Source organism: Malania oleifera, chromosome 6, assembly GCF_029873635.1.
Source record: "Malania oleifera isolate guangnan ecotype guangnan chromosome 6, ASM2987363v1, whole genome shotgun sequence".
Classification (NCBI taxonomy): Eukaryota; Viridiplantae; Streptophyta; class Magnoliopsida; order Santalales; family Ximeniaceae; genus Malania; species Malania oleifera.
This window is the reverse complement of record NC_080422.1, coordinates 42311312-42455490: the sequence shown is the minus strand read 5'-3', so window position 1 is coordinate 42455490 and position 144179 is coordinate 42311312. Positions and strand designations below refer to the sequence as shown.

The 144179-nt window shown below is 35.5% G+C and overlaps 2 protein-coding genes across 3 annotated transcripts; one reads left to right on the top strand and one right to left on the bottom strand.

The window, feature by feature from the left end:
* Positions 1-30107: 30107 nt before the first annotated feature.
* LOC131157285 (kelch repeat-containing protein At3g27220) lies at positions 30108-86307 on the top strand. 2 transcript variants are annotated; one of them, XM_058111310.1, is made up of 7 exons: positions 30108-30909; positions 35300-35488; positions 38123-38352; positions 42904-43074; positions 54447-54552; positions 69268-69474; positions 85917-86307. In XM_058111310.1, exons 1-7 carry the CDS (start codon positions 30697-30699, stop codon positions 86079-86081), a joined length of 1281 nt encoding a protein of 426 aa, XP_057967293.1. In that variant the 5' UTR covers positions 30108-30696; the 3' UTR covers positions 86082-86307. The 2 variants fall into 2 exon arrangements, with proteins under 2 accessions (XP_057967293.1, XP_057967295.1); XM_058111312.1 differs by lacking the exon at positions 69268-69474 and having other exon boundaries at positions 30114-30909.
* Positions 86308-106802: 20495 nt separating this feature from the next.
* On the bottom strand, positions 106803-123713 carry LOC131158387 (F-box/kelch-repeat protein At1g51550). Its single transcript, XM_058113229.1, has 2 exons — positions 122940-123713; positions 106803-108059 (listed from the first exon to the last, which is right to left on the bottom strand). Exons 1-2 carry the CDS (start codon positions 123364-123366, stop codon positions 107092-107094), a joined length of 1395 nt encoding a protein of 464 aa, XP_057969212.1. The 5' UTR covers positions 123367-123713; the 3' UTR covers positions 106803-107091.
* Positions 123714-144179: the final 20466 nt, after the last annotated feature.

Below are 144179 nucleotides of genomic sequence, written 5' to 3'. Positions count from 1 at the left end.
AAGGTATGGAAAATAGTGACTAAAGGAAATCATGTTCCCATGAAAGTAATTGATATGATTAATGTACCTAAAACTAAAGATGAGTACACAGAGGAAGACTAGAAATCAGTACAAACCAATGCTACTACCATGAACTTGCTTTTTTGTGCATTAGATGTAAATGAATTTAATAGGGTAATGGCTTGTAACTCAGCTGAAGAAATTTGGGAAAAATTAGAAGTTACATATGAAGGCACTAAGGAAGTCAAGGATAATAGGATAGACATGCTCACCAGTGAATATGAAGCATTTAAAATGATGGCAGATGAATCTATACAATCCATGTACACTAGATTCACGCACATCATAAATTATTTAAATACTCTTGGAAAAACTTACCCTACTTATGAGTTAATCAGGAAAATACTCAGGGAATTACCTCTAGTGTGGGAAGCGAAAGTTATGACAATAGCAGAAGGGAGAAATCTCATGGAGATGTTGGTGGACGAACTCATTGGATCGCTTATCACTTATGAGCTTGCTATAAATGAGAGAAGAACAAAATAAGGCAAAGAAAGCCATAGTGCTTAAGGCAACATCTCACAGCTTTAGTGAGGAAAGTGACTCAGAATCAGATGACGACATGACCTTGATAACTGTAAGAACCTGAACCATGATATATGGATTTATTATGTAAAATAAGGGTAAAAAGGGTAATTGTACAGACTTCTTCGACGAGGCCAGGGTTTGTCGACGAAGGTTGAAGGCTTCTTGTCGATGAAATTCAGAGGCTCGTCGACAAGGAAAAGCCAAGAGGTTTCGAAAGTAGAAGTATCAGGTTCGTCAACGAAATCGATATCTCATCGATGAAATCCCTGAAGACCTCATCAATGAGGACGCCATCTTGTCGACGAAATCACCCAAGTCAAAGGCCTTTAAAAGATCTTTTGGGGTTGCTTAGTTGTTAAGTTTTGGAAATCCTCTCCCTCTCTCTCTAGACTTCGAAGCTCTCACTCTCTCTCTCTAGTTTTCTTTGCTGTTCATTGCCTAATTCGTAAATCCACCATTACCGCGAGGATCAGGAAAGGATTCTCTATGTTTCTGGCGGATCGAAATCTCGTTTCAGAGATTTTTGGGTTTTGGGCTAAAATTGCGGTAAGGCTCGATTTTCATTTCTGATTCAGTATATGTGTAGTAGTAAGAGTTGTAAGCATGTATTGTACTGTGGTATGTAGGTTTTGGAGTCTCGGTTCGTAATTTTGGAGACCGTAGAGTTCGTAGTTGGAATTCAAGTTATGGTAAGGGGATTCTATTTATATCAGTTTATTTTCAAAATCGGGATCGGTAAGCTTGTAGGCTATGATTGTATATATGATTTGACTACTTGTTTGGGGAAATCTATTGGATAAAAATACAAAATTTTTGGGTTACAATTTTTGGGAAAATTGGGGATTTTGGGAATCATCTCTACCTTGTTTGGAAAACTATTGATTATGTTAAAACTGTATTATTGAGATGACCGTAATCCATATTTGCATAAATTGTATACTTGAATTTATAAATGATACAATTTGCCGTAAACCAAATAAGTGTGGTATGTATGGTTGTATGAAATTGTTCCAGGTATGTTGTAAAAAGGCTATGTGGCGGCTTATTACCGTACGCTGATATATATAGGAGTATAAGCTTCAAAATGATTCCAGGTTTTGTGAAATCGACTAGGGGCGGCTAATTACCGTACGCCAAAACAACTATGTGGCGGCTAATTACCGTATGCTGTGCCATGTATCGATTAACTACCGTGGGCGAGAGTGGTCGGCTCTATATCCGGGGTGTGAAATATCACCAGTATGTTCCGGCTGGTCACCGAAGGGTGTGTTCTATACCGTATGGAACAATGTACTCACTGTGGGCCTCGGTCGTCGCATCGTAGTTGCGTATGTAGCAATGTAATCGCTGTGAGACTTGGGTGACCTTGTGTAGTTGCGTATGGAGCAATGTAATCACTGTGGGCCTAGGTCGTCGCGGCGTAGTTGCGTATATAACAATGTAATTGATGTGAGACTAGGTGACCTTGTGTAGTTGCGTACTAGTTTGACGACACTGACCGTATGTTTTGGGTATCATATGTACTGGAATGGTTTTGGGAAAATACTGGAACTGTTTGTAATTGTATGAAACTGTATGGAAATGTTTCAAACTATATTGTATCTTATAGTGTTATGTAGTATGTAAAATAACACTAGTATGCCATACACTGATATAACCTGTTTTCTTCCTTACTGAGAGGTGTCTCACCCCAATGTACGTACAATGTTTTTAAGGTCCTTTAGGTAGCCGTAAGTAGCATCCTAGCATCTGGAAGCGAGGGTGTTGTTAGCTACTTCTAGTACCGTTAGGTACGATTTTTGGTGTCCAGGTTGTCGGACAAGTTTTTGTAGACACCTGAGGTATGCTAGGTATTATGGGAATGTATATATTAGTTTGCATTGACTCTGGTATGATATGGTATATGTATAAAAGACCATATTCCGCTACCTATTTTGATGAGTATGGATATTTATGTGTATGTATATGAGGCATCCGTTCACCCCACGGGGTCGGACCCTCTTTTTGTGTTGTATCATGTATGTTTTAATTGATACAGAGACAGGTTAGGTTACTAAATTCACACTTGGGACCCACCTACAGGTTCGGGGCGGGACACTAACAAAGAAGTTCGGGAAGGTCTTGAAAAAGAATAAGAAGTTCAACAGAAAATTCTGGAACTCAAAATCATAAAGAGGAGAGTCAAGCATGAAGAAAAAGAAGGAAGATTCTCCAACATGCTACAACTTCCAAGAGGTTGAACACATCAAGCCTGAGTGTCCCAAACTAGTGAAAGCCTCAAAGAAAAAGAAGGCACTGAAAGTCGGTTGGGATACATACAACACTAGTTGTTCAAAATCTGAATCCAGCAATGATGATATTGTCAATCTGTGTCTAATGGCACATGATAACCTTTATGTACAATCATCATTTTCATCAACTTCGTATTATTCTAGTGATTCTGAAAATGAAAGTGACATGATTTCATATGATGAACTGAAACAAGAATACTTGTACTCTATTAAAATGCTTGAGTAGAAAATAAAGAAAATTTCTAATTTGAAAAGTAAAGTCAAAGAACTTTCAAACTTAGTTGAACGTCAAAATGAATCTCATGCATCTCTTATGAAAGATAAAGAATTGAAAATTGAGGAGTTAGAAAAGGATTTGAAAGATAAATCTGAGATTATTTGCAAATTCACTGAAGGACAAAACAATTTTGAAAAGCTCGTAGGAAGTCAAAGAAATTCCCTAAAAAAGGAAGGTGTTGGTTTTAATGGGGAAGAAAATGTAAAACAAAGACATCTTTTCAAGGGATATTTTGTAAAAGAGCCAAAATCATATGTTCTAACTAAAGATTATCATAGACACATTACATGTTTTAAATGTAAAAGGTTGGGTCACATAAAGTTTGACTGTCCTTTTAAAAATAAAGATGTTAAAATTAAGAAAGTATGGAAGGTAAAATGAGAATCTAGCACTAACCCCCCTATACCCAAGAAAATTTGGGTACCAACGCTAGTTTTTTGATTGTGTCGTGTCTTACCGATATGCTTAAGATCATCATCCTAAAAGACAGATGATATATAGATAGTGGATGCTCATGTCACATGACTGGGGATAAAGCGAAATTCACATCCATCACACCCAAGGATGAAGGATTTGTCACCTTTGGAGATAATGTTAAGGGAAGGATCATAGGTGTAGGTAAAGTTGGTAATGATTCGTCACTTATTATTGATGATGTTTTACTAGTAGATGGTTTAAAGCACAACTTATTGAGTATAAGTCAACTGTGTGATAAAGGTTACAAAGTGTCTTTAGAACATGAAAAGTGCACTATTGAACATAAAACTGATAATAAGACATTGTTCACTACCGAACGTCATGATAATGTATATACCACAAGCTTTGATAACTTAACCTCATAGAGTGTGACATACTTCTCTACTATGAATGAAGTTAGTTGGATTTGGCATAGGAGACTAGGACACGCAAACATGGATTTAATCTCAAAACTTGTTAAGAAAGAATTAGTTAAGGGATTGCCTAAGACTAAATTCGTGAAAGTTAAAATTTGTGATGTATGCCAACTAGGAAAACAAGCAAGATCAAGCTTTAAGAAGAAGAAAGAAATCTCCACTACTAGGCCGCTCCAAATGCTACACTTAGACTTATTTGGACCAAACCCAATTCAGAGTTTAGGAGGAAAAATGTATGCATTTGTCATAGTTGATGATTTTTCAAGATATGCATGGGTATTATTCTTAAGTCACAAAGATGAAACATGTGAACAATTTATAAACCTGTGCAAGAAAATCCAAAATGAAAAGGGATATACAGTCATGAAAATTCAAAGTGATAAGGGTAGAGAATTTAAAAATCAAAGCATGGAAGATTACTATAATTCATTAGGAATTGCCCATAACTTTTCAGCCCCTACAACACCACAAAAGAATGGTGTAGTTGAGAGAAAGAATAGGTTTATACAAGAAATGACTAGAACTATGCTTAACGAACATAAATTACCAAAGTATTTCTGGATTGAGGCAGTGAATATCGCCTGCTATGTGCTAAATAGAGTTCTGATTAGACCATCACTTAATAAGAGTCCGTACGAGTTATGGAATGACTATAGACCAAATATATCATATTTTCATGTCTTTGGCTATAAATGTTTTGTTCTTAGAGACAATGAGCATCTAGGAAAGTTTGATGTGAAATCTGATGAAGGTATCTTCTTAGGGTATGCCTTAGATAGTAAAGCCTATAAAGTATATAACAAACAAATATTAACGGTTATAGAATCAATTCATGTAGTGTTCGATGAGTCAAATCCCTTCTCCAAAAGAACTGATGAAAATGAAATTGAGATAAACAAGGAACTTGAGAAACTATCCATTGAGAATAATTCAGAAAAGAGAAATGAAACTAAGGAAACATCCATTGAAACTAATCAAATTGAAAATGAGGTTAAAAATCACCTAGAGAATGGAAGTACATAAAGAATCATCCCATTGATCAAGTAATAAGTGAACCATTACATGGAGTAGCCACACGATCCTTACTTAGGAATATGATTAGTCATTTTGAATTTCTATCTCAAGAAGAACCTAAGAATATGAGTGAAGCTATAGAGGATGAATCATGGGTGTTGTCCATGCAAGAAGAGTTAAATCAGTTTGAGAGAAACAAAGTATGGACATTAGTTCCTAAACCTGAGGATAAGTCAATCATTGGAACAAAATGGATATTTAAGAACAAGAAAGATGAACATGGGATAGTGGTTAGAAATAAAGTTAGACTAGTAGCTCAGGAATAAAACCCAGAAGAAGGTATAGATTTTGAAGAAACCTTTGAACCTGTAGCTAGAATGGAAGCCATTCGAATGCTTTTAGCATATGCAGCTTTTAAGGATTTCAAGGTATATCAAATGGACGTCAAAAACACATTTTTAAATGGTTACATAAATGAAGAATTGTATGTAGAACAACTCCTAAGTTTTGAAAACCATAAGGATCCAGATCACGTGTATAGACTGACAAAAGCCTTATACGGTTTAAAGCAAGCTCCTAGAGCTTGGTATGAAAGGTTAAGCGATTTTCTACTAGAAAATGGATTTATAAGAGGAAAGATAGATACAACTCTGTTCATAAAGACTAAGAAAGATGACATTGTCCTAATTCAAGTATATGTAGATGACATCATATTTGGCACTACGAATAAAGAATTGTGTAATGAGTTTTCTAATACCATGCAAAATGAATTTGAGATGAATATGATGGGTGAACTAAATTTCTTCCTAGGAATTCAGATCAAACAAGCAAAACATGGAATATTCATAAGTCAATCGAAGTACATTAGGGATCTACTCGAAAAGTTTAATATGGAAGATGGAAAAATACTAGGTACACCTATGGGCATTTCATTGAAATTAGATAAAGATCAACAAGGTATACCAGTAGATGTCAAATTTTATCGTGGAATGATAGGTAGCTTACTTTATCTGATTGCCAGCAGACCTGACATAATGTTTAGCGTATGTTTGTGAGCAAGATTTCAGTTTGCACCAAAAGAGTCACATTTGCTAGCTGTTAAACAAATACTTAGATACCTAATAGGAACCGTGGAAATTGGATTATGGTATCCTAAGTACACATCTTTCGTGATTGTCAGTTATTCAGAAGCCGATTTTGCGGGTAGCAAAGTGGATAGGAAGAGCACAAGTGGTACTTGTCATTTCTTAGGACATTCATTAGTCTTTTGGTTTTCCAAGAAACATAATTCAGTTGCTTTGTCCACAGCTGAGGCTGAATACATAGCAGCAGGTAGTTGTTGTGCTCAAATGCTATTCATGAAATAACAATTGAAGGATTTTGGATTAAGCTATAAAACAATCCCTATAAGATGCGATGAGTGTAATAAATATCTCAAAGAATCGCATATTACATTCACGAACTAATCATATAGAGATACGACACCATTTTCTTCGTGATCATGTGCAAAAAGGGGATGTGACACTTGAGTTTGTATGCATGGATGAACAAAGGGCAGATATATTCACGAAACCACTTGGGGAGTATAGGTTTATCCAAATTAGGTGAGAATTAGGCTTAATGCATAGTTAAGAGGTTGCCTAGAATTATAGTAGACGATATAATTCAGGGGGAGCAATGTTACTTAAAATTCACAATTTGTTAAAAGTGCCATGGTTAGCTAATTGATTCAACAGTCGGTATCGCAGTTTTAAGATGTAAAGATTTGGTATCACATTAATTAACATTTAGTATTCTCACATAATCTTTGAAACTTGGCACACTGTGTATGTTCACAATGCAATTTACATTCCACAACACATATTTATGCATTAACAAAGGGGGTGGTTGATGTAAAAAGGGGAGAAGTATTTTTTTTTTTTTTTTTTTGTCAAATCTGATAGTTGAACTAGCTTAAAACTTTATAGTTTCAAAGGGGAGAAGAACATAAGGTTAAGTCCACTTATGCACTATTATTATATACCTTTTTGTTGATGTCAAAAGGGGGAGAAGAATGGGCAAAAATTGTTGTTATTGATGATATGCAAAGGGGGAGAAGGAAATAAAAAAATTTGTTGAAAAGTCAGGAGCAAAACTAATTGTGTAAAGGGGAGAAAATTCAGGCTATAGGATAAGATTTAGGGTAAACAGTGTGTGTATGTACATGAGCATATTTCAATTATTGAATATTTAAGGCATTATTAGAGAGGGGGGGGGGGCCTTGTTAGGTGTAACCCATTATCTTTTTTTTTTTTCGTTTATGTATTTGTCATCATCAAAAAGGGGGAGATTGCTGACTCTATGAGTCCAATATGATTTTTGATAATGACAAATCACTTGGTATTTGATTTGTGCATTGAGATTGTGAATAGGAACTATATATATAGCATGCAGGGAAGGATAACAACTCATGGAGGTCATGAAAATGAAAGCATAAATATCTTGGCACAGCCCATGGAACTCAAAGAGCACAAGAATGAAGATGCAAGCAACAAGTTCAAGAGCATCATGGGAATGGGTACTTAGATCTCATGTATTTACATTTTCATATGATTTAATTTGAGGCTCAAATCATTCCTTAGAATGACCTTAGGACTCATGCATTTCATCAAGATCATTAGGGGACATTCATGGACTTAGAAATAATGTCAAAAACCCAGAAAATATTTTTATAAAAGAGCCAAGAAAGAAAGCAAAACATATTTTTCAAACTAAAAGAAAAAATTCAGGAATTGGGAACTTCAGAAGACCGAAGTCAACGTTCAGTCGTCTGAAGTGGCAACTTCAGAAGACCGAAGTTAATCTCAGTCGTCTGAAGAAATTTCTTTAGAAGTCCGAGGATTAAGTTCGGTCGTTTAAAGAATTTCGAGTGAAACTCAAAACCTGGCAGAAGCACCTCAGATGACTGAACTCACACTTCAGTCGTCTGAACCCAATACTTCAGTTGTTTGAGCCCCAACCTTAGTCGTTTGACCCTGTGTTCAGGTTATTTTTCAAAGCTTAAAAATAACTTCAGTCGTCTGGGCCTTTGACCTCAGTCGTCTGAACTTGCAAGTAAATTTAAAATTTTAATTTTTATCAAGAGAACTCACTAAATATTTTTCAATCCAACGGAGGCAAGATCACTACATATACTAAATATCTAAACCCTAGTATGAGGACTAAGACATATGAGAAGAGAAGAGAACATATTGTTGAAAAGAGAATTAAGAAACTTGAACGTCTTGATATACGATTGCCTGCACTCCAACTTACAATCATCAAGTTTAGGCAAATCAACTGAGTAAATCAAAGGGAATCTATCTACACATATTGATTTCAACTTGGTTTTGAGGTTTGGTTAGTTCATTTAGTGATTTCAGGAGTTTTTCATATCATCATCTGTTATTGAATATCATTAGAGAAGATTGACATCGAATCTTCATATACATATAGAGAGTGTTGTTGACTAGCTCATTGCTTGAGAAAGTTTTACTTTGGCCATTGATTAAAGAGTTATTTTTTACGCGTGTTCTTAGCTAAAGACTTTATATCTTGGATACTCCAAAACTATTTGATTAGATATCCTTAGCAGTGCATAACTATATATATTATTGAAGGATAGTTTATGAAAATCTTATATTAAGGTTTGATATTTGGTAATCTCATTATATATAAATATATATATCTATATATATATATATATATATATGTATGTATACATTAAGTTTAATATTACAAAGATCATATTGAGATTGAAATCTTGAGAGAAATATTGTTTTGACAAAGAGTGTTTTTCAAATCTTTGCAATCTTCAAAGTTGTGTGTGTACTCAATGATATGACCTAAGTTCTCCAAAGCATTGATTTATATAAATAATTTTGGGAGATTTGATAAAAGGGATAGTTAGTGAATCATACTCTAGCATATAACGATTACATCGTTACATTCATTATGAGTTTCAAGGTTCATCATATATTAATGTATTAGGGATTTGAATTGTTCTAACTAGCTTTGTTGGAAGCAATTTTGAGTGTTTTACAGATTTCATTGTATTCATGGTTCAGGTTGTGAACCGGTTTTGAGGAGAGAGTTGTATCTCTTGTAAGCAGCGGATTATGAGGAAGTTGTACCTCTTGTAAGAAGTGGATTGTAAGGGAAGCTCCTTCCCAATTTAAGGAGCCAGGATTTTAATGGAATCCTTGAGTGGATTGCTCAAGGCGATGACGTAGGTTGGGTTTGCTGAACCTCGTAAAAACTGTTTTTAGGCAAGGACGTAGGTCGGGTTTGCTAAACGTCGTAAAAACTGTGTTTACATTCTCTCTTCCCTTATCTCTTTACTTTCCGCACTACATTTCATTATTTACATGGCATGTATGTTTGTTGAATAATTTCACACGAACTTGATAAGTAATTGGTTGAATTTAGACATAGGGATTAATTGGTAAATAAGTTTGAAAGAATTTTTTAAAATACCCAATTCACCCCCCTCTTAAGATTACACCTAAATCAACAAGTATAATCGAGTTTGGAGCCTTAGATTTATGCGTTTTGTGGTGAGGATTGAGGGAGACAAAGAGTGGGAGCTTCGGATTAGGGGTGGGATAGTGTTCAGAAGACTGAAGTTAGGGTTTTAAAGTGTTAAATGTATAGTTCCCTCGACCTCAGAAGACTGAAGATTAAGTTCAGTCTTCTAAAGATTTTTCATAATCAAGAAACTGAACAAGTAGTAGCACCTTAGTCATTTGAGGTGATGGCTCAATCGTCTACGCCTTCAGTGCTACAGTGCTCAGTCATTTGAGCTTCCAAGTTTAGTTGTCTGAAGTCTATAAATTCTTGAAAATCTTTTCTATTCTCATCCCAAAACCTTTCTAAATTACTTCCCTACTATGTAGCAATCCATGCTCTTTTTAATAGTTATAAATCTTTCTTCGGAGAGAGGTTTTGTAAAGATGTCCGTCCATTGATCATTTGTGTTAATAAATTCAAGTGATATATCTTCTTTTTGAACATGATCTCTTAAAAAGTGATATCTTATATTAATGTATTTAGTTCTTGAGTGTGATATAGGATTTTTAGATATATTTATCTCATTTGTGTTATCACGCTTGATTGGAATAGTTGTGTATTGAAGATTAAAGTCTTTTAATTATTGTTTCATATACAACGTTTGTGCAGAACAACTCTTGGCTGCTACATATTTAGTTTCAGCAGTTGATAAGGTTACGAAGTTTTGTTTCTTAGAAAACCAAGATATCAATTATTGTCCTAGAAAGTGACAAGTGCCACTAGTACTTTTTCTATCTATTTTATACCCTGCATAGTTGGCATCAAAATAGCTAATCATTTTGAATCCGGTGTCCTTTAGGTACCAAAGTCCTAGATCAATTGTTCCTAACAAGTATCTTAGGACTCTTTTAATAGCTATTTGGTGTGATTCTTTGGGTACTAATTGAAATTGTGCACACATGCACACACTAAGCCGTTAGATATAGCAAGCTTCCTATCATTCCTCTGTAGTATTTCATATCTACCAATTTTCCTTTTTCATCTTTATGAAGGCTAATGGAAGTGCTCATGGGGGTTCCTATGGGTTTAATATTTTCCATATCAAACTTTTTAAGCATATATTTTATGTATTTGGATTGGCTTATGAAAATCTCATTCTTAGCTTATTTAATTTGTAATCCTAAGAAATAGTTTAATTCCCCTATCATAGTCATCTTCATCATTTGTAGCACCAAATATGATATCACCAACATAGATTTGAATTATAAGCATGTCTTTATTTTTTATTTTAATAAATAAGGTAGTGTCTACCTTTCATCTTGAGAAGCTATTATCTAGTAAGAATTTGCTTAATCTTTCATACCAAGCTCTAGGAGCTTGTTTTAATCCATATAATGTCTTAGTCAATCTAAAAACATGATTGTTTTATGTCTTCAAATCCAGGGGGTTGTTCTACATACACTTCTTCATTTATGAAACTATTCAAGAAGGCACTTTTTACATTCATTTGATATAATTTGAATTCTTTATGAGATGCGTAAGCTAAAAGCATTCTAATTGCTTCTATTCTAGCTACGGGGGGCAAAGTTTCATCATAGTCTATCCCTTCTTCTTGGTTATATCTTTTACCTACAAGTCTAACTTTATTTCTAACTACTATTCCATTTTCATCATTTTTGTTTCTAAATACCCATTTAGTTCCTATAATTGAATGATTTTCAAGTTTAGGAACTAGTGTCCATACTTTGCTTCTTTCAAATTGATTCAATTCCTCTTGCATGACAATAATCCAAGAGTCATCACTTAAGGCTTCATCTACAGTCTTTGGTTTTTCTTAAGATAAGAAAGCATAGTGAATACATAAATTCTTTGAGGATGATCTAGTGGTTACTCCTCTAGAAGGTTCTCCTATGATTTGATCTTGAGGGTGATTTCTTATATACTTCCATTCCCTTGGTAATTCATGATTTTCTACAGGATTATCTTTTGGAGTTTCTTCATTGTTTTTTTTTTCCTTTTCTTCTTTGATTTCTAGATCATCTTCTTTTTGTGAAGTGTCATTTTTTCTTCATTCTTGATTTCTTTTGCAAAGGGATTTGATTCATCAAAAGTTACATGAATTGATTCAACAATTGTTAGTGTTCTCTTGTTGTAGATTCTAAAAGCCTTACTATTTGTAGCATATCTTAGGAAGATACCTTCATATGATTTAGCATCAAATTTCCCTAAGTCGTCTTTGTTATTAAGTACAAAACACTTACATCCAAAAAAAATGAAAGTAAGCTATGTTAGGTCTTCTTCCTTTCCATAATTCATAAGGTGTTTTGTTTAGACTTGATCTAATGGAGACTCTATTTATTAAATAACAAGTTGTATTAACAACTTCAGCCCAAAAATACTTAGGTAGATTATTTTCATTTATCATTGTGTAGCCATTTCTTGAAGGGTTTTATTCTTTCTTTCAACAATTCTATTTTTTTTGTGGAGTGTTAAGTGCTGAGAAATTATGATTAATTCCATGACCATTACAAAATTTTTCAACATCTTTATTTTTGAACTCTCTTCCTTGATCACTTCTTAAATTTGAGACATTGCATCCTTTCTCATTTTTAAGTTTCTTGCATAGATTTATTAATATATCACAAGCTTCATCCTTGTTGGCTAAGAACAATACCCAAGTAAACCTAGAATAGTCATCAACTATTACAAAAGCATATTGTTTTCCTCCTAAACTTTGAGTTCTAGTAGGACCAAACAAATCCAAATGTATGAGTTCTAAAGGTCTATTAGTTGATATGGGTTTCTTCTTTTTAAAGCTTTTCTTGATTTGTTTTCCAAGTTGGCAAGCATCACAAATTTTATCCTTAATGAACTTTGTATTAGTTAAACCTTTTACTTAATTCTTCTTAGATAGTTTAGATAGAAGGTCCATGCTTGCTTGTCCTAGTCTCCTATGCCAAAGCCAACTAGCTTCACTTATGGCAGCCAAGCATGTTACTTCTTGAGAAATTAGACTATCAAGGTTTATACAATACACATTGTTCACTCTATAGGCTGTGAAAAGGATTTCATGTTTCTTAGGTTTTTGAACTAGGCATTTCTCCTTCTTAAAAATTATGTCAAATCCTTTGTCACTAAGTTGACTTATACTTAAGAAAATGTGTTTTAGACCATCTACTAACAATACATCATCAATGGTGAGTGAGGATTCTTTACCTATCTTATCAATTCCGAATAATTTTTCCTTTTGCATTGTCTCCGAAGGTCACATATCCTCCATCTCTTTGACTTAGGGTGGGGAACTTTGTTCTATCTCCCATCATATGTCTTGAACACCCGTTGTCCAAGTACAATTTCTCTTTTGATAGAGTAGACCTAAAGCACACCAACAAGGAAGGATTTATGGTGTTACTTTTGGAATCCAAACCGTCTTAATCCCTTTTAGATCATGTCTAGTTTTAGTGTTTATTTTCCACTCATTTTTAACTTTGACATATTTCTTTTTTAGTGGACAATTAAACATTATATGACCCTTATTCCTACACAAGTAACAAGTGGTATGTTAATGTATATTTGTAGAGGATGTACTTGCATAGTGTTTTGCTTATTTTACAAAGTATCCCATGAATAAATTCTTCTTTCTTTTATTTGGAATTCCATCGTAACCAATTCCTTCTCTATTGTTATCCATCCTTTGTTGTCCTACCATTTTCTCAAAGTTTTCTTTTCCTCTAGTAAAGTTATAAATAATATTTTCTTTATCTTGAATAGAATTTTTAAGTTCATTTATTTCTAAGTATTTCTTGTCGTCATCATTCACTTGTGACTTCACTGATTCTCGAGATATGTTATTTATTTTTTTCATAAGGTTGTCAATATGAGAGTCTTTTTCTTTTTCAGCAGATTTTGAGGATTCTAGTTGGTTTTTAAGACTTTCATTTTGTTCTTTTAAAGTTATGTTCCTCTTTGACACTTCAATAAATCTGTTATGGAGAGCAAAAAATTCAGCTCATAGTTCTTTATAAGATGGCATACACTCACATGAATCATTACATGATTCATCACTAGATTCTTCTGAGGAGTAGTAGTAAGAATTTACCTCAGCATTGTGTGCCATGAAACACATGTTTGCCATCTCTTGTTTGTTTGATTTGTTCTCTAACTCACTTGAGCTTGTGTCATCCCATGTGGCCTTCATTGTTGTTTTCTTCTTCTTCTTTTCTTTCTTGAGCTGTGGACAGTCCATCTTGATGTGTTTGACCTTTTTACAATGATAACAAGTAGGTAGATCATTCTTATTTTTGTTTTTTTTCTTACTTGTTTCACCTTTTTCAGTTTTTGTACCTCTGAATTTTCTAGTGAACTTTTTATTTCTTTTGAAGAATTTTCCAAGTCTCTTAGTGATGAATGCTAGTTCTTCATCATCTAATTCACTCGTTTCATCATCTTCTTCACTAGAACATTCTTTAGATGCTTTAAGAGCAATCGATTTCTTACTTTTATGTTCAATATTCCTTTCTTTCATAGTTTCATAAGTGAGAAGTGATCTTATAAGTTCCTCTAGTGAGGTGGTCTTAAGGTTTCTACCTTCTATTATGGCTGTGGTTTTTGGTTCCCAAATGTGGGGAAGTCCTCTAAAGATTTTCGTATCATCTCATAAGTGGAATAAGTTTTTCCCAAAACATTTAATGAGTTTATGATATGTGTAAACCTAGTGTGCTTGCTTGTGATGGTTTCATCAGAATCCATCCTAAAGGCTTCGTATTTACTAGTCAACATATCAATCATATTGTCTCTAACATCTATGGTACCTTCATAGGTTACTTCAAGTTTATCCCAAATTTCTTTTTGCTGTTTTACAAGCCATAACTCTATTAAATTCATTAATATCAAGTGCACAATATAGGGCATTTATAGCACTAGAGTTAACTCGTAGCATTTTGTGATCTATTTTGGTCATCTCTTGTTCTTCCTTAGGAACCTCTTTACCATCTACTAGTTTGGTAGGGATTAAGTCACCATGTGTGACAACCTTCCAAGCTTTCCAATCCATAGTTTGAAGATAAATTCTCATTCGTTGTTTCCAAAATGTGTAATTGAGTCCACAAAAGATGAGTGGTCTAGTTAAGTGTTGGCCTTACAAGACTTAAAATCTTGTTATCTTATTTTGATGCTAACAAACAATGAAATTTAATGTATTTGTGTTAGTAATGATATTTTAGGGCTCATATATGAGAAAACAAGGTCAAAGTGCTCACAAGGATCAAATGAAACTTATGTGAGTCAAAACATGGATTTAAAGATGATATATTAAACTTTGAAGAATATGAGATCATGCATGATTTGTTGAAAACCAAGTAAGCTTAAAGTCAAAAGAGCCAAAGAAAAGTAAAGTGAGAGAGCTCAAAAAATATTAAAGCTTGAAGACCAAGAAAGGGCCAAAGCAAGCAGAAAGACTTGAGCGTTTAGAATGTTAATGTCTTAGAAGTCTCATGTAAGTGCTTTAATTTTTAAAATATCGTTTGAAATATTTTGAAGCTCTTAGGTTAACTTCTTGGACCTAGATACCTTTTAACATACTTGAAAAATATTTTTATAAGGTTAAAAATTACTTTAAAAAGGTTAGAATTATTTTTGGAATGAAAAACACCAAAAAGAGTTTTTCCAAATGCTGTTAGTTTTTATACATCCGCATTGAAGTGAGTTTTTCCCTATCAAAAACTCATTATTTTAAAATTTTTTCAACATGAAAGTTGTAGTATTTTCTCTTAGCTTTCTTTTGAAACTAAGAAAACCTAATTTTGAGTTATATAGAAAAATTTATAGCCAAAACACTAAAGTGGGGTCACAACTGTCAGCCATCTGAATACTATTCAAGAGAGGAACTTCAACTGTTTGAACAGCACACAAAACGACCTAAGACGTCTAAAGAATAAACTCAAACGCCTGAGGATTTTCTGAGACAACACTGAAATAGGTAGTAGCTATTCAGACGTTTGAACCCGACACTTCAGACATCTGAACTCAACACTTCAAATGTCTGAATCCTCTCTTCAGACATCTGAACACTGTTCAACGGGCAAATTTTATTTAAATCTAGTATTTTAAAAATAACTGTTTGGGCTCCAAAATTTCTAATAACTTGGGAAACTCTCTAACGAAACTTTTACAACATGGAAACAAGTTTGAAAGCCTATAAAAACATGGTTTTGCAAATCAAAACTGACCAAGAATTGAAAAATCTGTTTTGAGAAGCTGAAAGTACTCTTGTTCTTCCAAAGTTCTCTTACTCACTCATTGCAAATCTCTTTTGCTAAGATATTCTGAAGTGCTAATACTTCCTCCTATGAATTCCTACTACTAATTCTCATCTAAGAAGGATATTGGTGAATTCTACACTTGAGCTTCATTCTATTTCATATTGATATTTTACATTGAAGTATAGAGTGTTGAACTTGTACTAACTTGCTCTTTTTAGAGAGTGTTTCTTGTACACATCTATTTTTTTTTTTCTTATAGATTTACGATTCCAAGGATTGTTTGGATCGTTGGCTAAGTAAGGGGACATTGCTTAAAGAGGCAGGCTCTAGCCTAAAGGAGTGACCGAATGAGGGGACATCATTTGGAGAGGCGGGCTCTAGCCTAGTGAAGGAGTGTTTGAGCGTGGGGTATCGCTTGTAAAGGTTTTCTTCCACCCGTCAATGGAACAGGTTTAGTGAATCCTTTGGTGCTTTGCCAAAGGCGAGGACGTAGGCTGGGTATAAGCCAAACTTCGTAAAAATCCCCATCTCACTCTCTTTTTCTCTATTCTTTATTTTCAATTCATATACAACTGCGTAGATGTTTTAAATATCTAAATTATACATACTACGCATATTTGGAAATCAAGTAAACTTAGAGTCCAATTTTGATTTGGGTTGCGGAAACCGAAAGGGAGTACGTTGGTTACACCATATCTTGCGGAAACCATACGGGAGTATGTTACTTGGTTAACATCCCAAAGATAAATTTACCAAAAGTTTATTTGAATTCTAAATATTTGAAAATAGTGATTGGATTCATTTATGCAGGGCTTTACATCAGCAAGCATAAATTCTCATTTACTACAGGATTTGGTTCAAATTTGGCTAATAGCAACAAACAACCATTTTGAGTTTTTATATTATATAAGTGTTGTGTATTGGCTTGTTTGTTTGTTTTCTAATTATAGTTGATTGGTTTGGTTGAATGATTGGATGTTTGTATGGTTAAGGATTGAATAAAGAAACTAAGTTCTTGAGTGCTTAACAAATTAAACAAATTAGTCACAAATTGGTTAAAAGAAATAAAATAAGTTTAAGAATTCTAAAAAGGAATTAAAAGAAATTTTTTAAAAGCCAATTCACCCCCCCCTTGGGAAGCTATTCCTAATTTCATTGAGGATTGACCCTCTCCAAAGGGAGCTACTCCTATATTTGCCATGTAAATCTTTATATAACTACTATTTAAGATTTGTTATAACCTTATTCTGATACCAATTGAAAGTTAAGGTGTAGTCCCAAGAGGGGGGTGAATTGGGTTACTAAAAATTTTCTTTTAATTATTTTCAAGAATCTTTAATCACTTGTTACTTTATCAAATACATAGCAAGAACTTAATTAATCAATCAATCTACAAATCAATACTTAACACACCACAAGTAAACAAAACTTAAACAATTAACCAACCAATCAACAACTAAAGTAATCAATCAGAAAATACCCAATTAAGATATGGTATTCAGCTATTTGACAAGTTTTAGCTTTTGTAGCCCTATGAATATATGAGTTTGTTTCAAGCCCTGTATTGAATGAAATTTGTTTGCACTCTCTTAACAAAGATTTCCGCAAACGATTAAATAACGTACCCCCTTTTGGGTTTCCACAAAAATTTAATAAAAACGTACTCTCTTATATTAAAGAGTCTTCTTATTCTCGGTTTCGTTTTTCAGCAACCTGCACTTTGCATAAACTCCACAAATATATATATATATGATGAAAGTAAATAGAAGGGAAAGAGAGACACCAAGATTTTTACAAGGTTCGGCATATCCTCGGCCTACGTCCTTGCCTTAGGCCAATACCACCTAAGGATTCCACTTGAACACTCCTCTTTAGGCGGAGCAAACCGTTACAATTCCCTCCTTAAGGGTAGAGCCCCCTTTTTAAGCGATACCCCATGTTTGGTCCAACAATCGAACAAACTGGAATCATCAATTCACTACAAGGAAACAAGAAATAATCCTTGTGTACAATAACACTCTCACAAGAGCATATTAGTACAATTTAAAAAGCACTATGTACTTCAAGTGATTAAAGATTCTCGATTAATTAATTAAGTTCTTGCTATGTATTTGATAAAGTAACAAGTGATTAAAGATTATTGAAAAGAATTAAAAGAAAATTTTTAATAACTTGGAATCAATAATTAGAACTCAGAGTAGAATGATTAAGCACTTCAATATTCTTAGTAAATTAGTTTTGCAATGAGTGAGCAAGAGAGTTTTTGGGAGAGTAGGAAAACTTTCAACTTATGAACAGATTTCGAATTTCTTGGTAAGTTTAATTTTTCTAAAAGTATGTATTTATAGGCTCTCAAAAGTACTTTCATGTTGCCCAAGATTACTTGGAGTATTTCCCAAGTTTTCATAAATATTGAGGCATAAGAAACCTTAATATAAATTTTAAAATATTTAAGAAATTTAGTCGTTAGCAGTGTTCAGTAGACTGAAGTGTCGGGTTTAGTCTTCTAAAGTACTTCAAAACACTGAAAAATTTGAACTGGAAATACAGTTAGTCGAGTGGGCTGACCAGTTCAATCTTCTAAAGGTGTACTGCCTCTTTAGAATTTCAATAGGAAATTTTTCAGCAGACTGAACTTATTCTTCAGTCTTCTAAAGAAATTCTTCAGTCTTTTGAAGTAAAACTTCAGTCGTTTGGGTAGACCAAATTTTGGTTTTTTTATATTAGTTTTCAAAAACCTTTTTTTCTCTTTTGTTTTAATTACTTATAAAACATTTTCCAGGATTTGAAATGAAGTTCTCTAAGTCCATTTATACCGCTAAAGTAGAGTTTCAAAATATTTCATGAGATATTTTGATATGAAATACTTACATCATTAATCTTAAAGCCTAAAACTTAAATCTTCAAGTCTTCTATGGTATTTTGCTTTATGTCCCTTTTGACTTGAGCATGAGTCAGCATTAAGTTTCCATATACACTTTACTCATGTTGGTGTTGCTTGAGCTTTCTTTGGATCACTCTACATATGAATGTAGCTTTTGAGTCCTTAGTGTTGTTGAGCTTTCCATTGCTCTTCTTTTGAACTTTGTTTTTCCTGAAATCTCATCACTCTAACAAACACATGTTAAATTATTATTCATTTGTTATCATCAAAATAAGATTTGAAAGCCATATTAGGCCAACACAGGTAATATGTTTATGTTTGGATAAGCGATAGTCTTGTTTGATTTTAAATGATTTGATGATTCACATGTTAAGATTGATTGAACTGTGTGCATGTGCTTATTTAGTTTTTAAGTTGTCGAAAATGATGGAATAACGAATTTTGAGGACGAAATTTTGTAAGGGGGGGAGAATGTAGTAACCTGAACCCAGAAAATAAAATAAAAATGAATAAAGAAAAAAAGGAGAATAAAGAAAGGGAAAAGAAAGAAGGAAAAGGAAAGGATTTTTTTTTTATTTTAAAAAAAAGGAGTCAGCAGGTATTCGTTGATGAACCAATTGGCTTCGTCAACGAACATCCTTCTTTGGCCCGTCGACGAAGACATATGTCTCATCGACTAAGATTTACAGAGAGAGATTCCAGACATTATTGAGATTCGTCGACGAATTCATGGCCTCGTTGACAAACGTTCTTCTTGGGCTCGTTGACAAATTCACGTGTCTCATCGATGAAGCCCTACCTATAAATAGTGTTGCGTTCATTTTACGTGACATTTTCTCTCTCCTTATGCCTCTCTCTCTACCCTACGGTTTCCTCACTCTCTCTCTTTGATTCCGGCTCCGTTAAAGCCTATATTGATGATCAGGAACCACCATGAGATTCCTGGGAAGATTCTCTACAACTTAATCGGAGCAGATTCTCAGTTTGGAGTTCTTGGGCACCACTCCAAAATCAGGGTAAGTAGGATATTTTTAATGTTAAATTAAGTATTGGGAGTGGGTGGGCCTAGGAGATGTTAAATGATAAATATCCTAGGGTTAAACTAATTAAGTTAGGATTTTTGAAATACATGGTTTCGTTTCCTATTTGATTTGGGCAGAATATTCGAGGAGCAGGTAAGGGAAATTTATTATAGCAGGTTTTACTAAGTTTGAACCGGATAAATTCGATTATACAAATTTATATATTTAGGTATGATTTTTCGAACATTTAGGCATTTGGGAAAATAATGATTTTTGATATATATTATATATGGGAAAAACTGTGTGGCATGAACATAACTTTCATAAATTTAACTGGTTGTGAATAAATAGCTATTGTGAATATTGATTGATGATAAATACCGACTGCTTGTGAATACTGGCTATTTGTGGGTTTTGTGCAATGCTTAAATTTGATGTGTGTAAATGGGTCATTTGTCTGATTATTCGTGTGTATCATAATATAACGTTGGCAGGCCTGAGGAGTTCGTTATATTACCTAAATATAATCATGATATAACGTTGGCAGGCATGAGGAGTTCATTATATTGTTATTATATATTGAGGTAGAGCATTGGTAGGCCTAAGGAGGTTGTTCTACTAATATACTACGGGTAAGTCATGGGGATTTAATACTTGTGAATAATGGTGTCTGTGTGAGCCACATTTTTCTTGTGTGGATGATGGCGCCTGTGTGGGCCATGTTATGTATCTTGTGTGGATGAGAGTCCTGTGTGGATGGTGTTTCCTGTGTGGATGATGGCGCCTGTGTGGGCCATGTTATGTATCCTGTGTGGATAAGAGTTCTGTGTGGATGGTGTTTCCTGTGTGGATGTGAGTCCTGTGTGGACGGTATTCCTGGTGTGGATGTGCGTGGTTATGAATTTTCATGGATCACAGTGAAATGGTTTATAATAGATGTATGAGAACTTAATTACATAAGTATTTATGACAAAGTAAATTCTCTACCGAGGGCTTGCTGAGGAAGGCGAGTGCCCTGGTAACTTTTAGTTTGGTACCAGAGTAGAGGGAAACTACTTATATGGGTGGGTAATCTTCCCTATTCTCAGAGACTTTGCTTGGATATATAACTTGAGGGCTTACTGAGTAAGGTGAGTGCCCTGATATTAGTATTAGAGTAGAGGGAAGCTACTTGTATGGGATAGTAATCTTCCTTATTCTCAGAGATTATCATTAAAAATAATTATGTATGTGTGAGTGTAATCTGTATGTGCTTTCTCTACTGATGATGAATAGCAAATGAATATATTTTGTATCTATTAAACTCTCTGTCACACATTGTTATAGTTTATTCTTCTATACTGAGATGTGTCTCATCCTAACAAAAGATTATATTTTCAGGTCCATCAGGTGATCGAGCTTAGAACTCTAGACAGGATAGTAATTTTGGGTAAATTTTGGGGCGACTGTAGAAACATTTTATGTATGGCTTATGTTTTAAAATACTAGGTTGTAATATAAACAGATGGATGCTGCAATTTTATTTGGATTTATAGATAGACTCTGGTATATAAATTGAGAATGTTTATGTATTTCCACTGCATAATTATAGTTATTGTATCAGAAACAGGTAAATGAAACATGTAACCTTTGAACCCCGCCTAGCGGGTCTAGGGCGTCATAGATATGATTTTAGCTCACTTCAGGAAAATTATGCATCTCTTGGGATAAGTTCTAGTAATGCTAACAAAGAAGAAGAAGAAGAAGAAGAAGATGATGATGAAGATGATAATGGAGCTGATGCTTAGATGATTTACTTAGCTTAAACAAACTTTGGGTTGTAATATGTGCATCAGATACAATTTTTTTAACTCTTTTGATTTATTCTCAATTTTTTTTTTTATTTCTTGCTTATTTTATTCTACACGATGAATAGTAATTATATGTTTTGTTCTTATACTGGCCCCATACATTCGACGTTGTATGTATTTCTTGATAACCTTGTTGACCTTATAGGTCATTCCCGATTTTGATAATGACAAATACTCTTTGTATTTGATGACTTTTAAGTTTGTGTGCAGGATCATACTAACTGGATCACATTGATAGCATGCAGCAACTCGAAGAATTATGAAGACCTGACATATATATCAATTGTTCTAATATTATTGGGTCTGTAATAATTTAAATTCAAGGGTCTGTAATAATTAATGTCTTACCTGCATGGTAGGATAGATAAGCTCAAGACATTAGAAAGACCTTAAGGATTCGGTCGACCGACGCCAGATTTTCTGGCCTAAGTAAAAAGATATTAGAAAAGATCCTAGGTCCTTGCAATAGAACTTAGAAAAGTCCCCATTATCACATATGCTATCAGGGGAAACTTTTAATTTAAATCTGAACCGAAATGCACATTTTTAGTGTGTTCGGTCGACCGAACTTCTACATGCAGAACCAATTGGTCGACCGACCTTAAAATGAGTTGCAACACTCTAGTTGAACAAACTGACACGTGGGGGATTCCAATGCCCTGGTCGATTGAACCTCTAGTTCAAAAATTGCTTGGTCGATTGAACACCAAAGTTCGGTCAACTGAACCCGAAACGGTTGACCGAACTTGTAGTTCAAATTCTCCTTAGTCGATCAAACTGAGCACCACGGTTAATCGAACCATCAAGATGGTCGACCGACCCTCTCGGGTTGTTCAGATTTTACCGAGGTTAAAATGCTATTATTTTTCATTAACCTCATTTAAAGATTTCCAAAAATGACAAATAGGTCCCAAATGGTCAAAAATTCAGGGGTGTCTGTATATACCCCTTCATTTGCATGGATTAGTGAGAGATTAGCAAAATAATTAGAAAATACCCTTTGAATTTCAAAAAGCTTATTTCTCATATTCAAGTTTCATATTCTCATTCTTACTCATCCATATTGCAAATACCACTTAGTAAGAGTGCTCTAGTGTTCATCTCATTAAGCTTATACTCTCATCTACTTGCGTTGATTGAGATTATTTTATTTTGAGAGTAAGCATTAAAGTTTTTCTAGGAGACTTCATTTATAAGTCTTTCGTCAGAAAACTTCTTTGAGCTTGTGAGTTTTGCATTTTCCTTGCAATACTCAAGAGTTCGTATTGCGTTTTTGTTTGTGAAATAATATTTTACAAACCGATTTAAAATATCTTTTGTGATTCATTTTGAGAAAAATATTTGTTGAAGATATTTAAAGTGTGCTTGAGATCTTTGTTGCTGCATTGTGATTGATACTATTATCTTAATACAAAGATCCTCACATACACACTCTCACATACTGATTGTGTTAGCTTTCGTGTATTCCCAAGAGGGGTGGTGAATTGGAATTTTAAAATTTCTTCCTAGGTTCAAGTAATCCAACAACAAGTATTACAAAAACCTAGGGTTTGGCTATGTAGTTCCAATATGCGCAGATAAATATAACGTGCGTAAATTAAATTATACGCAACATTGACAATATAACATACACGTGCGGAAATATAAATTGCGAAAATATAAAAAAAGCACACACGATCTGTTATCGGGGTTCGACCAACTATGCCTACGTCCCCGCCTCTAGCTCGCAAACCCGAGGATTCCACTAAAGCTCACTTAACAAGTGGAGCGGCACCGATTACAACCAAGTCAATTCAAGGGGCTGACCTCAACCAACATGCCTTACGAGGTTGGCGCACCTAAATTTCCTAACCGGGTTTAAGCCAGTCCGGGACTATTTACCAAGGCTAGTCTCCCTCTTCAGGTCCGTTCCTGGAATACAACAAATGTGAAATACAAATTTTTGCGTAAAAACAAATGCTTCTTACACAAGCAGATATGTACTACAATATGCGCAAGTAATAATCAATCCACACCAAACATGAAAGAACTGTTAGCTCAATGGTGTATATGTGCAATCTACACTCAATGTAATGATTATACTCAGTCAAGTACAAGAGTGTTCAAGTAAGCTAATCTTTTAAAACAAAGTATATGAAATCTCAATATCAGATTAGTGTTTCAAAGATGCTAACAATATTATTCAAATGAACTAAAAAATATTTTCTCAAATTGTATCAAGCACAAAAGTTGTTTGAAAACAAGCTTTGTAAAATATTTCCCACACAAAATTAATTACTTAAGGAATCTTGCAATGACAATGCAAAGATCCTCAAGCTAAAGAGTTTTCCCAGCACAAGATTTATCAAGTTCAATCTATAGGAAGAACCCTAACCAAACTCTCAACAAAAATCAAACAATACAAATATCAATGAGAGTGTAAGGCTATTTAGGATAAAACTCTAATAATTTAAACACTCTCTCTAGGCTTGGATGATCAAAGAAAATGAAGTAGAGAAGTATTTGGGATAGTATCTGACAAAATAGGCTTTTTAAATTTGAGAGGATATTTTGTTAATGATCTTACTAATCTCTCATAATTTTTGCAAATGAGCCCCTATATATAGAAGTTGGGCAAATTATGACCGTTTATGACATGTAGGGTATTATTAGGATTGTTTAAAAATATTTAAGCATAATTAACCTTATTTAAAAACTTTGACCGCGATAAAAATAATATGGCAACCCGAGAGCATCGGTCGACCGAAGGTGAGGTTCGGTTATCCGAGTGTCCAAGTTTGATCGACTAGGTGAGATTTGAACTAGAAGTTTGGTCGACCGGTCAACAGGGTTCCAAGGCAATTTTTTCTTTTTCGCGTGGTTTGGTCGACTGTGAGGTTTTGAACTAAGTAGTTCGGTCGACTAGATAGTTGGCCAGACACACATGGGAACTCGGTCGACTAGGTGGTTGGCTTAAGATTTAGGCACGGTCGACTGTATTGTCAAATATTTGACCTGGAGGGAGTTCGGTCGACCGGGTGATTTGAACTGGACATGGTTCGGTCGACCGAGCAGTGGTCAAATAGTTGACCTAGTCACCGTTTCGGTCAACCGACAGATATGGACTTGTGAAGTACGGTCGACCGAACATGCATTTTAAGTGCATTTCGGTTCTATTTCCCTATGTGATCACCCTTTCCATATAAACATATATATTTGTGCATGTATGAGTGTCCTAGGGTCATTCTAGGACTTTTTCGTTTTGAGCTTACTTATCATATCATTCATGTGATGCATATGATTATTACAACCCATAACCTATTTACTATTATAGACCCATAATGTAATGAATTTAAATACAACATAAATAAGGTCTTCAGAGCCTCTAACTTCTACTTCTTGTGCCATCATTTTGATTTGCCAATTGTATGCCTGCACATATCCTCAAACATCCATCAAATACAACACGTATATGTCATTATCAAAATCGGGTGTGACCTATAAGGTCAACAGATTGCTACTTGCATTAATCTTTGAGAGTAGACATTAAGACTGCATTGAGCTTATCATATCTTATCACTCGGTAGTGTGTTGATTATATTGGTACATATCTACTTATGTAAGAAGCATTTGTTTGTATGTAAGGTTTTATATTTGTTGCATTCTAGGCGTGGGCCTAAAGAGGGAGACTAACCATGTTGAATAGTCTCGAATTGGCTTAGACTTGGTTAGGAAAGCTAGGTGCACCATCCTAGTAAGGTGCGGTTGTAGGTTGAGATCAGCCCTGTTAATTGACCTAGTTGTAATCGGTGCCACTTAACCCGTTAAGTGAGAATTAGTGGAATCCTCTTACTTGTGAGTTTGAGGTGGGGACGTAGGCACAGTTGGCCGAACCCCGATAACATATCGTGTGTACACTTTACATTTTCTTAATTTATATTCCTACATGTGTATGTTATAGTGTGAATGCTGCATATGATTTAATTTACACATCTTACATTTATCTGCACATTTGGGGTATTGGTATGTGCTTAGACAGACCTTAGGTTGGGAATTACTGATTGTGGAACTGAAATCAACCTAGGAAATTTTAATCACCCCATTCACCCCCCCCCCCTCTTGAAAGTACACCAAAGTCAACAAACCTTCTCCTTTTGATTGATGTAAAAAAGGGGAGGTATTTTGGGCAAAACTGATCATGATTAAGCCTGATTATGATATTTGACATTGTTGATATTATATTGATGAGCATGAAAATTGAAATTTGATGAAATATGAATTGAAAAACTAGCATGACATTGATGATCTTGAAATATGAGCTTGAATTGAATTCGATGAACTGAAACTGAGTTTGATGAAATCTGATGATAGTTAAAATGCAATCATGATATGACATGAATAATTTATTACTTTACAAATTTTGTTAAGACTATGCTTATTATAAGGGGGAGCCTTATTAAGGCTTACTTATTTTTGCTACTTATTTGTTATCATAAAAAAGGGGGAGATTGTTGGCCTAACAAGACTTAAAATCTTATTTTGATGGTAACAAATTAAGGGTACTTAACATATTTGGTTAAGTGGAGTTTCAGGGCTAAAATGTTTTGATAAATGATTAAGATCTCAAGTGTTTGAAGAGTTTATTAAAAGCTTGGACTTAAAGATAAAATATCTGATGAAACAAAAGTCTATTGAAGAAAGAAGTCAAGATAGACACAAAGAATGGAAGCAAAATGCATGAAAACTTGGTGTTTAGAAAGTGTTAGCTTATAAGAAGTCTCATGTAAATTCTTGACAATTTCAATACAAATGTTTGAAGCTATTAGGACATATATTTTGACTTAGAGACCTATTTTTCAAAACCATGGAAAATAATTTTTAAAATTCTCATTTAACTTTTCCAAGATCAAAGGTTAAAGTGTTGAAATCAAAGTTTTTGAAAATTCATAAAAGTTGTAAGCTCGGGTGACTGATGTAGTTTGATAAGGCGACTGACCTTTTTATGCTGACAAAGTTAAGCAAACAGAATCGAGACAAGCAACTGACCACTTAGGCTCAGACAACTGACTCAGCATTGTGTTTCAAAAATTCGCTGAACTGTAAAGGCTCAAGCAACTGACCCTCAGGTCACAGTCGACTGACCTTCATATTTTAAAATTTAAATAGCGAGGGAAAGTTTCCAAAATTGATTTCTTGGACTCCAAACTTAGAGAAAACTTGGAAAACACTGCAAGCAACTTGGGGAACACGAATGAATGCTTTATTACTATATAAATACATGTTATTTTCACAAATCAAATAGAACAATCACAACAATCAAACATACATATCCTGAGAATTCGAAATTACCTGCTAAAATATTTTCTAAAGTCCTTGCCGTGCTTGTGCTGATTCAACTCACGGTTTCTGATCATTTCTATTGAGATTTTCAAATCAAATCAGAACCATGGTGATATTTATCTGAGCTTCATTCATTTATATTGTTTATTGTTAAAGTATCTTGTATTTCAATTGTACAAATCTGCTCTAACTGAGAGTTTCTCTTGTACGAACCAAAGTTGTTCTTGTTTCTTGTTTTCTTGACGATCCAAGGTTGTTGGATTGTTGCCAAGCAAGAAGGGGTATTTTTATTAGAGAGGGATCTCCAACTCACAAGGAGAGGGGTTATAACTTTGCCTGGTAAAAAAGTTAGAAAGAAAAATCCTCACAGCAGTTGCTTGGGGCAAGGACGTAGGCTGATGGCCGAACCTTGTAAAAATATGGTCTACAACTCTTCTTCCTTGCTCTCTTTAATGTACTGCAAGTATATAACCTGCGTGTATGATTATTAAATACTTGTTGCATATTGGAAGCTATTGAATTACTAAGTGTGGTTCATATTTGAAATCAGCACATTATCTTATTGATTGTTGGTTGGTTTAAATTAATAAGTAATATTGAATACTGATTTTGAATATCACAAGCTAAGGTTGATTTTTGTTAATTAATTAAAGGAAAGTTTAAGGCTTTACAAAATCAAATCTTTGAATTGTAACTATCCATTGTTTAAGAAAAATTTGATTTTGAATAATTGACACTCTAAGAATTTAGCCAAGCTGGTCTTTAACATCATAAAAGATTGAACTTGGATTAATTGTTGACTAAACTTCAAAGGATTGTTGATCAATATTATTTTGTTTGTCTGATTGCTAAATATCAATTTGCTGGGTTAATACTTAACAATGAAATTTGTAAAACAAAGTTATAAAGATATTTTAAAAACGAATTCACCCCCCCTCTTGGGAGTATACCTAAATCCTCAATATGTATTAAAAAATGGAAGAAAAATGATAAAATAAACCAGTGTAAGAGAATTAGGTGGTGGAACCTAAAAAGAAAAAATATAATAAAATTTAAAGATAAAATGATCAAAGATGAGGATTATATTATAGAGGATGAGATAAATACAAATACTTTTTGGAGTAGATTAGCTAACTCTATTAAAAAGATAGTAAAAAAGATTTTAGGTGAATCAATGGGAAGATTTTCGAATAGCAAAGAAAGTTGGTGGTGGGATAAAAATGTCCAAAAAGCCGTAAAGATAAAAAGAATTTGGTATAATATGTGGCCAAAATATAGAAACAGAGATAACTTTGAAAAGTATAAGGAGGCGAGAAACGATGCAAAAAAGGCCATTAGCAAAGCTAAATATAGATAATTTAATAGTTTGTATGATAGATTAGATACAAAAGAAGGAGAAAAAGATATATTTAAACTTACTAAATCTAAAGAAAGGAAGAGTATGAACTTATGAAATGTAAAATGTATAAAAAGTGAGAATGATATTGTTTTGGGTAAGGACAAGAACATTAAAGAAAGATGATGAAATTACCTTAGTAAGTTGTTCAATGAAAACCAAATAAAAGACTTAAACTTAGATTTGACAACTGAGGAAATGACTAAAAATATAAGATTTATTTGTAAAATTAGAGTTAACGAAGTTAAGTTTGCACTAAAAAATATGAGAAATGGGAAAGCTATATGATCAGTTAACATCCTAATTGAAGTTTGGAAATGCTTAGATGATAACAAAATTATATAGTTAACTAATTTATTTAATACACTTATAATAACTAAAACAATGCCTGATGAATGGAGGAAAAATACTTTAATACCTGTATACAAAAATAAAGGAGATATTCAATATTGTAATAACTGTCGTGGAATTAAATTTATGAGTCATATGATGAAACTATAAGAAAGGGTAATTGAACAAAGATTAAGGTTAGAAACAAAGGTCTTAGAAAATCAATTTGTTTTTATGCATCTACCACAGAAGTTATATATCTTTTAAGAAGTTTAATGGAAAAGTTTAGGGAAAAGAAGAGCGACTTGTATATGATATTTATTGATTTAAAGAAAGCATATGATAGGATACCTAGGGAAGTTTTATGGTAGGATTTAGAAAAAAAGGGTGTATGTGGTAGGTATACTCATGTCATTAAGGATATGTACAATGGAGTAATGACTAGTGTAAGGACTATAGATGGAGAAACTAGAGAATTTTCAATCATCATAGGTGTACATTAAGGATTTGCTTTGAACCCTCATCTTTTTGCTTTAGTGATGAACCTACTGACTAAGAGTATTCAAAAGGAGGTTTTATGGTGTATGTTGTTTGTAGATGATATTGTATTAATTAATGACACTAGGGATGAAGTAGAGAATGAGTTATAATTATAGAGAGAAGCTTTGGAATCTAAAGACTTTAGGATGAGTAGAAATAAGACAAAATATATAAAATATAATTTTGGTAATGATAAGAAGAATATTAGAGATAAAGTTAAACTTGATGATGAAAAAATAAAAAAACACTTATAGATTTCGATACCTTGGATCTATTATGCAAGTCGAAGGAGAAATTGAAGATGATGTAATGCATAAAGTTAAACCGGGTTGGTTAAAATTGAGAAGTGCTTCAAGTGTGCTTTGTTATCGTATAATACCCTTAAAATTAAAAGCAAAGTTTTATAGGACATCTATAACACTAGTTATGTTATATGGATCGTAATGTTGGGTAACAAATAAATAGAATATCTAAAAAGTAAAAGTTGTCGAGATGAGAATGTTTAAATAGATGAGTAACACTGAAAGATAAATTAATGAATGACCATATTCGTGATAAGTTGGATGTAACTCCTATAGAAGATGAGGGAGAGACGACTTAAATGGTCTAAACACTTATAATGTAGGTCACATAGTGCTTCAGTGAAAAATAATGAGTTAGTTACTATGAGGGCAATAGAAGGGATAGTGATAGACCTAAAATAACTTGAAAAGAGATAATGAGTAATGATTTTCTGAATTTATCAAAAGAAATGATCTATGATCACATAAATTGGTGAAAAAAGATTCATATAACTGACTCCATCTAGTGAGACTTAAGACTTACATTTTCATTTTTGTTACTTTCAAATTTGGGAAAAAAAAGAAAAAGAAAAGAAAAGGGCATACTTCCTTTAAAATTACTTTGTTTCCAAGTCAATGTATTTTTTGAGTGCTATAATTCACAAACAAGACGTTGGCATGTTCTTCCAAATGTCTGTCTGTAAAGTGGAATTTGCAGAACTTTTGCCAGCCGACTTGCCTTTCTATTGGTTTCCTTCCTTCCTTCCCTCCCTCTCCCTGTTCTTGCATCTGTCTGTTTTCCTATTTCAATTCCGCATAATCCATCACCTGTGTCTCTGCCCGATCCCCTGATTTCACCTGTATTCTTTTCCAAGCAAGGACGAAGTCCCCATTTTGTTTATTGTGCAAGAACGCCGGAAACTTGACGGAACGAGACGACGCCGGAGGCTGGGGAGCAAGTATTCCAGTGAATCTGGAGTGAGTCCCTTCGGATCACACCTCATATCCGGCATTGAATCCAGACTCATCAGCCTTGCCGCATGGCAGCTGATATCTGTGACTCAGACCGTCGGTGCTGACATTCTTTCGCTTCTTCTTTTCTTTCTCTGTCTCTCTCGTGGTATGAGGCAGAGCAGCTGCGGAGTAGTTGGGATACTAAACGAGAATTGCCTATCTTAATTTTCTCCCCGTAGATCTCTTCTCTCTCTCTTGATTTTAGAAGAAATGGGGAGGCCGGCAAGCAAGCGCCCTTCCAGGAAATTCTTCATTATATTCTCATGCGCGGGGCTTCTTGCAGCAGCTTTCATTGCAGATGTATTGTGGGCTTCATCCTCTCATTTTTCGTCTGCTTATCTCTCGTTTGCCTCCAATTGGGCTGCCGACAGTTCCGAGAAAAACCTAATTGCCCCAAAGGTTGTGCGAAAACCAACTCAAAAGGTCAGTTCCGTCAAATGACAACTTGGCTATTTTTTTTTGGATTTTTCTAGTTCTGTAATTTACTCGTTATGGGTCCAATTAAGTTGTTTTTCTATGTATGTTTTTTGATTAATCTGCAATGCTCACTGAGTTTATTAGATGTGGAAATTTGTAATTCGGAGTCTTCAAATGGTATTTTGATTTTATACAATTGAAATAAAAAAAAATCCTTTTTATTGCCCGCATAAGAATGTAAAACATTCGTCTTGGGAGTGTAATTATTGTTAAAAAAAAAAAAAGGTTCATATTTATTAGCAGCATAGTTAGTGTAAAACGAGAGCTTATTTTTTTATTTTTTTAACTGAGTAGTATTAATAAAGATTTTGATACAATTCAGTTTGGAAATTGGATCATAAATATGAAATTTGTCGTGTGGGTAAGCTACAACCGCAACAACAATCAAGCATTAATTCCCATAATCCCACTTGGTACAGTTGGCTACATGAATTGTCTTTTACGAGCATGATATAGGGCAATTTTGTCTGACAAATGTAGGGCTGTCAAGTCCTTACTCATTATGTCGGTCCAACTTATTCTAGTCCTTACACTTCCCCTTTTACTGCCACTGGCATTAGTTTGCTCATTTCTTATGTCCATTCTTCGACTTACGTTGGTAATGCCCAAACCATCTTTACTTACCACAAATGTGTTCATACCTCAATTTATCTTATAGAGTCATGCCACTCATCCAGCTTAGCATTCTCATTTTGGAAACTTTTTTCTTTTTGGGTGTGTTGCTTTCTAAGTTGCCCTCCATATAGCGTAGCTGCCCTAGCTGCCTCAAAAACTTCCTGAAAGCATTGTATGATCCTTCAAAGTCATCTCAACTCTTGTCTCTATGAAAGAACTGTGCATGTTCAATCTTTGAATTTTAATTAATACTTTTGGCTTGATGATGTGAGGTGAGATCATTTGGAACCACTTATGGAAAAGTATTTTTCTGGAAAATTAATTATTTGAAAAATCTAAGATTACTTATTATAAGCACCTTTTTAGATGAGTACTTTTTTCAGGAAAATACTTCTTCAAAAATACTTATTTTCCTTAAAAAAGTAGTTTGGAAAAGTACTTTTTGAAATAAGTACTTATTTAAGTGTCAATCAAACACTACTTATTGACATAAGTACTTAATATAAGTCCTTCTCTGAAAAAAGTACTTATTTTTAAGATGTTCCAAATTGGGGCTTAATTTAAGATGTGAGCTTAACTCTCCTAAGGTACTAGTTTCAAACTCATATAAAGTAGGAGAAACACAAAAATTTGCCATGTGCAGAGGTAATGGAGAAGCACCAGATCACATTTTCAAACGTTATCCTCAGGTATTTTCTTTGCAGTGCCTCTTTTGCAGGTTGATTGGCCCTTCCGTGAGGCACATCTTGGTGCTCTTGATTATTATTTTCTGCACTTTCTGGGTTTCAAGGCTGAGAGGCACAATGTTATACTGCAATATCTTTTTTGCATATAGTTTTAGAAATATTGGAAATGCATAAAAATACTTGATTTGGCTGCTCCAACAGATAAATTCTAGAGCTCTTGATTCATGCGTATTCTGAATTTCAAGGCCTAGAGTTACAGTCTTATGCAGCAATTCTTTTTTTGAGTTGATATGTGCATTTTGGGGTTTGCATAAGGAAAGAACAGTCTGAAATAATAGGATCTTTAGATTCCATTTAAGAGAAGATTGAGATTCTGACTGTCCATGTGGGCGTATGTTATGAATTGGCAAAGAAATGTTTCTTTATTTGATGTTATTAGAGTGTGTTGAATTGCTGATTCTTCTCTGATAATTTTGTTGGTTAGTTTCCCTACTTGTCACTTGTGGAGTCTTAGGTCTGGCTGAACATATGACATTTTAATGAATTTTGACATATGTTCTTTTAATTCCCGTTGCATTGTTCTGATATTTATGGCGGTCTTTAGGGAAAAATGTTTCTATTTTCACTAGCTAAGTTTCTTGGGTGATTTCTTTGAAGTATGAAGTGTTGGCAGTCTTTTGGGTCTGAAAACATGTAAACCGAGCATTTCAAATCATATTATGTTAAAAAACTAAGAGGGTTGGGCTGCTGGTATCCTTTTGGGCTTTGATCTTTACATAGGATTTGCAAAATGGTGGTTGATCTCCAAGTTCAATGGCTACTTCTTCACATTGAATTTTAGATCTAAAAAATCTGATACAAATGTTGTCTAAGGCTTATAAAGCACAAACATGATACATGAGACCTGGCTGCAAAACAAGGTGGTGTGTATATATAAATTCTTAATATGACATCTCTATTAAAGAGTAAATTTTATTTTAATACAATTGTAAAAACTAGGAAAATGCCAGATGAATGGAGGAAAAGCACTTTAATACCTATATACAAAAATAAAGGAGATATTCAAAATGGTAATAACTATTGTGGAATTAAACTTATGAGTCATACGATGAAACTATGGGAATGGGTAGCTGAACAAAGATTAAGGTTAGAAACGAAGATCTCAGAAAATCAATTTGGTTTTATGCCTGGGAGATCTACCACAGAAGCTATTTATCTTTTAAGAAGATTAATGGAAAAGTTTAAGGAAAAGAAGAGGGACTTGCATATGATATTTATTGACCTTGAGAAAGCATATGATAGGATACCTAGGGAAGTTCTATGGTGGGTTTTAGAAAAAAAAGGTGTATGTTGTAGGTATACCGATGTCATTAAGGATATGTACGATAGAGTAATGACTAGTGTAAGGACTATAGATGGAGAAACTAGAGAATTTCCAATTGCCATAGGTGTACATCAAGGATCTGTTTTGAGTCCTTATCTTGTTGCTTTAGTGATGGACCAATTGACTAAGAGTATTCAAAAGGAGGTTCCATGGTGTATGTTGTTTGCAGATGATATTGTATTAATTGACGAAACTAGGGACGGAGTAGAGACTGAGTTAGAATTATGGAGAGAAGCTTTGGAATCTAGAGACTTTAGGATAAGTAGAAATAAAACAAAATATATGAAATATAATTTTAGTAATGATAGGAGGAATATTGGAGACAAAGTTAAACTTGATGATGAAGAAATAAATAGTACTTGTAGATTTCGATACCTTGGATCTATTATGCAAGCTAAAGGAGAAATTGAAAATGATGTAATGCATAGAGTTAAAGCTGGTTGGTTAAAATGGAGAAGTGCATCAAGTGTGCTATGTGATTGTAGAATACCCTTAAAATTGAAAGGAAAGTTTTATAGGACAGCTATAAGACCAACTATGCTATATGGATCGGAATGTTGGGCGACGAAGAAACATAATATCCAAAAAGTAAAAGTTGTCGAGATGAGAATGCTTAGATGGATGAGTGGTATAAAATTGAAAGATAAATTAAGGAATGAACATATTGGTGGTAAGTTAAGTGTAGCTCCTATAGAAGATAAGGGAGGGACAACTCAGATGGTATGGACACTTGCAACGTAGGCCTTATAGTGCACCTGTGAGAAAGAGTGACTTAGATACTGTGAGGGGTAGTAGAAGGGGTAGGGGTAAACTTAAAATAACTTGGGAGGAGATAGTAAGTAAAGATTTAATATCCTTGAATTTATCAAAAGAAATGGTCCATGATCGCATCAATTGGCGGAAAAAGATTCATATAGCCGACCCCACTTAGTGGGATTAAGGCTTGGTTTTGTTGTTGTTATTATTTTGTTTCATGAATAAAATAAAAACAAAGTCATATAATAGTTTGTTAGGGAGTGGGACAATGATGTGACACAGAATTCTTAGAATAAGCTTTGGAGCAGTTTCTAAAACTAAAAATATGTTTTCAAGTTGTGTCATTGTGGGAATTGAACACATTCAAGTCGCAAATGTGTGTTTGTAAGGTGTCTGAATGTTCAACACAGAGACAACATGAATGTGTCTTTTTTTTTTCTTTAAAGAATCATTGTTGCTGCATAAGCTGAGATAGATACATAACATATTTTGAGATAGTCTGCCATTTAAGCACATCTTGGCACCTGGCCTGTGGCAGATTTTTTTTTTTTTTCCTTCTCTTTTTTGTGTTTTAGCTTGGGAGATCTCCTACATTCCCTGTAAGAAAAAAACTCATAATCTTTTAGTTTTGAGATATTGCAGGAAAAAAAGAAAATATTTTCCATTTAAAATAATTTACCAACATGTTTATGGGGATAAATTAGAGTTGTGGTAATTTAAAATGACACCTCTTCATTGAAATTGTGAGATTCTTTGAATGGGTAAAAGGAGTTTATAAACTGGGCTCACTTTATTTCTACTGTTGACAAAATGGAACAGCTTGTTTTCGGGTGATTTTTCAGTTTCCCAGGATGTAGTCTAGAAAGGTAATATCTAATCTCTGTATTGTTTACAGGAAGTGACTGTTAAAGATAAAAAGGATCCTGTCCTTAACAGAGTTTTATCAGCGACTTTTGCTGATTTACCTGCGCCAGAAGTGCAATGGGAAATAATGGCACCTGCTCCTGTGCCACGTCTTGATGGGGCAGCAATACAGATTAAAGATCTTCTCTTTGTGTTTGCTGGATATGGCACCATTGATTATGTGAGAATCTTGACCAGCTCATTCAATGGTGAAGTACAATCTAGTGTGTTAATGGATTTGTTTCATTTTAAGACATTTACTATAATTATAATAATCATAATTGCAATTCTAATATTATTTTTATTTTTGTGTTTGATAATATCTGAACCCTGTATCTCCCCGCATCCTGCTCTGATCTGTCACTGCCAATTATTGTTGCTCTTGTTTTTGTTATTATTATAATAATGCACTGTACATTTTTTGTTTTCAGTTTTATGCTCTGCTTTGGATGATTGATGTTACTTGTTATTACATTTGTTAAAAAAACACACCAGATGCCATTCGAAGAACAAATTTGGAAAACACACCAAATACGCCAATTAACTGCAAAGTTAGCACCACTCCAAGAAAAAATTGGACTTTTTTTCACCTCTAAAAGACTTTGGGTTCTGAAGACAAAATCCTTCCAAAAGACAACTCCCCTCATCAGCCCACAAAAAAGGAAAAAGAAAAAAAAATCCCAGTTACAATAGGAAGTGGCAACTTTTGGGCCTGTTCAGTTGCAGGAATTAAGTTTTTTTGTTTCTTTTTTTAGTTTTGATATATCTGTTTCCAGGAAAACAAGTTCCTTTTGTTTGAAATGAAAATTACTTTCGTGGTTAAAAAATTGGAAAAAATGTTCAATTCATGATTATTTACTACCCGCCTAAAATTAGAAAACTTAGAAATAAATTCTAATAGGCTTGTTTTTGTTCATATTTTTGACTACTATTTGCTTCTCTATTATTTGTTAAAATCATCTAAACAATCTGTTTCTTTTTGCAACCATGTATGAATATGATTCTAATGGCAAAAATTGCAAGAAAAACTACTGTATGAAATTCATAAAAATCATAGACTCACCCATTGCTGCAAAAATAGCACAAAAAACCTGAAAAATTGGAAGGAAAAAAGCAGAAAGTTGCATTAAAAATCATAAAAGTAGTAGAAAATTGCCTGAAAAGAAAAAATTAAAACTGTGGCAGGTATGTGCAGCAAAAAAAAAAACTCAGAAAACAACAGAAAAATGCAGTCAAAGTGTGCCAAAAAATGCAGAAAAAATCAGTGGCAAAACCAGTAATTGCAGCAAAAAATCAGGAAAAAATTGCTGGAAAAAAGCAGCCAAAAAAAACAGAAAAATGCGAACAATTGCAACAAAATTGTGGCAAAAATCTAGAAAGATTTCAACTAGAAAAAATCTGTGAAAATGAGGAAAAATTGCAGAAAAGAACATAAAAACTTCAAAAATTGTGAAAAAAACAGAAACATTGCAGAAAAATGCTGGAAGAAGCAGCAAAATACTAGAACAGTTGCAGGAAAAAACATAAAAACTGCGTTTTTGGGCTTCCTTTTGGGCTTACATCTTTTGAGGTTTTTGAGGGTCTTTTGCTGTCTGATATCCATAGGGATTGGAAGGCAGTGTTGATGTAAATCTTTTTTATTTTCACTTTTCCTGTTGGTTTTTTTTAGAGATGCCTTATCCTCTTTGTTTTTTCCCCTTTATTTTTATCTTTTTTAAAAAATATAAAAACAACAACAGGCATTCTGTGAGATTGGCGTTATCTGATGACTTAATTAAGGGTAACTGGTTTTATGTTTATTTCCTTTTTCTTTCTTTTGCTGTGATTTTTATATTTTCATTCTGGTTTGTCAAAGATTTTCTATGGGGGGATTCTTAATTCTCAATCTATCAATGAAATTTGCTGTTATGCTATAAAAAAAAAAAAAAGTGAAGTAGTTTGATAATTAGGTTTCCTGTATTTTCATATTTTGAGGTCACAGATAAATGGTGAGATTTGGAGAGCCATAGAGAGAGAGAAAGCAGCAGGAAGTGTTTAAATGCTTTCGTTTAACCTTGACCTACTTCTAGATTCTGAGTTTCCAATATTCAAATTTGAAGTTCTTGAAAAAATTTCAATTTTGCATACTTATAAAATATTTGAAGGAGTTTGATAATTAGGTTTCCTATTTTTTGAGATCGGGGATAAATGTTGAGATTTGGACAGCCACCGAAAGAGAAAGCAGAAGGAAAGTGTTTAAATGCTTTAGTTTATTCTTGAACTACATTTACACTGCATTTGTAAGCATGAATTTCGGATCTTGGATTTGGATTTGGGTGGATTTGGACAAATTTCAATACAATTTAATATTACATCTCCAAATCCAATACAAATCCAAATCCAAGACCTCTCCAAACATAGGGCTTAGATTGTTTAGAATAATTTTGGTGCATCTCAAAATAATTTAATAGCTGGTAATGCAGGTTGCTTCATTATTTCAGTTACTTCTTTTCTTGGGGATTAGATTGGCATCAAGTGATTAACCAGACATTAATTATTGATTAGAGCTTTATCAGCTTTGTTTAGGTTCATATTATCTATGATTCATCTTATCAGATTAGCACATCAAGACACATCTAGTGCAGCTGTGCAGGTTAATTTGACTTTTCTTTGAGGAAGCTACTAACCTGTGCAGGGAATGTTATTTAATCGTATTTCATGGTTTATGTATATACTTGAATTGCTCTTTTTGATTAATGGATCTATTTTCTTTGGCTGTGAATTATATAAAACTACGGGCTTAATATTTTCTGTTTTTTTGTCTCTTATCTCATAGGTGCATTCTCACGTTGATATTTACAATTTTACGGATAATAAATGGGGAGGGAGGTTTGATATGCCAAAAGAAATGGCCCATTCACATTTAGGAATGGCAACTGATGGGAGATACATCTATGTAGTCACAGGACAATATGGTCCACAATGTAGAGGGCCCACGGCACGCACATTTGTTCTGGATACTGAGACGAAAAAATGGGGGGACCTGCCTCCTTTACCATTCCCTAGGTATCTGTCTTAATCAAGATAAGCATAAACATAATTATGTATTTTGCCTTGTAGAGATTTTTGTTAAACTTCCTATCCCCTATCCACCCTCCTATTCCATCCCTCCCAAAAAGAGAACTGATGAATCTTGAGTGTTGATCTTTTTATCTTTTGCTGGGTAAGAATTGAATTATAACTTATCTCATCATATGCCCTTATATTAGATGATTGGCTATTTTTACATTCTTTTTTTCTAATCTACAATAAATTTAGTGGCAGAACATTACTTTTATATTGTGTTTAAAACATTTTTGTATGCGGGCACTTTGACTAATCAATCCTCAAGCCTATTGCTATTCTTGGGTGGGTTTCACATTTTGAAATTGCTTTTTGTAATCTTGTTTTGAAGCATTCTTTATAGTTTCTACTTTCTAATATATGATTGACTTTGTCTGACATACAAAGAGATACAAAAAGGAGAAAACAAGGTAAACCTAAAGTCATAATTATGCTAAACAACTCGACTCCAAAGAGCTTTTTCTAATGGTATTAGTCAACTATATGAACCTTGATTGATGATTTTACTTAATCTTGGTTATGCTTTTAGTTAAATAATGATGAAGAAATTTGTTCACTAGAGAACCAACAAACTAGTTAGGTCTGCCTTTTTTTTTTCATTATTATAATATACCTCATATATCACAAAGGCTGATTTTATACCCTTGCTGACACGGTAACATGTACGTGAGTAACACATGTAAAATGAAGTAATGAACTGAACCTGGATCCACCCCCCCCCCCTCCCAAGGACTTGGTAAACAAATAAGCTTTTTGATATTTAGACTTCACATTAGTAGTTTTAATGACTTCTGCATAAGCTTTTTGGGAAAAAAATGACAAATCAACTTCAGTGTATTTTGTCCAGGAAAACTCATTCTACAGAAATACAAACAATGGGCTATGAATGTTGACGCATAAGCTCTTCCCACATTGTTCAACCAAATTAATTCACAGATAATATGTGCCATGATCTCGCAAGAAGCGTAGCTTCTTACTCTTCCAAGTCACCAAGTTGCTGCTGTTAATGATTTTAATTGGTCATTTAGCATTATTAGTATGTTCTTGTGTTTTGTTATTAGGTGTGAGTTAGTAAGGGTATTATATATGTACTTGACATATATAATAAATAGAGGGAAAGACCTATCATCGTGATTAGGTCTTTAGTTTTACTCAATATCTCAACATGGTATCAGGGCCATGGTTGCTCGGAGCTCCTGGATTCTAGTAGTGTTGCCTGTGTTTATTGTTTGTTTATTAAGGGTTATATTCCCTATAATGGGTTTTTTTTATTGGTTGTTTATCACTCCACGTGCTATTAGGCTGCACGCACAGGGGAGTGTTAAGGCTTGATATGCATTGTTGATTGTTGGTCCACAACCTAACAGATTACGCTTTTAGGTAAAATGGTAATCTAACATGGTAGTGTAGCAAGATCCAATGGTTCCAGGATTGTTTTTTTAGTCATGAGGCATGAACCATCTGTGAAAGCTTGTGAAAACTTCCCATCAACTGGGTTCTAGTCTTGTTGCCTGTGTTTATTGTTTGTTTATTAAGGCTTATATTCCCTATAATGGGTTTTGTTTATCGGTTGTTTATCATTCTTTGTGCTATTGGGCAGCATGCATGGGGGAGCTTTAAGGCCTGATATACATTGTTGATTGTTGACCCACAACCTAACAGCTTAAGCTTTTAGGTAAAGTGGTAATCTAACATGGTAGCGTGGGAAGACCCAATGGTTCCAGGATTGCTTTTTTAGTCATGAGGCATGAACCTTCTGTGAAAGCTTGTGAAACTTCCCACCAAACTTATGGGGGGAAAATCTCTGATGTTAACTTCTTAGGGATCAAAGCAGCCAAGGTCGAATACATGCTGTCCCCAAATCTCCCTGAAGACCTTCATAACATCAGCTTTGAGAACATTCCAGTTTGCTCGGGAAAAGTGATGGTAAAGCTGCCAAGGCCTGGAGCTTTATGTGCATTGCGATCTCTTAGAGCACGAAGGAGTTGACCTTTATTGAAACGATTTTCAAGCCATAGAGCTGTAGAGGTGAATTTTGGCTGTATTATGGAAGAAATTGGTACTAAGGTGCCCCTCCTTGTGCCATAAGGACCTAGGTTTTTGTCTCCAATATATTTTGTCCATAGCTATGATCCTGGATGGTTCTTTTCTCTAAAGGATCCTTTTGGTTTTGTCTTCATCATTTAGGCCCCAAGAAATTTCTTTGATGTCCAATTCTAGAATTTTTTCCTCTAGATGGTATCTTTCTTGATATGGATATTTCTGAAGGTGTTCTTATTCCACCGTTGAATTTTCGTTTAATCTCTTTCAACTTAGAAGTCAGCGCAAAGCTTGCAAAGCCTTCAAAATGGAGAGTTGACGACCTCTCCTTGATAAGCTTCCCAAAACCTTCTTGTGTAATTAGTTTTAGTGATCATTGGAAAGTTTTTAAGAACTTTTTGAATTATAGAAGAAAAAATTAACTTGTAGGTTTTTAAATAGTGCAGTTTGACTGGGAACCAATTCTATCTTTGGGATCTGGGTGTAACATGAGTGCTCACTAATTGGGAATTGTAAGAATTGAATTGTGAATTGTAAGATTCAAATCGAGAAAGCATGATTCATGGTCAATTCTCGCTTGTTTCAGCTTGAATTCACATACTAGATTCTAATTGATAAGAATTGGGAATTGTATTTGACAGCTATGGATGACCATGCGAGAGATGTACTCCCTTGAAGAAGCCAGTAGCACAAGACAAGAAAGAAGCAAGAAAAACCTCTCCACTCCCAAAGCAGCTGCAGAGGCAAGAACTGCCCCTTAAAAACCTGCACATTTCTCTTCAACCAAACACACAAAATGACTGCAAAAATAGTACTGTGCCACAAGCTTGTGGCCTTACAATATCATATTCTTTTCCCAACACGCATGTAAGGAAGTCCAAGATTAAGGAAAACCATAGCCAAATAGAGCGGTGTTGCAGAATTATAAATTTATAAGTTGTCAAGATATGTTCTCTGGGAGATTTATTTTTCTTCCTTGTAAATTCTTTCCCTATTATTGAAATTTCTTTTGCTATAAAAAAAAGTGGTGAAGAGAGGCAGTGTGACAGATGGCTTCACTGCTGCTGCCATCACCACCTCTATGTAGGGAGATATCTACTTAAAGATCCCAACTCTAGCTTCCTAAAGATTATACTATAGGGATCCTCCATTAAATTGAAGTTCCAAGGAGGAAGTAAGATAAAAGTGTTTGTTACGGGTTGAATGCTTGATATACATAGTTGGCCAAGTACCTATAGATTAAGCTTTTGGGTCAAGTTGTTGTTTTTCATTGTTTTAGAGTTGTGGTTGCCAGGAGGTCCTAGATTGTATTCTTGTTGCAATGTTGCCTACAGTTATCTCTTTTTTGTTAAAAATGATCTTATTCATTTATTCCCTATAATAGGTGTTAGTCATTCTTTTCCCAACACTTGTATGAGGAAGTCGAAGATGACGTAAGACCTATGGCTAAATAGAGGGGATGCTGCTGAATTATTAGTGGTGAGGGGTTGTGGTCAACAGATGGCTTCACTCCTACCGCTGCTTCTATATAGGGACATTATCCACTTCTGGATCCCAAGTCCAGCTTCCTTAAGATTATTACATAGGGATCAACTCCTCCACCAAGTTGAAGTTAAGGAGAAAGTAAGTGGATTTTGCTAAGGCTTGAATTCTTGATTACATTGTTGGCTAAGGACCTACAGGTTACGCTTTTTGGTCAAGTTGTTGCTTCACATGGTTTTAGAGTCGTGGTTGCCATGAAGTCCTCGATTGTATTCTTGTTGCAATGTTGCCTGAATTTATCCTTTCTTTGTTAAAAGTGATCGTATTCCTATAATGGGTGTTATTTATTGTTTGTTACCTCTCCATGTGCAACCTAGGTGCACTTTTGGGGTGTCAGGGCTGGAGATGCATTGCTGGCCCAAAACATAATAACGTAAGCTTTTGGGTTGAGTGGTTCCTTAATGGAATTGAAGCAACGTTAAATATACAAAGCTTGGGCCATTCAAGTTCAAAGTTTCTGTATGCTTGTATTGAATTTGTAATTTTATTAACCATGTTTTCTTCATCTGAGCTTGATATTTTTTGTTTTTATGCTGTTCTAAGGTAAAAAAGTTGCTTGGTTTTTGAATTCTCCATTATAAAAGGTTGGTGCTGCTGGTGTTTAGGAGTTTACTAAGTAGAACTGTTGGCTCAAGTTTCTCCCAGTCTGGTCTAATCCCTTTTTGAACTGGCATTTTAATTTCGTTTTATAATCCTCAAATAATGAATCTGCAGTCTTACTAGAGATTAAAGCAGTATGATGCTGGTTGTTAACTTGAAACAAGCCCCGTTGCTATGGGTGTGAGCTGGTGATGTTTGCCCCTGGAAGCATTTCATTAATGCCTGTAAAGTTTTTTGGCTGAAGTAATTCATGCTATGAAAAATTTTCTCACTTCACACTTTAGATGAAAAGTTTTAATTTCATTATTTCAGATATGCACCGGCTACTCAACTTTGGAGAGGTAGACTCCATGTGATGGGTGGCAGCAAGGAGAATCGACATACACCGGCGGTCGACCATTGGAGTCTTGCAGTGAAGAATGGCAGAGCATTAGAAAAGGAGTGGTGGGCTGAGATACCTATTCCCCGTGGAGGACCTCATAGGTTTGTGGTCTGTTGTTTTCTCAGAAATAATTATGTCATTAGCAGTGAAAATTCCACTCTTATGCCGAATGAAGATAAAGAGTTTTACAACTTTTTAAAACTATTCATGGTCCTAAATTTTCCAATTTCTTTTTACTTATTCTCAATTTCTTTACAACATGGTACTTTTAGAGAAAGCTTGCATTAACACGTGTTGTGTTATTTTTAGTAAGATATGGAGCCTTGCTCGTAAAGGAAACCTAGAGACTTAACACATGGCACATGGACATACTTTGCAAGTCATCTTGCAAAAAGGATTGGTTCCATCTGCAAATTATAAGTGGGAAACACAAATATCCTTCATCTTTCCCCTCTTGATCAACCGTCCTGCCTTACACATCCATGAAGTGTAAAAAAGAGAAGGGAAATATTTTTTTTGCTTAATGTCCCAAGAAGCTCTAACCAATGTTTGGTGTTTTTGCACATATTTTTAAAAAATCATTGATGAAGCGGTCTTTCATTTTAATATTTGTTTTAGAGGGATTCATTGATTTTGTTAGAATGAGTACTTTCAAGTTTTAACCTTTTACATTTGGATTGTCATGCTATGGTGTTTCAGTTTGAGTAGGGGCAAAGACATGTGTAAGGTTGGAGGGACTATGGCTGTTGACAAATATTTTACTTATTTGCCCATTGCATCAAAGGAAAATTTCGAAATATATGATGTTTGCCCTTTTAACGCCCCTCCAATATTATTACAGTTTTCAATTTTGTTGCAAGTATTATTACAATAATGGGGGCAAAAATATAATATTCTTTATTACTTTTTAATTTGTTCTGTAAGTGGTGGAGTAATCCAAAATGTTGCTGCTCTTACCCGTTAGCTCCCTTTTTGTTCGTACTTGATGTTTTAAATTGGATGATGGATAGGGCGGTTGATAGAGGGTTGGTTAAAGGATTAGGTGTGGGGAATAGGGGGTGGTACTCTCTTATCTTCAATTTGCTGATGATACCATTTTCTTTCTTGATGACCGTAATCTTTCATTTAGAAGAACTTTTGGTATTCTTAATGTTTTGGAAAGAGTTTCTGGGCTTAAGGTTAATATGGGGAAAAGTGGTTAAGCAGCCCTAGATGTACCAGATGAGAGGACTAGTGTGTGGGCTTTAGAGGCGGGGTGTGGTTTATTAGAATGACCCCTTATGGGGTGCCACTGGGTGGGAATTCTAGAGGGGTGGATTTTTGGAATCCAGTAGTGGAGAAGATTACAGAGAGATTAGACAGTTGGAAGGGTGCCCTTTTCTCTTTAGCGGTAGAATTACGCTTATCCAGGCTTGTCTCTCTAGCACCCCTTTGTATTTCTTATCTATTTTTAGAATTCTGGTGTGAGTTGTGAGCAAGTTTGAGAGAATTATGAGGGATTTTTTGTGGTCTGGTCTGGGGGGTCGTGGGGACCATTTAGTAAACTGGGCGAAGGTAAGTAAGTCTAAAAAGGAAGGAAGGGGGGGGGGGGGGGGTTGGGTTTTGGTAACTTGGTATCTAAAAACACCGCTCTTTTAGCTAAATGATTGTGGTGCTTCCCCTTGGAAGGTAATTCCATATAGCATAGAGATATTTGTAGTAAGTTTGGGTTGGATGAGAATGGGTGGAATACCAATGCTAGCTGGAGATGTTCTTTGGGGAGTCTTTGGGGCTCTATTTCCCAGATTCACTTTGTTTTAACGCCTCACACTAAATTTGTAGCAGGGAGGGGATCCCAGATTCGTTTTTTAGAAGACCCATAGCTCAGGAATTATTATTTTTTTTTTCCATTTCTTTTCCACGTCTTTTTGGATTGTGCTCTAAGCCAAACAGAGTTATTTCTTTCTTTGTGGATAATGGGAGGGGCTTTCCAGTCTCTTGGAATCTTCATTCCAGTTCTTCTCTGGTTTGTTCAAGATTTTATGGGAGATGCCTTTTTCGCCCCCTTGTGAATCTCTTCCTATTAATGAATTTATTTTGCTGTAAAAAGAAATGTTGCTGCTCTTGACAATTTTCTCCCTCCTTACCCTTCATCCCTTGCACTCTCTCTTTCCCATCTTAGATGCCATGATTTGGTATCAAAGCATGGAGTAATCTGATCTTCTCATTACCATTTTGTCCCCCATCCCCCTCTTTTCTTCTCCCTTTTATGGTGGTTTCTATATCATCCAATGTTGAAGGAATCTGCTATGCATGTGTGCACGGGCTTTTACAAGGCGATTTTGTTTTATTTGGCGTTTTCGCATATACCTTTTTTTCCCAGTTTTTGTTGGTTAGTTGAATTAAAGGTACACATTACATTTAGTTTTAGAATTTAGACGCATCGAACTTTCGAAGAAGTTTTATCATGATAAGCTTCATGGATGTCATTGTATGAAGAAAACTTTATCAAGGGGAGAAATGAGAAAGGGTATACAAGGAAGCTGTAAAATAAATAGAAAAATTAGGCTAGCAAAGCCGTCCAATCTCTCTGAATCTCTAATAACCATATTGCCAGATCAACCTAATGAGAGAACTCACAACAAAGCGAAGAAGACAACACAATCCCTAATCAAATCTATAGATGAAGTGCAATCTTGTAAAATATGAGCATTTTGTTGGGAAAAATTATATGAATGATTCCCACAAGTAAATCAATGGTGTAATGCAAATAATAAATAAAATGAGACACAAGAAATTTAATGTGGTTCCCTCTAATATCGGTACGTCCACGGGACACGACGGTCCAAATTCACTATCACCAAATTCATACAAAGTGGATACAAAAGGCATAAGCCTTACAAATACACAAAAGTGTATAACAACTATAGCAAGATGAAAAAGCCTCACCAAATGTTGTGAACAAAGCTCCAAAAAAACCAACCAAAGTAGAGCACAACCAGGAAAAACCCAATATTCTGTTAATAATCCACAGCCGGAGTCCAGGAGTGAGGGTAGCAGCAGGTTGCTGCAGCGGAGAAGATGACTGGCGCAGGCTTGAGAAACATGGTGCAAAATGGCCATGTAAAAGGAACACAATGGCAGCTCTGCAGGCGTGAGGAGCTTCTGCAGGTGAAGAGAGTTGCTGCAGAAAAATGGAGAAAGAAAATGAAGGGGCTGCCAGCTGCGCGTGAGGCCTTTTTAATTCAAAAACATGCTGCAGCATTTGCTTCCACTGGGAAGCCAACAAAGCATTAAAGAAAAAATGAACCTTTTCAAGGCATTGGGCCGCACAAGGAGGGAAACCCAACACATTTCTCTCTCGCTAAAGCATTCATAAAACTGAAACAGCTCTACACAACCAGAAAGTCCTCATGTTCTTATGCCTCTTCTCAAAACCTCTAACATTGATTAGTAAGCCTCCAAAGAATTAGGACATTCCCAACACTATCTGAACAAGCCAAAGTGCTTTTTCTAATAAACTGCAAGCCACAGAGGCACAGAGCTTTGAAGAACAAAGATGTGCACAATCCTCACCACTTACATAACATATATTGAGAGATAGAACCATATAAGGTCTTTTAAATTAATGAAATAATCTTTTGCTGTATAAAAAAAAAAAAACTATATAAGGTCTTCTAATCTGCAATAGTTTTGACGCTAACTCTTAAAGGATGGTTGCCCAGACAGTTGACTACTCTGCTTTCCACAAACAGTTGACTTGAGAGAAAGAATGAGAAGAGTGAATTATATGAGAATAAGTGAACTTATTAGGAGAAAAAATGCAAAAAGCATCCAAACAAAGAACATTTCCACAATATGAATACTGATAGGAATAAAACAAACTAATATGTGAAGAAAGCCTCCCTGCCTTCTTATTGTTGAGATTCCCATGAAAAAGAAAATCTCAAGAAAGAACACTGCTATCAATAATAAAATATGATGAAATATGAGCCTTAGGATGCAATGCTAGATGAAAGAGAGAGGGAAAATGAAAAATTAAGCTCTCCCTAAGCCAAAGATCCTCTCTGAAACGAACCCAACAATGATCTCCCACTTTATATTTCTTACAAAGGAAAGAAAGAGGAGATATCTATGAAATGAATTTAAATGGGCTTTGATGCAAAACTCTAGCTCAAATGTTAGCGTCCATTCACTTGGAGGCCAAATTTACTCTTAATAACCATTTGCAAAGTGAATTAGTTTCCAAGGCACACTGCCATAACCACTTATATAATATTTTTAGACACCATATTAGTGAGATCAAAGCACCACCACCCCCCCACCCCACCAAAAAAAAAAAAAAAAAATCTTCTCCTCCCATTCACCCTTGACCAAAGAAAAACAAAAAAAATTCTTATAGTCCTCTCCATCCTAGTTGTTTCCCCCGCTAAAACCTTAGACAAAGATAAACAAATGAAGGGGACTTGAGGAAAGACATGCCTGGATTAAATTCTATGATTACCCTAAGAAAAAAAGAATGCTTCTCCACCCATTGTGGCATTTAGAAACCTTAGCAATCACTGGTCTCAAATCTCTTAAGAGTGAGGATTATCACCTAATGGAACTCGAAATTAGTCTGTAAAATTCTGCAACCCACATGAGTGGCATGGCTAGAAGTCACCTCTATCAGTAGGAACTAGATCACACTTTCCCAAATTAATCTGAAGCCGCGAACCTAACTCTGAAAATAGTAAAAATATTACAGAAAAGTCCTCTCATCTGAAAAGAACAAATAGTATCATCAACAAACTACAAATACAAAACAACCACAACATCCCTTCCTACTTCAATAACCTGAACAAAAAACTGCTATTGATGGTCCTCTCAATCATCCTACTCAGAACATTATTTTTCACTCAAAAAAAACAGAAAAGGAGATCAAGGATCTCCTTGTTTCGCAGCCTTGGAAGCCAAAAACCAAGTCTTAGGTTCTCTATTAATAATCACGGATAAAACAAGCAGTAGGAATACAGCCCCTAATCTAATGTCTTCATCTGGAACCAAAACCCTTCCTATCTAGTATAATCTGTCCAAAAAATTACAACTCACCTTTTCACTAGCTCTCTCAAAATCTAGCTTAGATACTAAACCTTTATTCCAGCTCCTCATGGAATTTTCCACAACCTCATTAGTCACAACATCCAAAATATACCTGCCAATAATAAAAGTGGATCGAGACTGAGAAATAGTTGCCCCTATAATCTCCCTAAGCCTATCTGTAATGACCTAATTTTATAAACAGTCATGAATTGGTCAAAAATCATTAACCCTAATGAATCTATCCTTCTTAGGAACTAAAGTAATGAAAGTTGAGTTCATACTTTTAGTAATCTGTCCATTGACATAAAATACGTGGAACACTTCCATAAAATCAACTTCAATCATGTCCCACCACTGATGGAAAAAAGCACTAAATTAAACCCATCCACCTGGGGGCTTTCTCCCTATTTGTATTGAACACAGCCCTCTTAACCTCCTCCTTAAAAGGTCCTTCCAAGTCCCAACCATGCTGGCTTATGACCTGTGGTGCCAAACTAACTCCTTGTTCATAGGACAACAAATATATTCCCTTTTGCTTCTTATATAGTGTTAATGGTTATTTTTTATTATTATTATTATTATTATAATAGAGGGAGAGAACTATCATTGAGTTTAGGTCTTCCATTTTACCCAACTACTCAACATGGTACCAGAGCGTGATCCAAACTAAACCCCACTCTCCTCAGCCGTCTCCGGAGAACACCATTCCTTCTGCTGTTCTTCTTAGATTCACCTCCATCCTATATTATTTCACAAAACCAACCATACAACCACAAACAGCGCGCCCCCCCCCCCCACCCCGCGCCCGGGCGCGGGGCAGCGACTCACCCAGAAAAACCCCATCTCTGGAGGGCCGCCCATGCGCCCCCACTCACCGGCCAAATGCCGGCAGGGCCAACCCCATGCGCCAGTGCTTGAGTGAATTTCCTGCCACTCAAGCACCGGCGTAGCATTGGTGCTTCGCCGGTCCAATGCTGCGCCGGTGCTGTTAGATCAGTTTTTTTTTTGTCCTCTGCCATGCTCTGATTCCTTCTCTGACTATATTATCAAGCTGTTAGATCAGTTTTTTGCTAAAAAAATTCGACCTTTTCAGACTATGCACTCGCAGCATTCTGTTAATGTCTGTTCAAGCCTTGTGAAGGCTTCTTTGTGAGTTTTTTTGGAGCTGTGGCAGCATTCATATGTTCAGTTGTGAGGCTGTGGCAGTGCTATCTCCATTGGTGAGTTGTTCACCTCGTCCGTGGAAGTGCGGCACCCAAGGAATGGTTGTTTGATGCTTCGTGAAGCTGTTTATCAATTGTTATTGAGTTTATTGAGTCTGAAACCGTGGGATTTGCTGTGTTTTCTGATTCACTATTCTAATTCCTTCCATATACCAAAATATCAAGCTGTTGGGCATGTGTTTTTGCTCCAAGATCCAATCTCTGTTTTGAGAATGCACTCATGGTAGTTCGTTAGTTGTGTTCAGTGTTAGTAACGGTCATTGGTGACCTTCTTGGGGCAGTGGCAGTGCTCATAAGCTGTTTATTTTTATTTTTATTTTTATTTTATTTTTTTTTCGTATGAGGCCGTGACGGTTCTACTTTCTTGGGGCTGCATCTGTGGTTGTTGGTGATTTGTACATGGTAGTTTCGGTGGTTCACCTCTCCAATTGTTCAGTGCTGAGTGTTGCTTTCTTGGGGCTGCGTGTGAGTTTCTTATGATCATTGGTCTGAGTTTGTGAATGTTGGGATGGCGTTTGCGAATCCCAAAAGTATGATTCCTTTGTTAGTCACCTATTTGAGTGAACCGCATACTATGACCATATCAGAGAGGAGTATTAAAGGTTTCTACTGTATCAATTGTCTCAACGAGCATCTCATCACATTGCTTTGTTTGCCCAAAAGGGTAGTCCTACAGTCTGCATGTCATTTGGTATCCTTCCTACTAGTCCTTGGATTATCAATTCTGCTGCCACTGACCATATAACAAGTGCAACCAACTCCTTTTTTGATCTCCAATATCCTAAAAATCTCCCCCAAGTTACCCTTGTTGATGGGTCCACTATTGCTGTTAAGGGGGTTGGAACAGTAAATCCTACTCCTTCTATCTCTCTTTCTTTTGCTTTATACATTCCCAAAACTCTTTTCAATTTTATGTCAGTTAGTAAGTTTACAAAGTCACTAAATTGTTCCGTCACATTCCTTCCTGATTCTGTGGTTATTCAGGATCTGAAGACGGGAAAGATAGTTGGCACATGACACGAGGCTCGTGGACTTTACTACTTTGAGTCGCTTTCTCCACCCATTGATTGCACAATAACAGCTACAGCACTTCAAATCCATTGTTGCCTTGGACATCCGTCCTTAGACAAGTTGAAACAGCTAGTTCCTACATCGAGTTCTGTGTCTAATATTGAGTGTGATTCCTGTCAATTGGGCAAGCATCATCGTGTTCCCTTTGCTCCCTGAGTTGACAAACGTGTGGTTAATCCTTTCATGCTTGTCCATTATGATATTTGGGGTCCTAGTTGTGTGACATCAAAATTGGAGTTTTGGTACTATGCTACATTTGTTGATGACTACTCTATGATGACTTGGTTATATTTAATGAAAGATTGTTCCGAGTTGTTTGCTATCCTTTGTGCTTTCTGTTCCCAAATATCAATTTGATATGCCAGTCAAGATACTTTGTAGTGATAATGCTAAGGAGCACCTCAGTACTCACTCTAGTATTTATATGACTCTCTAGTATGATCCATCAGTCTTCTTGTGCCCACACTTCACAACAAAATGGAGTTGCAGAGCAGAAAAACAAACATATTCTTGAAGTCACTTGTACCCTATTGTATCGAATGAATGTCCCCAAAGTCTTTTGGAGTGATGTTGTGCTCACAACTTGCTCCCTCATCAATAAAATGCCATCCTTTGTCCTTGGTGGTAAAATCCCATATTCAGCTATCTTTCCTAAGGCTCCTTTGTCCTCCCTTCCTCTTTATATATTTGGTTGTATGCCCTTTGTCCATCAGTTTTCTCTAGGAATGGATAAGTTGGATCCTCCTTTTTTCTGGGTTATTCCTATACTCAAAAGGGATATTGATGTTATAGTCCTACTTTACATCGATTCTTTATCTCTGGTAATGTCACCTTTTTTGAGTCTACACCATACTACTTTGATTCCTCGAGTTCTTTTGACCTTGATGAGCCCCTTCCTTAGTCAATCTTAGTATGTCAGCTTAAGAAGTCATTGTATGGATTAAAAAAATCTCCAAAAGCATGGTTTGGCCGTTAGTGCTGTAGTTCTTAAGTTTGGCCTTCATCGGTGTGCAGTAGATCACTCTGTATTTTATCATCACACTCCATCGAGTAGTATTTTGCTTATTGTATGTGTGGATGACATTGTGATCACTGGTGATGATGATTGTGGCATCCAGGACCTAAAGCTTTTTCTACAGAGTAAGTTCCAGACCAAAGACTTGGGACCTTTGAAGTACTTTTTCAGTATAGAAGTATCGAGATCTCGTATGAGTACTATCTTGTCACAGAGGAAGTGTGTTCTTGATCTTTTAGATGAGATGGGGCTGTTGGGATCCAAACCTGTCGATACACCCATGGATTCCAATAGTAAGTTTAATGCCATATATGGGTGATTTGTTGCCTAACCTAGGTTGGTATCGGAGACTTGTTGGAAAGATGAATTATCTCGCACTCGACCAAATTTATCCTTCACAACAAGTGTTGTGAGTTAGTTTCTCGATCTCTCGAGAACAATTCACTCGGATGCAGTAATTAGCATTTTGAGATGTCTCAAAGGTGCACCAGGATAGGTCTCTTATATTAGGATCTGGATCACACTTATATTTAGGGATATAAAGATGCAGTTTGGGTTGGATCACCTTCTGATTGAAAATCCATAACCGGGCATTGTATCTTTGTTGGTGGTAATTTGGTGTCTTGGAAAAGTAAGAAACAAACTGTAGTTGCCAAGTCGAGTGCTGAATTTATAGTTTAGGGCTATGGCGCACGCTACATGTGAACTTGTTTGGGTGAAGAACATGTTGAAAGAACCAAGTTTTCCACATTCTCAGCCTATGGAGTTGATGTGTGATAATCAAGCTGCTATTCATATTGCCTCCAACCTTGTCTTCCACATGGTCTTAAATTTTCACAAAATTGTCGAAATTTCCGATTTCCGTCACCCTCAAAATTGAAATGGCAGTCGATTTTCGTCTTGCATAATTTACGTCGAAATCTCAACGAATCATCCAAAATTTATCAAAACCTCGAAATTTATCGAAACTTATTGAAATTTTAACTATACAATGAAATTTTGTCGAAATTCAAATGAGAGATTTAGGAGTGAAGTGAAATTTCTCCTTTAATTTATTTTATTGAAACAAAAGATTATTACAAGTGCTTTTGAAATTATATAAAAAAAAATAAACTTACAATAATATTTTATTTAACCATTCATGTCTAAGTATCAATATTTGTATAATAAATAATACTTAAATGATTTATGAATTTCATTTGCATTAACTGAATATGTTTAATGTACATTATCTTACAAATATGTTTGATACACATACTATTTTACAACTTTTCCACCTCATACAAAACATAGATGTATTTAATTTGTAATATATTAGTCTTAAAACTTATATTATTACGTTTGTTGACCATTTCTAAAGTTTCACAACGAATTCCATGCTTTAGTACTAGTTTCCATTATTTTTTCAAATCTTTCTGTACTTTTGCAGCTTCGAAATATGAGCCGAAATTAAAATTGAAGACCTTGGCCTTCCATGAGAAGACAAAGCATTTTGAAGTTGATTGCAACTTTATTTGAGAGAAACTTACGCAGAAGCTAATTACGACCACTCATGTGAAGTTTGAGTTTTAGCTTGCTAATTTATTCATTGAAACCTTAGGAGGTGCTCGTGTGGAATTCATTTGTAACAAGCTAGGAGCATATGATACATATGCTCCAGCTTGAGGAGGAGTGTTAATGATTATTTAGTCTTTTAGCATTATTATTACTACGTGTTAAGAGTTTTTTTAGTAATAAGTGTGAGTTAGTAAGGGTGTTATGGTCATTCCTATTGTACTTTAATATATTATAAATAGAGGGAGAGACCTGTCATTGAGTTTAGGTCTTCTGTTTTACCCAATTATTCAACATATAGATTTCTATAGAATCCAGCAACCTCCTTTGCAATTGCAACTAGATTCCTAACACCACCATCAGTGAACAATTTATATAATCACATTCTTCCTACACCTACCATTAGGTGCCTTGTGAAAAAAAAATTTCATCCACCCTTCTTTGCCCATTTAACCCTTACCTTTTGTCTCTAACTTATCTCTTTCTATAAAAAATTACTCCAAATCGTTCTGTTAAAGTTTGTTATACATTGTTGGCCCACAGCCTAACAACTTAAGTGTTTAGTTCTAACATTGTATCAGAGCTAGTTACTAGGAGGTCCTGGGTTCTAGTCTTGTTGCTCGCATTTATTGTGTGGCATTTAAAAAATTATTGTGTTCCCCGTAATGGGTATTATTTATTGTGTGTTTATCACTCCAAGTGCTGTCAGGCGCATGTGCGGGGAAGTGTTAAAGCCTGATATACATTGTTGGCCCACAACCTAGCAGATTAAGCTTTTAGGTAAGGTGGTAATCTAACAAATTCTTGAGCAATGCTCTCCTATAGGCCAAATCCACTAAAACATTACCCAAATCCTCAAAAATGGTCAATATCCTCTATCTCTTGTAAAATACTAGAGTTTTTAATGCTCACATGATCAACGTCAAACTCCTTGTACCAACTCTTCAAGGCTACCTTTGGAAACATAAACCTCTTCATGAACCTTAAACCTTCCACCCAAACAAGAACAATTCCTTAAAAACTCCTCAACAAAATAAAGAAATGTAGGATGGGAAAGCCCCATAATTTCAAAAGGAAACAAAGTGGGAACCCCTCACACTAGAAAAATCTAAAATGAGAGGAAAATGATTTGAGAGACACTAAAAAAGACCTCCTCTAGAATATTGGGAAAGATATCCTCCCAATTGCCTCAACTGAAGAATATGTCTAGAAAAATAGTCATCATCTCCAATAGACCAAGTAAACAAAGCATTAGCCAGAAGGAAATCTCTTAGCGTGTACTCTCTAGTAAAACTATCAGAACACTGCATGCTAGAAGTAACCCTGGAGCCTCTCAACAACTTATTAACTGTTAAACTGGTACAGATTGTGTTCTGCGAACACAATAATAAGGGATTGAGAAATTAAAAGAAAATGTTCTAAAATATATTTATGTTGCAGAGATGGTATGATTGTCATATGCTTTAGTGATGCTTGGAAATATTCATTTTGAAATTTCAAATTGATTTCATGGTTTCAACATCCTTTTTTGAATGTTATTTTCAAGCAGGGCTTGTGTTGTTGTCGATGATCGGCTGCTTGTTATTGGTGGTCAAGAGGGTGATTTTATGGCAAAACCTGGATCCCCTATTTTTAAGTGTTCTCGTAGGAATGAGGTAAGATGATTCCTTTGATTCAGATTGTTCACATTGAATTAGCAACATTGAATTCTGGAAAAAGATGAAGCCTGTTGCCTTTTTCTCGGTCAGCATGTTCTATATGTGATATTCTTGTCATATATGGTTAGGAATTTATTTTCCAGTCATTATGTTATACAATGAGTTTAACTTACTTTGGCAATTTTTATCGAACAAAACAAGGATTACTTATTACTTGTTATGCAATTGTGCTTGTGGTAGAACCTTCGTTTTTTGTTTTCCATGAATGTTGTGCTATGATAATACTTGATGAGCAAAACATGGTTGAATAGTTAGTGCTTATGTAAAAACATGTTGCTGTAGGTTTTAAACTTTTCACACATTGCTTATGCTTTAGATGGCAATAAACTAATTTTCTTCAATTTTTGAATGGTAAATTTGCAGACGGTGCTTGAGATATTTATATGGCTTACTGCTGATAATAGTCTTACTAGAGTGACTTGCTGTTCGTGTCTGTAGGTGATAGAAGTGCATGGGTGAAGAGTGAACATGGTCAAACAATTAAATTCCTCACACATGCCCCTCGGCATGGTGATTCTTAAAGAGCTGTTGGGTTGGATTAAGCAATCTAGTAGACATGGTCAGGGTTGGAATATCATTGATGAACTCTTTTACGGATGTTTGGTTTGGGCTGACCTCCTTACTCGGGGGTTCTTTGTTTTTCTTTGTTATCATGAGGGAGGACTTCTTGTTCACCTTCATTGTTTTTGTTTCTCCCTTATGGTTCAATGATGCTTCTTTTCTATGGAAAAAAAATAATAATCTGGGGAATAATAGCAAATACCTAATAAATGGAACATAATTGCAAATCTTTAAGTGCTGAAAATTACATAATTAAATCAAATTATCCAAAAATATGTGAACACATATGGCAAACGCAAAATCTCCAAGTGCCTTAATCTTGCTCATGCGTGACCTTTTGACATCCCTCCAAATGCCTTTGTCTTGCTCATATGTCACCACTTGACATTCCTAATCACTTATGCCCCTGGGAGCTCCTTTGGAGAGGCATGTACTGGTGTGTGCCATTTGAAGAATACATATGACCAAGTAGAAAAGGTAATTGAGGAGGGCTCTTTGGCCATCAGTCCTCATATGGAATGTTGTTCTAATGGCGTCCTCATGTGCATGTTGTTCCATGCATGAACTTGGAAGGTAGAATCAAGGCGAGTCAAATTTCCAAAAGATATCTTACCTACTCCTAATTTTCTAAAAGATTGATATTCCAATGTGCCAAAGGGAGGAGCCTAATGGGGATTGAATTATATCCATTAATCCATTGGCATTGAGAGAGACAAAATTGATCCATAGAAACTCCTTGAGGGTTTGGGTATTAACGTAATAAGTTCTTTAAGGCAAGAAATGGAAGTGGGTGCTACTCCTAGGACAGGTGCATGGTCTTAAATTTCCATGAAATTTTTGAAATTTCGGTTGAAATTTCTAATTTTCGTCACCCTCGAAATCAAAATGGAATTTGATTTCCGTTTTACATAATTTCCATTGAAATTTGAACGAATCATCCAAAATTTATCAAAGTCTCAAAATTATAGCGAAACTTGTCGACATCTTAACTATAAAATGAAATTTCCTTGGAATCCAAATGAGAGGTTTAGGAGCGAAGTGAAATTCCTCTCTTAATTTGTTTTATATTTTTATTGAAACAAAACGATTATTACAAGGGCTTTTGAAATTATATGAAAAAATATACTTACAACGACATTTTATCTAACCGTTCATGTCTAAATTATCATTATTTGTATAATAAATAATATTTAAATGATTTATGAATTTCATTTGTATTAAATAGAGGATATGTTTAATGCACATTATTTTATAAATATGTTTGATACACATATTATATTACTACTTTTCCGCCTCATATACAACATAAATGTATTATAACTTGTAATATATTAGTTTTAAAACATATATTATTATGTCTGTTAACTATTTCTAAATTTTCATAAAAGAATTCCATGCTTTACTACTAATTTCCATTATTTTTTCAAATCGAAATTGAAATTTCTAAATTTCCATTGAAATTTCAGTACTTTTGGAGCTTCGAAATTTGAGTTGAAATCGAAATTTAAGGCCTTGGGCAGGTGATTGGAAAAAATGAGGCAAAAGAAGTGAATAAGTTAGCTAGTTCTGTTATTTTTCTCTATTTTTTATTTTTTGTTTTGAGGGGGTGGGGTAAACATAGATTTACAGGGGATAAAGTAGTTGATTTATTAAGATCATCACTTGAAATGTGAGAGATCTAGGGGATGTGAGTAAGAGGGGACTGATTAAGGAATTTTTTTTGTTAAGAAATTCTCCCGAAGATGTTCTTATTCAGGAAACTAAACTTGAGTGTGGATGGGGTAAGTTTGTAAGGAGTGGGAGGTTCTTCCCTCTTAGTGAGTGGAGTATTATTATTATGTGAGATACCCATTTTATTTGTATAATTGATAGCCTTGAAGATGTAGGGTTTTTTTTCCTTGTCGGTTTTGTTAGGTATTAGAGGTAGGGTGAGTGGTGGGTTACATCTGTTTATGGTCCTATTAGGTCAGCTCTTAGGTTGTATTTTGGATGAGTTACTTGCATTGTATGGGTTTATTATCTTAGGTCATTGATGGGGGAGATTTTAATGTGGTGAATTTCCTTGGGTGAAAAGATGGGGAGGTTGGATTTCCTTGAGCATGCAAAATTTTAGGGACTCTGGTTTGGGAGATATATATTTGTATAGCGATTTGTTTTTTGATTGGTGGGTGGGGAGAGATTTGTTGCTAGTTGTTTAGATATGTTCTTTTTTCCAAAGTGAGTGGGAAGATGAGTTTCCAAACCCTTCTCAAGTGGTTTGGTTTTGTTTTGTTTTGCTCTCTTGTTGACTGAAACTCTTTTTTAATCTCTTTCTGTTGTTGGATTTCTGCTATTTTCTAATTTGATGGAATTCTTATGAATGCTAAATGACAAATTAGGAAATGTGAATACAATCAATGCGTGCAGATGAAATTTATCTGTAAAATGTGTATTAGGATAATGCGTTCATTTTTAATTTTTTTTACCTGAATGTTTACCATTAAAAATAGAAAAAATTAATACTAAATATGCTTGTATATATATTTTAAAATTAAATAATTGAGATAGCCCCAATGCAGTCTGTATTGTATCCTTTTTTATTTTTTTTTGTTTTAATTTAAAATTTAAATTTCCATATCATTGTGCTAATAATGTGTTGGGCTTCCTAGTGTGATTTTCTTTACCTCATTTTTAAAATTGAATGCATGCTTTGCATGTCATATTTTGATCCATGTTTGATATTTTCCAATATTAGGTCCATTTGAAATCTGGCTATTTGTGATTGACCAACAAATTTTGCCATTATGAATTGAGTTTGTCATCAAAAGTGAAAATGTAAATTCATTAGCCGTTGGTTGGCAAGTATAAATTTGAGAATTATGTTGGCACAACAGACATTATTGTGGTCTATAGATATAAAAAATGGAAATTTTACTACACATTCTGAATTGATGTGAAGAAGCATCACAATTGCTGTGTATTTGAATCTAAAGCATAAAGAAAACCTTGCCTATGGCAGCTTAAATTTTCAGAGTCACTATCTGTCTTAGATAATATGAAGGGCATAGCAGATCTATTTCTTTTCCTCCACAAAATCAAAAAGCTTTTATTCTTTCCTTACTTGAGTGAATGCCTCCTTCCTCCGCTATCCTGACAGTAACCACTGCTGCCCGATACAGTAGAGGGAAAATCCCAAAAATTTCTGGTCCAAGAGCAATGCAATAGGATATGTTCGGTTGTCTTAGCATTTTTCATGCACCAAAAAAAAAAAACAAAACTGTTGCCAGAGGCAACCCCTTGTCTGCATGTTGTCGATTGTAAGAATCTTAACAAGATTTGCTTCCCACAGAAAAATGGTAACTTACAGATCTTTTGAGATTTTTTTTATGCAAAATTTTACATTGATATTAGTGCCACATTTTATTTGATCTTTTATGTCCTAATTATAGCTGGATTTGCATATAACTAACTTTTAACTGATTTATGAATTTTATTTATATTAGCTGAATATGTTTAATATCATTATTGTATGGCAACTATTGCACCATTTATGTCGCATACCTGATTGATATATTTTTTTTATTTTTATTTTTATGACATTTTAGTCTCAAATCATGCATTATTATGTTTATTAATAGTTTCTAAAGTTTTATTCAAAAATTCCGTGCTTTACTATTTTTTGAGATAACAAAAAATCCATTAATAACTAGACAGAAGTACAGAAAAGGCATTCTCCTTGAAATAGCTAATTATGTGCGTCTTTCAATCTCTTTGCAGATCAGAAAGTCGTATCCCCACAAAAATTCCTAAAGAGTTTGCTTAAAAAAAAAAAGGCAAAAAGTTTAACCCAATCCCACAGCTGCAAATGGAATACCAAGCCTTAAATATCCTTGCATTCCTCTCAAGGGACACTGTCCACAAGATTGCATGCACTGTACAAAACCGAATACCCATCCCTTTTCTACCATTCCCAAAACCCCAATATTTCACAAGTAAGAATTTGTACACATTTTTTGGAGCCAACCCCCATTTATCCAAAATAGAAGAGAGCATTCCAGAGATTCTTGGTCACCCAACAATACAGAAAAAAATGCACATTAGTTTCATTGGACTTGCAGCACAATGTGCATGTATCTGCGCTGAGAGCCTCATAGGGATTCGTTACTTGCATCAAGTCATTCAATTATTCCTGTTTAGAGAGCTGATTCGGTTAGCCCTTCGGTTTCTTGGAACTTTCATTTCGAAAGATCTCTAAATAAAGAGTTCATGGAATTCTCCTCATTGTCGTTATTGAGTAATTGTCATCTTTCTTCAGCTATGGATACTCGGTCTTGGCCTTTGGATCATTTACTTGTAAATCTTTCTTTGAGCTTTTTACCTGTTCCAACTCTTGCTTTCCTCTATTCTATTTGGAAGGCCAAAGCTCCCCTAAAGATTAAGGCCTTCATTTGGCTCACTGTGTTTAATAGAATCAATACTAATAATCTGTTGCAAAGGAGACCTTTGAAGGCCTTATCTCCAGATGTTTGTGTGCTTTGTTACTTGAATTCTGAGTCGGCATCTCATTTGTTCTTACATTGTGATTTTTCTTGGAGCATCTGAAATAAATTATTAGGTACGTTGGGAGAAGATTGGGTTTGTCCAGTGTTGGTGGAAGGAATGTTGGCTATTTCTTTTGAGGGTTTTGGAAGAAGGATAGGGCTGCTCTTTGGGAATGTAGAGTATTTGCAGTGCTGTGTTGCAGTGCTGTGGGGTTTAGTGTTGGAGCCCAACGCATGGATTTTTTCAGGGAAAAAAAATTGAATAGGCTGTTGGTTTGGGAAAAGATTCATTTCCTGACCTCTTTATGGTGCATCAGTTTTGGATGCTTCAAGGGAGCAAGCTTTCCAGAAATTCAGAAAGATTGGGGGAATTTTTTCTTTGAATACTTCAATGTATTTTTCTGTGCTTTTAGTTTCTTTCCTCTGGATTTTTTCCAGAAATTTGATGGGAGATGTCTCATTCTCCTCTTTGTAAATTCTTCTCTTTCTAATGAAATCTCTTTTGCTATAAAAAATAAATCCAGTTTAGAGATGAAGTAAAAAATGAATGCCCGGACCTCAAAAGGAACCTTAGCCTTCCAGATGACTTGATGCAAAGTTAAAGGACAAGGGATTGCAGATCTCGAATGATTAAAAAAGAAAGAATTAGAAGAAAAGGAACCTGAGGACTCCCCTAATCAGAACCGCGGAGTGTCTTCCCTATTTTGAGGAGTGAAGAATACAACACACTCAATAAAGAAGTAAAGCTCATCAATGTCTCTTTCATGAGGACTCCTAAAAATGTGGAAGCCCCAACTGTTATTGGTGAATTATGAAAGATGAACCGTGGATGATATCTAAACAGGCGATGGCACCAATAGCTCCAATGAAGTCTCTCCCACCCAAATATGTTCCCAAAACCGAATTCTATTGCCATTGCTCGCTTTGAAAGGAATAAGAGGAAAAAATCAGCAAGCAACTTGGAACTTCCAAGGACTCACATGTGAAACATTGCCATTTCCCTTAACACCCCTCCCATTCGGATGGATTCCTCCTAATGCCATAGGGAATTAACCTCTAACTGGGCCCTCCATAACTATTTTCCTGTTAAAGAGATGTTTCTAGATACCACATTTTCAAGCCCCAAAACCCCATCCAACTCATGTCTCCTAACCACATCTGAACCAATAAAATGATCCCTCTTGTTCTCATGAGTCCATGACTACCTGATGACAAATATCTTGCTTCTTCTCCAGAACCCTCCCCACACTTGCAGGAACTGTAAGAGTGATTATAAATAAATGGGGATGTTAGAAAGAGATGCGCTAATGAGAGTAATACGGCCCCCTAGTAACAGGTAAGCCCTCTTTCAGCCTAACAACTTCTTTTCTATTCTCTTTCAACTACAGGATTCCAAAAAGCAGCAGACATAGGAATTAGGATTACCCCCTAAAGGAAGACCTAGTTATGATAAAGGCAAAGTCAAAGAAGCACTACATGCTATTACCTTAAAACCAGTGTTTTGAAAACCAGACCGGATCATCTGGCTGAACCAGGAAATGGATTCTTCTCCATTCTGGTTAGTGTGCATATATATATGAAGACATAAAACCTGGATAAGACTAGACAAAACCGGTGAACCGGCAGGCCTGGACGAATTGGACCGAACCAGGTTGACTATGCAATTGGGTAACAAATTGGGATTTGGGACTCAAATCTTGTCTTCAATTGGATCAACTACAAGGTGACGATGATTACTAAGAGAGAGAGAGAGAGAGAGAGATGGAGATGGAACAGCACGAGACTGAAAACTTCCTTCTTGCTTGCAGATCCTTCAAATTCTTCTTTCTTGCTTGAGCTTTTCAGGTTGTGCCGGAAACCTTCACTCTTCCTTGTGGCTTGTAGGTTCTTCACAGGAGGAGATGGGCTTGAGAACACATGGAGAGGGAGTCTTGGTGTGTGCGACCATCTTGCTCACCGGATATGTCCATTTATTCTGGATCGTCCGTTGTATGCTGTCTGTTCATGATGAATGAAAAGGATCTGGATGTGGGAATAATGAGGAGATGGTGTGGGATCAGAAATCTTATAAAAAATCTAGGAACGAATTTACAGAAAATCCATTGTGTAAAGGGCCAAAAAAGGGGGGAAGAGGGTGATTGGTATTAAGAAGGAATTGAAACCCCAACCTATAACTAAAATAAATGATTATAGACCACTAAGCCTCATGGCTGTTTGTGAAATTCATAAGTCACTTGGCTGTTTGTTTAAGTTTGCTTCAAAGTCTCTTTATATGTTACAGCATTTTATTTTCCTTGAAAAAAAAAAAAAAAACTGGTCCTACTGGCGGTCTAACTGGTCCAACCAGAAGAACTGGAAACCAGACAACTTTCCGGTTCATTGTCCGGTCCAGTTTTAAAAACATTGCTAAAAACCCTCTATATTGCTAGAATCCAAGTTAATGCCAACCACCCCCACTCTTGGATATGTTGATCTTCAACTCCAAACCCCCCCCCCCCAAAATAAAATAAAAAAATTCTTAACAAAATAAGAGAGTTTCTGAATTTCTTGACATTATCCTCCAAAAAATGAATATGGAATCATCTGCAAACTGGAGATGGGATAGCTCCACCTTCTCCCTCCAATACATAAACCTCTAATCACGCCTAAATCTCAAGCATGGGAAATTAACCTACTTAAAACCATCAACCACCGGAGTGAACAAGGAAAGAGGTAGAGGGTCTCCTTGCCTTAACTCCTGAGAGGCCTTAAACTACTCCCTTGGATATCCATTAACAATCACCAACATATTTGTAGAACTGAGACCCTTTTATCTAATTCTTTCACACCGATCCTAGACCCTTCTTTCACATCACTTGGTCTAGGAAATCCCAATTCATCCTGTCATCGGCCTTTTCAGATTCCAATTTGAGAACTACTCCTTTCTTTCCTCTCCTTCTCGCATCCTCAACCACCTCAGTAGCCACTAAATGACACTTAAAATAATAAACAAGCTGCAGCAACGTCATATCCTCCCAGCACTAATAGGACTAAAATCCCCCACGCTTCTAGACCACTCCTTAGGCATAAGGATAGAAAAAGCTGAATTCTCACTATTTCCCACAATCCCGTTAATGTGAAACTCCCTAAAAACCTCATAGTATCATTATCTTGTGTCTCCTCAATAAGATGTTTGTTAAAATCTTGTAAAAGCTAGTCACCTAACTAATAAGCCTAAAATCCTAAAAACTGAATGATGTTTCTCTCTCCCTCTCTCTCTCTCGCAAGCACAAACTTCTCCTCTCCCACATTTGTGTATTCAATGTCATGGGAGTTCCTGCGGCAGCCGATGCTGAAGCAATCGCTCCAGATTGAAGGTAAATCTATCAACCTGTGAATAGATAAGGTCGGTGAGATCGCATTTTGATCATTGTCAAACAATGTTTCTTGTAACAGGTGGGCTTGATTTTCCAGGGAGGCTTTGTCTTGGTTTGCTGATGGCATATGTATGCTCAGTTGATCGCAAAGGGGGTTTCAATCTGTTTGGTTGGGTACTACGAAGATCTGGATGCTGATTAAATGGACGAAGGTAGGAAAGTTTTTGGAGTTAGGATGGGGATGGAAAGGGAAGAGGTTTTCAGTTCTTTATTCCTCAGGGTGAAATAGGGGATGGGTGGCGAAATTTTGTGAGTGTCTTCTGTGAGTTAGGGAAGGATTTTCATGGGGAATCTGGGATTGTATGTGCTGATAACTCTTCACCACTCAAATTGTGGAGTTAGATGTTGTCGGAAGGCAAATGCCGTGTAGGGGAAGGCTGCGGCAGCCATGTCCATTCCGTGAAGCAGGATCAGAAGGTTGGGAAGCAAGAGCTGTGTCATCGGTGTGGAGAGGAGTTGCATATGAATGAATCAAGGGCGACTGCAGATAAGGCTGTTTCGATCGAAAAGTGCAAGAAGGAAGATAGGGTTTGTGATGGAGAAGAGATGATCAGACAGGCAGGTAGGGTTTCTGATGGAGCTGAGATGATCAGAGAGGCAGCTAGGGTTGCGTTTGGGGAGGAGGCAGTGAAGAGATTTGGGCTAGGTTGCATGCTTCTCATTTTGGAGTTGCCCAGGTAATTGGAAAAAGATGGTATCTCATTTTTAACAAAATTGGGCCAGCTATTTGAAAGGACCCATTGTTTAGAAAAGGAAGATATTATGCTGCAGATTAGATCCTAGGGAAGGCTCTCCTATTATGGACTTCCCACAAAAGGGTCTTGGTGATAAACAGACCCATAATTCAGAAATTAAGGGCCCAGGTTTTGTATTGTTGGGTCTGGATATTGGACAGGCCTGAATGAGTGCTCCGACTTCTCATTCCAACAATTTAATTCCATTCTCATGTTTGGTTATACTTAAAAAGTGGAATACCCATTCCCTCGGAATGCTCATTCCCACTAAGAGTGAGAATGGTGATTCCATCAAAATATGAAAGGAATGATTATTCTAGCCTAAAGTGGGAATCAAATTGGAGAAGAAGGAATTGCCTCTTGACCCCCTTCCTGACTCTCCCCTCATCTTTGGTTTCTCCCACTTCAATGATTCTCTCTCTTTCTCTGAATCAATCCTTTTACCTCTTTTTGGTTTCCTTATTCTGTTTATAGTTGGATCCATCCTTCCATACGTCGAAGTGCTTCTTCTCCATCTCTCTTTCGCAGCTTGAGAATCAAGCGATCAATGCATTCGTTGTTTTGGCCCTTAATTGCTTCACAAATCACGATTGAGTGGCTTCGAGGCTGAAATTGATGAGTTGAGTGTGGTCTGATGAGGTATTTGATGGCTTTTTTTCACTTACAAATTTTTTTTGGTTGAGTGATCATTTAGATGTTACCAACTTCAAGTCAAAGGTTGTCAGTGCTGTGCAAATGCTGGTGGAGATCTTGTAGAAATTATGAGAAATTTGGTTGAATCTGTGAGAGATTTGTCAATGTGGCATTAAAGATGGATACATTTCCGCTTTTTCATATGCTTTGCTGGAATTATTTGTAAAGGAAATTTTTCTTCAGGTTTTGTTCGTCGTATGCAAAATTTTGAGGGAAGAAGGGGAGACAGGTTTCTGGTGCAAATAGCTTGTTTCACCTGGCTTTGCAGTGAAATATCAGTAGATGGATGGAGTGCTAATATTACCAAGATTAACAAATGCAATTCTAGTTAAGAAAATATTTGTTCTTGCAGCTACCTATACTGTTCAATGTTGGTTTAATTTTTGCTGATTTAGTTTTGGTTTAGATGTAAAATTTGAGGATGGGCTTGTAAATTATATAATTTTTTCTGTTCAATGGCTGTACTTTGTTCCTAGTTTTATTTTTTTACTCTCCCTCCCTAAACATATGCTTTATTTGCCAGGAGAAAAAAGAAAATATGAAAAATCATAATTTTTAATTGACACATTTCAAAAAATAGAGCATTTCATTCCATTGTTAAAATCAGTTTTACCCAACATGGGGATGTCAATGAGAATGGAATGTACATTCCATTCTTGTGTCATCCCATCTTTGTAACCAAATGATAGAATGGGAATGGTCATTTCATTCCTATCTAATTCCATTCTGCTCTCCATTCCATTCTTTTGCATACCAAGCATAGCGTAAGGGTGAGTTCAGTATTGTGGAAGTTCCTCAAGTTGAGAAGAATGTCAGAGGTTCTAATGGGATTAGAAAAGGTAAGGAGGTGAAGAGTTGGGGGAATTTTTCAGATTCAGAAATTGATGGTAATACTAATAGCCAATTTGACTGTGCTGGGGGGGGTTGTTGGGTGAGATTTAGGAACAATATGGGTATGTTTCTGACTCCTACAATAAGTTAGGGGATTTATCTTATGTTCAACCATGTTGGAAGGTCTAGAGGGTGTTTCTATTTTTGATAATGATGGGTTGGGGAATCAGTTTGAGTGTGGGGATGGAATTTTGCCCACACCAGTGAAGTAGAGTTCGAAGGAGGAGATAGAAGCTCAAATTATTTTGGATAAATGGATTTAAAGCTGAGGGTCATTGGAGGAAATGTAGTGCATTTGGATAGTGGCAAAATTTGAAAGGTGAAGGGTCAAAGGCATTTAGTGAATTTGAAAAGTTCAGTAAATTATGATGGAAAGGGTTTGAAAAGGGGGTCTCTTGGTTAATTTCGTTTAGTTTTTTTAAGATCTAATGTTTTTTTTTTTTTTTTTTTCTTTTTCTCTTATTCTTTTTTGTTTGGTAGACTCTTTGTGCCTGCTTTGTACCTTCTATTCTTTCTATCTAATATACTTTATTTTGTTATTAAAAAAAAAAAAAGCCTAAAACACTTATGCTTCTAGACTGCTCCTTAGGTATAAGGGCTGTAAAAGTTGAATTCACACTATTTTTGACAACCCCATCACTAAGAAGCTCCCACAAAAACACCTTATAATATCATTCTGCAAAACTTCTCGGTTTGGTGCTGCCCGGGTGGGTCCAAAGGACTTGCCCAAGTGGGAGTTCTGGGGCATAAAAAAAAGGGGGGGGGCTGATGTAACCATATAACTTTATCCGTCCCTATGGAACTCCAATCAATCCCCTCAATCATTGGTCTAAGCTGACAGCCCTCTGTATACAAATGCTTATAAAAAAGCATGTTATCTCATCTCCAATCTGTTTTTAATCCCTCAGAAGATCTCCCAATTCAAGCCCTGATTCCTTAATAAAACTTTTCCTTCCATCATTTGCCACCCTATGAAGCAAATCAGAATTATAATCCCCCGCTTGCACCCATTTTATCCTTGATTTTTTATGCCAACTCATCTCTTCTCTCAGCAACGGCAGCTCCATCTCATTATAAAGACAAGCCCTTCTCTCCCTATCCCCTTCACCCAACAATATGCAGTGCTCCAATCTAATTGATCCTGTCAATCTCAGAGAAAATCTTAGGTTTTGCTCCTGGACATTCCAAACACCACTCTATTCCTGTCCTTCAACTTATTTTTCACAAACTTCATTTTTTTTTCATTTTTTAATAGCCCTCCCACCCATGAACATGACAATCCCTCCACAAAACCTTAATAATATCCCTGTAAGAAGGGTGTGTCAACCACATGTTCTCAACTCTAAACAGTGTAGGATCGCACCGAATTGGATTAGAGTCTAAGAGCATCAGACAATTATCAGAAATTGGCCTAACTAGAACCTCTTGCACAACATTCATGAGAAATCTTCCCACACACTTGTAAACAGAAATCTATCAATCCTAGAAGAGGCCTGCCTATCACCTGAAGCCACCCACGTAAAATTGCCACTGTTCAGGGGGAATATCCTATGGCCACAATCCTGAATGAAAAAAATGAACTTTCTCATGCTACTGGTCACTCTCGAACCCCTAGCCTCTCCCTAGAGCTTCTAATGACATTGAAATCATGCCGACCAGCCTGCAAGGACTACAAAGACCAAAAAGGCAAGCTAGCTCATTGAAGAAAGCACTACACAAAGAAGACTGCGACAGGCCATACACTGACATAAACCGCCATACACTGACATAAACCACCACAGCACCACTCCACAAAACCCCTAATCTCTAGCAAGACTGACCCAAAAGAAGACCCAAAGATACAATCTCTCAACATAGCAATTCTGGTGTCCCAAGCTACTATTTGATTCTTGAACACTCCAACAGAAGGAAAAGGTACCACTCTTTAAACCCAGAATTCTAAATACTCCTGAAGAACAAGGCTTCTATTTCCTGTACCTTAGAACCCTGTAAAAATAAGATATTGGGACTGACTTTTATTATTCAACTCCTTATCGATTCTCCTCTTATTACCACATCTTAATTCCGCACATTCCGGGAAATAATCCTCAGTTTATCCCATTGTTAGTGCCCAATGACCTACTCTCTTTGTTATAGTTAACTGAAGAAGCAAGCCTAACCAACTCCCTTCTCAACTTATTAGCCTATTTCCATTCTCCAAGAGACTCCTATTTAAGCCTAGTCTTCTCTCCATTAGGAATCACAAAGCTAAGATCCATGTCATCGAGATGATTTTGGGCATCCTGGTTATCCCTTTCATCTCCTAAAAGGTCAATCCTATTGAAAGTCCCCTTAGTTTCAAGCCCCCTATGGCATTTTGATGGCTCAAAGCTTGTCTGAGATGCGAAAGAATAGGAAGAATTCTATTGGAATTTACAAATGTTTACCTTTTGAGTCTTTGGCTTGTAGTTTCCAAGGTCCCTGATCTCCAAGCCTGGTGAGGGGATAAGAATTACGGACTTCTCCAAAGAATTCAGGACAGTACAACCAGACCCTGGTGCTGGTTGACTGGTACTTTTTTTTTAACTTCTCTGAGTCATCAAATCCATGACCTTCTTTCCTTTTTCTGCCTTGTTTCCAAACCCTCAGCAGCCAACTTCATTTTCACTCTCTACACCTCTGATAGCCTTTGTAAATTTGAATATGATATTCCTGGCTCCGGGGTAGCTTTACCATGTTGCCTTTGCTGAGGTGAAGGTCTTGTTTCCTCAAGGCCGAATGTCTTGCCAGAGTCTCTCCCCCCATTCCTGTCTTCCTTTGTTGCCTCCCTGCTTTGCCCCTCTGTTCCTCTTTATTTTGCTGTGGAAGCTTTTGAGGCCCATGCCCGCTTTGAGCCCAAATGAAGGGGGTTCATTTGCTATTGGGCCCAGCCCATTTTGAAATTGAGCCTCATTGTCGGCTGCAGCCGAAAATCTACTCATTAATGCTTGCTTGTATGAAATCCATTTCTTGTTAAGCCTTGAACCCCTTGCCCCCCATTATTGGGCCTACAGAACTGGGCTGTGTTCAACTGAGACTTCCTTCTCCATTGGTCTGATTTGACCAAGCCATTTAAAATATTTCCTTGAGAAGAAAATGAGATTTCAGATTGAGACCCTTATTTATGCCTTGATCAGAGAGATCGTATTATTAACTTTTCCTTCTTTGGCTTCCCTTTCCAGCCATCGTCGTTCCTCAGTTGATAGTGTAATATAGACAAAAGTTGATTTTTTTATCCTTATGAGAAATTCTTCTTTGTTGTTAGAAGAAAACTATTTTGGTTCCGAAGGAAGATGTTGTGCAACTGCGTCACTCTTACTTATCTTGTCAGAGCTCCAGCTTCGCGTGTCTCATTATTCCGTGAGTGACAGGAAAGAATTTTCTGATGGGAAAAATTTCTGCCTTTTTTTAAAACCAAAATCAAAACTGATATTGACATGAAAATTTCCATTATTTTGAAGTAGAGAAGTTGAAATTTTTAACCTTGCTAGGGAGTGTGATATGTGCAACCTTACCTTCACACTTTTACAGGATCTTTTTAAACTTACAATACACAGTTTGAAAAGACACAAATTGGTATAAAATTTGACAGCTATTTTTTTTCCCCCTGACTAATGGCTGGCCTGAGGTTAATGTATTGTAGCTTAAATTTCATTCTATATATATATATATATATATATATATATATATATATTTTAAGTTCTTAAAGTACTATTTATGAAATGCTGGTGCTAAAATTTGTTGCATTCTTTTTCTAAGTTTTTTACATTATGCTGGACATTTGGATTCCTTATAGCTTTGAAGTCTTGACAAATCCAGGTTGTGTATGGCAATGTATACATGCTGGATGATGAGATGAAGTGGAAAGAGTTACCTCCTATGCCAAAGCCAGATTCCCATATAGAATTTGCTTGGGTATTTGTGAACAACTCAATCATTATTGTTGGAGGCACAACAGATAAGCACCCTGTAACCAAAAAAATGATTCTGAATGGTGAAGTGTTCAGGTTCAATTTGGATACACTGGTACGACCTTCTAACACATACATTCTTTTTCTTTTGGATCTCGTCATTGCTTCTGTCAGGTTTGCATATGTGGCTGTACCTCTTTGCAATTGGGTCCATTTGCTTAATTTTTCTGTAGACCACAGAGCAAAATCCTTTGCTTATTCAGCCAAAGACAATTTTTTTATGGCTTGATCTTGTTCATATTTCTACTCTAAATTGTTGCCTGACTATTTTGCTTCTCCTTCATGTCCAAGATGAATTTCTTTTGACTTTTAAGTAGCATCCTCGTTTGGTGTTGGAGTTTTCATTCTTTATAAGTTAATTTTGAAGAAACTGCCACACTGAAGTACCTAAGGAAACAGAACAGTTGTTGACATGCCATATGGTTTCTAATTCATTATAACTAGAACATTCTTTGGCTAATCGAAAATGATTAGTTTTCAAGGCTGCAGCTTTCTCAGATTCTAATTATGTATTGTTACACACAGAGTAGTGATATTGTTCCCATATTTGGCTTTCCTAGGGTCATCTGTATCCCCTTGCAGAGACTGAACTTTTTGCCTTGACTAATCTTTTTATCCCCCACCATATATATATATATATATATATATATATTATGTTTTGTCTTCTGCTTTCGGTGAGTGCATCTAACCTTGTGGTTTTTTTTTTCAGCCTTAATGTGATCGATTGGGTGGAGGATGCATTAAATTGGGTGGTCAGCCCTTTAGGAAGTGCTAGCTCCTAGTCATATAGAGCTTAAAGAGAACCATTTAACCCGAGAAATATCATAATGTTGTCTATTTGTTGATTTTTGATATCTTAGTAGTGAGTGGGTAAGTATCATTAAAAAGATGATGCTAAGAGGAGCATAAAAAAATCACAGAGTGGAAAAAAAAGAACTTCCCTACAAAACATTAGTGGCTTGAACAGCTACATTTAGTGTTATAGATTATCCACAATATTACAATGTCCATGATAATAGAACTAATAGATCCTTTTTCAGTGGGAAAAAGATTGTAGGTTGAAGTGTTACATCCTATTTGCTATTTGCAGATGATATCATTATTTTTTGAGGGGACAGATTTGGGTGAGATTCAGAACTTGAGATGCATCTTTTTGTGTTTTGAGATGATTCTGAATTTGAAGGTAAGAGAAAAGTTAGGTTATACCTTAGGCAATAGAGTGGAGAATGATTTTTTAGCAAGTGCATTACTATGTACAGCAGGAGCCCTCCCCTTATAATCTTTCTTCCTTTTTTTTTTTGATTGGAAAAAATAGAATTCATTAAAGGGCACCAAGAGGTGGCACCCAAATACAAAAAGATCCAAAAGGGCTGGCCTGCATGTGATGCATTGTGTCTAAGAAATAAGTGTCTAAAATGTACAAACCACTAAACCAACCGGTAGGGTTAGTATGCCATCTAATTTGAGAACCAACAAGGCTGATGAGCTGATCCATCAAAGCTCTTCTGTTTCTTTGATTCTAGATGATCCTAAAAGGAATCAGAATAAAGGCTTTTTTCCTTTCTGTGCTTCTTCAAATGCTTCTTCAGGACCATATCTGATTCTCCACTGTCATGGCAGTAACCGAACACTGGCCAACCAGAGCAACTGGCCAGATTCAGAGGTTCTGGTCCAAGGGCAGTGAAGGCGGTTACACATGACGGATTCAGCATATTCCTCACACAAAAAACATAGATTTACTAAAGTTATCCCTTCTTTGTAGGTGGCTAATAGAAAGAATCCTCACCAAAGCTGCCTCCCACTCAAAGGAGGCAACTTTTGTTGGAGTTAGATACTTCTAAATGGGTTTCCAGTGGAAATTGTTTGTGGTTTTAGTAGGTTTATTCAGCTTTCTGTAATATGAGCTGATTGAGAAGGTGCCATTTTTGTCAAGGGTCCAAAATTGGGCTCATTTGGGTTACAATGGACAAGGAACTCTATATATGCAACCAAAAAAGTTCAGAGTTGTCATGCTCCAACTGTGAGGCGTGGGCCTTTCTGACAAAGGGAATGTCTCTGATTACTCCATTGTCTGCAAGTTGAAAAGTTGAAAGGTGTATGAACCTGAGCATCCTTATCCTGGGCCAAACTGAAGATGTTGGAAACTTAGTGATGAGTGCAGTGAGGTTGCACCCTGTTTCATGCCTTATTGGCTGAATGCAAGGGCAAGGAATGTTGATGAGCATAGGTGTCTCTATGGAGGATGGAGGTTAGGTAAAGGATTCAGGGAAGCAGGAAGTGCAGATGGAGCTTAGTTTTGTTATTGATGAGGTTGGTCTTCAAGATGGTGTGAGTTATAATTTAATATAGTAAAGGTGGGGTTGGGTGGGTGACAACATCTCTGGTTGAGGGAAAGCTAGCAGTGTCCAAGATATTTGTTGGGGGGGGGGGGGGGGGTGGGTGGGGAAGAAAATTCAAAAGAAAATCATCTTGAGTTGTTTTTTAATTCACCTTTTAAATTTTATTTGTTGAGAATTTTTTGTTCTGTGTTGATTGTACTTCCTTTCACGGTTAATATGCCTTTTTTTTTAATCTAAAAAAAATTATGCTTATGTGAAAACATTTCGCACCGTATATCATTTTCCATGTGACGCATAAAACCTGGGTAAGCCATAGGCTATATAAAACTTGTCATACCACGAAAAATAAATCTTCAAAGAGTACATGTGGTCATCAAATGAATCTGGAGGATGACCATCACTGGTAAGTTAAAATCTGAAACTCTCAACTGAATTCCCCTAAATTATGATCCTTACATTCCTTATGAAGCTCTGGACTGTGGGGAATGACAGTGGTCGTACCACTTTCCTGTTTGGTAGCAGAGTTAATCGGCCTTTTGCTGTTCTTGCCTAAGGTTGCAATTTCAGTTGTTACTGATAAAAGTATTTGTAATGGTCTTGAAAGCATTCTCAATCATCTGCACCCTAAAGGGCGGCGTGGTGCACAAAGCTCCCACATATGCAGGGTATGGAGAAGGGGTGGACCCCAATAGGTCTACAGTACACTGCCTTACCTTGCATTTTTGCAAGAGGCTGTTTCCATGCCTTGAACCCAAGATCTCCAGGTCACATGATGACAACTCTACATTTGTGCCAAGGCTCCCTTCCTACGGTATGCACACCCTGCTCTGAAACAATTCCATCTCTATAGACCACTCAACCTTACCCACTGTACTGGTGGATTTTTATTTCCTTTTCATTTTCGGGCAGTTGTATCAGGTCCAAACTAGGGCAGTATTCTGGGGCAATTACCTGTCTGGACCAATATGCTGACATTACATGTTTGCTGATGTGTCTGATAATGCTGCCTGATGAAATTGCAGAAGGTGGCAGCTTTCTTGTGAGCTGATGTGGCATTCAGAGATGTGGTCTGGTTTAATGGGCTTGGTCCAAGTATGGCGCTAGAGAAGACAAAGGCTGGTTGTCTGGTGTTAAAGAAGGTGGGCTGGGTTTTTGAATTTCTTTGAATTAGGCTTGCCAATAAAGAAGAGGTCCTGGGTCACTTTCTTTTTAATTTGGGCTGATTAGTCAGTATTAAGGGAGACAGAGATGGATGGTAATGATGTATGACTGGTTTGGAAAATCACTAGTGGAGCCAGTGCCTCTTGTTATCTGGTGGCTTGTAGCAATGATCTTTGAGGGTATGCAAATCAAGGGACGGGGAGTTTGACCACAGTGCTGGTTTCATCAAGGTTTAACTACAGGACAATAAACCAGAAGCAGTTGTGGCGGTTCAAACTTTAAAAGGCACGTGTCATCTCATAGGTCATAAATTGATGACATTTTGAGATGTTGCTTAGTGGTCTCTAATTCTATTGATTGTGGTGGTGCATGAATTGGAGGCCTCAAAGTGTTTGAATGTCTTTTATTTTTATTTTTAGGAATTACAAAAAAAATCTTAGAAAGAATTTGGAAGAGCAGTAGTCTCTAGTGACTATTTGTGCTTTGGTTGTGCTGACGTTCATAGAGTTGTGTTGCTTAATTTAATTATATTTTTGAAGGAAAGAACAGTCTGAGAGAGAGAAGGAATATGGGATCATTAAGGAAGGAAAGAACTTGAATTGAATCAAGGGTGGGGGGATGGGGTGGGTTGGGGAAGCTGAATCCTAAACACACTTTTACACTCACACCTTTGCATAAGCATGAGCATACTAGTTAATTAAACCTAACATTAGAACCCAACAAGCTCTAGACCCTGCTCTTTGAATTTGCCTCCAAATAGGGGGGACATCCAATGCTTGGCTTCCTGTCCTACATTAGGTGCTGAAACAACATCTTGGGGAGGGAGGCTTGGAAGTCAAGAACATAATTAATTTCAAAAGGCTTTTTTGGGTTATTGGCTTTGGAGATTTTCGGTGGGAGAGGAAGATCACTGGGGGATAGTGATTGTGGCTAAGCATGGGTCGAACACATTGGGTGGATCACTAAAAATTCCTTTTGGGGTGGGGGTGTGGCTAAATATAAGGTAAGGGGCTGATATCATTGACAGATAACTGAGAAGAAGATGCACTTTTCCATGGAAGGCTATTTGGAAGACTAGCATTCCTATGAGGGTATCCTTATTTAGCTAATTTATTTATTTATTTAAATCATCGGAAGCTTTGTGGGGAAGGATTTTTGGGACTTGATAACCTGGAGAATAGGGGTATTTTGATGGTTAATAGATACCATCTTTTCAGAAAACTAAATAAATAAATGAGGGGCAGAGTGCATTATCTTCTTGCTAGATGTAAACAGTCCAGAAATATTTGGGGGAGTGCTTTGTCTTTGGGCTAGGTGGCAGCTGGTTCTATTATGGAAGAGTTGTGGCTTTGGAAGAGCAGTAAGCTTCATATAGCTATAAATTAGATTTCTGAGGTGGTTCCTTTGTCCATTTCTAGATGATTGGAGGAGAGAAAGGGAAGAAATTCCGAAGGAATTATGGCTTCTCACAATTATAAAGGATAATGGCTTTTTTTTTTTTCCTGAAAAAAAATGGTAGCATTGTTAATGCTTGGGGCAGTAAGCTTGATAAAGCTGGAAAGTAGATTTTTGAGGTGGTTCCTTTGTCCATTTCTAGATGATTGGGGGAGAGAAAGGGAAGTAGATTCAAAGGAATTATGGCCTCTCACAATTATAAAGGATAGCTGGCTTTTTTTTTTTTTCTTTTTGAAAAAAAATGGTAGCATTGTTAATGCCCAGGTTGGCATTGATTTTGTCAATACTCTGTATAGTCTGTTTTTCTGCTTGGGGACTTGGCATGTAACTTTTGGTGCCCTTAGCTTGTTTTCCTTTTTGTCTATCAAACAAATAGATCTTTTTTCTAAAAAAATAGGTGCACACGCACACACATATGTAGAGAGAGAGAGAGAGAGAGTGCTGGAATTCTGAATTCAAAACAACTTACAAACCAAGTATTTATACATACAACTAACTAAAAAACACATAATTACATAAAACCTTAACATAACATGAAATTACACAACACAAAAAAAAAATAATATATGCATAGTTTCCTAAGTATACACTTAAAATAAGTATACCGAATAGGCAGCCAAAATGATGTCACCCCTCAATTGAAAATCATCAATTGTCAAGGCAGGCTTCCAGTTTGCTTCCCAACTAAAGAAGCTTGGGATCTCCAGAGTGTTCCAGGGGAGTCTCCACGAAGCATGCTGAAACTTCTTTTGGAAAATGGCACTGTAAAGGATACAATTTTTAAAAAAGAAAAGAAAAAAAGCTTCTATTTCCAACTGACTTTCACCTTGCTTGATTACAAGTCCTTTCCTTGGGAATGCACCATCAAGATTTTAGAGAAAAGTGCAAAAATCTTCTTTAATGTGCATCCCTTATTAGGAGGGGGTTCCACTCATCATCTCCCCCACAGTTTGACAGCGTTCCCCTATCAGAGCCTCTTTAATGGTGGTCTAGCAAAGAAAGAAGGCGACTGTGAAATGAGTGCATTCTTTTTGCGCCAGACATCATTTCAAAAGAATGGCCATGCTAGATCCAACCTCAAAAGAGACAAAGCTAGTAAAGAAATCCCAAACTTGGTTATAAATTTCAAAAATCACTTTCTTTCCTTTCCTTTCCTTTCCATGTTATGCCACCACAAACTCTCTTTAAATAGCTACCACACATTTCCAATGCCATTTCCTAGGGAGAGCTTGATTAAGTGCAAAAAATGAAAAAAAAATCCATGAGCCTCCAATCCTCTTTAATAATAAGTTTTCACCATCTCCCACTTGATAAGATGATATTGAAGTCTTTCTCGAATTGGTCCGAGAGAAATCAATTTTGATGACTGACCAGTACTGCCCCAGTGCCCTTGGTATTATTGGTCATGAAAATTTTCATGTTTCTTTTGAGTATTCAAAATAGATTTCTAATGCCTAGTGGGGTTCGCTAGCTTCAAGCGAAGTGCTTAATCTAAATGTAACTGTGTAAAAACTGTTGGGGGCCTTGGAACTGGAGACAGCTACGGTCCATTCAGGAATCTGGAGCTTTTATGGTGTTTTGTCATGCTATTCATTTTGCTTGGTAGCAGAACTTGTTAAAGCCCTTGTAACTGTCAGTTGACAATATTGACCCTATCAAGAGTGTCTTGTGGTTGTTAGGGATGTCAAGATCCTTCCTATGTGCTAGCTAATCTGCTTGGAAGTTTAGTGCATTTTCCTATTTTTGAGGATGATGGAATGGGTAACGAGCAGCTCCTATTGGTTATGGATGATTTCTTTATCTTCTTTCTTACTATGTTTCCTTTTTATAAAAAGTTAAAGAAGAAAAAACAAAGCAAAAAGGAACATGAGAAGTGGAATAAGAAATAAATGCTTAGAGATTGAATAAAATAAGTAAACTAACTCTGTGTTTGTGTGTGTATGATGCATACATACATACATACATACATATATATATATATATATATATATGTAGAGAGAGAGAGAGAGAGAGAGAGAGAGTTCACTCCCCTCAAAAGCCCTCCTATTTCTCCTTCAACATTGTACAAAAGATAGTGAGGGGGATAAATCTCAGAGCCTTCTTCCTTTCTTTGCAAGCCTTTACATTTGACCAAGCCTAGAACACTTTAAGAATGAGCATGACAATGTCCAATGATGGCAACATATGCACAATTCACTACCACATCCCATGGATTCTTGGTCCACTGACAATGCATAAAACATTACAACGACAACACACGCACACACAAAAAAAAAAAAAAAAAAAAAAACCAACCCTGGAGTTCCACTACGTAGAGTCGGCTACAACCCTTTTCTGTCAATTTACATGATCGTGGACAATTTTCTCAACAATTTGAGGGCTATTTTTTTCATTTTTGCTTTTAGATAGTAAAAGAAGATATATTAAGAGAAAAAGAGATTACAATCTAGAGAGAACAAGATAACCTTTGAAAAAAAAAAAAAAAAAAGGAGAAAGACTAACCAAACCACAACTGCCCACTCCCCCTCCCCAAACAGAACCTAAACAAAACCCACACCGTCTACCCACCCCCAAACAAAATGCTACCTAAGAAGACCTAGTTTCAAACCTTTCCTAACGTAGTTGATAGAGCACTGCAAATTAGCCAATTCCTGTAATCCCTTCCTAGTCTTCATTTTACCGTCATACGGACGGACTTCCTTTCCCTCCAAATCAACAAGCAACATACGCAGAACATCACATTTTGAAAATGAGACATAGAAGTAGGAGAATAACTTTTCTCATTCTGCTCATTGTGGTCTTCCCCCTCTTTTTCTTTATCATTCCCCGAACCAATATCTCCTTCTAAGTCTTCCTCAGGAGAAGGAGACTACAAAGAAGGCACACCCAATAAATATGAATAATCTGTGATCCAAAGCCTCCTTGTTCGCGAATTGCATCTATAAGCAGCCCTCCATTGTAATCAAAATCACTATCAAAATCATCCTCCTCGCCTGACACATCTTCCCATTTCTTCTTTGCAGTAGGAGTCTCCTCACTAACCTTCTTTATTTTATCTATTTTCGACCCATTTGAGTCCTTGATATAAAAATTTCCTTTACTACATCTTTTCAGGAATTTAATTAGCTTCTCAACAGCCCTGGACATCCCCTCAATGGAACCATCTCCCTTATCCTTACTCCTATGGTTCCAATGAGTGTAAACCTTTGAATTTTTTGATTGATTGACAACCGGAGGATGTTTTATCCCATCCTGGCTCCCCTTACCATTGCTGGGATTTGTACCATTCTGGTTCCTAATATGAGCAATCATACCATTGTCTGCTGTTTGGGATTCCTGACAGTCATCATCCTTAAAATCCCCTCTAGTAAGGTCAAAACTCTTCAATGCTTCCACTAATTTGTCTCTCAGCCCTCTGGATAAAGGTTCATGTAGTTCTTTTCCGTTGACCGCCCTAGTTGGAGAAGAAATTCTACAATGCTGTTTCTCTAGCCCCTGTTCACTTTGAGCAAGGCTGATTCTACCGTGCTATCATTTCGACACCCACTGCCACACAATCCTCTTCACACTTCCAGTCTTCTAAAGAAAATTTTGAGTTTGAGGAAGATTCCTTTGTATGCCCACCTCAGAAGTACTGTGCTTTCCCACAGTTGGATGGGCATTGGCCTGAGAAGAATAGGCTTTCCCATTGCAGCCCAAGTAATCTCCTAATGTACTAGAAATCCCACAGGCCCCTAAGACTTCATTAGAAAGCCCTTCAACAAATTGGCCTTTATTGCTTAAATTGTTTTGCAAGTGGGCCACTCTCCCCTGGCAAGCCCATGACTTGTTCTCCAGCAGCTGAACCAAATTAAGTGTAATTAATTATCCCTGGCTCAACCCATTCTAGGCCCACCCCTCCTCCAGCTATGAACACGTTTGTCCCCTTCCTCTTGCAAACCCTAGCTTCCCTAGTGCCTCTTGAACCACCAGCCGCTCCACTCCCAAACTCGATGGTTGGTAACTTCTATGACTCACGCAATGCCATCCAAAGACCTTTGCCGTCTCTGGGGTACCAGGCAGAACCTCCTTCCAAATCTGGAAACCTTGATTCCCCAAAGATTGAACCTCGATTTTGCTCATCTCCTCCAACCTTATGGGCTCCCGTAACTCTTGCAGAAATCTATACCATCCTTCACCTTCCTTGCCACTACTAATGAAGATCGATTGACCCCTGCCATTCGATCATATACCAAGTTCAGAAAAGGACCATAATCATTTGAATTAATTGCCTCCTAGTATTGAATTGGCAAGTTGGTGTCTAAAAACGTCGCTTTTCTAGCTAAATGGCTATGGCGCTTTCCTCTAGAAGAATCGTCCCTTTGGCATAAAGTAATAAGAAGTAAGTTCGGGATAGGTGAGAAGAAGCGGGATACCAAGGCTAATTTAAGATGCTCTTTGGGAAGTTCATGGGGGTCCATTTCTCAAACCTATCCTTTTTTCACACCTCGCACTAAAATTGAGGTGGGGAGGGTTTCTCCTATCCATTTTTGGAAAGATCCTTGGCTGGGAAAAACACTATTTTCCTCATCTCTTTCGTCTAAGCTCTGAGCAAAATAAAGCCATTTCTTTTTTTTTTTTCGTTGGTGACTTGAGCAGCCCTTTGGTTTCCTAGAATCTTCACTTTAGGAGACCTCTCAACAGTAGGGAGATGGTGGAATTGTCATCTTTGTTATCTTTATAGAATGAGAGTAACCTTTCTTTAGGGAGGAATGTTCGTTCTTGGTCTTTGGACTAGTCAAGAGTGTATTCTTGCAAATCTTTTTTTGAAATTTTGATTCGTTCCAACTCTTCTTTCCCGCTTTATTCTACTATTTGGAAGGCTAAGGTTCCCCATAAAATAATGGCTTTCACTTGGTTGGTTGTGCTTAATAAGATAAATACTAATAACTTGTTGCAAATTAGGAGACCTTTGAAGGCTCTCTCTCCCAATGTGTGCATGCTTTGTTACAAGAAATCTAAGACAGCTTCTCATATTTTTGCAATGTGAATTTGCTTGGAGGATATGGAATATGTTTTTTGGCATTATGGGAGAGAGCTGGGTATGTCCTCCTTCAGGAAGACTTCTTAGATATAACCTTTGTAGGCTTTCGTTGAAGGGTGGGCAGGGCAGCTTTATGTAAGTGTGGTTTTTTCGTTGTATTATGGGGGTTATGGATGGCATTTGGATGTTTCAAAGGAAAAAATTAAACCAGATGCTGGTTTGGGAAAAATTAAGTACTTTGCCTCACTGTGGTGTGTTGGTTATGGATTTTTCAGTGCCAAGCATCTAGGAGTTTCAAAGAGGTTGAAGGAAACCCGCTGACTTGATAAATCTCTCTCCTCTTGGGTATTTTTATGTCTAGTTTTGGACTGTCCTAGTTTGTTTGGGAGATATCCCATTCTCCCTATTGTAAATTCTTTATCGATTGATGAAATTCTACTTTTGTTATTAAATTTTTTTTTCCAAAATTCATATGGCGTGTGACCTTCTACACCTTTGGTAACAACGGTGGCAAACATTCACTAGCCCATCTTGCAGCAGATAAGGTAATCCTTATCCACCGGCTTCAGAAATGAGATTTCTCTTGCAATCATACGAAACCTCCTTGTCCCACCTTTTCCAAGTGCAGACAGATAGATTACTGTTCTATCTCCATTAGCTTGAAGGATTTGTCTTCCACCAATTTGTGAAAGTTTTCTTCCATACTCAACTTTTAGAGAATCCATCAAGATCTAGAGTAGGGAGCGGGAGTGAGAGCGAGAGCGAGTCAGAGTCATTTCAGTAGTCTAAGTGAGAGTCATGTTCATTTAAAAAAATTCGACAATAAAAAAATTTGATGGCTTTTATATCCTTACTATCTCATTCCAAGATAATTTAGGTCTATCCCTATCCCCTCTACTGCTACTAACGGTAATTAGCTCACTCCTCTTCACTTGTGCACTATTTGGATTACGTTGCAGATACCCAAACCATTTGGGCCGGTCTGTCCTCCTTTTACAGATTCTATGCCCAACTCACCGCAAATATGTTCATTCCTTAATTTATCCTTTAACATTATATCACTCATCTACTTTAATATTTTCTTCAGCAAATTTTACTTTTTGGATGTTGTTTCTTGATTACCCAACATTTTGATCCATATGGCATGACCAGTCTTATACCCATTCTATAAAACTTTACTTTTAATTTTAACGGTATTTTACGATCACACAACTTGCCTGAAACACTTCTCCATTTTGCCCACGCTGCTTTAACTCTTATGTATGACGTCTTCAATTTTCCTTCAGCTTGCATAATAGATCCAAGGTATCTAAATCTAGTAGTGCAATTAATTACTTGGCCATCAAGTTATCTTCTCCAATAGTCTACAATGGCCAAAATTTCTACTTCTCTGAAAGCCTTCAGATTCTAAAGCTTCTCAAAAGTGAAAAACTGGAAGTCATAACCACCAGACCACTGGACTAGATAGCATCATCCTCTTTTCTAAAGATTATGAATTGTTAGAATTCCTTCCCCAAGCTCCTTCCTAGGTTAGGAATCAACTTCACAGGGTTGATTGATTTCACATTATCTTCCAAGGGAAGGTTTGCTGTTCCCATCTCTCTTCTGCCTGAAGATTTCACCATGAAATTGTCATGCCTGTTCACTGACTGGCTTTACTCCATCCTTTCCCTGTACATCAATGTGCATCCCTTGTCGGAACTAAGACAAATCTAAGAAAGACTTCAGCTCCCTGTTATGTGCATGCCTCTCAATGCTCACATTTCAGAATACACCTCTTTCCTGGTTATGCAGGAACTAACCCGAGTTTCCTTGTCCCTTTCAATTCTGAAAACAGTAGAAAAAAAGGATTTCAAAGATTGATTCTGCATGCTCTCTCCATTACCCATCTACATATTCAATAAAATCTTCTTTGTTCTGACACCTCAATCTTGTATATTAGATAAATTTATTAAACCAAGAAGAGAGGACTGTGTTATTGAATGAACAGAAACAACAGCAGTATTTTTTTTTTGGGAAGCTTGTAACGTAATCTTTGATTTTCTATCTGTATCTATAATTTAATTTATCTACATTATGATGCCTCTATATATGTCAGCCCAGAGCACAAGATCCTTGACAGTTTTTTGGAGGGAGGGGGGGGGGGGGTGATGAAGGACAAGATGCAAGACCTTGGGAAGATCCTTGTTGGAGAATAATTAAGAAGAATTGGGTCAAGGGATTGTTGGGTGTAGTTATTAGTTTATTATGTGTTTAGTTTAATTAGTATAGTATTTCGTGTATTTGGCTGCTTGTTTCGTAATGGTTGTGTATTTAGGAGTATGCTTGTAATTTCATGTTGTTTTAGGAGTATGTGTAATGTTCTTGTAAATAGTGTGAGAAAGCCATGTTGTAAGTAGGTCTCTGAATTTGAATTTGAAGTGAATGTGAGATTTCCCCTTCGCATCTCCTCTCTCCTCTCTCCTCTCTTGCCCTTTCTTCTGCAACTCAATTTCTTCATCTTTCTCCCTATAGCTGCATATCCTTGATGCTGCCCCTGCATCATTTGGTATTAGAGCCCCAATTTGATCACCATTCTTCCTTTTCCACCCATTTTCCACTCACTCTTTCCTCTTCTTCCTCTCCTATTCTTTTTTTTTTTTTTCCTCTTCTTCTCTGGTCTGCCTCTCGTTCACTTTATCTCTGTTCCTCTTCTCTTACTGTTCTGTTCTTCGATTACTGTCTTCTCTACTTGCCGCAGTTCTCTCCCTTCTTAATTCTTCTTCTTTTCCTGCTCAGTTTCTCTCAAGTCTTTCTCGTATTTCTGATTTCCTTCTCTGCAGGCCTCTTCCCCTCTCCCTTTTTCTTCCTTCTTCTTGTCTTCTTCACTCTCTCTATTTCTCTTACTAAATTATCTCTCTGATTATGATTTCTTGTTTTCAGCCCTGAAATTTCAGGGGAAAAAAGAAAAGGAAAAACAGTTCTAACTGTTTCAAAATTCCTGTCATGTCCCCAATTCTTCAAACACCACTTTCTAGAGATCATCATGCAACGCCTTCCATCCCATTGAAAACAGAAACCCATGAAATCCATCCCATCGAAATTTCGTCACCATTTGACTAGCCATGTAGCCCCATGCACTGGCAAATATTCTCCTGTCATTGGCCTTCCAATCCCTAGTTTCCTGTGCTTATTTCTTCACAGCATCACCACCATTGCATGATGATCTCTCCTCGCCTGACATTTCATCACTGGAGGAGTCCTGCTGGCAGCCCACGCTCCACATGCTCCGGCCACGTGCGTGAGGGAGTTACTGAGCTCCTCATGCACTTACCAGACTAGGGAGAAATTGCTCCTGTCACAATATTTTGGGTTCTTGCGTGATATGTTGATCTGCAGTGTGATATTTTGCATTTGGACTTGATATTTTGCAAGCAATGTTTTAAAAGGCGAAGGCATAAGGCGAGGTATTTTACCCTCCGCGAGGCGAGGAGGGGTAAGCATTTTGGGACTGTATTTTTTAAAATAATTAAGAAATAAAATCAATTTATATATAGTAAAAAAATGATAAAGTTTTTAGAATAATGGAGAAAAAAAAACATAATTTTTAAATATCATATAGGCCAAAACATTACAAATGGTTCCCATTAATTTTTAAATTTAAAAATTAAAAAGCTTACGCTTGCCTTTTAAAACATTGGTTTTTATTGTAAAAGAGGGCCCAAAATTTTTACATCAAGCCCAAAATCTTGAAATCTAGGGAAAATAGCTCCCAGCAGCTCTGTTCGACAGCTTCGGTGTTCAATTCTTCAATCAGCAGCAAGTCAGCAACCAGAGAACCCTTCGAGCATTCTCGTCTCCCTCTGGCTCTCCTCTACTCTAGTCGAGAGAGGAGAAGAAGCTTCGTCGAGAGAGGAATCGTCGCTGGAGGATCGTCGAGAGAGAAGAAGCTTCATCAAGAGAGGGAGGAAAGGGGTTTTAGGCTTCAGATTCAGAGTTCTGGTTACTTTTTTATTTTTTTTATTTATGTTTTAAATCAGGCTGCCCAAAATGCGTACACCTTCCAATTTGAGGCGTAAAAGGCGAGTGTTTCCCCTTGAGTCGTACGCCTTCTCCCCTGAGGCGTATGCCTTTTAGGCTTTTCACCTTTCCACTTACACCTTTGGGCGTTTTAAGTCCAAAATGCCTTAAGGCATGCCTTACGAACGCCTTTTAAAGCACTGTTTGCAACTGTGAAAAAATTGTCACTGCCAGCATTGAGAATCAGGTTTTGTTGGTGCAATTTGTGAGTTTTCTACATGAATTTGTATCATTTCTACGTGATACTCAAGATGAAGGTGACTTGAAGATAGCTCCTGAAAATTGAGAATCAGACTTGTTTTACATGAATAGATTGAGAATTGTGGTTTATAGGACAACTATAAGACTAGCTATGCTATATGGATTGGAATGTTGGGCGACAAAAAAACATAATATCCAAAAAATAAAAGTTGCCGAGATGAGAATGCTTAGATGGATGAGTGGTATAATATTGAAAGATAAATTAAGGAATGAACATATTCGTGGTAAGTTAGGTGTAATTCCTATAGAAGATAAGATAAGGGAGGGACAACTCAGATGGTATGGACACTTGCAACGTAGGCCACATAGTGCACCTGTGAGGAAAAGTGACTTAGTTACTATGGGGGGGCAGTAGAAGGGGTAGGGGTAGACTTAAAATAGCTTGGGAGGAGATAGTTAGTAAGGATTTAATATCCTTAAATCTATCAAAAGAAATGGTCCATGATCGCATAAATTGGTGGCGACCCCACTTAACGGAACTAAGGCTTTTTTTTTTGTTGTTGTTTAGATTGAGAATTGTGGTTAAGGACTGTTGGTGATATATAGCTAGGTATATATATGTATAAATCCAGCTGTATCGTGACAAATTATTGGAAAAAGGAATGCCATTTATCGTACTTTGAGAATAATACCCAGCTTTTCACACCTGAAGTGTGGAGGAAATGTAATATGTATAAATCCAGCTATATGGTGGCAAATTATTGGAAAAAGGAATGCTATTTTTCGTATTTTGGGCATAATACTCAGCTTTTCACACCTTTCTAAAGTGTGAAGGAAATATTTTAAAATCATCATTGATGGAAATGCCCTATGAATGTGGTTTCTAGAAATAAGGTCATTCGTATGCAACTTCATCTGGAACTCCATCCAAAGGCTTATGACATATCTTGGGTTGAAAACTCTACATGTTTGTGAAAAATGTTTGGTTCCTATCCAAATGGGTGACTATTTTGATAATCCTTGGTGTGTTTTCATACCCATGAATATTGTCACCGTGTACTCCTTGGTTCTCCTTGGTTGGATGATTTGGGTGTGACCCAAGGACATGAGAACACAAATGTCATCCACTATAATGGTAAGAAGATCATCTTGAAGCCCACACTACCATCTGGCCAAGATAATGAATCTGCTAGGAGTTACTCAACTTGAAGATACTGCAAGGAAGAAAATGCACATATTTGAATCCAAATTCTCTCAAACATTCTTATTGTAGAGTTTATCATCCCTAATGAGTTCATTGATGCCAATTCTCAATGCAAGCCTATGGTGCTGTTAATGGAACACAGTTTGTTGTCTCACTTAAGGGCTGGCTTTCAAAGAATCTAAGTTTGCTTCTTACTTTTGATCTTCCAACTTTTCAAATTTCTTAGGCCATTTTTTTTTCTAAATGTAGGGGATTTGGTGTAGGATAAGAAGCAAGACCTTGGGAAGATCCTTGTTGGAGAATAATTAAGAAGAAATGGGTCAAGTGTTGGGTTAAGTAATTAGTTATTTTGTATTTAGATTAATTATTATGTGCATTTAGTGGCTTGTTTGTAGTATTTGTGTACTTTATAGGTATGTTTGTAATTTCATGTTGTTTAGGGGTATATGTGTAATTTCTCCATTAGAAGCTTTCTTATAAATAGTGTATGAAAGTAATGTTGTAAGTAGGTTATTGATTTTGAATTTGTAGTGAGCGTGAGATTTCCTCCTTGCATCTCTTCTCTCCTCTATTCTACTTGACATTTTTTTTTTCTTCCTCTTTAAATTTCTTCATCTTTCTCCCCATGGCTGCAGAACCTTGATGCTGCCTCTGCATCAGGGGCTGTTTGCGAAGGGTCAGACATATGCAGCCGTCTACCCCCACCATGCCACCAGGTTGCAATGGAACAACAACACACTGTAAAACATATTACTTTTGGATTATTTCTGATGGATTTTGTGGCTGGTCTGAGGCCTCATTTATTTATATATTTATTTTTGATTTGCTGCATCTGACCCAATAGACCCAATTCAAAATTTCCAACTCACTTCAACAATACCGATCCAACATCTATCAAAATGCTACATTATTGTACTAGTACTTGCAATTTTGTTTCAGAATGGAAAATTTGACAATTTTCCAACTATTATTTGTTACGCTTACCCACCAGCATACTTTATCCCCAATGATTGATTTTTTATACCTAATTGTTTGTTTCTTGTTGATGATTACAGAAATGGTCTCTGGTTGGAAAACTTCCTTACCGGGTGAAAACTACATTAGTTGGATTTTGGAATGGCTGGTTGTATTTCACCTCAGGGCAACGGGATAGGGGACTCAATGATCCTGCTCCCAAGAAGGTCATTAGAGAAATGTGGAGAACAAAATTGAGCCTGTGATAATATTTTCAGTCAGTTCTTTTTAGCATTTCTAACCAATTGTTGGCAACAATTTTTTAATTCTTATGTATAAACCATGCATATCTTTTTATTATTATTATTCTTTTTTGGAAGGGTCAGTCTTTGTGGTTTTCCATCATTAATTTTGTGTTTCTGTTAATATATATATTACTTGAATTAGAGAAATGGAACTGAGTGACAATGACATTTGTGAACGGAAGAAAAACCAGTGTAAGATGCCTGCCATATGCTAATCTGTTGAATGTGCGCTGTGTTTGTGTGACAATTCTCTTTAGTTGTAATTATGCCAATCTTAACAAAATGAAATCAAAATAATGATTTTTTCCACTTGTAAAAAATCTTAAATGACTTTAGAGGAAAATTTTAGAGAATTCATAACATGTCATCCCTCTCATGCTCGAACTTGATCAAAGTGAGTCAACATGTCAAAAATAAAATTGATGCTAAGTCTTACCGAACATGACTATTTTTGTCCACTTTTTATCCTTTCTTAAATGAATGGCGTTTTGGCCATAGCGAATGACAAACACTTCATAATCACCTCAAGATTTAAACTGATCATCCTAGTTCCGTTATGAACAAATTTTTTTTTTCTATCCCTCAGGTACTTTGTCTCAAAGGTATCAATAAAATCGATGATACTATAGTATTCTCTTCCCATGTTGTAGATATGCTATGTTTCATATGCAGGAATGGAATATAATAAGAATGGATTGGGTTGGAAAATAAGATGGAATGGAGAGTGGAACGAAATGATCATTCACATTCCATTGTTTGGAGACAAGCATAGAATCACACTGAAATGGAATGGACATTTTCGTTTTCCATTCTATTATTTGGTATAAGTAATTAATAATGAAATGAAATACTCATCAATTTTTAGAAACGCATTAAAATGTACAAATTTAATAATTTTTTTAAAAAAATTAACACTTTTAAAGATTACTCTAAAGAAAAAAAATTCATTCATTTGACGAATATATAGGAGTTTTTACGCAAACTACTACTTCAAGAAGTTCATACAACCAACAAACTTCATTAGATGCTTTGTCTCCACGATTAAACATATCAATTGCTAGATTATCTCTCCAAGAAGTCTATTCATTTGATGTTTCGTGATTGAATTGCCTTGCATGCAAGAGGATGTTGGTTGCAATATCCCCAACTTATTCTCCAATAGATCATTTGTCATCTCTTTTCTTACGAAATTATAGAAAAGACAATAGGCTTATTAATTCAACTTTGTATTTTGATTGGATGAAAAGACAAACTCCTAAAGATGACCCAACATAGCTTTAGCAGTCCAAAACACCTCTCAATAACATTCCTAGCAGGAGCATGTTTTATATTGAAAAATTCTTGAGGAGTGGTTGGTCTCCTTCCCTCTAGCTGCAATAGATGCACCCAAAAGAAAAATTTATGAATATAAATATATCGAAAAAAATTATGTAATATGAAATTTGTTTTCCAATAGGAGGGAAACAACGGGTACAAGCATTAAGTGAACAACAATTTAATCAATAACACTGAACAAGACCAAAATATACTTTTTCAAACAAAAAGAAAATATAGGGATGCAATCAAAGAATCAGTCTCATGAAGCAAAAAATAAAGGAATATTTTCTTCTAGGCGATCAAGAAATAATATCTATTGATATATAATATAATGAATTGAGTCAGAATGCAACTCACATTGGATGATAAGATGATGATCTACCCAGTACGTAGGTAGCTAGGATCATGCATGTTGATTAATTAGCTAGCAAATTTACCGTAAGATTAAAAAAGTGAAGACTGGTGGGAGGGGGAGTTAGATTACTTAATAAGAGACGGTCATTATGGTTTTGATGGAGCCAGAGTGGAGAAATGAAGGAACTAGAAGTTCTTGTTACTAAAAATAATCATGAAACATTATAGAAAATGAATGCTATCTGTTTATTGAGCAGTTGGGCAATATTAAAGCTGCTAGACTGTAAAGAAAGAAAAAAAAGAAAAAAAAAAAAAGCACTCATTTAGTGGCATGGAGCAGCACTAAAGAATAAACCTCTTGATTCTGCAGTTCTTAGTCACACGAAGCAATTTTCTGCCATGAACAAGCTTCAGAAAATGGCTCTGAGATTATGTCTCGTTGCACTGAACATGACCGAAAAGGCTATGTGAAAGCTTCTCGCTGAACATCCGAAGGCTCAATTTTCGAATTCAAATACAAGGATTATTTGTAAGACAGATTTCTATTGCTGCTGCCTTTTTATGTCTTTTTTGCAGGTCATTGCAAAAAGCCTGTCTGAGGAAGAAATAGCTGGCCTGAAGGAAATGTTCAAGATGATTGACACAGAACAGTGGCCAAATCACTTTCAAAGAACTAAAAGCTGGGTTGAAAAGCTTTGATGTTGATCTTAAGGAGCCTGAAATTTACGATCTCATGCAAGCTGTAAGCTGAAAATTTCAAGATGGATACAGACTACAATGAGTTTGTTGCCATGATGCAGAAAGGAAATGCCATTGTTGGTAAGAAAGGTCTGCAGAACAGTTTTAGCATCGGGTTTCTGGAGGCTGTAAAACTTACTGCATGGGCAATGGCAAAGCCGTTGTTATGCATCATTTCTTTCAATATGTGGACAAAACAATATATAATATGTCAGTGTTACCTTTGAATTTGTTGTTAGTGTATTTTAATATTATTATATTATTTATATATTATAATAATATTATTATTTTATTATTAAGATGCACCTTGTATTGAGTTATGGTCATTCATTCATGTATCTCATAAATGTATAAGATTAATTATATGAATGCACCTTGAATCTAGGGTTGTATCTACTTAATATATACATATCTTATTTATTAAGTACATGGCGAATGAAGGGTCATTTTGTGCCTATAAATAGGCCCTTGATGCATTAACACAAAACACCAATCTATTGTCTTCAGTCTCATCATATCATGTTTCTTTTGAGTTTAGAGAGTTTGACAAGTAAAGAAAGGTATTTTTTTGTGGAGCTTTAGACTCCTCCGTTTGTGCGGAATTAGAGAGAGTCATTCGATTCAAATCAGGCTATTGTATCCTGGGGGACAAGTCTTGAGGAGTTCTGCTGCACTGGTTCGTGGGTTAGGCCAATAAACCGTAGAGGGCTTTAATCTCCTTAAAGAGCGAGATATCCATGCCTCAGTCTGTTTGTGAATCGTGTTTATATTTGTATTTTTATTTGTGTCAAAATTTTATCATTTTATATTATTAGTTTTTCTAAAAAAATTTAAGGAGATTCGAAGTATGGAGCCTACAGTTGAGAAACCGAATGAAAATGTTGGAGATTTCAACAAACCTTTCTAGTTTAAAGGAGTCCACTTCAAGAGATGTAAAGGTAAGAAAATCTGGAAGACTTTACAAGATAAGTATGATACCGAGGAGGTAAGAGGGTAAGATGCAATTATGCAAGAAAATTGTAATACTAATAACGGTAATACCAAAAAGGTAAATTTTATTATTTCCGAACATAATACTTTGTCCAAAGGTCTTTTTTCCTAAAAATCCTTAATTAAAGCTTAAAAGGAGAAATATGAAAAATAACAGTAGACCTCACAAAATGAATAGGGGCAACCCTAATCAAAAGAATTTGAACCAAGGACCCTCTTACAAGCAAAACAATAATGTTTGTTATGTTTGTGGCAAAAGTGGGCATATTGCTCGAATTTGAAAATTTCAAAAACGTAAATTTTTTCCTCAATCTAATATAGTTGAGGAACCATTTGTGACAATGCTTACTAATATAAATATGGTCCACAGTATTGAGGGGTGGTGGAATGACTCAGGTGCCAATAGGCATGTCTGATATGATGAATCTTGGGAAGATTCACATGTTATTATTAGGCTCTATGTGGATGATTGGTTCAAATTTGCATGTCATAAATAAAATAAAAATAAAGCTCAAAAAACATTTTGAGATGAAAGATTTAAGTGAGACTAATTTTATTTTAGGCTTGAAAATTACAAGATCGTATGATGGTATATTTCTTGATCAGTCGCATTACATTGAAAATTTTTGAATCTTTTGATTCAAGTAATCGCTTATTTCCTGTTAAGAATGAAAATGGAGTGGTTAATCAAGAGGAATATAATAACATTATTGGTAGTCTGAGATATGCAATTGATTTAACTAGACCTGGCATTGCATATGCAGTAAGAATACTTAGTAGATTTTCAAGTAAGCTAGGTAGAGAACATCGAAATGCTCTTGAACGTGTCATAAAATATTTAGTTGATACCAAAAATTATGGCTAGTTTTTTATTAAGTATCCTAATGTACCTGAAGGTTGTTTGTGATGTTGATTGGAATACTTTTTCAGGTGGTTCTCTCTCTACCACAGGTTATATTTTTTACTTTAGGTGGTGTTGCTATTTGCTGAAAATCTAAAAAGCAAACAATAATTTCTAACTCAACTATGGAAGCTGAGCTTATTGCTTTAGCATCAGCTAGTGAAAAAGTAAGTTGATTAAGAGATATGTTGTATGAAATCCCATTTTGGAAAATACCAATACCACCTATCCTAATTAATTGTGATAGTATTGCTACAATTGGTAAAGTGAACAACCATTATTATAACGGTAAATTTAGACCCATAAGAAAAAAAAACACAGTACTGTGAGATCATATTTGAGTAGTGGCATCATTAATGTGAGTTATATAAAATCTTCTGAAAATCTTGTGGATCCATTAACTAAGGCTTTAGCAAGAGAAAGGGTACGGAATACATTGAGGGGGATGAGATTAAAGCTCGTAAAATTATGAATTATGTATGAAGATACCCAACCCAAGGACTAGAGATCTTGTAATTGGGTTCAATGGGAAGAACGAATCATATGGTGGTTGTAAGAAATGCACTATTAATTTAAACTCATCCCTATAGTGTATGTGCATTTATCTTGTAATGGAGGAAGTTGAGTTTTTAAAGCTTTTAATGATAATTTGTATCTCTTATGAATGGAGTATCAGAGTTATAGGAGCACCCTTGACAGATTTCAATACCTATGTGAGCATGAGAGTGGGGCCACTCTCTATGAGAATTGGGCTTATTCTCAAATATGCTCATGAAACTGGGATTAACATAAGTCCAAGACGTGTTGGCTATTAAAGCTTATGTCAACACTTGAATGATTATGTGTGAGTAGTAATACTTTATTTTCCTTAAGAGGTCATAGTTCAAGTCTGAAACCACTATTGACTCTAGAGTAAAGAGTATTATTCACTAAGTGAAGGTTCAATGCAGAGCACGCCTTCATTATGCATAATTATTCATCTTTGATTGTTAAACTCGCTACATGCATAGTACATACATAATATTAAAATAAGGGAGGAATTGTTAGTGTATTTTAATATTATTATATTATTTGTATATTATAATAAAATTTGTTGACTCTATGAATCTGATCCCTTTTTGATTATGACAAAACCAATGTTTCTCACCTGTACACTGAGTCTCTTGAACAGTTCATCTTAAGCAAGCACTGTTGGTAGGAACTCAAGCAAGTCATACGGACTATGAAGATCAAACTTCATTTATGGTGTCTGAAGAATCAAAAGAATGAATACCTATTTTCTATTGTATTTGCATTCATTTTTAATTGGTCTGTAATATAATATGGTCTGTAATAATACATCTGCATGCATGATAGGGTTTAATGCTCAACATGACCGTAGATTGACCATAAGGACCGAATGACCTTAGGGCACCCTTCGATCGACCGATGCCAGGTTTTTGGGACTAACTCAAAGACCTTAAAAATACCTTAGGTCCTTCCACAAATACACAAGATAGTCCCCAATATCACTTATAATATCAAGGGAATTAATTGAAGTGAATAAAACATAAAAGGCCAAACTTGTGAGGTTTCGGGCGACCGAACCTTTGACCAGTCAGAAGATTGACTTGGTTTCGGGCGATTGAATAAAAAATGACCGTAGCGTCCTTGGGTGATCGAACCACCATTCTGACTTTTACCAACAATTCGGCAGCCCAAACTCCCACGTTCAAATATGCCTTAGGCTACCGAATACATGAGTTCAACATACCAAACTTTAGAGCGGGCGACCGAACCATGGTATTTTGAAATCACCTTTGGTTCAACAAACCAAGTTCATATTCAAGCACCCAAACTTCAAAAATAACTTTTCTGAATGTGTTTGTTCGGGCAATCGAACTGTGGGTTGGGCACCCAAAACTCTCGGGTTGTCTTATTTTTTACCGCAGTTAAGAATGATTAAATAGGATTAATTTTCTTAAACACTTTTCAAATATTTTTAATATTCCCCATTTTATCCCAACGGTTACTTTTTAAGTCCCACATATACATTGCACTTCATTTGGCTTAATTAGCAACAAGATTAGCAAAAATGATTAAGATTTTTTCTCTCAAATTTTTTTATACTCTTTTGCTATATTCTTTTCATTCCAAGCTCATATTTTGAAATCTCTCATTCATAATTTCTTATAAACATCTTTTTGAAAGTGAGAGTAAGTGTTAGTTGTTCCCATCTCTTTCAAATCAATTGCAAGATTGAAGGGAAGTGATTGTGGTTAGTGCATATACTCTTACATATCATTTCCTTGGCAGAAACTCTCACAAATTTTTACTTACTTGAAAATCTATTTTTGAGAGTTCTTGCTTGTTTAATCTTTTCCATAATATTTCATATATAAATATTTGATTGGGAAGATTTTGTTTTTAGCTTGCTAGTCTTGACATTCAAATTGCAAGGCTTGAAAGCTTGCATATAATCTTTGATATTATTTTTGCAAGTTTCAATCCAAAATTTCTATTGTATTTTACATTTAGAATATCCTTGAGATATTTGATTTGAATTGTGTTAAACTTCCTTTAAATATTTGTGTGTTAAATATCTTATCTTGAATCAAAGGTTGAACTCACACATATACATACACTCACACATCTTAGAGAGTTTACATATTGGATCTCACATGAACATTAAATCCATATAATCTGTGAGTGCATATTTATCTAGACTGTATTGTAGTACATATATGCTTGTATGGAAGCATTTTATTTGTACGTAAATTTTTAAATCTGTTGTATTCTAGGCATGACCTGAGAGGGTGGTAATCCAGCCCGAAAGGATTGGTTGTAAAAGGTTGAGGTCAGCCCTGTGTTAATTTGACCTGGGTGTAAAGGTTGAGGTCAGCCCTGTGCTAATTGATCTGGTTGTATTTAGGTGCCGTTCCATTCGTTAAGTGAGCCCATAATGTAATTCTTGTGCTGGTGAGTCAAGGCGGGGATGTAGGCAGTTTGGCGAACCTCGACAGTATTTCTGGTGTCATCTCTATTTACTGCTTTATCATTCATGCTTAATTAAATCTCTTGTGCAGTTTAATTTTTGATGAATATATATACTGATTTATATTTATACGCACTAGATTAACCTTAGGCTTGTGTAATACTACTGCTAGTGGATTAATCTAGGAAAGAATTTTTTAAAATACCAATTCACCCCCCTCTTGGGATCGCACCAAAGCTAACAATTTTTATTTTATTGTTATCTTAGAAAAGAAGATGTACCTTGGATTGGATTATGATCATTTATTTATGTATCTCATAAATACATAAGATTAATTATATGAATGTACCTTGAATTTAGGGTTGTATCTGCTTAACATGTACATATCTTATTTATTAAGTACATGAAGAATGAAGGGTCATTTTGTGCCTATAAATAGACCCTTAAGGCATTAGCACAAGACATCAATCTCTTCTCTTCATTCTCATCATATCATCCTTCTTTTGAGTTTGGAGAGTTTGATAAGCAAAGAAATGTGTTTTTTTGTGGAGCTTTGGACTCCTCCATTTGTGTGAAATTAGAGAGTCATACGATTCAAATTGAGCTGTTGTATTCTAGGGAAGACAAGTCTTGAGGAGTTTACTGCACCAGTTCGTTGGTTAAACCAATAAACCAGAGAGGGCTTGAATGTCCTTACAGAGAGTGAGATATCTATGCCTTAACCTATGTTATGAATCGTGCTTATATTTTTATTTTTATTTGTATCTAAGTTTTATCATTTTATATTATTAGTTTTTCTAACATTTGTAAACCAGATCAATACCTTCAATGACCCAAATTTGTGAATCTACAGATGTAATAAGCACCTCTGATGAAGCAAAGCAATACCCTCAGAAATGGAAAGAAACTCGACGAGACAATTTTTCTAAATCAGCTGACAAAGTACAAAATAGAGGATGATTTTTCTAATACTTTCGAAATTGAGGCTTCGTCGAAGACCCTTGGATCAGAGCACACAATTCACTCTGCAAGCCCTAGCTCTAACGAGCAATTGGAAAACGAAACTTGAAGAGAAAAGTTTTTAAAAATAACAATCGAATGAGAAGTCCGAGAGAAAAATTCAAAAACAACCTTCAACTGCGTGATATTGCATTCATTTAATAGAGTTCCAAGAATCTTCCCATTCTTCTTCTGCTTCATCTTCTTCCCGTTCTCATTCAACGTTTGGATAGACGACTGGAGTGCACAATGGAGGAAAAGCGAGGGAGAGTGAATGAGGGCTATTGGGGAGAGCCGTAGAGGGAGGCATTTTTTCCGAATTTAAAATTTATTTTAATTAAAATTATTTCACAACACAATGCATGGAACTTTATAGGAGAGCATGAATTTTAATTCTTAAATTTGATTTCATTTGGGTTTAAAATGCAATACAATTTTATACTAAATCCTATTCAAATTTAAAAACCTGCAAATTCAAAGTTTCAATTTATATGCTTTCAAGAGTAGGATAAATATAAATTCATGTAATTTTGGTTAAACTTAATTTTGAAATAAATATTGTGTTATTTTTAAAATATAGAAGCATTATTTTAGTTAATTTAATTTTGTCTCCGTAATGTTTAATCATTTTAAACATTTGCAAACACTTTATTAACAGTTTAGCCAATCGCTTTCAACTAATTGAGACTCGTGCTATCCAGGCCATAAGGATTTCAAAAACAAACAAAATTAAATAAAATAGAAAACAAAGTAAGTATGATATTTAAGTTTGTAATTAGATATAGGATATCAAAATTTTTAAAATAGACATTGTAAAATTTTTCAAAATCATAAGATATAGCCTTGTATAAGTGTATTCAATGATTTAGCATGAAAGTTAAAATATCTCTATATTATGTATATTATGTATTAGAATAAATCACTGTGACCTCCAAAGCCTCATAATCCCAAATGGTTGCATAGCCAAAACCATACTTTATGATTTAACTTTTAGCCAATTTTTTATAAGATGATTATAATGATCACAACCTATTAGAATGGTTTAGCTTTGGTGTAACATTGTGGAATCATTCTGAATCATTATATAATTGAAATAAAATGACAAAGTAGGGAGATAGTATTTTTCGTGATGCATTTGAAAAATATTTTGAAGTATCAAAAGAGAGACTCAATTTTGAACAGATGCAAGCATGGATGGGTGTACTTGATTTTAAGAGGAGACTTTACCAAATTTTTTACACAAGTTCGATGTAGTATGGATGTATAAAGTTGTGTATGAAAGTTGTGAAAATATTGTGACTGTTTGCCGATGAAAGTTGTTTTCTTTGAACAGGTGCAAGCATGGAAGGGTATACTCGATTTTAAGAGAAGATTCTACTGAATTTTTTACACAAGTTTGATATAGAAATATATAAATTTGTGTATAAAAGTTGTGAAAAAATTATGAATGTTTGTCGATGGAAGTTGTTTTTTTTTCCCAGCAGGCACCGTCAAAAAACTATGTATGTTAGTATTATTATTATTATTTTGTCCACAAGAAGTAGTTTGTTTTATCATGTTTGGCCTTTTGGGTTTTTTTTTTCTTTTTTAATTTGTGTTTTGTACGGTCACTTGATTGAGCAAAAATTCTCCTTGGGGTTGGGGGGTTGTTTTGTCACGCCCTAAACTCGAACGGGTTTGGGGTGCAACTTTGATAAATATGCTATAATTGGCACAATTTAAGCAATAGAAAAAAAAATTTCAAATCTTAAATATTTTATACCAGAGTACTAAACAACTATATATATGGTATTTTCAATATTTACATTCTGTGAAATACACAAATATCTTTAACTAATAATACTACACAGAAATTAGTTTTAGACAACATTCTCCAATCTCGCCTAAATGCTTGTTATGCCTAATTCGTAGTATGTTTTGCATAGTTATCTATAATATGGAATAAGGATTGGGATGAGATGACGTTTAGTAAGTAAGAAATATTATTATCAGTTTGTGGCTAACATGAGTTTTACAATATCAAAATTCATTTAATAATTTAACTTTAATACTGTAACTGTTAAAAACTGCATTTGAACAATTGTAAATTATTTTTATCCAAATAGTATGCATATATATATATATATATATATATATATATATATATTTACTTCCCTTTATACTTTTCGAGTACATCATCATTTAGCCCTAGTAAATGGGGTTCTGTTCACATATATAAATATGTATCATCGTATAGGCTCTTTAAATATGGTCATGTATATATATGCAGACTTTTCATTCAAATCATCATTTAGGCATATTAAATGACCCTAATAACATAATTATATAAATATGTCTAAAAAAAAAAAAACTCCTTTTAGCTTATGAATGTCATATTTACCCTCATGACTAGGTCATGCAATTTGAAAACTGGACTTAACTAGTTGGCCGACCAAAATATATCAACATCATCATTAATATGTATGATTTTTTCTATCAAGTCCTGGTTCGATCCAGGTGTGCACTTAGGAGAAATTCACTGACATATCTCACCACTCTGTAAAAAGTGTGGTTGCACCCATGATCATTTATAAGTTGTGGTATTGAGCATCATAATCGTCGAGTCATTAGTGTTCTTAAAACATACCATTATAATTTATGCAATCAAAATAGTAATAAAAATTCCATCATTTCTCAATATAAACCGAGTAATAATTATAACATCATAAAAACTTCATCCTTGTTCATTTATTTAATATAAACTAAAATAAGCTCATGCCACACAATTTTGCGTATTAATAGTTATTTATTGTTAATAGAATTTTTTAATGCTGTAAATTACCCAAGTGAATTAAAGTACTTCATTTAAAACAATAAACTTGTAAATATAAATGCGTATATATATATTGACTAGAAATATAAATAGGTATGTGTATATATATATATATATATATATATATATATATATATTGTAACGACCTAGAAAATTATAACTATTAAAATAATAAGGAAAGACAATAAATGGAATAGATAAATATATAATAAGGGAAAAGGGAAGATTAAAAAGAGAAAGAACAGCAGATCTTGTTGACGAATCTCCTATCTTCGTCGATGAGTGTTCTTCTAGAGATCGTCGACGAAGTTCAGTTCGTCATCGACGAAGAAAATCTCGAATGAGTGAATTTTAGATTTTAATTTTCATCGACGAATGTATCCTCTCATCGACGAAGTCCGTTCTGTGCTTCGTTGACGAAGCTTGTTTTCTCGTCGATGAATCCACGAGGCAAGATCGCGTATAAAAGGATTTGGGGAAGCTTCTTCGTGAAGAAAACTCATTTTCTCTTTTTTCTCTCTCTAGAATAGTTTTCTCTACCTTCTCTCTTCAAATCCAGCCCGGATTCAACCTGAATCGACAAACAGAAACAACTACGGTGTTTAAGGAGAGATTCTCTACACATCTAACGGAGCAGATTTTTAAATTGGGCTTTTCAATAAACGCTCCAAAGTTGAGGTAAGGGTTAGGATTCCTAGTTTTGTGATTTTTAATGTTTATTTGAGATTTATAGGTTGAGAAAATGTTGAAATAGTAGGTTATTTGGGGTTTATCTAATTAAACTAAGGTTTTTGATCCAGGGTTCGGCTGAGCGCAAGAACACAGGTAAGGGGGAATATATATTAAACCAGGTTTTATGAATAAAATGGATAAAAAGATTGTATTATGTATATATGTATATGTTTCCATATGGATTTAAAATGCCAACCGTTTAAATTATAATTTTTGAGCGTAGGGCTGTTTTATTAGATATGTATTTCTTAAAATGGACTAATGAAAGTGAAATATTTTTCAGGATAATTGTGTAGGAAATTAAAGGTATAATTTCAATATATGAATGATAAACGAGGGTTGGTTTATTTTGCAGAAAATGTTTGAAATATATTACTAAATTGTGTGGCATGAGTAAAATGAAAATTTTATGTTGAATTATGTTATATGTATGAAATGCAGGTTATACAAGGAATACAATAAGAATGAAAATATGTTATGAATTATACTGCATGTGATTGTTAATTCAACCATAGATAAATGATGAACAGCTGAAAGGAGCTGTAGTAACAGAATAACACATATCTATATGGACTAATTGATGAACAACTGAAAGGAGTTGTAGTAGCAAAATAACGCATATTTATGTGGACTAACTTATGTACAGCTAAAAGGAGTTGTAGTAATGAATGTAGAAAATAAAATGGAAAGAATGAAATGAAAGGTGAATGAGATGGAAATGAAATGTGAAATGTGAATAATGTAAAATGAGAAAGAGTCACGTAAAGTGAAATGCTATGAAATGTCAAAACTAAGAACATGAATAGATAAGAAATACAAAATAAATGACAGACAGACTAATGTATTATTGTAGTGTCCTTATTCATGCTAGTATGATATGTATTTATATGAATGGGGCAAACTCTTCACCTGAGAGCTTGTTAAGAAAGGTGAGTGCCCTAGTAGGTATCAGATGTAGTAGTAGGTTGCATAACTTATTAGAGCAGAGAGAAATTACTTGTATGAGCGGGTAAATTTCCTTATTCCCGGGAGCCTTTGCTGGTAAATCTTTCTATGATCTATGTGAGTACGAGATTACTTTTTTACCTGAGGGGTTACTGAGTAAGGCAAATGCCCTAATATGCTTCAATTGTGACCATTGGTCGCCTAAGGTATCATAGTAGAGGGGTGCTACTTGTATGGGTGGATAATCACCCCAATCCTTAGGTATTCTCGTAGGTAAAATACCTTTTATGTGTTTGATCATGTTTAGGAAAGGATTTTAAAAATTATGATAATGATTGCTACATATACATATGTTATTTACAAACCTCATGTTGGCCACACACTAATTTAATATATTGTTTCTTCCCTTATTGAGATGTGTCTCACCCAAATACAAATTTATCTTTTTCAGGATCTCCACATGATCGAGCTTAGAGAGTTAGGGGTTGTTATAGCATTTTTAGATATAAAAAGAAAAAGGGTATAAACTTTGATGATACTTTTGGGATGTATAAGTTTTATGTTTTATATTTTATGTTTTAAGTCTTCTGAGTTGTGAATATTGGAAGTTGTAAATTATGTTTTTGAAGATATGTTTATATATGTGGATACAAGTGGATGAATGGTTTATTTTGGAATGTAGATAGATGTAGAAAACTCTGGAATTATATTGGTTGAGGATTGTAATTATGTTTTTTGTTGTGTAATTGTTAATGGTAAAACAGGTATAGGAAAATGGATTACGTGGCACCCGGGTTCCATTAGGCGGGTTCGGGATGCCACAGAGCATGATTTAAGTAGAATAATGCGTCGGGACCTATTTTCGGGTTTGGGGTGTTACAATTTGGTATCAGAGCAATAGGTTTTGGGTTTTGTAAACTTAGGAATGATTTATACTAAAGTATAGGAATTAGTTAGGATGATGATACTAGATGGATAGGCTAGGTGTTGAGAAATATAGGTGTCAGCTTTGGTGTATTCCCAAGAGGGAAGGTGAATTAAATTTAAAAAATTTATCTCTAGGTCAACCAATCTAAGAGCAATATTACACAAATTTAGGGTCTTTCTATTTAATCCCAAATGCGTAGATAAATATAATATGTGGAAATTTAAATCATGCGCATCATTCACACTATAACATACATGTGTAGTAAATATAGAGTGCAAAAATATAAACAGGCACACGATATGATATCGGGGTTTGGTCAATACTGTCTACGTCCCCACCTCTAACTCGTAAGTCTGAGAATTCCACTAATGCTCACTTAATGGGTGAAGCGGCACCGGTTACAACCAGGTCAATTAGAGGGGCTGACCTTAACCTATACCTTACTAGGATGGTGCACCTATCTTTCTTATCCGGATCTAAGCCAATCCGGGACTTTTTAATAGGGCTAATCTCCCTCGCCTGGAATACAAATTTATCTTTTTTAGGACCTCCACTTGATCGAACTTAGAGAGTTCGGGGTTGTTATAACATTTTTGGATATAAAAAGAAAAAGGGTATAAACTTTGATGATACTTTTGGGATGTATAAGTTTTATGTTTTAAGTCTTCTGAATTGTGAATACTGGAAGTTGTAGATTATGTTTTTAGAGATAAGTATATATATGTGGATACAGGTGGATGAATGATTTATTTTGGAATATAGATAGATGTAGAAAACTCTGGTATTTTATTGGTTGAGGATTGTAGTTATGTTTTCTGCTGCATAATTGTTAATGGTAAAACAAGTACATGAAAGTGGATTATAGGGCACCCGGGTTCCATCAAGCGAGTTTGGGGTGCCACGGAGTATGATTTAAGTAGAATAACATGTCGGGCCTATTTTCAAGCTTGGGGTGTTACATATATATATATATATATATATATATATATATATATATATATATTGGAAATATAAATAGGTATATATATAGACTTTAAACCACGTACTTCGATATAATTAAATCTTGTATTTTAGTTTAAATCAAATTTATTTAAGTAAAAATGGATATAATTCAATCCCTGTATTTTAGTTTAAATCAGGTTTATTTAAGTAAAAACGGATATTATCCAATCCCCGTATTTTAATTCAAATCAAGTTTATTTAAGTAAAAACAACTATAATCCAAACCCCGTACGATAATTTAAATCAGTTTTATTTAAGTAAAAACAACTATATTCCAATTCCCAAATTATAATTTAAATCAATTATATTTGAATTAAAACGGATATAATCTAATCCCCGTACATTAATTTAAATCAGTCATATTTGAAAAAAAACGAATTACATAATCCAACCCACTTATTCTGATCTGTTCCTTTAATATGATTTAAGATGAATTCCTAAATTGAGTTGAGAAAGAGTGAAAGAGTGAGAATTTTAAGTATATAAAAATTCTCCATCTCCCACTAAATTTTTTCCCCACTTATCTTTCAATTCTTTTTTTTGAGATTTTCTATGAAAAATGAACTGAAAACTCTCCTATTTATAGAGAATTGGAGAAAGGGTATTTTTGTAATTTTAAAGATTTCTTAAGAATTGGAGGAAGGGTATTTTCGTATTTTTAAAGATTTCTTAAGGATTAAAAAATAAAATTAATTAATTAATTAAAAGAAGAGAGAGAGATAAAGACGGAGGTAGAGATAGATAAGGATGGATTGGGTGGGGCGGGGGTCCATCTCAATCTGAATTTGAGATTCAGATTGAGATGCAGATTTAGAATGAGATTGAATCTCAATCTTATCAGATAGATATATATATATATATATATTATTTATTTATTAATAATTTAATTTAATAATTAATTATTTAATATAATTTAATTTAATTAATTTATTATTTATTTATTTATTCTTTGAGGATTATTACATGTTTGGTTTGAGTTGATAAGTATGTACAACTAATTTTCCATAGTTTTAAGTCCATATGCATAAAGAATTTTTTAATTCAAGTAAAAAACAAGTAAATTGAAGAAGAAATGTCCTTTAATCCAATATAGCCAAATATTGTTTCATATTGTCTAATTTCTACTCTTACAATCGGATGTCTAGTTTTAAACATATATATTGTTCTGTTTCATTGTGGGACCTTCTATGATCAAATAATTAGATATAGCCAAACATCTATGCCGACCAGGATATTGTATTTGTTGAACAAGAACTTGATGCTTAGTTGATGAGAACTTATATAATGCTAAGAAATCATGGAAAGTGGACTCTTCTACTTTGGAAATTTGTTTTAGGGTGGTATGCTTGTTGTCCAAGTCACATTCTTCTTTGGGGGTAATATGATGGTGCTTCATAGGTTTAACAAATCCCACAAAATTAAGATAAAAAAATTAGTTTTGTAAATATTGTAGGAAAAAAAAATAGTGCTCAAAGTATATTCAAGGTTGGTTGCCTTAGATCCATTTTCTGATCCCCCCAAAAAAAATATACACCTAACCAGGGGCAGGTTTCCTTTAGATAATCTCTGTGTGTCTCATTCTTTGGGTAATTTATTTTGTTTCCAATACTACATACTCTTTCTCCTCCTGGAAGAACAAATTAATCATATGCTCCTAGATTTTACTTATGAAGTGTTTTGTTTGAAGGTTGATCTCAACAAAGTTGACGAAAAATAGTTTCTAAAAGTGCAGGAGTTGGAGTTTGTGGACTGCATTTTAGAGGAAGGTGAAATGGTTTAAATCTCACCCAAATGGTGGCACTATGTGCGATCTCTTACCACAATCTTCGGATTTTGAATTGAATAGAACATTTTTATAGCATGAAGTTAGAAAATGTACCGACATTATGAACCTTTATACAATTCATTGTTTAGGTAATAGCAAATTAAAGATTTGCATATGGAAAATATTTTAGTGCATGAAATCACAAAATACAAATCTAACCACCTTTCCTTCCATATTAGATCATTTTTGTCCCTTCTAATAGGGAGGATGAGAGAGTTGGGAAGTTGATATGTTCGGGTTCTCCTTTAAACCTTTCTTCACAGATCTCTTAAAAGCACCCTCCCCTCCTCCACCCTTAATTCTTTCCCTTGGAGCAAAGTCATTCAAAGGCTAACATTTCCTTGCAGGACCGCTGCCACCCTAAAATGTCCCACAAAACAAAACCTTTTGATCATGATGTGTCTGCTAGGACCACTAAACCAATTTGTCTCTTTCAATTGGCTACTTACTGAGATCTTACATATCATCATTAATATGAAGAGTAAAATTGGACCAAGAACTAGTTTAGCAGCATTACATGCTCAATGAAGTATTTATATTTCGTGGATTTATACAAAACATATAGTATGTAAAATGTCGAACACAATTTTAGTTCAATTTTCATCCTCCAAAATCTATTACATAAGAATGAATTAATTATGATATCATAAAAGCATGAATAGGATTTGTAGGCAATTATAGTCAATTACTATGATTATTTGAATTAGCCTCAAATTTTAAGTCATATGCCTCTTATTAAAAAATATTATTGTTAAGGCTTTTATTTAATTTCATAATTATTTGATTGTTTAACTAATTAATATGTAAATTCGTTTGATTATGATTTTATTTCATCTTATGTGAATTCGAGTATATAAATTATGAATGTGCAAATTTTACTTCGATTTACATTATTGTTAAACGTAATATTTATTTTGAACGCAAAAGTGAGTATGTCATATTGTACCTGGTCATTCAACGTTTTTTTGGACACGTCAATTTTTGAAATAAAGTTCCATCTGAAATGTTATCAAATAATTTTAATTAAAATAAATTTAAATTTAGAAAAAACTTAGGAAGGAGTTCAGGCGTTTCCTTCTTTAGGTTACAATCAACATTCGTCCCATCTCATAATAGAATTCCTATTTCCACTTTTAGTGAAAATGACCATTCTAAAGAATGAGTATTTTCACTTTAAAAAATATAATCAAACATAGAAATGAAAACAAAATGTTGGAATGTACATTCCATTTCATTCCATTCCTATATACGAAATATAGTGTTAGTACATTGCAAATGTCCTAAATCCGTTTCATTGACCTCTTCATGTCCTAACTTGAATGTATGTATCACCTTAGTGTACCGATTGCATTTGACATATTGAGTCACGGGGAAGAACATTGTACAACATTTGCTGCCAATCGAGCAAGAGGATTACAACATGGGCCATGCACTTGTTCTCTTCAATGTGATTAAGGACATTGAGTTCTTGAAGCTTAAGGTACTTTAAAGTTGTCTTCTCAAATTCACTAATAAGCTCAACCTTCAACATGTCAACAATAAAATCAATATTAAATTTTACCAAACATGAATATTTTGTCCACTTTTTATCCTTTCTTAAATGAGTGGCATTGGCTATAACCAGTGACGAACATTTCATAATCGCCTTGAGATTTAAATTAATCCTCTTAGTTAGGCTATGAACAAAATAGTTTATTTATTTATTTATTATTCTTTATCATGGCCAAGCACTTTTTCTACAAAGGAGATGCCACAATATTGTCCAATTAACAATAAAACGATGAATTGTAAATACACAAACCTATCAACTACCTTCTCTAAATTATGTGTCAATAAAATTGACAACACTATAGTATCCAATACTAATGTAGGGTTATTTTTCAAAGATAGTTTTTTCCTAAGCTAAAAAAGGGAGAATGACTCCTTGACCACATTAATGTTTCCTAGTGTCAGAGTGAGAATAATATTGAAAGCTCTTTAGGAGAGGGTGAGTGTTCATAAATTTTAAAAACTCACTAGCTACTATCAACATATTTAGCCTACTTGTCTCCCTCGCTAGACACATATTGTTAACGGAGGTGTTGATAATGAATTATGTTACTTCAATTTTTACTGTTTTAGTGTCGTTACTTTCATAAGTTGTTTATTATTTCTGCTTATATTTGCTTGAATGACAATGAAAATGTTTTGTTGGTGAATTGTAGTAAATGCTAGGCTGACTAGTTAAACAAGATTGCTTTAACTAGCGCTGCATAGTCCTTTCAAAAGTGTTAAATATTCGGCCCGTGACACCTAGAGCGTAACCTATATGGTCACCTCGACATTTATATATTTCTATTATAGTTTAGACAATGTCTTTGAGTATCTCTTGGGGTGGGAGAACCTAAAGACGGAAGATCAGACCGAACAAGAAGGCAGCTACTGCGGCTCATTGTTGCCAAAATCGTGAAGTCTCCAAGGCTTCAACATTACTTATGTAGAAATTTTCCATTCCTTTATTTAACCTCTACGAGATTGGTGCATACTCCATACCACTAATAAATGGTTAACAAATCACCAAGAGTTCGTTTAATATTACTATCAAAAATTAGAGAAACGAAAACCAAAAATCAGAAATAGAAATTTAAAACTAAAAACAAATAGGTACATTTATAAAATTAATACAAATTAAAACCTAATTAAAAAATATTCATTTCCATCTTTGAATCAAATAATATTATTAAAATATGATTACAATAATAAAATTACAAAGAATACACATTAAAAATTTTAATTGTTTTATTTTCAAATTTTACTTTTCAGTAAAAAATTTATTGGATATGACAATTGAAAAATAAAAAAAAAGTATTTTGTAATTGACTTTATTATTATTTTTTAAAAATCATATGATCATTTAATTTTGATTTTAAAATGTATAAAATGAATAATTTAATTTTTTTTTAAAAATATTTCTGGATATTAAAAGTTTTAACAACAGGTTGTCAAAACAACTGAAAATCATAAAATCTAGTTTTCAGTTTTTGGCAAACAGTTAAGAATCGACAATAAAAACAAAAAAAAAATATATGATAACATAAATAAACGTGTTTTTATAATCCGTTTCTTCCGTGGAGAAACAAAAACAAGAAACAGAAAATATCAACTATACAAAACAGACCCTAAATTGGTGGGAAGAGTATACTGGGCAAACTTTGGAGGGGCAGAACTTTTCATTTGTAGGTATGGTGAAATTTTTGCATATAATCACTCACAGCACTCTATGAAGAACCGTAAGGCTCTTGGCATCTCCAAGCGATCTAAAGGGTTTGTGGTGCCATTATAGGACTCCATGGCTGGCATCTAGGTCAATGGTTTTTTAATTATTCTACAGTGTGAGCAATGTTCCTCCAGCTAAAGGGCTGCTTAGGTCCATTCCTTTGACTGCTTTTCTTCAGCCTACGGGGCTTCACATAATGCTTGAGTTAGAAAAGAATTACAGAGATTAAGGGAAATTAGTGATCACAAATGGGCTTCATATTTTACTGGAATCGTACTTCCTTTAAATAGAAATGAACTTTCATTAACGGCGTGGCCAGTTTTCTCTTGGATAGTTACTTTGCGTGGAAGACTCGAGTCTCGTGAGCTTCTCAGCGTGACGGTTAGTCATGGGAATAGATTTTATATTTCAGATGACATTCTATCTTGTATCCATGTGGTTTGATCAAAAGTAATCTTAGCTTGGAACATGACTTCCATCATTTGCCTTTCGAAAATTTCCTAATTGCTCTCAATTTCACATAATTGCAATAGCATTTCACAGGAGGCTCAGGGTTGCTGCTGTATGCTGGGAGGTTTTCCCGTATATGTCTAGCATGAGCAAATTCTCTGATATCAGCAGGCTCATATTCTCTTTCCCAGAATCATATTATCTTGTAAGATATCATTTGTATATACTTCTGAACACATTCCTTTTTATCCCAACAAAGGAAGAAAAAAAAGGAAACAACAGTAGGCAGTCATCTTGCATGCAAAGAGACAGCTTCATCCGGACTCGACTCAATCAGGTTGCAATTTAGCAACAGTAGGCAATCATGACACTGCATCACCCTTCAAAAAATGTCGGTGTGTTCTTTGTAATGGATAACAGGATTATTCAAAAAATCATCTGGTTATCCTAAACACCAGCTTAGTAGTTAAAACAATTTACTTCCCCCTTCTCATTTTACCTTTTAAATTACCATGCTTGAAAGATAGCTTCAACATGGACTGTGGATGGGCCGCAAGATATTTATATGATTAAACCTCACTACAAGGAAAAACTAATACACAAGCTAATGACCTACATGACATGAGAGAGCTGGGATGCACAAGACTCTTGATTAATGAACCTAAATGAGGAACTAGCATGCACAAGACTCACCTAATTACATAGGACCTAGGGAAGTAGTTGACCTTAGCCTTGTAATTCCCCTCCTCTACAATAGAAGCATAAGCTCTACAAGAAATAGCTCCCCATCAAACCTCAGAGCAGAAGACTCACCAGGCTGAAGTAGTCCATCCACCATTCCACCAAACACATACAAACAGCGACCAGACTCATCGACACAAGCTTGATGAAATGACCGGCAACTAGGCTTGAAACCCTTAGTCTTTAGCCTTCTCCACATATTTGTCGAACAACCCTTCTTACGTGAAAAATGTTGTGTTTCAGCAGGCAGAATTGCACTAACATCCAACAACCAGAAGTCATCTTTCCTATGTCTATCTGAGTCTTCCCCTCCATAAATCAGCAGTTGACCTCCAATGATGAGTGTGGCTGAGTGACCAACTCGAGCAAGGGATGGTCCTCCAGGTATGTTCTGCAAGTCATATTGTATTTGCACCCATTTCAGATGACCCTCCGAATCATTCAAGATCCAGATATCATTGAGAACTTCATAACCCAATCCCCTCCCTCCAAACAGAACAGTTTGGGTTCCCCCAACACAATTCATAGTGTGACCTGAACGAGCTGGAGGAGATGGATGAGCAACAATCTCATGCCATGTTCCAAAACAAAGATTCTCGGAGAGATCTAAAACCCATGTGTCACCCAATCTAAGACCATATAACCCAATTCCTCCATGAATAGCCAATCTCCTATTATCAATGCAACATCCAGCATGGGCCCCGCGTGGAGGTGGTGCAATGTTACCCACATCAAGAAGCCTCCATGACAATGTTATACCAAGGGTATCATGGCGTGCTAGTTGCCCTACCCATGTATCATTTTGACGGACTCCATGGTCATTGATCCCTCCAAAGAGGACGAGAAAATCACCAATAACAGCACAAGTATGCCCGAACCGACCATTTGGGATTCCTGAACTAATCCTCTGCCACTTCAATGTCCTCTGAAAATCATTATTAATGTATGTCACCCATGTGTCATCAAGATGACGTCCTACAAAGAAGAAATAAAATTTTAGATAAGAAGGCTCATAAAAATGAAGAAAAAAACAAGGAATCCCCAATCTCAAAAGAATCAAGAGCATCCTAAGCAGGTAATCAATACTATAGTTTTGTTTAGCATATAAAGATTGTGCATACCAGTGTTTTAAAGCAAAGGTGTAATGCAAAGCATTTTAACCCTAATGAGGCAAGGCGTAAGCCTATTGAAAATTTTATATTAAAAAATATAAATAAGTTACATACAGATTAAAAAAAAGAAAAAAAGAAAAATAAAATTTGAAAAAAAATAATCAAATATGATTTGTAAACCACATGTTGGTCATTCTGAGCATAAAAATTTAAATACATTCCAGTAAACGGAGCTAAGAGATGATCATAACATTGCATATTTCAATTTATGTTCATGATCCAAGTTGCAACTCACAATTGTGTGTATGTGATTAAATTTTGATGGCGATAGTTTATTTACCAAAGCAGACAAAAATTCAAAAACTCAAAATTCCTAAGCCTCAAACAAAATGCACGCCTTTTACACAACTGCACAAACCTCACTGTATTATGCCTTTGCCTTTCAGGAGTTTGGTGTTTTGGAGTATGCCTTACAGCATTTTAGGCATGCCTCGTCAAAAAGGGAGGCTCAAGGCAAGCTTCAATTGTGCTTTTAAACTTTGGTGCAAATACAATACCAAGGATTTCTAAAACGGCTGCAGAAAACCAAATAAAGATGGCAATAAATGCAGCAAGAATCCCTATCTGGTCCTCCCAGCAATGAGAGTGCAGAAAGTTTTGCTTATGTTTCTGTTGCAAAAAAATTCAAATGCTTCTTGTAGCTGACATAAGAAAATGAATAAGCTCTTTGGCCAGGTATGTCTTTCAAAATCAGGTTTTAGTCTTCAGTGGCTATTCATGTGCTCATGTTTTCTGAAATCAGTATAAGGAAATTGTTTCTTAACATCTCAGTTGGGTAACTTTCATGTCACATAGAAGCAAATCAACAGGCTGTAAAGAAGAATATAGAAACATGATAAGCAACTGAAATAAAAGCAACAAATGTTTATTCAATGGGTGCTGGGTCCTCCTCCCTAATAACTGGCATAAACAGGAAGAGAACCCTTATTTTCCACCACACAAACTTTCGGACCTTAGGCCTGCAGGACTGCCACTTATATACCAAACAATTAAGTTTTAGCTCAAGAATAAAATCCATTACAAAGGAAAGAGGAAAGAACCAATTAAATAGTTTAGTTCATATCTCAAGGATATGTAAATTTTGTTACATAGAAAATAAAGTATGCATAATGCAAAGCAAAAAAAAATGCAGACTATGAAGGGGAAAAATGCTTTAGCTTCTAGATTTGCGTCGAGTGTTTGCTTTCAGATCCAGCTCCAAGCATATTAACGACATAATACCATGAAAAATATTCCTACCAAAACAATCGCGTATATAAAGTAACAATAAGTTCAGATGATGGCCAATTGCTAATGATTTTTCAGACACAAAGAAGATGATTATATAGCACCAAACACCACGCTTCCTCTGATGATGTAATAAATATTGATAAAGCAACTTAAAAATCACAACAGTAAGCATCTTGGATACACAGGAAAGTCAAAAACAAACACCACAAACAGCAATCAAGAACAAATAGTTAATTACAGAAATCTGAAGAAAATATAGGTTCACAACTTAAAATATTTACAATGTTCAGAAATATCAGAATTACTGAAGCTTATTGACAAGATTCAAACCATAGCAGGAGGAATATTATTTGAAGAAATGAGAGGTCATGGATTTGAGGCATGGAAACAGCATTTTGCAAAAATGCAAGGTAAGGCCACATACTATAGACCCATCATGGTCCGCTCCTTCCCTGGACCTCGCATTTGCTCGTGCACCAGGCTGCCCTTTTAGATAAATATTGGTAATACTTTCTGAAATCAGATGGCTCATTATTTGAGATCTCTTAATTTCTTGAGGCATGTAATGCATATTACTATAATAACGTAGGGGTCATGTTTTTGCCCTCATACCTACTCAAAAAATAAAACAAAAAAGAGAAAGATAAATTGGTGTGGTGGGGGTGGTGGGCGGGGGGCGCGAGGGGGGGTGGTTGAAATATAACATAAGTTAAAACTGGACAAGGTATTACAGAAGCAGAATGTCAGGCACGAGTACATGAGTTTTGAACAACTTTGGATTCACTTCTGATATATTTGATCGAGAATCTTTACTAAGTGTAAGTTTTTTGAACTTTGAATTCAGTCCTTATCTTTGGAAGAAAACCTTCGCTTGATATTTGCGAGTCTAGAACCATTTTCTTCTGTTCTACTTTGGCTTTGATTTCAATGCCGATGTTTTTCCCAATGTTGTACTTAGTCCTACTCCACTTGGGACATTTTCAAAAGGCAAGTAAAATATAACCTCATTAAATTAAAACTGGTCTAGGTAATTCATAAGCAGACATCAGGTACAAGCATGTGAACTTGAACTTTGGATTCAGTTAAGTATCTTTGGAAGAAAGCCCTTCCTCTAAATGTTCGCTACTCCAAAGCCCTGTTACTCCTCCTAGTGCTGCTTTGACTTTGGTTTCAAGCTCTCTGGTTTCCAAAACCATGCTCCTTCTCCTAGTGCTACTCCACTTGGAGCTCCCAATAGACAATTTTCACTACAGAAATATATAAGTTTGGATCTTAAAGCCAAGAAATTTTGCCTTGGGATTTACTTCATCAGTAAAGAACAACTAGGCCCAGAAAAGAAAAGCAAACCCCGAGTAAACAAGAGCGTTCCTAGTTTAGCACTTTTGTGAGGACACAATTTTGGATGCAAGTATCTGTTTACAACGTTGCAATGTCAAGCACTGCAGTGTACGCATGGACAAATAGGCAATCAAATTGATCAGAGAGATGCAAATTGACCAGTGTTTTCCTTATTGAGTACAATAGAGGAGGTTCTCTAGTATATCTGCTAAGACTAGGTAATAATTGACTTCAAAGATTTCCAAGAAAAGGTGCATGACCAAATCTGACTTTGTTTACTCAGATTGTACACTCAAGCAAATTACTAACAGTCATGTACATTGCAGAAGACGAAATAATTGATGTGGAAAGAAATTTCATATTTCATTAGAGATGTGGTTGAACCTACACAAATTACTCACAGTTATGTACATTGCAGAAGACGAAATAATTGAGGTGGAAATAAATTCCATTGGAGTCTATCCTTCTATTTTATATACAGAAGCTAGGCAGCCCAAGCATGACTTGAGTCTATCCTTTTCCTTGAACGTGCTGTATGACAAAACCTGACAGTGTTTACTTAGATTGTACACCACGAATTACTGACAGTTATGTACATCGCAGAAGATGAATAATTATGGTTGAAAGAAATTTCATTAGAGTTATGCTAATTTTTTCATTTGAGATGGTGCTCTAAAAGAAATAATAGAAGTAAATACCATGCCACAGAAGGAGATTCCTTCAGCAAAGCCTTGAACGAGAATCAGTCCTATATTATCAAAAAAATGCTAGGCGTCCTGAGCATGCTTAAAGCCTATGTGTAACGTTCGGTGAGGTACCATCTGCTCTAGCCAAATAGCCTCACCGTTTTGTACTATAAAAGACACTTTGCGCAGCTGGAGCCTAAACCTCCCTAGTACACATATGATGTGGGGCCACGACATGCTCTCCCATCCGATCTCTAATGCCCTCATCAGAGTGATCCACACCTTTGTGTAAACTCCACGCACATGATAGTACCCTCATGGTAGCTCTGAGACCAATTTGACGGCCTCGACAGGGTTGAGTCAAGTTGAGTCGACATAGTAAAATATTTGAACTCGACTAAACTTGACTCAAAAATATTAAGCTCAAAACTTGACTCGAACTCAATCAATTTCATAATTGTTAAACTCAAACTCAACTCAACTATAAGTTCATAAAACTCGAGCTCGAGTCCATTATAAGTTAATATTAAATACATATACAAATATATATAATATACATATAATATAAAATATATTTATAAAATACATATTATATGTAAAATTAATAAAATTAAAAAGCTTGATTAGGCTCAAAACTCGACTCGAATACTATTACTGTGCTTGAACTCGACTAGAACTCAAGTAGAACGAGTCGAGTAGAGTTAAGGGACAAGTCAAGTTCAAGTAGCTCACAAATAAGTTTGACTCACTTACACCCCTAATCTCAGCCCAACTCTAGTGAGGTCATGGTTATCAAAATCCCGATTTAGATTCTCTAATCATACGATCCAAACTAGCCTAATCAATGCAGATCCTAAGTAGAATGTTAAACTAGTAGAATCCCAGATGAATCCTATCTAAATCGTTAGGAGCTTATGATTGCAATCATACTTGCGATCCTATTGGTCCTACTTCTGCAATGGAACATGGATTTTTCCTATTAGGATTTTAAAGAAAAAGGCCCAAAATATATTTTTATTGGCCCAAACACTTTACTTCTGCAACAGACATAGAATTTGGTCCAGTTGGCTCAAATGCATCAAAATTAAGGCAAGATAATGAGCATGTCCTGGGATTTGTTGAATCCAAGTCAAGAGAGCAGAAGAGAGCAGCTGAGCATCTCTTGAAAGCCCTCTTCCTTTGAAATCAAAAGCTCTCTAAGGGCTTAGAGTTCTTGACAGGCAGATCCCAAGTTGTCTAATAGGAGGCAGGTACTGTTCCTTCTTCCAGCAACTGTAGAGGCCAGCTAAGTGCTTTTAGATCAGCAAAGAGCTTCAACAAATCGAGAGTTGTACAAGTCAGGCTGAGAGCTTAAAGCTGCAGGCCTCTAGCAGGTAAGCACTATCTTTGTAGTTTCTTTACTTTCTTCCTCTTCTTTTCTCTCATTATCAACCAGCCAGAGACCTATCCTTTTCTAAAACCAGAGAGCATATAACTTTATTTTTCTTTTCTTTTCGACAAACAAAAAGTTATTCCTCCTTCAACAAAAAGCTTTTCTTTTTCTTATTTACTTTTCCTTCTTCCCATTCTTCTTATGGTCTGATGACAAAACCACAGAAGTTGAGCAGTTACATCAGTTCATTGCAATGTTTTAAAAGGCTTAATCGAGGCTCACTTCAAGGCAAGGCATGCCTAAAACGCCTTGAGGCTCAATATAAAATACCAAATCCCAAAATGGCTAACGCATTACATACTGAGGCTTCGTATTTGTACAAAAGGCATGCCTTTTGTGCCTTTTTACTTGAGGCTTATGCATTTTCGGTGTGTATGATTCTCAAGTAAGATTTGGCTAGAAAATATTAACTCCATATTTATATAAAAGGAATGTCATAATATGAGTTGATTTCTAAAATTCTTGAACCTCAACCTTTCCAAAACAATTGAGTTGTATCTTAGATATTGAAAAATATTTTGAACTTTGTAATGTCGTAGCTATCTCTTGTCATGATTTACCTAATGAATTTAAGTTAGCAATTTGTTTGAATGGCCAACAAGAAGTTTGCAAATTATATTTGATTTTTTGTTTACATAATAATTTGTGATTTTCTTAATTTTTTCTTTATTTTTAAATATGTAATTTATTTACATATTTTTATCAAAATATAAAATCTGAAAAGGCTTACGCCTTAAGGCTTACAACTCACCTCTTAAGGGTTAGAGCGCCTTGCCTTACGCCTTCGCCTTTTAAAACATTGGTTCACTGAATTAAGATTAGCAATTTCTTCCTCCTTTTCTCTTCATTATTTCTGCTTTTATTTTTAATTAAAATTATTGGATAAACAAGCTAGAAACAATCTGCCATTTGTACAGAACATTTTTTTTAATATTCAAATTTTTTTTTTTTAAATTCTTAAAAGAAAAACTTGCTAGGTGCTAGCTAGCAAGCTAGCTACATTCCTGAAATTTGTTTCTTAAACATACTACCAAGTTTTTAGGCTTATTTTAATGGGAATTGTCATAAAATGTCAAATACATAAGTTTTTAATTTATTTTACTTCATAAATAGAATCTTACAATCCACGATCCAATCCTATGACCCCCCCCCCCCTTTTTTCCAAACGATCCTATGTAGGATCATGAGTCTAACAACATTGTGTGGGGTATTGTCTACTTTAGCTCACTGGCCTCACAATTTTATCCTATAAAACGCGCCTCACATTGTTGGAGCCCAAACCATCCTCATAAGCCCAAGATCTCCCTAGCACACATCCAATGTGGGACCATGAGACTACTTTGACTTGAACATAAAAAATTTCAACTATTTAACTAACAAAAGTAGATTAATCTAAGACAAGAATAACACTTCAGCTGTAATTTTGTTGAGATAGAATTTGAAGAGATAATCCTCAATATTTATTTATATTCAATTAATTGAATACAAAAAATGATAGAAAAGGAGATGAAAATAAAATGAAGAAATATACTCCTTGGACATATACATGAGTATTGGGTCCAAAAAACAAACATAAGATGCAGAAAACTGCATTTTATGAAAACCCTAACACAATGACACAGCTAATGCGTCAGGTTGGAAATTCACTTTACATATTCACATAAATATATACAAATACGCATGCTTGTTTGTTATGTAAACACACCCAACCATGGTTAACCATGTACACCCCACCCCACCCTTCCACCCCTCATAGGATTTCCCCAAGTGAATTGGGATTTCTAATTCATGTGTTAGGATATCCAAATCAATTGGGATTTCTATTTAATGTTATGACTACCAAATCAATCGGGATTTCTGATTAATGTCTTAGTGTTCCCAAATCAATAGGGATTTCTATTTAATGTTAGGATTCCCAAATCAATTAGGATTAAGCCCATCAAGGAGTCGGATTGGGATTTTTTACATTTGTAATAGAAGTAGGGTTCCCTACCCTATATATATGTAACTTTGTAGGGCTTTTTCATTCAAGCAATAACAAAGTCAAGCCTTTGGCCATTTTAGAGGTAGATCCCCTTGAAGTGATCAACCCTATTTTCTCTTTCTATTTTCCATCCTTTCAATTTCCCCAATATCCCTAATTTCCCTATGATAAAACCCTAAGGTATTATCATTTGGTATCAAAGTCAGCATTCTTGTGGATGTTGTTAACCTGCCAACAAAAGCAAGATATTGGAATTCTTGATCTTCACTCATATACAATAGCCTCAAAAAATTCAGAAAAGTCCCAAATGGAAGCTAGGCTAAAGGTTGAACTAAACAATATGTTTAAGCCTCAATTTGAAAAGACCTAGAATGCCTCTCTAAGCTACTCAATGCATCTTCCCATAAAGAAAGAGAAGATGATGCCTCTACTTTAGCTAATTGTAGGGAGCAGCCATACATGTGCAAAGGAGATTACCAAGGAGAGTGCATGATCCTTATTGTATGAAGGTGGAATTCTCGGTGTGACAGTGATGACCCTACTGGTTGGCCTTCCACGGCTAAAAAACACTTTTGCTTTCACCGCACTCTAGAAACATCTAAAGTTGAGATTGTTGCTATCAGTTTGGAGGGTGATCCCATTCAATGGTATGACTAGTTTGAAGCTCGTTATGGAATGCCTTGATGGAGAGAATTTGTTTCTAGATAACTTGTCTGATTTGGGCCCACTAAATATGAGAATATTGAAGGAGATCTTGCCAAAATACGCCAAACTAGTACTATCTTGGAGTACCAAACACAATTTGAGCATCTATCAAATTGAACTAAAGATTGGTATGAAAGCCAACTCATTGGTATTTTTATTGAAAGTCTCCAAAGCCAACTCATTGCTACTTTTATTGAAGGTCCCCTACCTGACATAGGGTGTGAGGTCAAAGTGTGTCGGCCACGGACTATGACGGCTGCAATTTTCCTTGCACAATTAGAAGAAAATAATTTGGGGGAATAATAACATCATTCAAGCAAGACCATTAGCAAGAAAAATGCCAGTAGCATTATCACACCATCTACTCCTCGCAATCCTTTGAGCAAACAATTGACTTGAGAGAAACTTAAAGAGCGAACAACAAATGGTTTATGCTAGCATTGTGATGAGAAGTGGCATTAGCATAGGGGACATTGTTGCAAGAAAGGACAACTTTGATTGAAACAATGGAGGAGCCAGAATAGGTTGAGGATGATTGTGCAGGTTCAGATCAGGAAGGTACAGAATCAGATAATAACGATAAATCTATCACCTTTTCAGCTCATTGTTGAGTTGGGTATGCTAATCAAATTAATGGCTACCTAAAAAAGCTAACTTGTCACTATCTTAATTGATATAGGCAGCACTTTAAATTTGATGGATACCAAGATTGCTAAACAGCTAGAAGTTTGATGTGAACATTGTAGATGGAAGGATCTTGACTTGTCAACGCAAGTGTCTGAAGGTTAACCGTACTATGCAAAATCATGAGTTGTATGTTGATTTGTTTTTGTTGCCACTAGAAGACTACAAAGTGATTTTGGGTATTGAATGGTTACAGACATTAGGTGATATAGTTTGGAATTTTCTAAACTGGTTATGAAGTTTGTCGTGAACAGCCACAAGGTGACTCTTAAAGGAAAATGCTATGGTAATGTCACTACAATTTCAAGCCATCAAACGGAGAAGCTCCTTAAAAAGGAGCGACATGGCTGTTTGGTACAACTTTGAGCACTAAAAGAGTTACAACATCATTTGAGCTAGGATGAAGGGTGAGAATCTCTTATTTCAAAATTTTCAGAGTTGTTTGTGGGGCCCCAAGGATTGCCACATCAGCAAACACATATCAAACACTGCTCTATTGCTTGATAGTGTCCCTACTAACATCCGTCCTTATCGCTACCCTTATGTTAGAAAGTAAAAATAAAAAATAAAGTGAAAGAAATGTTAGATGGTTGAACCAAGTTTCAATCCATATTCTTCTCCTGACTTATTGGAAGAAGGATGGTTCTTGGCGGATTTGTGTTGATTATTGAGCACTGTGAAGGATAAATATCCTATCCTTGAGTTGTTAGATGAGTTGGGGAGTGCCCAGGGTTTCACAAAATTCGACTTGAGATAGCCAATCACTAGATTCAAGTACATAAGGATGACATTCAAAAGACTGCATTCAGAACCCACGATGACCATTATGAGTTCTTGGTGATGCCTTTTGGCTTAATCAATGCACCTTCCACCTTCTAGAGTTTCATGAATGACATTTTCCAAACTTACCAACGTAAATTTGTTCTCATATATTTTGATAATATCTTGATATATATAGCTCATCTCTCGAACATCATTTATGTCATTTGCGAGTTGTACTCACCTGTCTTCATGAGCAATATCTATTTATCAAGGAATCCAAATGCAACTTTGATCGATCGCATGTGGAATAACTTGTGCATATTGTTTCCTAAGATGGTGTTTCAGTTGATCCTTATAAAATATAAGCGATGACAAACTGGATTTATTACACAAACAATCAAGATGTTGCAAGGATTTTTGGGGTTCACTAGTTTCTACTGCAAGTCTGTCAAGGATTATGGAAAGATTAGCTCTCCACTAATCGCTTTACTAAAAAAGGATGCATTTAAATGGAGTGAGGAAGCTAAACAAGCCTTTTTCGAGCTTAAGTACGCAATATCCACCGCACCAGTTCTTGCCTTGCCAAATTTCAACAAGGTCCTCATCATTGCGATTGATGCATAAAAACTTGGCATTGGTGTTGTTCTAATGCAAGACGGATGCTCCATTGCTTTTACTAGTAAAGCTCTTTCTCCATCCACATCAGCATGTTTTTTTATGAAAAGGAAAATGCTAGCCATTGTGCATGCAGTTACAAAGTAGAGACCGTATTTAATTGGCCGGCATTTCCAAATCTGAACTGATCACAAGAGCCTAAAGTATTTTTTGAAACAACGAATCTCTTCCGTGGAAAAACAAAAATGGGTCACTGAGCTATTAGGCTATGACTATGAGATTATTAAAGAGAAAAAAGGCTAAGAATGTGGTAGTAGATGCACCCTCACGATTTCTTGAGCAAATTGAACATGTGACTATTTTTGTAGCTGCATGTACTACTCTTGACCAAATTAGCAAGGAATGTGGCAAAATCCGAAGATGAGATATCATCCAAAGGCCACACACACACACACACACACACACACAAAGACGCCCAACTTCAGTCCCTCCTTATTTTTGGGACTCTTTAAACTTACTGTATAAGGGAAGGATTTTATTAGTGCCCAATTAAGCCAACTAGCAAACCAGACTCCAAGAATTACATGCATCACCAGTTGCATGTCTCTTTCGATTTCTTAGAACCTACAAGTGCATTACTCTAGATTTTTACTGGAAGGGAATGAAGGGTGAAATCAAAAATTTCATGGCATAATGTGATGTTTGTCAATGATAGAAGGGTGAAACAGTGGCAAGTCCAGCCCTTCTACAGGCTCTTTCTATTCTAGAAGAAGCTTGTACTGATATCTCCATGGATTTCATTGAGGGACTACCAACTTCTCATGGTAAATCTTCTATTTTGTTGCTATGGACCGCCTCACAAAATATGCTCATTTTTGTGCTATAACTCACCCTTATACTGCTACAAGTGTTGCTTGTACTTTTATTGACAATGTTGTCAAGGTGCATAGAATTCCTCAGTCTATTGTCAGTACTCATGAAAAATTCTTTACCAACACCTTTTGGAAGGAGATTTTCTATTTGCAAGGAACACAATTGAATATGAGCACTCAATATCACCCACAATCAGATGGGCAGACTGAGGTTGTTAACAGGTGTTTGGAGACTTATCTTCATTACTTTGCTAGCGAAAAATGGAAAGATTCAATGTGATGGCTTCCATGGGCGGAATGGTGGTACTATAAAACTTATCATTCCTCTATCAAGTTGACTCCATTCGAGGTTGTTTATGGTTAAGCTCCTTCTGCCCTTGCTAGATATTTCAGTTGGATCCTCTAGAATTGATCAAGTTGACAAGGAGTTACATGATCAAGATAAAGTGTTTCAGCTCCTTAAGGAAAACCTTGTTGCAGCTCAAGCTCGAATGACACAGCAAGCTAGTAAGCATCATAGTAAAAGGGAATTCTCAGTGGAAGATTAGGTTTTTCTCAGGCCACAGCCCTCTAGACAAATATCTATGGCTGTTCATTCTTCAATGAAGTTGTCTCCTTGGTTCTATGGGCTTTATAAGATCCTAGAACTTATAGGCCTTGTTGATTATCGTCTTGACTTACCAACAGGTTCTAAAGTACATTTTGATTTTCATGTCTCTTGCCTTAAGAAGAAGTTAGAGGAGTGAGTTAGTGTGCAGTGGCATTTGCCTTATATTGTACCTACTGGTGAGGTTTAAGTGCAACCACAAGCAATTTTGGATCACTTAGTGGTCAAACTTAGAAGTTGAGACATTACAGAAGTTTTAGTTCACTAGTCTCACTTACCAGCTAAAGATGCAACTTGGGAAACTTATCAATTTTTGGAGGAGAGATTCCTAGAATTTATTGTTGCTTAGCCTTAAGGAAAAGGCTAATTTGAAGGAGGAAGCAAGAATGTAAGGATTCCCAAATCAAATGGGATTTCTAATTATGTGTTAAGATTACCAAATCAACTGGGATTTCTATTTAATATGTTAGGATTCCCAAATCAATTAGGATTTAGTCCATTAAAAACTTGAATTGGGTTTTTTTTACACTCCTAATAGGAGTAGGGTTTCCTGCCTTATATATATGTAACCCTATAGGGCTTTTTCATTCAAGCAATAACAAAATTCAAAGCAATTGGCTAATTTGGAGGCAAATCCCTTCAAAGCGACAACCCTATTTTCTCTTTCTATTTTCCATCTTTTCAATTTCCCCAATTTCTCGACGATAAAACCCTAAGGTCTCATTAGTAAACTTCAGGGTTTTTCCTAGTTGCCTACAAATATAGTTTTAGGCAAGTACTGAAGTAACTTTAGTTGAATTATTTGTCTCTCCCTCCTTCCTCTTCTCTCTCTTCTTTCCTCTTCTCTTTATTTATTCTCTTCTCTCTTTCCCCTTCCCTTCTCTTCCTCTCTACTTGGTCCACTATGCTACATCAAGCAAGCTTCTCGCAGCAACATTCTATTGACATTTTTCCAACAAAAAAAAACCTAACCTAAGGACTTCACATTAGCAACAAGGTATGTAGACTCCTCAACCACATTTGCACCTAAGCCAAGCCTTAACACTGTATTTGGTAGGAAGGAAAGAGGAAAAAAATTGGGTGGAAGGACAAGAAGAAAATCCTTTTTCCGTTGTTTGGTTGGGTGGAAAATCCTTTTTCTATTGTGGTGCTGTTAACTTATATGCCAAGGCAATATCAAAAGATGGCCTGTTATAAGTTGTCTTGTGGGATTTAGATGATTGACATTCTACATTGCTAAGGACTAAAGAGGGAGCACATAGAAGCTAAGAAGTTTGAGAACATGCTCAACATGGTCAAAGATGGACATGATTTGGGGCCATGTTCTTTGACAACTTTGCTACAGTGGCTAACTTTTGATTGTGTTGCCAAATGGTTAACTTAAGTACATGTCAAGTGCCTCAATGTCATATGGTGCATGCTCATGCGTGGGATTAGTCATATTTGAAGAGAAATCCTGCACAAGACAAGTACTTGACCCGAAAATCTATATGCAGTGGCAATTAAAAAGGCAAAAAGGTTGACATACTAACCAAATAAGGCGGTTACCTAATAGTTTTCCTTCTAATGGCTGACATGCACGCTTGTTTGAAGGTTTTACCTAGTGGATTTGAAATATGGCAACCTTGTAGCCATGAAATTGCAGACATAGTCAGTTATGCCTTGTTGGCAAATTCTGGTTGCATCAGCCACAACCTGCAATTCACATTATAAACTGCTGACCCTAGACAGTAAGGGGTTTCAATTATAAATTGACATGTGAACCAGGGTGTGGCATGGGGCAGCATGGGGCATTAGGGAATTTGTGGATGGCGTGCCTCCACATGTCTTGAGTATGTATACATTGTCTTAAATAAAGAATTAAGGTTGGGAGGTGTTGCTCCTATAAACTTGTTGCCTTGTGTGTATGCCATACTCTTTATACACATGTAGGGCACCAACGAATTTGGTTGTGTTGTGTCATTGGCTTTAAACAAGCAGGACTCAGTGCCATCACATTATCAAGGATTGGCGAGAAAACTTGGACCCTATGACATCTAACATGCTTCAGATTCAAGCCATTAGGAAACCTAAATACTACTAGGACACCTCTTCTCTTATAATTAAAACTTGACAATATATGAGATTAGTGCCTGATAAAAATACTATGATAAAAATGCAATGAAATAAAGAAAAAATTTTGAAAACAATAAAACTACAAGATTGCTTAAATTCCCCAAAAAATTCAAATTTGATGAATTTGTATCCCAGGCTTTGAAGCTCACCATTGCATCATTCCTCCTTGGTAAAAAAATAAAAAATATTTTTGGATCACAAAGAAATTTATTAAGAAATAGAATAGAGAAAATTACAATCTAGGGAGAGGACCAGAGATCCTCAAAGAAGAGAAATAAAGCATCAAAAATAAAAAGAAAACAAAAAAAAAACAAACAAAGGAAAATATAACTAACAAAACCTAATTACCCCCTTTTAAACCACACCCTTCATAATTGACAAAGCTCTGAATCCTTGCTAATTCCCACTTCCCATTCCATCCAAAAGACTTTGAGCAGCAACATCTGGCTCACTAATCTTACCCACAGGAATAGGAAGAATCGTCCTTACACTTATTACTCATAGCCACATTCTCACCCAATTCATCCTCCTCAAGAATAGATACATTCTCTAAACCTTCAGGCAGAGAAGGGGGAACATAAGAAATATCCCCAAGCGCATCACCAAAATCAGACGCATAATGCCAATACAACCTTTTGTGAATCTCATCCAACAATACACCACTATCACATGCAAAATCACCATCAAGTTCACTATCCTCTCGAAAAATATCCCCCAAAATTTTCTCCTTCTAAATTTGATTACCTCCTTTATCTATGTCAGACTTAGTGCATTTGAGATTCCTCAACATAAAAATTTCCATCATAATCTATTCTTAAAAATTTGCCTCCTCACACGTTTGAATTCACGCAATTGTTTTTACAAGAAGATTTTTCTTACCTTTTCCCTCCTCCTTTGCTCATCTGCGCTTGTACACCTTCATAACCACAGCCGTTACATCCATTTCCATTCATTAAATTCCCAGAAATACATTTCTCTTGACCTGGACCATTATTAAGACTCTCCTCATTCTTTCCTCCATCTGATTTAATTTTCTGTTCCAGCTGAGAGATTCCCCCCATTTGTTCTTTCTATAATTCCTTGTAGATTCAAACCCATATCCAGACTCTGTTTCATTGAGAGTGCTGAAGAGAATCTTCAGAACTATTATCCATGCATTCTATTCAAGGCTTCTTATATCCTGGAGGCAAATTGATGTTATAATCCATTACTCTTTTTTAGAGTTACTGCCTCAAAGAGAGCATTTCTACCACGTGCCTAAAAGCCTGAAATCTGTTTCAAAGTCTATTTCGATCTAAATTCAGTTCCAACAAATCCCACAAATAAACATGGATTGAGAAAATGTATAATCTACACCTAAAATCCAATAAGAACTCAGCTTTAAGAAATGAAAAGACATATCTCAACAACATTTACTACAAGTCAAGGGCACCATAATCAGCAAATCTAACACTAAAAGACCACAGGTATATGCAAAAGACAACCGATCAACATAAAACAATCAACAAGCGCTTCATATCAATAATTATAACAATAATAATCAAGAAAACTTATTCAATAACGCAAAGCCATATTCGAAAGAATCAAAACTAGAAATTTAACAAAATAAAATAAAATAAACAGAGATAAGCATTATAAAGTAGACTGACAAACCTCCCTCACAGCCTCCACCAAACAAGACAAGACAATCAGAAACCAGATTGAGGGAGTGAGAAGCTCTAGGGCGTGGAAACAACATTTCGCCGTCTGGGTGAGGCAATCGGTAGCAAGATACAGTATCCAGCCGATAGACCTGCTGGTAGAGATTCATCCACGGCAGCTGAAGACGATGATGGTTGGCTTCTGCAGAAGACTTTAAGGCGTCAACAGGGGCGTTCCCCCAGTCCCTCCGGCAGATAGATTCCCAGAGAGTGCCAGAGCATGACAGAGACCTGAACCTTCTGCAAGTCATGGAGAAAGAAAGAATCGAATCTACGGGAAGAAGGAGCAAGATTGAGAAGAGGTGGTCCTGGGCTACGTGAGTTATTGATGATTTGCTGTCATCTACGTCTGTAGTGGCAGCGCTACTGCTCTCAGCCATGAAAGTGCTATGCAGTTCTTCCTCAGCCAGCGAGATTTCTGGATTTTTGTCGTCTCAAGGGTAGAATTCCAAATGGGTTAGCTTTACTTTTTATTTGTTTGATTAATTATTGTGTTCATGTTGAGGCAGCATCGGCACAACCATTCTTTGTGATGGAGGCAGCGGCACTTTTGTATCGGCGCTGGGAATTGCAGAACCTGATTTGTCTCCATCTTGATGCGATCGTTGAATGCCCGAATTTTTGTGTCATGGCCAATTAAGAGGTCACAGGCGATGTGGCTGCAGCGCACTGTAGCGATAAGGTATGTATTTACTTCCAACTCAAATTTGTTCTTTTCCCCTTTCCTGAAACATCCTTTCTGATCCGAGCAATCTATATCGATTCCGGTGCGTAGGTGGAAAGGTGATCCGTCAATTTAAAGTCAATTCAAATTTGACACATTTAATAAATGAATTTGGCGAGTTTAGGTTGGGCCGTTTAGTTTGATATATATATATATATATACATATATGTTAAAATATATTAATTAAAGGAATGTACTATTTTTTATATATTTTTTTGTTAAGATATTATTAAATACAATAAAAAATATTGCTTTTAAAAAAAGTATATTACTTTATATGAAATATTTTTAAAAATTATAAATCAATAGATTAGGAGTTTTTGGAGGAATTTCCTCTGAATGATCACTACAAAAGTGTTTTAGATTAAGTCAAAGTTTTCTGTACAAATTATATTAGTATATAATCATTACTATCTAACCCTAGATTGAATAAGCTTGGTGTAAGCTTTAAGGGCTTTGTAAGCTTCATTGAGATAGTAAAAATGGTCGCTACTCCCGTGGATGTGGGCAAATTGCCGAACCACGTAAATTCTTGTATATTTTGGTTATTGCTTTCATTGATTCTCATTGTTGAGCAATTGCTTGTTTAGTATAATTTATCATCAAGTGCTTGCTTGCTTGTTCCATTAATTGTTTCGTAAGAGTTCGTGTGAGGTCTTTTGCTGCGTACACTCGGCATCAACAATTAGTTTCTGAGTGTTGATTATTTGTGAAGAACAATTGGTATCAGAGCTAAATGATTGTTGGTGTGGTGAACAACAAGTGGTATAAGAGCTATTGGTTCACAATGGCTGAGATTTCTTCTGCAAGGTTCAAGGTTGGTAAGTTCAATGGAACAGGGAACTTCGGGCTGTGGTAGATGAAGGTGAAGGACTTGCTGGTGCAACAAGGGATGGTGAAGGGTCTATACGAAAAGAAATCGGAAAGCATAGATGACAAAAGTTGGAAGGAACTGGAAGCGAAAACTATGCCCACTATCAGGTTATGTCTAACTGATGACGTGTTGTATCACGTCATGGATGAGGACTCACCGACAGCGGTTTGGCTAAAATTGGAGCGCTGGTACATGTCTAAGTCATTGATGAACAAGTTATATCTTAAGCAAAAAATTATATTGGCTTAAGATGACAGAGGGTTCAAACTTGACTCAACACATCAACACTTTTAATTAGATCATTAGTGATCTGGGGCCAGTTGATGTGAGGTTCGAGGAAGAGGATAAAGCATTGATGCTGGTGAATTCCCTACCTAAGTCGCCTACACTTAGGGGAAAGAAATCCTAGAGTTGGAGGAAATCACGAGTGCATTGCTAGGGTTCCATCAGAGGCAGAAGGCCAGTGATGAGGGTTCACATGGTGAAGGGCTCTTGGCGAAGGGTAATTAGGATTGTGGGAGAGGCAAGTCTTAGAGCGGATTGAGTGGTAATAAAACTTAATCGCAGTCCAAGAGGAGGAAGGACGTTCATTGTTTTAAGTGTATAAAAATAGGGCACATAAAACCAGAGTGTCCAGAGTGGGAAAAGGGGAAAGGAAAAACTCTAGAGGGTTTATCAAAATTCGCGAATGTAGTGGAAGAAGGAGACTTAGGGAGCAGTAATTGTGAGATGCTTTCTATTTCATCAGGTTCAGAACGCCTCATGGATTCTTGGATCATAGACTTGGGATGCTCTTTTCATATGACACCCAATAAAGCCTGGTTCATCTCTTACATATTGGTGAGTTCTAATTCCGTTCTGATGGGAAACAGTGTAGTCTGCAAAGTTTTCGAAATAGGGGATATTAGGATCAATATGTATGATGGTGTGGTAAGGACGTTATGTGGGGTAAGGCATGTACCTAATCTATGGAAGAATGTGAATCATTGGGTATGTTGACTTTTTGAGTCCGATTCCTGTTTTGATAATGACAAATCACAACATCTCATTTGTGCGTTTAGTTTATAAACATATTTACGCTTCAGAAGGCACAAGTAATTGATGCAGAATGGAAGCCATGAAGCATCTAAATGAGCATATCATGTGTCGTATTCTATGGAAACCGAAGAGCAAAAGCTTGAAGACTTACAATTTTAAGTTGTAATAGTAATTAGCTTAGATTGACCTTAGGACCTCCGAGCTTTCATGAAAACCTTTTTCATACAAAGTTAAACTTTTTACAAAAGGATTAAGATGTTTTTGAAAGCAAATCAAAGGCCAAAATCGATTTTTCAAAGGGGTCGGTCGACCGGCAGGTAAAGCCTAGTCGACCAGATAGTTTCATTGGCTATATTTTCAAAGGCCTAGCAGACTGGTTCTTGAAAGCTGTATGAAGCCCAGTCGACCAACCTTCGTAAGTATCATGCTCGGCAGACCAAATCATAAGGTTCAGCATGCCAAACCTCGCGAAAATGGAAAATCGCCTTTGGTCGGTTGACTAGACCTTGGGCTTGTCAACCGGACCTCTCGAGTTCAGGAAAATTTGAGCTCCCAATGGTCATAAAAATTCAAATTAAATATTTTAATAATGCCCTATGGTCATATAACGGCCATATTTTGAAAATGCCTATATAAACCTTCCCCATTCACTTGAAAAACATTGGAGAATTATTTTGAAAGTATACATTATCATTCTTTGATTCTTTCTCATCTTTTATACTCTCTTTTGAAGATCAAGATCAAATTTCTCCTACTTCCTCTTCTTGAAAACATTTTTGGAGAAAATTTTTAAAGGGGTTCTTTGAAAGGCTTAAGAATATATCATCACTCATGTAGAGACTTGTGAAATTTTAATTTATGAAAGTAATAAAAGAAAAGAAAGAGAGAGGAAAGGAAAAAGAAAGGGGGAAAGAAATTTAAAAAGGGGCATCAACGGGGGTTCGTCTACAAACCCAGAGTTTTCATCGATGAATGTCCTTCTAGGTCTCATCAACAAAGTACACGTGTCTCGTTGACGAGAAGATACCGAGAGTCAGGGAATTTCAGAGAATTTAAGGTTCATCGACGAACCAGCCTCCTCGTCGATGAAGTGTTTTCATTGGCTTGTCGATGAATCACTTTAACTCGTCGATGAAGCCTGGCCTATAAATAGGCCCTCAGTAATTTTCAGCGTGATTTCTCTCTCTCTCTCTCTCTCTCTCTCTCTCTCTCTCTCTCTCTACCTTACAGCCCTAACTCCCTCTTTCTTCGATTTTCGCTCCATCTAAGTCTATTTTGACGATCAGAAGTTACCATGAGGTTCATGGGGAGATTCTCTACAACTTAATCGGAGCGGATTGTTGATTTGGAGTTCTTGGGTACCACTCCAAAATCAGGGTAAGTAAGGTATTTTAGGGTTTAAGTATTTATTTGGAGTATATAGGGCCTAGGAAGTGTTAAATGAGAAATATTCTGGGAGATGAGTTGATTGATTTGGGAAAATGTGAATTTTAGGATTTTGAGTTTTGGACGCCGTGAGCATAGGATTTGGGTTTTTAACAGGCCTTTAAGAAAGTCAGGTAAGGGGAATAAATTTTAACAGTTATTTTGAGAACTACTGGTTGAATTAATATGTGAAAATGAGAATATGATATTTTTCCTGAAATTATTATGATACGAATATTAGATAAAATTGTGTCGCATATAAGTCATACTGAATTGTGATATTTTGGGATTTGAAATATATAAAATGATGATATGTTTTATTGAGCAATGTTGAAATACGTGAAATGAGATATATACTATTATGAGAATGGAATGTGTATTGAAAAGATGAGAAAAAAATAGAAAATGATGAGAATATTGAAATGTGATATATATATATATATATATATATATATATATATATATATATATACTTTTATGAGATAAGATATGAATACTGAAAATGCAAATCTTGGAATGTGAATATGAAAAAGTAAATATTGCAATGTGAATGTTGAAATGTGAATATGGGAATGTGAATATTGTAATGTGAATACTAAAATGTGAATATGAAATGTGAATAATAAAATGTGAAAATGAGAACCCTGATGGACGGTTGTTGATAAAGAGCATGGTACTGTTGCTAGCGAGGTGTTAGTGCAACCATACGGTCTCATGGAGAGTGTAGCGTGATAGTCGATTGAACCAATGAGAAGGGTATTTTTGCCCTCTAGAGTCTAGACCAAGGTAGGCGGGTCAATCGTACTACAGACGAATAGGTAGAGTTCTTATTTTGATCTAACAGGGTAGGTCAACCGCGGTTTAGATCCAGCCTTCGTGTCGCACAATCTTGACCATGGGGAGAAACATGACATGGAGAATATCCTCAGGACAGCCATGAGTTATAGACGACACATGAATTGGTTACCGAGGACACTCATGAGCTAGATGTGAAATGGAAATGAGAAATGAAAGAGCATAAGTTTAATAACATAAATAATTAGGGCGAAGTAAAACTCTCCGCCTGAGGGTTTACTGAGTAAGGTGAGTGCCCTGATAAGTTTCAATTGCATCCTCACCTGAGTTAATTTGGCAAGGTTACAAACAATATCAGAGCAGAGGGGAGCTACATGTATGGGTGTGTAATCTCCCCTATCCTCGAGAACGTTCGCTGATAAATATGGGTTGCATGTGAATGAGTTTGAAAAATGGAACTAAAGCTTATAAAAGCTTATGTTTTATATCTATATGATTATGAGTATAGTTGGTATATTTTTCTCAGATGGTATTATCACTGAAATGAGTATATTATAATATAACGAAACTCATTATACCACACACTACAAACAATTTATTTCGTCTTACTGAGATGTGTCTCACCTAAATATCTAAATATTTCAGGGAATCGTGACAAGCCAGGAAATAGAGCTCCGAGATAGAAGGGAGCTAATACCCTGATTAGACAGAGTGAGTGTTTTGAGCTAGGGATGTATGATTCCCTTAGAGTTTTTGGTTGGTTTTTGGGAATGTGATAGATATGTATATATATATATGGATGGTTAGAATTCTAGTTATTTGTATTCTGAATGGTTTGTAAATATTGACTTCCACTATTAGGGCTGTTTATATGACTATTTACTCGGCACCCACTTTGAGTCAGGTTTTGTTTAAGTGGTATCAGAGTTTTTGACATGACCGATGTTTGATTAATATTTATTATTTATTAAATAAAAAAATGGTATGAAAATCAGGGAAGCCTTCTTGCACCTAATTTTACAAGGGTCGATCTAGAGAAAAACATTTTCCAAACTCTTATATTCACTTGCAAAATATTTTCAAGAGTAAACCCTATACTCTACCGAGCTTCATTTTTATAAATCATTTGAGAGTGCATATAGTTTTTCAAATTGTACATCTTAGCTTTCAAGAAGCACTTCATTGTACGAAAACCTTTTTCAAGCAAGCTCTTCACGGTTCGGGTTGTGAACCGTGGCCAAATAAGGGTACATCACTTGAAGAGGGGGACTATACCTTGTAAGAAGTGGTTTGGGTACAGAACCGCGCCAAGTGCGGGGTATTGCTTGGAAAGGGGGGCTCCACCCTATTGAAGGAGTGTTTCTCAAGAGTGGGGTATCACTTGGAGAAGAGGGCTCCATCCTATTTGAAGGAGTGTGTAACGGTTTGTTCCGCCCGGTTAAGGGAGCGGTTTAGTGGAATCCTTAGGGGGTTTGCCCACGGCAAGGAAATAGGTGGGTATAACCGAACCTCGTTAAAAATATCGGTGTCAATCTCTCTCTCCTTTACTCTATTTATATTTTCTGCACGTGTATGTTTATTTATTTATTGTCTTGATTGTTTTACATGCGCACTTTTATTTTTTGATTGGGATACATTGGGTGAATCGGCAAAATTAATTAGCCAAAAGTTTTTAAAAATCCAATTCACCCCCCCCCCCCCACTTGGGATTACACCATTCCTCACAGGGTACTTTGGATTGTAACAGGTATAGTTACAAGTTTGAAGGTGGGACGATGATGGTGTGTGATGGCATCTTGATGGTGATGAAGGGACAGAGGATAGTAGGGAATCTCTATACACTACAGGGTAAAACAGTTGTAGGTGGAGCTGCATTTAAGAGTTTGGAGTCGAATAATACCGTTTTGTGTAACATAACCACACACAAAACGGAGGATATTTGGTAGGCTCACTAAGGCTTGGGTCCTTAACTACCAAAAATAATATTTATAACCTAAGTAATCCCAAGTTCAGTAGAACAAGGAGTGAGTCAGGTGTTGATCTCAGGGACTCTAGTGCAGCGGTGCACCAATTTTAATATAATTTACCACGCTAAAGCAAGAATGGAAAGATAGATTTTATGGTGTTTCTATAAACTACTAAAGCAAGTAAATTGTATTGAAACTACTTCTAGAAAGTGAGTCTCTAGTTATGAATCCAGCTTAGGCTGTCGTTTACGATAACCATGTCTGGTCAGCTATTCGTACTAGGTTCAACGGTCAAATGAACTCGTCGAGTGGCATAGGGTAGCGAAGGTGCACCAATTTTAAGGAGCACGATTGGGAACTAGGGTATACCCTATCCAGCGAACACGGAACCCTCTATAGAAATCGTACCATATTATGTATAAGTGACTGAATCCCTAGTTATGCTTTCCTATCCCCTAGGGTTTCATCACAAAGAGAGAACTAAATGTGCAAGAAAGTAAAGACATGATATTTAAATTGCAAAATTGAAATCAAAGCATGGTAAATTGACAATTATTGAAAATGGCATCAATTGAAGCTCAAAGGTCTATCACTAGCAATTCGGGATTACAATTGAGAACCAACTACTTTATGGATCCAATTGGAGCTCCAGGGTTGTCGCAAGCCCTCAAAGAACCAAATCAGAACCAATCTAACCTACGCGGTAGCACTCAGAACCTAAAGGTTGTCACAGGCCTTTGAAGAAACCGAATACGAACTAGAAATGAAATTGAAAGAAAGTAGTAAACTTAATCTAAATGGCACCCAACGACATTCTAGGTCAATCACTAACCAAGGAGGGGTCAAAGGGGAACCCTAATCAACATGTTAGAAGTTTATTTTTATACCCAAAAGGGTTTACAAACGATTGATTTCAAATCAGGAAAGCCTCTGTAGAAATCTCGCGAAGAAGATTGTTGGGCTTGATAACTGGCGACTTGGTCACACCGTGGTCTTCCCCTGGTCACACCGTGGTCGGGACTCTCAGGAAAAATCTTCAGTCAAGCTTGTGTTCTTTCAAACTGGTCATGCCTTCAAGGTTCCTCTCAGCTTCAATTAGCACTTTGGAGCCTTTATTTTGTGACCTGGTCGCTCCTTGTGACTGTTGGTCGCACCACATTGTCGAACATGATTATATTTGCTTTGGTAGGTAGAGGCCTTGGAGACTTGATTGAGCACTTAGTTGAGCCTTATGCTTCCTAATTATTTCCTTGGCTTCTTACATTGCTTAACTCCTCAGTTTAAGTTTTGATTTCATAAAAAATGAACAAACCATGCATAACTTCGAACTATGATAAGAAAGGATAAATACAAGGGAAATGAGAACAAAACATAGGTAAATGGGGGCCTAAAATAATACATCTTAGGAACACATCACAACCCCCAACTTACACTTTGCTAGTTCTCAAGCAAAGAATAACTAAGAAACCTACAAAAGATAAACAAATTCCTATCTATCTCCTCTTTTGTGGGAAACACGATTGCATTTACCGTATACAACAAGGCTTTAAACCCCTAGGTGGCCCTAGTGGACGAGTTATAATCTCGTGAGGGTTTTCAGGATGATACCCACAAACATCTATCCCATTGAACATCAATTAGAATCAACAAGTAACACAATCATGCCATTTCATATATATATATATATATATATATATATATATATATATATATATATATATATTATTATTATTACAATCATGGTTCTCTACAAATAACTCCATTATAAAGACAACTTCGAAGCAAATTACTCATACATGTCTCAACACGGTATAGCCATCAAGAAAATCAAAACCCTTAGAGATTCAATCAATAATTCCAATTTAGAGTTAATATGATCATATAAATCTGAGTATAACAAGCATAGTTACAAGGCATGTGTAAAGTGAATGATTTATCTCACTCGGGTAATACTTGGACATTTACAAAACAGTTGTTTTGACTCAGCCTCACTGGTACACTAAAAAGAAAAACTCATGAAGATGGGGTCACTCTCGTATGTGAGGAAAAACATGTATGGTCAAACATCTCATATACATCGAAGAACCAATGATGAAGATGGAGTGGACTAGTCTCATGAGAATGGAATCCAGCCTATTAACGAGGTGTCAGGTCCTTCACTCTAACGTCTTCTCACCTACTTGCCACATCCTACTAAGACCACCTTAGATTGACAATTCATAAACTAATACGTGAATCTATCATATGCACTGGAGCACTCAAAGAAGCTTCATACGTGCACGAATGTGGTATGTTGTGTCCCTAACTTGGCCTTTTTGTATTTGGAGCAGACATCTATGTATTTTTCTCATTTCTCATTTTCTTTCTTTTCTACTCTTCTTTTCTTTATATATTTTTCTTTCATGACTAGCTAGGACAATCATAACAACTTACGTCGTTTTCGTGCTACCGATAGGGAACTAAGCTCAAAAAGGAAGTTCATGAATTATGCTCATCTCTAGGGGTGGCTTAATACTCACATCTTGAGTAAGCTACAAGACCTAGGTTTATATCTCCCTACTAGACATCACCTCTAGCTTAGCAAATGCAAATAAGGAGACTAGTATGCAAAGAATATCCGAAGAAGAAAAATTGAGTTTCGTGAACTCAGAGTTCATGTAAATGACTCACAAAACATGAAAAACTCAACAAAACCTCACAAGGTGTCATAGTCGCCACGATTGTTCTCTCAGTATTCATAAGAGACCCTAAGTGAAACAAATCATGTGTAAGTGAGTCCTAGCCTTGTAATATACTATAATGCCCCAGAAAATAATATGCATATATAAACATAATTAGTATATGTGAATGCCGAAAATTAACTAGACAATGTTTAAAAATTAATTCCCTTTAATGGAGAAGCATTATGTATATTGCAGGAAAGGAAGACAGTAAGATGTAGTGATCCTAAAAAAAAAATTAAAAAAAATTAATAAAAAATAAAATTAAATAAAAATAAATAAATAAATAATTAATTAATTAATAAGAATTATTATTTTAATAATATGATATATTAATATATTAATATAATATAATATAATATAATATAATATAATATTGTAATATTATTATAATATATATATATATATATATATATAAGATGTAATCTTCCTGATTGTTCAGGAAGATTTGAAACTTCATTTTCAAAGCCCACCCCTCCCTTCACGGCTCTCTCTCTCTCTCTCTCTCTCTCTCTCTCTCTCTCTCTCTCTCTCTCTCTCTCTCTTCAATTTCTCAGCTATTTCCCAACCGAATTGAAAAACGAACATCACATCCGGGTCCTAATTTCGCTCCTGAACGTTTTAACCGGAGTGGATTCGTCATTTGGACGTCATAGGTCCCACTCTAAAGTTAAGGTAAGGGAAATAGATTATGTGAGGTTTATTTTAAAAATATTCCTAATTAAATTTGAGTATGTGAATTTAATTAAATTTATGTTAATTAAAATATGCTCGATTTAAATTGAGTATGTTAAATTAATTATATCTATGTTTAGATTTTATTTTAAAAATATGTCTGAGTTAAATTAAACTGTAGGGATTTGATTAAATCAGATTTTTGGAAATATTTTGGAATTAAATTAAACTGCAGCGATTTGATTAAATCAAATTTTTTGGAATAATTTGGAATTAAATTAAACTCTAGGGATTTGATTAAATCATATTTTTGGAAATATTTTGGAATTAAATTAAACTGCAGGGATTTGATTAAATTAGATTTTTTTGGAATATTTTGGAAATAAATTAATCTGTAGGGATTTGAGTATATCGGGTTTTTGGAATATAATGGAAGTAAAGTAAGGTGAAATTAATCATACCCTTATTTTTAGTAAAATATATTTTTCCCGAACAGTTATTATATTATGATTTATCAGTCAAATTGTGTGGCATGAGAACAATTATTATTGTATGATTAAACATGATGATTTTTATATAATTATGAAATGACAGTTCAACCGGCTTTATGTCGAGTTCAATATGAAATGACAGTTAAGCTGGCTTTATGCCGAGTTCAGATGACTTTATGTCAAGTTATGAAATGACAGTTTTACACAGAAAAATGATATGACATATTTTATACAAAATTGTGAACATGTTAGATTTTATACAGACTTATGAAAATGAGATCATGTTATTGTTTTTATTTTATAAATTGCATTATATGGTTTAAGAACCATGATGGACCAGAGATATAAAGGACAGTCGGTACCGTAGCTATAGAAATATGTTAGTGTAGCCACACTGTTGTAAAAGTGTAGGCGATTGATAGTCGATTGGCCAGAGAAGAGTAGAGTACCCCCTGGAGTCCGAACCAGCTGGGTAGGCAAATCGTACTTCAGAGTATAACATGTTTGACTTAGCCTAGTGATAGGACTACCATGGCTAAGTCCAGTCTTTGGATTGCTCAACCCGATCATGTGGGGTTAATACATGATTATCCATTTAGGGAGGTCTTTTTATGCATATATGTGAATTTATGTACACAGGAAAATTTATTAAGTCAGAGCATGTTTTTAGGAAAAAAGTAAGTATTCTCAAATGTATAGGTGTGGATACAGTTTTACATGATATCACAGTTAAAGTTAAATTAATTAATGGATGTGTTTTTACTACACTAAACCTCATGTGGTCACACACTGATAATAATCTATTTAGTCTTACTGGGAAGTGTCTCACCCTATCATTATTTAATACTTTTCAGATGCCATGAGGAGCAAGTAATCAGAGTAGTGCAGTGGAAGCGTGGGTGGGATAGAAGGTTTTATTTAGAATAGATATTTAATTACTTGGTATTTGATATGTGCATTGAGATGGTGAATAGAAACTATATTATGGCATGCATGGAAGGATAACAAGTCATGGAAGCCATGAAGAGTAAAACTTACACAACTTTGCAAGATCCATGGAACTCAAAGAATACAAGAATGAAGACGCAAGCACCAAGTTCAAGATTAAGGTCAGACGCCTAAAGAATTAATGGTAAAACACAAAACCTGACAGAAACACCTCAGAAGACTGAACTCAGACTTTAGTTGTCTGAACCTGACACTTCAGTCATCTGACACTATGTCCAGGTTGATTTTTCGAAGCTTTAAGGAACTTTAGTTGTCTGGGCCTTTGACCTCAGTCGTATGAACTTGCGGGAAAACTTAAAAATTTATTTTTTAATGAAAGAACTCGTGAGATTTTTTTTTGATCCAACAGTTGAGATTGATTCCAAGGGTAAGACACCTATATATTGAACATATAAACCCTAGTATGTTAGCTAAGATCAAAGAGAAGAGGAGAGAACATTGCTTTTGAAAGAAATTGAGAAACTTGAGCATATAGTTATACGATTGCCTGCATTCTAGTTCATACTCTTCAAGCTTGGGCAAATCAACTCAGAAAATCAAAGGGTGGTCATTTACACATCTTGATCTCAACGGGGTATTGAGGTTTGGTTAATCCATTTAGTGTTTTAACAAGTATCTCATATCATCATCTGTTATTGAATATCCTTAGAGAAGATTGATATTGGGTTTTCATATATATATAGAGAGTGTTTTTTGATAAGTTCATTACTCGAGGAAGTTTTTCTTTTTCCATTGATTAAAGAGTTGTCATTCAAGTGTGTTCTTAGTTAAAGACTTGATATTTTGGATACTTCAAAACTATTTGATTAGATATCCTTAGAAGTTCATAACTATATATATATATATATATATATATATATATATATATATATTATTGAAGGATATTTTCTGAAAATCTTATATTAAGTTTTGATCTTTGGTAATCACATCATATATATACTAAGTTGCATATTACAAAGATCATATTGTGGTTGAAAACTTGAGAGAAATATTGCTGTGATAAAGTGTGTTTGAAATCTTTGCAATCTTCAAAGTTGTTTTTATATTCAAAGATTTAACCTAAGTTCTCCAAAGCATTGATTCATATAAATATTTTTTGGGAGATTTGATAAAAATGGAAATTGTGTATTGAACATATTCATTCATAAATGATTGTATCGTTTCATACATTCTGAGCTCCAAGTTTCATCATATGATTATGTATTAGGAATTTGAATTGTACTCACTAGCTTTTGTTGGAAGCAACTTTGAGTGTTTTACAGATTTCATTATATTCACGGCTCGGGCTATGAACCGGGTTTGAGGAGAGAGCTATGTCTCTTGTAAGCAGTGAGTTAGGAAGAAGTTGTACTTTTTATAAGCAGTGGATTGTAAGGGAAGCTTCGTCCCAATTTAAGGAACAGAGATTATAGTGGAATCATTGAGTGGGTTGCTCAAGGCGAGGACGTAGGCCGGGTTGGTTGAACCTCGTAAAAACTGCGTTTGCTTTCTCTCTTCCCTTATCTCTTTATTTTCCACATTGCATTTCGATATCTAACTTGCTTGTGTATGTTGAATAACTTCACACACATTTAATTGAGTAAAAAGGAAGTCATTGAAATAGTAATTTAAATCAGCTTCAAATTCATGCCATTAATTAGTTAAATATAGAAATAGGGATTAATTGGTAAATAGTTTCAAAGAATTTTAAAATACCTATTTCACCCCCCTTTTGGGATTACACCTAAATCAACATTCATATTTCTTTTCAAAACTTAATACTTTCTAAGTTAAGCGTTGTATGATTCATTCATTAATTGAGGCCAACAATTTTCATTAGTTTCAATAAAATAAGCATTACTAAGCTTGAAAAATTTTATCCTTATTCTCCATTTCAATTTTGTTCAACATCCTTGTATGATTTTCCATAGATTTGATATCAATTGAAATTTAAGGATTTTGTCATAGTATTTCATCTTGGTACCCATTCTTTCTTGCGTCCGGATTGTTTAGAAAGTGATGCTTCTTTAATTCTCCAAACTTGTTTTGTTTTCACACCTTTTCTTTTTAATGGACATTCAAACTTTATATGTCCCTTCTTCTTACATAGGTAGCATGTGGTGTGAGTGTAAGCATTTGAAGAAGTGCTAGCATAATTTTTTGAGGCTTTTGTAAAGTATCCCATGTGGAGATTCTTTTTCTTTGTATTCTCAACCCCATTAAATCCTATGCCTTCTAAGTTAAGCCTTGTATGATTCATTCATTAATTGAGGCCAACAATTTTCATTAGTTTCAATAAAATAAGCATTACTAAGCTTGAAAAATTTTATCCTTATTCTCCATTTCAATTTTGTTCAATATCCTTGTATGATTTTTCATAGATTTGATATCAATTGAAATTTAAGGATTTTGTCATAGTATTTCATCTTGGTACCCATTCTTTCTTGGCTCCGGATTGTTTAGAAAGTGATGCTTCTTTAATTCTCCAAACTTGTTTTGTTTTCACACCTTTTCTTTTTCATGGACATTCAAACTTTATATGTCCCTTCTTCTTACATAGGTAGCATGTGGTGTGAGTGTAAGCATTTGAAGAAGTGTTGGAATAATTTTTTGAGGCTTTTGTAAAGTATCCCATGTGGAGATTCTTTTTCTTTGTATTCTCAACCCCATTAAATCCTATGCCTTCTTTATTTAGAGACATTCTTTGTGAGCCAATCATTTTTTTAAAATTTTATTTTCCTTTTGTGAAATTTTAAATAATTTTGGCTTGATCCTCAATTTCTTTCTTAAGATCATAAAATTCAGAATTTTCTACATCTTTACCCTTTTCTTGGTTTTTAGATATTTTGTTGATTTTGTTCTCTAATTCAGAAATATGTAGATCTTTCTTATTCTCCATAGAAGTTGGAATTTTAGATCTTCTATTTCTTTCATCATCTTTTCATTCTTACTTTCTATTTTCTTGATTTTTGAGTCTTTTTCTTTTTCAACAAGTTTGAGAGATTCTAACTCTTTCATAGTTCATTCATTCTTGTTTTTCTATGATGTGTATCATTTAGTCACATTAACTAACATCTTATGCACTTTGAATAAATCATTTTGTAACTCTTCATAAGATGGCATGCTTTCATCATTGGATTCATTAGATGAATCACTACAAGAATTATTTAAGGATTTGGATGAGGAGCTTTCTTGATTGTCCCAAGCTATATAGCAAGTATAAGCAACCTCTTGGTCACTTGATTCACTTTCTGAACTACTTAGATTATCCCATGTAGTGGCCTTCATAGCCTTTTTCTTTTTCTTCTTATAATCTTTCTTAAATAGTGGACATTCTGATTTTATGTGTCCATCCTTCTTGCAATTATAACATGTGGGGATTTTATTCTTTGATTTCTTTTTATTGGTTTCTTCTTCATCTGATTCGGGGTTTTGGATTCTTCTTTTGACTTTGTTCTTCCTTCTTAGTATTCTTGCTAGCTTCTTGGATATATAGGCTATTTCATCTTCATCTGTTTCATCTTTATCCTCATCACTAGAGCTTTTGTTTGAAGTTTTGAAGACTATAGATTCTTGAGCTTTAGTTTTTCCACTTCTTTCATTCATTGTCATTTCATATGTGAGGAGAGAACCAATAAGTTCTTCCAAGGAGGTATTTTTCAAATTTCTTCTTTTGATTATTGCAGTGGCTTTTGGTTCCTATATAAGTGGCAACCCTCTAAGAATTTTTCTAATCATTTCATAAGTGGTGTACATTTTTCATAAGGCATTGAGTGAGTTAATTATATGGGTGAACCTAGTGTACATGTTAGTGATTGATTCATCTGAGTTCATCTTACAAGCTTCATATTTGCTGGTTAGCATATCAATCCAATTGTCTCTAACATCAACCGTTCCTTCATAGATTACCTCTAACTTATTCCAAATTTCTTTGGTTGTTTTGCAGGCCATGACTCTATTGAATTCATTAATAGTTAGAGCACAATACAAAGCATTAATAGCACTTGAGTTTACTTGTAACATTTTGTGATTTATTTTAGTCATATCCTTTTTCTCCTTAGGGATTTTTTTTTTTCCATTTACTAGTTTGGTAGGAATTAGATCACCATCCGTGACAACCTCCCAAGCTCTCCAATTCATAGTTTGAAGGTAAATTCTCATACGCTGTTTCCAGAAGGTATAGTTCAGTCCACAAAAGATTGGTGGTCGGGTTGAGGATTGACCTTCTGCAAGGGGCATTATGCCTATGTGAGCCATTGAGATCTTTATATAACTACTTGTTAGGATTTGTTATAACCCTGCTCTGATACTAATTGAAAACTAAAGTGTAGTCCCAAAAGGGGGGTGAATTGGGTTATTAAAATTCATTTTAAAACTTTTTATGAATTCTTTAACCTAATTTAATTCTTTCAATGAATTCTTGATTTCTTATTTATTAAGCAATCACACAACAAAAACTTAATTCTTATTCAATCCACAACCACACAAAATAAAACCTTCAATCAACCAATCAAACCAATCTCCCACAAATAAGTAACCAATCAAACAATCACACAATATTCAATCAAGATGTGTTACACAATTCTTTTTGGCAATTCTCAGCTTGGTTGTATGCAGCCCTGTGTATTTGTAATTGGTCTTTTAAGTTGATAATTAATATAACATCCACAGTCTCTCCAAAATTTAGAATTTAAATAAACCTTTAGTTAATAGGTTTTGGGGTGTTGACCAATCAATGTACTCTCTTATGGTTTCCGCAAAGTATTGATCAACCAACGTACTCCCTTTCGATTTCCGCAAGCCCAAAAATAAACTTCAGTTTATTTAATTTCCAAACTATGTAGTTTATATGATAATGAAAATTAAAAAATCCACATAATTTATATGATTGCTGAAAAATAAAGAGAGTAAGGGAAAGAGAGTGACACCACAATTTTTACGAGGTTCGGCTTATCCCCAGCCTATGTCCTCGCCTTTGGCAAACCACCAAAGGATTCCACTATATCATTTCCTTTCCGGGCGAAACAACACCGTTACACACTCCTTTAGTAGGCTAGAGCCCACCTCTCCAAGTGATACCCCTCACTCGGTCATTCCTTCAGTTAGGCTAGAGTGTGCCTCTCCAAACGATATCCTCTTGTTCGGTCCAATGATTCAAGCACCTGAACCGTCATTCAATCTACAAGACAAGATTCAAAAGAAGGTGTTCAAGAGATGCTCTCAAAAGAGCTAATTATTACAAATTCAATCTATATACTTCAAAACAATTCAAATATGAAAATCAAATTGAAGCTCGAAGAGTATGTTACCAAATGGTTCTTTCAATGGATGAAAGATTTAGAACTTAATGCACGATTTCAGTGATGAAAGATAGCAGTACTTCAGTAGAATTCGTGCACAAGATGAGAGTGAGAGAGCCTTTGAGTATTAAAAGAAATTGAGAGAGTTTAAATGCTGAATTTGATTCTTGGCATATGAATTAATTGATCTTGGGTGTATTTATAGAGTTAGAAAAGCATTTAACTTGATCCCCAAGTTTACTTGGAGTAGTATCCAAGTTTTGAACAAGTTTTACCCGAAGTAATCTAATTTTTAAAATATATCCGTTATGAAATTTAAATCTGTCGCGTGGCAGTAGCTTGAGGGATTTTAGTGAATCGCCTGTCAATGAATTACATAGTTAATTTTCACAGGCGGTAGGGTAGCAGTCGCCTGTCACCTTGTGGTTAGGTGCCTATCACTGAAGTTCTCTATTTAAAAAAAAAATGGGCAAAAGGGTGACAATAGCCTGATGAAACTTGGTTAGGCTTCTCAGTTTGCACCGTCAGGCACCTGTCAAGGTCCATACAGCAGCGTGACGACCTTTTGCTTATGTATTTTAAAAACCTTTAAAGTGTTAGCCTACTAACAATATTCAGTCAGGCTCCTGTTAGGTAAAAAATCTGGTTTTTAAAGTATTTTTGTATTCATTGTCTTTGCTTCTCAATTCTTGGAATATCAATTTGTTCCCTTTGAAAAACATGTTCCAAGTTTTAAAATTAAGGTCTCTAAGTTTCTTTATGCCTAATTGAGCTTCAAAAAGAAATTTCATACTTGAAATATACTTAAAGTACTTACAATATATGTCGTATTGACTCTCTTCATTTCTTGAACTCCTTGAAATCTTGAAATTACTGCTTTGAATTCTATTTGTTTATGAACTTCAAATTTGTATTGCTTTAAGATCTCTTTGGTTCTGAGCTTCATTGATCCTTGAGCTTTCAATATCAATCACTTTTATTTTATATGAGCTTTCAAAAGATGTTCCTTGATCATATGAAGTATGCTAGGCTTTAATATCTATTTTACCTGAAATATCAGAATTTTGAAGAATATTAAATAACCTTACTTTGTTATCATCAAAATTAAGAGTCATAAGCCTTGTTTAGGCCAACATTAACTATTTATTACTTTTACCTCATTCCCTAAGGAAACACCCGTAGGAACCTTAAACTCGTGCCTGCGGCGTTACACCAAAACCTTGTATTCCACAAATCCCAATTTATCAGTTCACCCCATAACTATATTCATATTCACATTCCTAGACCTATACACCCATTAAACTAATTAAAACACCAATCAACCTCATAAACAACTTCCTCACCTCAGTTTGGGATGGTGTTTGGGATCCTTAGAACATAATTCTGCTCCAATCAAAATGACGAGGATCATCACTAGCCCTTAGATACGAAGTCTAATCATCGATTGGGTGAGTCTAGAGTGAGAAAATGCAGAGAGAGAAAGAGGTGTTTCGCATCCGAGAGAGGTGAGAGAGAGCTTTTGAATATTTTTTTTTTTAAAATGGCATGCAGCCCTTAAATAGTGTTCTGTCTCTGGCCAAAACTGTCGACGGTTTTCTTAGGCTCCCAGAAAATCGTCGCCGGTTTTGTCTTTAACCAACCCAGTTTTCACTGCTACCCTTTTACCCGGTTGTGGTAAAACTATATAACTGTTGATGGTTTTCTTAACACTTCAGAAAATCATTGCCGATTTTCTACTCACCTAATCATTTTCCTCTTTTCTTCTATATTTCTTATCATTTCTATTTTCCGGGTTTCTACATTCTCCTCTCCTTATAAAATTTCGTCCTCAAAATTTGCTATCTACCACATTTCCAACCTTAAAGAAAATATTGCAATTTTATTAATTACCCTCACTTATGGCGGAGGAATACCATGGTTATAAGAAAGAGTTCTGAGAGATTACAATCATTTAAAGAAAAATAAAACTCTCCCAAAACCATTTATAACCTAAAACTAGAAACACACTATACAAATAAAAGAAATACATACATTGCTATTTATTCTACTCTTAACATCTCATCTCTGATCTCCACTGAACAGATGTGGATATCCCTAGCGCATCAATTCCTCTAATTCCCACGAGACCTCCTCATCTGCATGATTGCGCCATAGTACTTTCACCAGTGGAATTTTATTTGTGTGCAATTCTTGTTCCTTTCGATCTAAAATCTGCACTGGCACTTCATCATAAGATAAGGCATCACTAAGCTCTAGTGCTTCATATTTGATCACATGGGAAGGATTCGGGACTCATTTCCTCAACAAGGATACATGAAATACATCATGAATTCTAGATAGAATTGGTGGTAAGGCTAACCTGTAAGTAACCGGACCCACTCTTTCAAGTATCTCGAATGGCCCAATGTACCTAGGGCTCAGATTACCCTTCCTCCCAAACCTCATCACCACTTTCATCAGTGTAATTTTAAAAAATACATGATCTCCTACACCAAATTCCAACTCTCGCCGACGAGTATCTACATAACTTTGCTGCCGACTCTGAGTTGTTTGAATTCTATCTCTGATAAGTTTGATTTTATCTTAAATTTTCTGGACCATCTCTAGCCCCAAAACCTGTTTCTCACTAGTTTCATCCCAATATACCGGGCATGGGCACCTCCTACCATATAACGCCTCGTATGGTGCCATCCCAATGGTAGTCTGATAGTTGTTATTATAAGCAAATTCGACTAATGGCATGTACTGGATCCACCTACCACCAAAATCTAATACACAAGCTCGCAACATATCCTCCAGTATTTGAATCATCCTCTCCATCTATCCATTGATTTGAGGATGAAAGGTCGTACTAAATGTCAACTGTGTACCCATGGCTCTTTGCAAACTTCTCCAAAACTGCAAGGTGAACCGTGGGTTTCGGTCAGAGACGATGGACACAAACACTCCATTTAGTCTCACTATCTCCTGTATATATATCTCTGCCAACTTACTCATGGAGTAGCCAACTCTGATAGGAAGAAAGTGGGCAGTCTTTGTTAACCGGTCTACAACTACCCAGATAGCATCCTGACCATGAAGTGCTGGCGGCAATCCTATAACAAAATCCATAGAAATATGTTCCCACCTCCACTCAAGAATGTAGAGTGGCTGTAATTGTCCCACCAGTCTCTAATGTTCATCTTTTACCTGCTGGCATGTCAAACACTGCTCTATGTACTTAGTTCTCTCTTTCATTACATTATTCCACCAAAAGGATTCCTGAAGATCCCTATACATTTTAGTGCTTCTTAGGTGCACTGATGGTACAGTTGTAATCTTTAATTAACTCCAACCATCTCCTATGCCTCATATTCAACTCTTTCTGTGTGAAGAAATATTTCAAGCTCATATGATCTATAAAGATCTCACATTCCCACCACACAGATAATGCCTTTAGATCTTTAAGGCGTACATTACTGCAGCCAACTCTAAATCATGCTTTGGATAGTTCTTTTCATATTCCTTGAGTTTCCAAGAAGCGTATTCCACAACCTTTCCTTGTTGCATCAATACACACACAAGTCCTCTCAGAGACGCATCACTGTAAATCACATAATCTCCATCCCCTAATGGAATGGTCAAAACTGGTGCGGTGACGAGTCGCTTCTTCAACTCCTAAAAACTTTGCTCACATTTGTTAGTCCACTCAAACTTCACACTTTTCCTCGTGAGCCGATTCAGAGGACTTGATAATATGGAAAAACCCTCTACAAACTGCTGGTAGTATCCCTCCATACCCAAGAAACTTCTGATCTCCTGAATATTCCTCGGTCTCGTCTAATTCACCACTGCTTCTATCTTCCTCGGATCTACCGAAATACCATTCTCGCAGTTCACATGTCCAAGGAACGTAACTTCCCTCAACCAGAATTCACATTTCTTAAACTTAGCATACAACTTATTTTCTCTCAACACCTATAATACCATCCTCAGATGATCTTAATGCACCTCAAAACTCTTTGAGTTGACCAGAATATCATCAATGAAAACAACAACAAAATGGTCCAAATAATGGTGGAATACCCTATTCATTTGCTCTATAAACATTGTTGGTGCATTGGTCAATACGAAGAGCATAACCAAAAACTCGTAGTGGCCATACCTGGTTCGAAAAGCTGTCTTCGAAACATCCTTTGCTTTAATTTTTAGCTGATG

What these genes read in the sequence shown, in the direction of transcription:
- LOC131157285 (XM_058111310.1), top strand. Translation starts at nt 30,697, where the DNA reads ATGGGGAGGCCGGCAAGCAAGCGCCCTTCCAGGAAATTCTTCATTATA. An exon ending in CCTCCTTTACCATTCCCTAG is followed by an intron (nt 38,353 to 42,903) that starts GTATCTGTCTTA and finishes TCATTATTTCAG; the next exon opens with ATATGCACCGGCTACTCAAC. An exon ending in CCCCGTGGAGGACCTCATAG is followed by an intron (nt 43,075 to 54,446) that starts GTTTGTGGTCTG and finishes ATTTTCAAGCAG; the next exon opens with GGCTTGTGTTGTTGTCGATG.
- LOC131158387 (XM_058113229.1), bottom strand. Translation starts at nt 123,366, where the DNA reads ATGGCTGAGAGCAGTAGCGCTGCCACTACAGACGTAGATGACAGCAAA. An exon ending in TGGTGGAGGCTGTGAGGGAG is followed by an intron (nt 108,060 to 122,939) that starts GTTTGTCAGTCT and finishes TCTTCTTTGTAG; the next exon opens with GACGTCATCTTGATGACACA.